Source organism: Nerophis lumbriciformis, linkage group LG06 (genome assembly GCF_033978685.3).
Source record: "Nerophis lumbriciformis linkage group LG06, RoL_Nlum_v2.1, whole genome shotgun sequence".
In the NCBI taxonomy this organism is placed as follows: Eukaryota; Metazoa; Chordata; class Actinopteri; order Syngnathiformes; family Syngnathidae; genus Nerophis; species Nerophis lumbriciformis.
In genome coordinates this window covers 28289437-28433615 of record NC_084553.2, presented here as the reverse complement: position 1 = coordinate 28433615, position 144179 = coordinate 28289437, and the positions used below count along the sequence as shown (strand labels likewise).

The window sequence follows — 144179 nt, the reverse complement described above, 5'->3', positions numbered from 1 at the left end:
CCATCTTTTTTCCCGGTAGAACAGGAAGTGCTTCTTCTTCTACGCAAGCAACCGCCAAGGTAAGCACCCGCCCCCATAAAACAGGAAGCGCTACCGCCCGCCCCCGGAAGAAAAAGAAGCGCGCGGATATTTCGTTTCATTTCCTTTGTTTGTCTACATCTGTAAAGACCAGACTACAAAATGGCTCCTACTAAACGACACGCTTATAACGCAGAATTTAAACTTAAGGCAATAAGTCATGCCGAAGAACACGGAAATAGAGCAGCAGCAAGAGAATATAACATAAATGAATCAATGGTGCGTAGGTGGAGGAAGCAAGAAGATGACCTGCGCCAGGTAAAGAAGACAAAACAGAGCTTCCGAGGGAACAAAGCACGATGGCAACAGTTGGAGGACGAACTCGAACAGTGGGTTGTTGAGCAGAGAGCAGCAAGCAGAAGTGTCAGCACCATCACTATTCGAATGAAGGCAACAACGCTAGCAAGCGAACTTCACCTGGATGATTTTAAAGGTGGTGCTTCTTGGTGTTTTCGGTTTATGAAAAGACGCAATCTCTCCATCCGCACACGGACCACTGTTTCACAGCAACTGCCTAACGACTTTAAAGAAAAGCTGGCTACTGTCCGTGCATATTGTAAAAAGAAGATAGCGGAAAAAAAGATCCGGCCAGAGAACATTATCAACATGGACGAGGTTCCACTGACTTTTGATATTCCTGTGAACCGCACTGTTGATACAACGGGAGCACGTACGGTGAATATTCGCACCACTGGGAATGAAAAGTCGTCCTTCACTGTGGTTCTAGCTTGCCATGCTAATGGCCAGAAACTTCCTCCCATGGTCATATTCAAAAGGAAGACCTTGCCAAAAGAGACCTTTCCAGCCGGCGTCATCATAAAAGCTAACTCGAAGGGATGGATGGATGAAGAAAAGATGAGCGAGTGGTTAAGGGAAGTTTACGCGAAGCGGCCGGGTGGCTTTTTTCACGCTGCTCCGTCCATGTTGATATATGACTCTATGCGCGCCCACATCACAGATGGTGTCAAAAAACAAGTGAAGCACACAAATACAACACTCGCCGTCATTCCGGGTGGATTAACCAAAGAACTCCAACCGCTGGATATTGGTGTCAACAGGGCATTCAAATCACGACTGCGAACTGCGTGGGAAAAATGGATGACCGAAGGCGAACACACCTTCACTAAGACGGGCAGACAACACCGGACAACATACGCCAACATCTGCCAGTGGATTGTAAATGCCTGGGCAGATATTTCTGTCACAACTGTGGTCCGAGCTTTCCGGAAGGCAGGATTCACAGAACTGCTGCACAACAACAGCGACACTGAATCCGATGATTTCGAAGAGACGGAGCCCGCCATTTTGGAAGCCACGCTAGCGCAACTTTTCAATTCGGACACCGAAGACGAAGAATTCGAAGGATTTACCGGTACGAATGAAGAATAACTTCAGAAAGTGAGCGCTATGTTTATTTTGTGTGTTGTGTGTTGTGACATTAACGTTCGAGCAACATTACCGGTATGTTGCTATTGCTCTACACCATTTTGAATTTTACTATGTTTGTGATTGCACATTTGTACATTTTGGGACAGAGTTGTTAGAACGCTGGTTTTCAATATATTATTAAAGTTTGACTGAACTATCTGACTGTTTTTTTGACATTCACTTTAGCGCAGCGTTTTTTTGACATTCACTTTAGCGCAGCGTAGGCGCGGCTTATAGTCCGGGGCGGCTTATTGGTGGACAAAATTATGAAATATGTAATTCATAGAAGGTGCGGCTAATAATCCGGTGCGCCTTATAGTGCGGAAAATACGGTATGCCTGATAGAAACCACTCGAACGTAAAGTAAAGCTCCACTTTTCAAAATGCGTTAGCTCGATGTTAATTTACATTGGATTTGCTATAAATATAATACTAATTAGCATCAGCGATTTTACAAGACCATTACGACACTTCCAAATTTTGTAATGAAATCTACAACCTAAATACATATTACAATCAAACAGCTGGTGTGTGTAATAAGTACAATATTTATAGCACAAACACTTTTTAGGGTGCAACAAAAGATTAGATTCAGCTTAATCGCAAAGACTATTCCCTGACTGAGCAACACACCATTACATTACCAACACTACATAATAGTTGCAAATGACTGTAATAAATCAAGCCATAACAATTAGAGCTGAATCTTTGTGCACAACAGGATTCTATTCGATTCTTGGGGGTAACAATTCAATTTAGAATCGATACTCGATTCAAAACAATTCTCGATTCAAAATCAATACTTTTCTTAATAACATTGCGTGTCAGTTCTATGATAAACAACATTACTCCATAAAATAGATAAACAGCTCTGATATATTTTTATTTTACTTAAAAGAAAACTGGTTTTGTTTAATAAAATGCTACCCAAACATTTAAATACAAGTTTTTACAAAAAATTTAAACACATGTTTCTTATTGCAATCAAAGAACAATTTTGTCCTTAAATAAAATAGTGAACATACCAGACAACTGGTCTTTTAGTAGTAAGTAAACAAACAAAGGCACCTAATTTGTCTGCTGATGTATGCAGTATAATTCTATCATTCTATTATTTTGTCAAAATTATAAAGGACAAGCTGTAAAAATGTATTATTAATCTATTTGTTCATTTACTGCTAATATCTGGTTATTTTCGGTTTCAACATGTTCTATCTGCACTTCTGTTAAAATGTAATAAACACTCATTCTTTTGTTGTTTAGATACTTTACATTAGTTTAGGATGATACCACAAATGTAGGTATCAATCCGATACCAAGTAGTTACAGGATCATACATTGGTCATAATTTAAGTTTCCATGTGTCCAGGGACGTATTTCCTGAGTTTATGAATATAATATGATTTTTTTTTAAAAAGGAAAAAGATTTTGTGACGATAAAAAATATTGATGTAATCATTGTAGTATTGACTAGATACGCTCTTGTACTTGGTATCATTACAGTGGATGTCAGGTGTAGATCCACCCATGGCGTTTGTTTACATTGTGACACCGGTGAGCTATCGTAGCGTCACACAGTGTGTAGTAAAGCATGTTTAGCTATTCCTCGTCCTGCAGGGATGATACTTGTAAGAAATTTACTTTATTTGTCGCCATGCAGGCGAGGATTAGTGATTTAGAAGAAGCTAAAACACTGCCGATTGCGGCTGGACATTAGCCGCTAACTAGCTAGCCATGTTTTAAAGCACCTCTTCCTGTGAGCGTTTCAGTGTTATAGCTTCACCTTTGTCGTTAGTTTTTAAGCCAAAATGTGTCTGTTCTCCCTTTTCTGTCTACACACTGTGTCTGCTTGTAAGTACTCCGTGTTTGTGGGCTGATGAACATGCTCCTCTGCTCATAAAACCAGCAATTTTATGGTGTGACGACGACAGGCCGTCATGCCTGTAAAAAAAATGCTAAACTGGTACCGTTTTTGATTCATTAGTATCGCGATATTATACTAGTACCGGTATACCGTACAACCCTAGTGTGTATATATACTGTGTATATATATATATATATATATATATATATATATATATATATATATATATATATATGTATGTATGTATATATATATATATATATATATATATATATATATATATATATATATATATATATATATATATATATATATATATATATGTATATATATATATATATATATATACATATATATATATCCATCCATCCATTTTATACCCCTTGTCCCTTTTGGGGTCGCGGTTACACAGTAGTGCCCTAGCTGCCTCTGTGCCGAAAATGTTGAGACTAGTTTGTTGCGTTTGTATAATGTGGACATGCTGGGGTGGTATATAATAAAACATTTTTCTTTCAGGCAAAGGTTACGTCTTTTAGTATGGTGAGCTAGATGCGACAATGTGCCATGTAATACAGTAATCAATTTTATTGTCTTTAAGAGTCCATATGTATTTGCTCAGCTCTGTAGAGTTCTTGAGTTGGGGCCTATGGAATGATGCTGTGTGATTGTTATAACGGGTTTTGAAGGTATTTTCTGTGAGCCCGATAAATGTCTCTGTGTTTGAGTTGTCTTGGCGGGTGACGTTGGCTTGATAGACGACTGATGCTTTCAAACAGTCTCCGTTAAGTGGGCAGTTAAGCCTTTGTCTGCAATTGCAGTTACCTGTGGAGTTGGGGTCGTTAGTGGTGTTGGCTGTCTGTCTGGTTGTGCTCAGTATCTTTTTGTTGTGTGTGTCAATGGATTGCTTGATATTCATCATGCAGCTGTAACTAAGGCTATGTCAATACTAAGTCGGATAACCTCTTAAACGAATAACTATTTAGCCTAAGCCCCGTTTTAGCCACACTAATCTATCGTTTAAGTTCCCCCTCCTCAGACATTTTACACGGGTTAGTGCGCTGTGTATTTCTTGAATCTCCGTCTCTTAGCTTTGTATGGACTTATTGATCGTTTACAAACTGACTTCGGAGAGGAAATTACGTCAGAGAGAACGTGCCTCAGTCAGCTTCATAATAAAGCGGTTTCGTAACTCGGAGCTAACAACTGGAAATATGAAGGCGAGTCATTAAGACCTTGCCCATGTTTCTCCTTCCGTCTGTACAGACGCTTGTGGAAATCAAACATAAATACCTTAAGAAAAAGTGATTGAAGCTATTTGGGATACAACACTTCTCAGACGGCAAGAGAACTTTCGAATGTCCAGGTCAGCTGTGATTCTACTTACCCAAAAAACTTCATCCATTTGTTGAAGGAGAGTCAACGAGAATGCGGGCTTCCGTGGATGTGATAAAAAGGTAGCGTGTGCTTTGTATTGCCTGGCCGTCGAGGGAAGACTACGGAAAACGGCAAATACTTTTTGACTGGCAAAGCAGACTGTATCAGTTATTGTCCGCCATGTATGTCGCAGACTCAACGTCTAGGTCCAGAGTATATAAAGTCACCAAAAACGAATGGACAATGAAGTTGAAGGCAAAAGAGTGAGGAGTGTTCTGACCAGATATCTCTATCCCGAGATTGATTTATGTAAAATGTTCTTTGTCACATTGTTGACTTTCACGTGTTTATTAAAATGTTTATTCATTTATGATGGCTCAGGTGTGATTCACTACAATAGGGCCTCACAGCACACTGGATTCAAGTTAACTGAAATACCACAACACTGGATATTATTCAGAGAAGTTACATTTAAGAACTTGCACACAAAGCAACAATGGAGGTGACTATGACATGCGCATTTTCCACGTATGCGTATTAGGTCGTGTTGCGCCGGCGGAAGGTGGATGGCAGGGGTCTTAAACGGTGGCATTGTTGTGTGTGGACACGGATAAGGTTAGGCGGGATTTACCCTGGATAACCTTATCCAGCTTAGTGTAAACGGGGCCTAAGTTTCAAAGTGTTCCTTTTGAATATCTTCCTGAGTACGTGTTTTTTGGGGAAGTGCCTGTCAATGAGTGCAAGGAATTTATGTCCAATATTTGTGCTGACATTTTTTCTGAATGGGGTATGTTGTCCCGTTTCCTAGTTTTTCTTATTTTAGTTGCTCATGGGTCGTATTGGAGGGTGTATTGGTATCCACTTTCCTTGAGTGCTTTTTGGTATAGGGGTGTTGCTAGGTTGAATGATTCTCTGTCTGATGACAGGGTTGACAGTCTCTTGTTGTTGCCGGCTGGGATGTTCCTGGTTGTGACAGGCGGGTGGTTGCTGTCACAGAGTACGTATTGTAATGTGGTGTCGGGTTTTGTAAATGGCCGGTATGTGTTATTGCTCAGGTTGAGTGTTACATTCAGGAAGTTTACAGTGTGTTTGTTTACCTTGGTTGTGATCCTGGGTCCGTTATTTTTGAAAATTCAGCATATTTCTTTTTTTATGTTTTCGAAAGCTCTCGGTCTGGCATTGAAAACGGCCAGTCTGTCGTCTCTGTATACTCCAATGTTTACTCCTAATTTTGTGAGTTGCGAGAGTAGGAAGCTTCCTACTAGTTCGCACATTTGGCCCCGTCATAACTTCCCATTGTCACGTCAAATTGTCCAGTGGTTTCTTGCCAAGGTTGCTTTTGGTGCGAGATTGTTGAGTTCTTTGCGTGGATTATGATATTCCTTTCGTCTATGGTGATGCTGTTGTATTTTGAGGCAAAGTCCAGTGCTTTATTCAGTGATTCCATGCTGATTGAGGGATACAATTCCTCTATGTCGAAGCAGATGAATCTGTGTTGCTCCTTGTCACTTATGCATAGATAGATAGATAGATAGATAGATAGATAGATAGATAGATAGATAGATAGATAGATACTTTGTAGATAGATAGATAGATAATTCAAAAACTATAAATAAATTAACATTTATCAACACATGAATACATTTAGAAGTACCAAAAACTGGTAATGTGGACTGAGTGCTAGTATCGATTCCAAGGTAACATGAATCGGTCTCAATTTAAATGTGAAGGATACCCATCCCTCGTTGCAGTACATGTTAGAATTGGTGTTATTTTCGATAAATCTCAGCTCTACACTCATGCTGCTACTACAACCATGCTTGACACTAAGCAAGACACAATGACCTTGTAATTCACTTGTGTTGCCATTTTCGGGGGATTTACTGTATACTGCTTTACAGTAGACTGACTACTCTAAAGTATATCCAAGCTTCATGTCTGTAATGTATATATTCTCTTTTGTCTTGTGTGTTGATATATACTGTAATAAAAATGGTTTCTTAAATCTGAGGGGTGCTGTGTATACGGCACCTCTAACAACCACGCCACCCCAGAGTTGGATGCTGTACGAAAAACCTAGTATTAATAATGTTGATCATTGACTGTGAAATCAGATATCATTGTGGCCGCCAGTAGGGCTTCACGTTGAATTGACGTTGAATCGACATCGAGGCTTTAAATAGTGCGATAAATAACCGCAAGAGGCTGAGTTTTTGTTTCCTCTGCTGTCACAGGCATTCGAGTGACAGACTTGTTCGCCAATCAGAATTGTTAAGCTTTGCGAATATACGTATGTCTCACTCTGTGCAACAGTAGAATTAACTGAATGCAGTGAGCCCTCTTTTCAGTCTTTCACAATCTTTGCCTCGGTGAAGGGAGTGCAACTCTTCGAGACCACACACACAAAGCACAGACAGAGAGCCTCGCAACTCGCCAGTGAAAAGTTCCGCAAAGTAACAAAAATGACAAAAGATTACAAATCCCAATATCCCTTTGTGGTAATATTTCAGCTTTAAATCGAATGGGCAATATGAGCCCATGCACACGGACAAACGAGCAAGAATGCCATGTAGATGTGATGGCAACAACAACAGAAAAAATACAACGTTTTACATAGTTTTTCCAACTCGTGAAAAATGCACTTTAAGATGTTCAATATTTATTTGAGTTACGTTTTTGCGAATAGAAATGAGTCCATTTGTTTGTTTTGTTTATTTATTTAGGATTACAAAGTTATGTACCTTCCAATTACAGTGTAATGGTAAACAATTCTACAGTAATGAGAAATAATAGTTGATATCATTTTAAATGGTTACTTGCATTATTAATATTATATATACATTGTGATTACATAACATTATAATCACTGTAGTTTTATCGGTTAATTATTAATTTTAAGAGCACTATTGCATATTTTTCTAATGTGTGACACCTTTAGACAAAAACATATTGATTGACAGTCTAAAAGTAACATGTCTTCCTTCACTCTTTATTTCTTTATACATACAGTATTTTTGTCAAAAACATAAAAAACGCAAGTCGAATGACAATCGCAATTTTGGACAAAAAATAAATTGCAATTTGTTTTTGTTGCACTACTTTGAAATGCATCTCTCAGCTAAGATGACTGACTAGTGCACCTCCTTCAGAATTTAGCTGAGGCTTTGAACACCACACACTCAATGCAATCCACACTGTAACAAATATCAGGACATCAGATGGCGGCTATGACAGATTATGAAATCCTCTGTCCACTTAGATTAGCTTCGTCTCTGCTTCTTAATGGCCAAATATGATTAAAGCAAACAAACTAAGCATTATCACATTATTCCGGAGGACATAGACACTTTGTTGCCCATTATCTTTTCTTTCAATGAAATGCTGCTTGAAATGTTTTTCACTAATTAGATTTAACATTGCCCCAAGAAATTCCAGACAGCTCTCATTTGCCTTGGGAATCAAATGTTAGAGCTAAACAAATATAGTCGTCTCTGTAAAGTTCACAGAAAGTGATTGAGATTCTGGTGGTGCATATATATATATGTATATGATTGCGGGTGGATGAGAGATGGGAAGTACATAAAGAGAAAAGACAAGTATTATACAGTAACTCCAGTGATATTCACATTAGGCGAGGCTTTCATTGCCCTTTTTTTAACTAACGTTTATATGCTCTCATCACTGTTAATACAGGTTGCTCATTAGGATTATAACAAGAAAAATCAATCAATCAATCAAAGTTTACTTATATAGCCTGTGGGGGGGCGTGGCCTGCGGAGAAGCGGGGCATGTCAGGACCGGCCTTGAGATTAGCGGCAGGTGCATAGATGACACAGCTGTGAGTGTTTGTCTGATCACCTGTCGCTCTGTTAAAGGCAGCAGTCGGGAAGGAGGAAGAGAGGTCGTTGATGGTGGTTGTAGAGCAAGACTCATTGATAATGGAGAAAAAACATTTGTTATAAATCGCTGTTCAGAACCATGAACAAAGCTGTCCTGTCCGTCCTTGGTGGTCTGAGGGACCCGGAGGAGCAAGACTTCCACAATTTGGCGCCCAACATGGCTGGACCACCGGAGGCGGGGGAAGACGACCCCCTGACAGCGATCGCGAGCGTGTTCGCCGAGGTGACGGCAACCAACCACCAGCAGCTCGAGGCGGTCCACCGGCAGATGGCCCAGCAGTGCCAGATTCTGCAGACGTTGATGGACCAAGTGGGCGCAGCACGGCCAACATCAGCGGCCGTCACCGCGCAGCCCATGGGGGAGAAGGAAGACCCCCCATGCCTTCATTGACATTTTAGCGGCCACGGCAAGAGCATGCGCGTGGCCGAAAGAAGAGTGGGGGGTGTGGCTCTTGCCGCTCCTGGCGGGGGAGGCGCAGCAAGTGGCGCTCATCCGGCAGCCTCCAGGGTGCACTTCCCGGACCTGAAGAGGGCGGTGCTGGACCGGATGGGAGTCACCGCCGAAGACTACCGACGCCGGTTCCGGTCCATTCGTCTGGGTGAGGAGGACCAGCCATTCGCCTTCTGCCAGCGGCTCCAGGAGGCGGCGACGCGCTGGCTGCAGTCGGGAGAGGGAGACATCACGCTGCTGGATCAGATCATCCGTGAGCAATTCCTGGAGGCGATCTCGAAGCGGACGGCGGACTGGATCCAGTACCACCGGCCCTGGGACCTGGCAGCTGCGGTGACCCTCGCCGAGGACCACCTGGCCGTCCACCGCGAGGCGCAACCGGCACCAACGGCGCACAGACAGAGCGCGCGACAGGAGAAGGAGAGAACAGTGCACATTCCCCAACTTAACCCGCGTGACTCCCTCTGTCCTTTCTCCGCAGGTCCCGGCTGCCGCCTCCAGAACATCTCCCGCGCAGACGGCCCCTCAAACGCTTGGGCAGGCGTGCTGGAGGCGTGGGCGGCCCGGTCACGCGCGTCAAGGACCTCCGCCGGTGGAGGTGGGGCACATGACCCGGGTGGCCGGCCCTTCAGTGCCCTCCCCCGGCTCGGGTGAGACGTACTGTGTCCAGGTAAAGATGCAAGGGAGTACACACCAGGCGATGGTGGATTCGGGCTGAAGGCAGACCATGATCCACCAGAACCTGATTCGACCCGGGGCTTTGAGGCAGGCAACACGGATAAAAATTAGGTGTGTTCATGGGGATGTGCACGACTACCCTATGGTGCCAATGGAAATTTGGCATGAGGGCCAAAAGCATAGTGTCAAGGTAGCTGTAAGTACGCACCTTACCCCCCCCCGTACTTTTGGGCACAAATTGGCTGGGGTTTAACCGTCTACTGACACAATGCGTGGGGGTGCGTTCACGGACTGTAGGAAAGGGGAGTATCCGCGCGGTTCTCAGTGGCGACGCGGGTCCATCCGACACTGCCGAGCGGGAACCGACGGGGGCTTCGCAGGAAACCCCCCCCCCCCGTCCCCCCACTGGCATTCTACGGAGGATTTTCCCCTCGAGCAGTCCCGCGATGAAACTTTGCGCGCGGCCTGAGACCAGGTGGATTACATCGACGGTCAGCTGGTTCGCCCGGGTACAGCGCGGGTATTCCCTCACTTCTCACTTATTAGAGATAGATTATACCTAGTGAGCCGTGACACTCAAACAGGAGAGGAAATCACCCAGTTGTTGGTGCCGAAACGCCACCGGGAAATGGTTTTCCAGGCGGCGCACTACAGTCCCATGGCTGGCCACATGGGGTATAATAAAACACTCAATCGGATCATGGTCCGATTCTATTGGCCGGGCATCCGGGCAGACGTGCGCCGCTGGTGTGCTGCCTGCCCGGACTGTCAGCTGGTGAATCCGGCGGCCACGCCAAAGGCGCCCTTGCGCCCATTGCCGCTCATGGAGGTCTCCTTCAAAAGAATAGGTATGGACCTCATCGGACCCCACACAGGGCCATCACTTTGTGTTAGTCCTAGTGTATTACGCAACGCGCTATCCCGAAGCAGTGCCACTGCGCTCCATCTCTGCAAAGAGTGTCACGCAGGCCCTGTTTCAGGTCATCGCCCGAGTTGGAATCCCAAAAGAGATTCTGACTGACCAGGGCACGTCCTTTATGTCACGCACGATAAAGGAACCGTACGGATTAATGGGAATTAAAGCGATCCGCACCAGCGTATACCACCCACAAACAGACGGCCTGGGGGAGTGGCTAAATAAGACGCTGAAAACCATGATCCGTAAGTTTACGCACGAGGACAAACCAAATAGGGATAAATGGCTGGATCCCCTACTGTTTGCAATGCGGGAGGTCTTGGACGTAATTAAGGAAAGCTGGGAGGAGGGTCCAAGCTCCAGCAAAAATGAAATCCAATACGTCATGGACATGCGAGCAAAACTCCCCACGGTGGGGCACTTGTCACGTGAGAATTTGCTGCGTGCCCAGGAACGTCAACAGCGGGGACTCAGCTTAGAAAATTTTCACCGGGAGGGAAAAGTGCTTGTGTTACTTCCAACATCCAGCTCGAAATTACTTGCCCGCTGGCAATGACCCTTTGAGGTCACACGGCATGTAGGTGATGTGGACTACGAGGTCCGGCGGAAGAGGCACCCAAATTTATCATATAAACCTCCTGAAAGCATGGAAGGAGGTGGAGCCTGCTTCCATGGTGACGGTGGTTGAGGAGAAGGAGGAGTTTGGGCCAGAGGTCCCGCGCTCTGGTCCGCCCTCTCCCCTCCTTTGTGACGATCAGCTCACGTTAGCGCAGAGAACGGATGTTGCCAAGCTGCAGCAGCGCTTTTCTGATGTGTTCTCCACTCGGCCCGGGAGCACAAACCTCATCCAGCATCATATTGAGACCAGCCCGGGTGTTACTGTGCGGTCTCGGCCCTATAGGCTCCCCGAACACAAACGCAAAGTAGTTCGGGAGGAATTAAAATCCGTGCTGGAATTGGGGGTAATAGAAGAATCCCACAGTGTGTGGTGCAGCCCCATCGTTCTGGTAGGGAAGAAGGATGGATCTGTGCGGTTCTGTGTGGATTACCGCAAGGTGAACGAAATTTCACGTTTTGACGCATCCCCAATGCCTCGGGTCGACAAGCTCCTGGATCGGCTGGGCACTGCTCGTTTTTTCACGACACTGGATTTAACCAAGGGCTACTGGCACATTCCCTTGTCACCAGAGTCTAAGGAAAAAACGGCCTTTTCCACTCCGGAAGAGTTGTACCAATTTGTGACACTTCCGTTTGGCTCGTTCGGTGCACCCGCAACGTTCCTGTGCCTCATAGACCGGCTGCTGCGACCCCACGCTGCATACGCGGCTGCCTACCTAGATGACGTCATCATCCAGAGTAGCAGCTGGGAACAACACATGCGGCGGGTGGGGGCAGTGCTCGAGCCCCTGAGACAGGCAGGGCTCACCGCCAACCCGGCGAAGTGTGCAGTTGGCCGGAGGGAAGTACAGTATTTGGGGTTCCCCTTGGGAGGAGGGCAGGTGCGACCGCAAGTAGGCAATACAGCGGCAATTGCGGCCTGCCCAATCCCCAAGACAAAAAAAGAGGTGTGGCAGTTTTTGGGTCTGGCAGGTTACTACCGGAGGTTTATCCCCCGGTTTGCGGACCTGACCAGCCCAATAACTGACCTCACCCGAAAGGGTGCTCCAGATCTGGTCCAGTGAACGGAGCAGTGTCAGCAGGCGTTTGAGAGGGTGAAGAAGGCCCTCTGCAAGGAGCCGGTCCTGCACATGCCAGATTTTTCTCTCCCGTTTTGTCTGCAGGCTGACACGTCGGGCAGAGGACGGAAACTATCCGAAAGGGAGGCCAGGTATAGCACAGTAGAGAGGGAGTGCCTCGCCATCAGGTGGGCAGTTGGGCCCCTCCGATACTACCTCCTGGGGCGCTCATTCAGCCTCTGCTCAGACCACAAACCCCTCCAGTGGCTCCACCGCATGAAAGATGCCAACGCGTGGATCACTTGTTGGTATCTAGCTTTACAACCCTACAATTTTAGAGTTATCCACAGACCGGGTGCACAGATGGCCGTGGCCGACTTCCTTTCCCGCTCCTTCATGGGGGGGGGGGGGCTGAGTCTGGCGGTGGAGGTATGTGGAGGGGTGTGGTCTGCGGGCCTGCGGAGAAGCGGGGCGTGTCAGGACCGGCCTCGAGATTAGCGGCAGGTGCGTAGATGACACAGCTGTGAGTGTTTGTCTGATCACCTGTCGTTCTGTTAAAGGAAGCAGTCGGGAAGGAGGAAGGGAGGTCGTTGATGGTGGTTGGAGAGCAAGACGCATTGATAATGGAGAAAAAACATTTGTTGAAAAATAAATCACTGTTCAGAACCATGAACAAAGCTGTCCTGTCCGTCCTTGGTGGTCTGAGGGACCCGGAGGAGCAAGACCTCCACATAGCCCTTTATCACAAATGTCTCAAAGGGCTGCACAGGCCACAATGACATCCTCGGCTCAGATCCCACATCAGGACAAGAAAAAATTCAACCCAATAAGACAAAGATAAACCTCTGAAGGGACTGCAGATGTGCCGAGTGGATACAATTAATAATGTGAGAGTCCAGTCCATTGTGGGGCCAGCAGGGGATCCTCTTGCATGTAGACGCGTCGGGCCGTAAAGATGTCACCGACTGATGCATTAGGAGTGCTCACCCTCCCGACTTCATGTGAAAGTTCAGTCAAATGGGAGACCAGCAGGGGATCATCTTGAATGAAGACAAGTCGGCAGCGCAGAGACGTCACAACTGATGCAAAGAGGAGTGGTCCATCCTGGGTCCCGACTTTAAACAGCTAGCGCCTCATCCGTAGAGGCTGATCCGCGGTCACCTGATAACCTCTCCACGCAGGAGAGGGGGGCGGAGCAGAAAAGAGAGACAGCAGATCATCTCGTCTAAAAAGGGGTCTATTTAAAGGCTAGAGTATACAAATTAGTTTTAAGATGGGACTTAAATGCTTCTACTGAGGTAGCATCTCTCAACTGTTACCGATAGGGCATTCCAAAGAACTGGAGCCAGAATAGAAAACGCTCTAAAGGCCGCAGACTTTTTTTGTGCTCTGGGAATCACTATTAAGCTGGAGTTCTTTGAACGCAGATTTCTTGCCGGGACATATGGTACAATACAATCAGCAAGATAGGATGGAGCTAGACCGTTTAGTATTTTATATGTAAGTAGTAAAACCTTAAAGATGCATTTTAAGTGCACAGGAAGCCAGTGCAGGTGAGCCAGTATAGGCGTAATATGATCAAACTTTCTTGTTCTTGTCAAAAGTATATCAGCCGCATTTTGTACCAACTGTATTCTTTTAATGCTCGACATAGGGTGACCTGAAAATAATATGTTACAGTAATCAAAACGAGACGTAATGGATGCATGAATAATGATCTCAGCGTTGGTGGTGGACGAAATGGGACACATTTTTGCGATATTACGGAGATGGGCAGCACGGTGGAACAGGGGTTAGTGCGTGTGCTTCACAATACGAAGGTCTTAGGTTGGATCCTGGGCTTGGGGTCTTTCTGTGTGGAGTTTGCATGTTCTCCCCGTGACTGCGTGGGTTCCCTCCAGGTACTCCGGCTTCCTCCCACCTCCAAAAACATGCACCTGGGGATAGGTTGATTGGCAACACTAAAAAAAATGGCCCTAATGTGAGTGTGAATGTTGTCTGTCTATCTGTGTTGGCCCTTCGATGAGTTGGCGACTTGTCCAGGGTGTACAACGCCTTCTGCCCAAAGCAGCTGAGATAGGCTCCAGCACCCTCCATGACCCCGAACAAGACAAGCGGTAGAAATTGGATGGATGGATTACGGAGATGAAAGAAAGCTGTTTTAGTAACACTCTTAATGTGTGACTCAAATGAGAGAGTTGGGCCAAAGATAATACTGAGATTCTTTACTGAGTGCTTTGTGTAATTGTTTTTTTGTCAAATGTTAAGGTGGTATTATTAAATAGGCGCCGGTGTCTAGCAGGACCGATAATCAGCATTTCTGTTTTCTTAGCGTTAAGACTCAAAAAGTTGCTGGACATACATTGTTTAATTTCATTTAGACACACCTTTGGCTGACTACAATCCGGCGTGTTGGTCAGCTTTAGGGGCATGTAGAGTTGCGTGTCATCAGCATAACAGTGAAAGCTAACACCGTATTTGTGTATGATGTCACCTAGCGGCAGCATGTAGATGCTGAAGAGTGCAGGGCCAAGAACCGAACCCTGTGGAACTCCACACGTTACCTTAACATACTCCGAGGTCACATTGTTATGGGAGACGCACTGCATCCTGTCAGTAAGATAGGAGTTAAACCAAGAGAAGGCTAAGTCTGACATACCAATACGTGTTTTGATATGTTCTAATAGAATTGTATGATCGACGGTATCGAAAGCAGTGCTAAGATCAAGTAGCAGCAACATGGATGACGCATCAGCATCCATCGTTAGCAATAGATCATTAGTTATTTTTGCGAGGGTTGTCTCCGTAGAGTGATTTGCCCTGAAATCGGACTCAAAGGGTGTACAGAGATTGTTAGACGCTAAGTGTTCATTGAACTTTATTTGGATTATTTTGGAGGGCAATATCCATCATACATTTGTATCTGCATTAACAGTTGGAGCTGGGACAGGTTATCTTTAATCTCCTTTCTAATGAGTTTAATTTTCTTATTAAAGAAATTCATAAAGCCATCAACCGAGTGGGTGCAGCTACTAGGGGGAAGTCCCTTGATGGGTTAGCGATGCTACTGTACTGAACAAATATTTAGGATCGTTTTTATTCAGGCGGATGAGATTAGAGTAGTAATTAGTTTAGAAATGCATAGTATAAAAATGGCTCTGCTTTCCAACATTGTTTTCGCGCCATTGTGACAAGGAGACCTCATCCTCTCCAGCCAGGGCCAACCTTAGTGGGTTTCTCAACAACAACAACACCGTTGCCCCCACCCGTGTCCCCTAAACCTCAACACCCCTTACCCCATCACTAATACAAAGTTTGAAAAAAAAAATCATGATTTTACTCAACAGAACAGCAACAATGCAAAAATGTTACCCATTTTAAAAATAATTCCGTGCATTAATACATCTCCTTCGTGAAGGGCGCATGCACGTCTGTGCGAGTGTAATAGCAGTAACTGCCTGTGTTTTAGCTCAGTGGTAGTACGCTGGTCTCTCACACAGGCGATGTGTGTTCGAGCCTCCCTCGGAGCAGTAGGAAAAAACAACGCAGCTGAGAGAGAGAGAGTACACAATCGCTAGATGAAACTGAGCTGTTTGTGATTGACAGCTATGAACACCAATAATTGTATTCCGCCTCATGTGTAGGTTTTGTGGTTTTTATCCAAGTAAATGTTTGAAAAAACAATTGCAATCAGAAAATACATTTATAACAGTTTAATGGACAAACATTTATTTTATGTTTTTATTATTTGTCTTTTTAATTTCATCTCGTCAAGTGAGGCTAAGAGCCTCAACTGCCTACCCTGACCGTACGTCCCTGATTTACTCTATTCCACAGAAAATTCAACAGTGGCTTCAGAAAGGAGTTGTGTGCTTTGATTTATGGAGGGCGAGCATGAATTTGTATCTGTAATTGGCATTGTTCCTCAAAATAATTCTGTCAGTATAATCCGCCTATGTGGAGTTCGTTAATTGCATTTAAGATCCAATGCAATCAAGTTGAATGAGAAATTGCTTTCCTCAGCTTTCCAGGTATAAAATCCCTATCGCCTCAAAGACCACTAGAGGCTTTTTTTTTCATTCCTCTTAAATTTCACTTCCTGTCATACCTTTAAAAGTTTGGATTAGTGTGTAATGAATGCAGCATTTTCCATTTTTGGTCAGTCAGAGCTTTGAGTTGTTGTGTCTTCAATAATATACTTAACCCTTCAGTACTCTATATTGGAGAATTGTTGGTCCTTTCAGGTACATTTAGATATTTTTTTTCCAAGAGGTTTTATTCATGTACAATTTACATATCTTTATATAAATTAATTTCATATATCAACAATACACTGGGAAACTATTTTTGCCTACTAGAATAGCGCCAGGACGAAAAACGGTAGTTAAGAGTCCATTAAAAAAACGTCCCATCTAATTCCAAACAGTAAATATTACAAATGTAACTTTTTTCTCCAAAATGAAACGCTGAAATTAGAGAATGCATGATTATGTTGTACAGTTTATCACTGTACAGTAAAAACAATGTAATAATAATGGTATGTAGTCAATGGGGACCTTTTTGTCCCATAATACTAAACTGCTATTAGTTTTGGCATTTGACGCAGCAAGAAAAACAAAGCATCACAATTGTATTTATGTATATCTTCACTCCAGTGCCCGAGCCCTTTAACATTTACGACATGGATGATAATTTAGTTTACACATTCTTTTCAAAATAAAAAAATGACGTAATTACATGAAAATGCCATTCAAAGGGTTAAAATAAGAAAGAAAAAAACAGACATGTTTGCTAATTTCATTTAGGACTGAAGTTGATATAGAGATTTCAGCAAAAAAAGGAGAAAAAATATGAATCCAGAAATGTTTTATACACTTTTTTGTCCTGCCACTACTGTTTTTTGTTTTTGTAACATGTTCTGTCACCCACTCAGGCCAATCATATTGTTGATGGAGATGCTCATATCTGCTGTACATTAAAAGATAGATTGTGTGGGATATTTCTCTTGATATTTCTCCTGTTGCCTTATTTGGATTTGACTTTATTAAATAGATGTATTTATAGTACCAGTAGAGTGGAAAAACAAGTTCACTTCTATTCATCCATCTATCTTATTCTGCTTACCCGAAATCAGGACTAAGGGACAGCAGCCTAAGCAGAGAAGCTCAGACTTCTCTCTCCCTATCTACATCGTCCTGCTCTTCCCATGGCGTTCCCTGGCCAGCTGGGAGACATAGTCTATCCACAGTGCCCTGGGTCTTCCCTGTGGTCTCCTACCGGTCGAACGCACCCCAAGCACCTCCCAAGGTAGGCGTTCGGGCATTCTGACCAGATGCCCGAACCACCTCATCTGGCTTCTCTCGATGTGGAGGAGCAGTGGCTTTACTCTGAGATCCGCCTGAATGACAGAGCTTCTCACCCTGTCTCTAAAGGAGAGCCCCGCCACACGACGGAGGAAACTCATTTCGGCTGTTTGTACCCGTTATCTTGTCCTTTTGGTCATCACTCAAAGCTCATGACCATAGATGAGGATAGGGACATAGGTCGACCGGTAAATTGAGAGCTTTGGCTTTCGGCTTAGCTCCTTCTTCACCACGACGGACCGATACAGGGTCCGCATCACAGCGCAGACGCTGCACACATCCGCCTGTCGATCTCACGATCCACTCTTCCCTCACTCGTGAACAAGACCCTGAGGTTCATGAATTCCTCCACTTGGGGCAGGAACTCCTCCCCATCCCGGAGATGGCACTCCACCTTTTTCCGGGCGAGAACCATGTACTCAGACTTGAAAGTGCTGATTTTCATTACAGTCGCTTCTCTGCTGAGAATTGAACGAGTGAGAGCTGAAGATCCTGGTCAGATGAAGCCAGCAGGACCACATCATCTGCAAAAAGCAAAGACCTAATCCAGCAGCCACCAAATCAGATCCTCTCAACGCCCTGACTGTGCCTAAAAATTCTGTACATAAAAGTTGTAAAAAGAATCGGTGACAAAGGGCATCCCTGGCGGAGTCCAACCCTCACGAGAAATGGGTCAGACTTACTGCCAGCGATGAGGACCAAGCTTTGACACTCATTATACAAGGAGCGGCACAATCAAGCGGTCGTATACCCCATACTTTTGAGCACTCTCCACAGGACTTCCCGAGGGACACGGTCGAATGCATTCTCCAAGTCCACAAAACACATGTAGACTGGTTGGGCAAACTCCCATGCTCCCTCAAGAATCCTGTTGAGAGTATAGAGTTGGTCCACAGTTCCACGACCAGGATAAAAACCTCGTCCTGAATCTGAGGTTCGACTATCCGGCATAGCCTCCTCTCCAGTACACCTGAATAGACCTTACCGGGAAGGCTGAGGAGTGATCCCACGATAGTTAAAACACACCCTCCGGTTCCCCTTTTTAAATAGAGGAACCACCACCCCAGTCTGCCAATCCAGAGGCACCGAACCCGATGTTTACGCAATGCTGCAGAATCTTGTCAACTACGACAGCCCCTGAAAAAGGAGAGCCCACCGCAGAGTCCCCTGTCGGAACCTGTTCAGGTTGACTTTGTATGCTTAATTGTGTTTCATAGTATCCATTAAACAATATGCAATTGTCTTTACAACCCGCAAAGTATGTGAAAATACAGTTTAAACATAACAAAATGCGACAAATTCAGTCAGCTGTTTTGAATATTTCGCTCCAAATATCTGGAGTGACCTAGAATCATAATCCCTATGTAAGAGAAGAACACATATGCTCTGCTTTTTTTTCATGCATTCGAAATCGTAAATAAATAGCTAACAATTCAGTCAACCGCTCATGGTTCCTTTATTGCGCCCATTATACTTTCTCTAAAAACATCCAGAAAGCACCAACAATACTCTTTTTTAATGTCGTGACCTGAAAATTAACCACATTTTAGTGATTCTGTTCTTATAAGCGTCAACGCAGACGACTTATTTTAGCGAAACATTGATATAAATAAAGTTGTTATGGTATGGTATAGCAGTGAGCTAATGCTAGTTTACGCTGCTACTGTTGACAAACTACACTACAAATGAGGCAATACAAATACCAATAGAAATAGCACTATTGATAATGAAAAATAATATTAATTACCTCTATTATTATAAATTATTATCTATTATAATCGCTTCAAATGCAACAATAAATAAATGTAATGAATACTTAAATTACAAAATGCTTTTAAAATGCTATTAAAATATTATTTAGCAGCATTTTTTTTTATTATTTATGAATTATGCTCTATAGATAGAGAATAAATTATCTTGTATGTAGGTATGCTGTATGTTTGCATGTTTCCCATATACTTTATGTACATGTAATAACAGTCAAAAATGTTATTTATTTGCTGTAGTTATAGAAATGAGGCGATCATAAGGGTGATGGAAACAATTAAATGACTGGTACACAGCGCTGTGCTATGCCTCCTTGTCTCTGGATGAGTAACCATTTTTACCTGTCTGAATGAAACTCGGGAAATCCATTTAGGATGGCCTCTACAGTTTTGGCTGACAGAAAAACAAATGTTTAAAGCTAGAGGTCACTTCCACACTTGTTTAATAGCTACTCAGTGTACCTTGGTGAGTGTGTTTTTGCCCTGAATGCCAATAAATACACAGGGACCAGGGACGGTTTACCATTCTCCCTTTAAAAGGATAGTGTCTTTTTTCAAGGAATATAATGCAGGAAAAGCTACTCTATAGAGGCTTGAGTATCAGCCCTGAATAGTCTGTTTTTAAGAGCGTGTTTCCACGCATAATGCAACTCAATTTGCTTTACATAAACGCTGTGGGTTTAAAACATGGATTATATTATGATCAATGTAATAATTGCTCAATTTTAATTTTTTTTCTGATAGTACTGACAAAATTCCCGCATATCCAAAATTGACATATTCTAAAGGCATTGTCACTACAAGGACAAACATTTTTCATAAACACTCACATCTGTGCATAGCGCAGAGCTGACCTCTCGCCCTGTTTTTTTCCCCTGCAGTGCCTTGAATGCTTTGTCGTATGTGTTTGTAACCACAGCATACATTTTACACATACAGCCATGTCAGATGTTCTGCGTTGCATACCATTGTCTTCTCTGACGCCACTTAATGCAAGTCATTTATGCATATCTGTCTTTTTCCTAATGTTTTTTTTTCTCCCATCTTTTTTTCCCCTGTCTGATGGTGGGAGGGAACTTGCCATGCAATTCACGTTGATCCATCGAATTCAGCTGTTGCTATGGTGGTTGCTAGGGATTTAGCCGAGAGTGACGTGACAGGTCCAAATGCTGAAGGTGTCCTATCAGAAGACAATAGAGAAGGAGTGAGCAAAAACCTCAGAGTGATTTCCATTTGTCTTTTGAAATATTGAAAGTGATTACCAAAAAACACTCAATTATAAGCTTGCAGAAACGTGGGAACCCTAAATTGTAATACTTGTTCAATAATTGTATATGTATATTTAAATTGGATAGATGTATTAAAAATAGAGCTTTTCTTTGTAATTGGCTGGTGATTAGTTCAGGGTGTCCCACCTTTAATCACGTGAGGTAGACTCCAGCTCACCTGTGACACTAAAGAGGACAAGAGGTTTTAAAGATGGATACATGGATAAAATAAAATAATGTAGATACTTTTTAATAATTTAAAAAAGACTGCCTGTTTATCTGTGGCGTAAACCACAACAAATTGTATGTAAATATGTCCTGACATAACCTCTGGATGCACTCTGGATTTCGTGCAAAAACTGTTAAGTCTGCTGCATCACTTTGGTTTGAATACACTGTTAGTATATGATTAATTGATCTCCTGAAAATCCACTAAAACCCATTTTTATTTGGTCTATCCTCATTAGTTCTGTCTAATCGGCTGTGGATTTTTTTTGCAGTTTGTTCCAATTACTGTCACATTGGTACCTGCCAATACCACATTTTGTACAATGTCCATTTTTTTTTTCCATACCAAGTCTTACTGGCAGTGTTTTGGCTCCATATAATTGGTACGGTAGTGGTTCAAATGTGAAAGGCACTCATCCTTAGTTATGTGTTTGGCCAAATATTTTTTCTATCATTACCATAGCGTTTTTAATGCCCTCTGATTTTCGTAAATGCAAACGGAATCAAGGAATCGGCAAATACAAACAGAATCTACTGTTTAACGCAGAATATCACTGAAACTGACATACCCGGTAAATGTGACTGAAATGCTGTCATCAAAGTGCTCAGTGGCCTAGTGTCCGCCCTGAGATCGGTAGGTCGTGAGTTCAAAACCCCGGCCAAGTCATACCAAAGACTATAAAAATGGGACCCATTAACTCCCTGCTTGGCACTCAGCATCAAGGGTTAGAATTGGGGGTTAAATCACCAAAATTATTCCCGGGTGCGGCCACCGCTGCTGCTCACTGCTCCCCTCACCTCCCAGGGGGTGAGGGTGATGGGTCAAATGAAGAGGATAATCTCACCACACCGAGTGTGTGTGTGACAATCATTGGTACTTTAACTTTAACTTTAATGCAAGCCAGTTAGCCGCAACACATCTTATCTGCTTGTGTTGTTGTGGGCGAGACTACCAATGTCAGCTCAATAAACCGACAGGACGGCAGTCATAACTTGAGGTTTTATTTTTTTAAACAGCCTCCAGTCGTCTCTCACTCAAAAACAAAGCAGCTATCAAGCGCCCTTAAGAACAGCAACACACTTCCAGCTTTCACAATAACTGTACTCTGTGCAACATTCGGTCTTACTGCGCTAATAAAATAAAGGTTTTTAAAAAGGACCTTACAGAATCAGAATCAGCTTTATTGGCCATGTATGGAACACACAAGAAATTTGACATACGGTTGTTGACTTTGCTCTCTTTGTCATACTTGCCAACCCTCCCGGATTTTCCGGGAAACTCCCGAAATTCAGCGCCTCTCCCGAAAACCTCCCGTGACAAATTTTCTCCCGAAAATCTCCCGAAATTCAAGCGGAGCTGGAAGCCACGCCCCCTCCAGCTCCATGCGGACCTGAGTGAGGACAACCTTTTTTCATGACGGGAGGACAACACGGTGACAAGAACTAAATCATCCAGACTAGAGATAAATTGTATTATTATGTTTATTTTACCTAAAAATAAATATATTTATTAATTAAAAAAAAAAAAAAAAACTAAATACATTTTTACTTTATTTTGCTAAAAACTTCAAAATTACTTGTATTTTTATTTGTATTTTTTTCTGACTCCTTATTACATCCAGCCATAGAATTATACATTAAAATAAACATATTTGAAATAATTGATTTTAAATTATCATAATAATTAATTTAAAATGACCATATTTAATTATTAAAATAATTGCTTGTTTATCAACAACTTTAGCATTTTATTCATTACATTTTGAAACTCTCAGAAGCCAAGCAATGTTATATTCCTTAATATTTATTTATGCAAGTTTGAAGTATCAATTATCTAAACACAGTTTTGTTTGCATATTTTCAGGTTATATATATATATATATATATATATATATATATATATATATATATATATATATATATATATATGAAATACTTGACTTGGTGAATTCTAGCTGTCAATATACTCCTCCCCTCTTAACCACGCCCCCAACCACGCCCCGCCCCTCCCCCGACCACGCCCCCACCCCCACCTCCCGAAATCGGAGGTCTCAAGGTTGGCAAGTATGATCCTTGGACCCAGCGTGTCAGACAGAGCCCTGCTTTCCACTCTCAGTGACTAATTAATTACTGATAGTCACACAACAACACCCTTTAAATTGATGATGAAGATAATTGCTGATGTTTGCTGTCAGAAGGGGTGGTTCACTGACTAAACATATTCACACTTTCTTGTTGGGGCCTTAAAACCAATGGATAGACACTGAGATTACAGTAAGACCCCTCAGGTCTTTATGCTGACCCCAAACTTAATTTTAGTTCTTATAAAGGTCTTGTACATGTTAAGAATGTACAATAATAAAGCAACTTGAACTTGACTTGAAGTTGAAACACACATGGACACAGTATTTACAGATCACTGTTCTCCCCTAGTTTGCATGCCCTATCACCGTTGTCCAAAGATTTAGAAATTGCAGCCACAGGAATATCAGAATCTCTAGAGCAAGGGTGCCCAAACCTTTTGCCTTAGCAAATGGTCTGCAAGCCAAACAGCAATTTTTTTCTGGCAACAGCACCGCAAGTAAGGAATTTAGACTCCTACTGCTATATAGACAGTATTTAAGGTAGTAGAGATTGGTTAAGTAGAGTATGTTCAGTAGAGGGCAACAAGATAGCCTGTACAAAAAAAGTCTAAAGATGTTACCGTTAAAGAAAAAAAAAACTGGCAGCTCAGTCACCAGAATTTTATCATAAAATATACTTTGGTTTTTACACTAAGTTACTGTAAAATGAAAAACTGTACCACTGTTGTTTTCATGTTAAAATTCTGGTGACAGAGCAACCATTTATTTTTCTATGGCCATTTTTATTTCACAGTGTTAAAAAACGGTACCACTATACAAAAATACAAAAGTGAGTTGCTAGTTGTTTACCCTAAAAACTACTATCCCTGTTTTTACAGTGCATTGCTGTAAATGGAGAAATGGTACCACTGATGATGTCATGGTAAATTTCTGGCGACTGAGCTGCCAGGTTTTTATAGTAAAATCGGTATACTTTTTTACAGTGTAGCCTTGCGGACATGCCATCAATGATTGTACAGCTTGAAAGACCTCAGTATGAATATGTGTTTAATTTGGTAGCCACCCTTTGGCGAGCCAAACGAAATGACACGACGGGCCCCACTTTGGGCATCCCAAATGTACCTGCATGCAAAATGTTGACCTTCACTAACCAACTCATTATAGATTAAAGCATTAATTTAATGTGCCTTCAACTTGCTTATTAAACTGAAATTGACTATTTTGCAAACTGAATAATTGTGTTACACGATGACGTTCATCTCTCTGGTTATTGACAACAATGACGACAGTTAATTTCCTTTAATGTATATAAGGGTTATTTTTTTCTGCATGCAAGCTCTTGGTGTGAAGATTCATTAAGTCATCTGTAATCAGCAGAAGCCTAAAGGTTAAATTTAGCTAAAGAAAGACGTGTCTTTCCTTCCACAACTTCTCCTCCTCTCTTTCTTTATCTTGCAGCCCACAGCTGTAGCAGCCATCCCACAACCTCCGGCAGCCTTTTTAGCCCTGAGAAAAAAAAGCCTGGATCCCGGATCAATAACTTAAGTCTGGTCTTCCTAATTGCTCATTGGTCGACATTGGCGCCAGATCATGTCTATGTGCGTGTTCCCCAGCGTGATATTCGCCTTTGCGTCCATTCCTAACCACGTTTGACCCAGTGTTGGGCTTGTGCTCTCTCCTTCTCTCTCTATCTCGTTCTCGGCTCTATTTGTCCACGTTCGCAATGGAGGAAACCTGACTTGAGGAGCATCTGCCCAGTTATCTCGATGGGATGAGACTCCAATGAGATGCGTCTCTCTGGCACAGGCCCGTGACTTCCTGGCTCCTCAGGTAAATATCCGAGTTTAATGACGAGCAGGAAGATTAGCTACTTACATTCCCTGGCAATTTTGCTGAGCGCCAAGAAATTAGTTGGTCTCGTCTGGGCTTTTCTGAACGGCTTATTACATGATCTAATGCAGACACACTTTATGAGTGTGGAGCGGAGTATGGAGATGGTAGTATTGATTGTGCTCATTGTGAATTATGTGAATAGATAAAAGTGTGAGCGTGCATATAAATTAGCCAATTATGAGGCCAGGTAGTAATGTAAAAATTCTGCTGAATAAATATGAAATATGCCTCTATCAGCATCCAACCTGTGTCTCCTCGACACCATTCATTTGAAATGATAATTGGGATGGGGTGTTTGCCTTTTTTTCTGATGAGACAAGATATTATGGAGGCTCTCCACAGTCTGGATTTAAATGTGTATTGATCAGTGTTAGGCTCAGGAGCTGAAATCCAAACAGCGCTTTAGCCTCCCCACACTTGCATATTGTGGTGCCTTGCTTTTTTACAGCATATTTTCATGAAACCTCTCAACCCTATGCTTCAAAACAACCGTTGTCGTGTCACTTTATACAACACGTTATTTTTGTATTCATTCCTGTCTCCTTTGGCCGTTATTAGTGTGCTAATGTCAGGATTTAAATGAAGTATTGATCAGTTGGGGAGAATGGAGAGAGAGGGAGCGATTGTGAGGCAAAGACAGCAAGACCAGGGTTATCGTGTGGATCGCACACAGAAAGAGCGCGCTAACGGATCAGACGTGTTTTAAGCGAATCTGCAAAATACATTTTTGCATAATCTTTATTCAGAGTTCAGGAATAACCATCAGGCTGTTTTGTTTGGAGATGGCATCAATGATTTGAACGGGACATACATGAAAAGAGTTTCCATTTTTTCCTTGATTTTTTTTATCCTGTGGAATACTTGCCAGGTGCCTCAAAAAATGTCTCTTCTTGATTCCTGGCTGGGTCTCCATTTTGTCTGGCCATCATTCCGTCTGCAACGATGATGGGCGATGATGCAAAGAGTCCAAGTGAAGATGAAGCTAGGTCTGTTTGCCCTCCTTCTTCCCTCTCTCTCTCACATCATGTTTGGCTCGCTCTCCCCCCTTCCATCCCATTCCGTAGAGCATCGTTATATTAATTAGTAGCCTGTTTTATGTCCTTGACGCATCTACTGGCACAGGCATCTGTATGATGATTATCTCGTCGTCGGCACCATAGTGACGTTGTTGTTCATGACAGTGGCATTGCCTTATAATGTTAAACATTCTGTCATACAGTTACATATGTTGTATTTCAGTTTTTGTTTACAATTTTTAATTCCACTTCATCCTTAGTTTGTGAAAAATCGCAGTTTGCAATGTGTTTGTGTCAAGGTTTTTATGTCACTTTTTGCACAAATTCCATTCTGCAGTCTTTCTTCCAGCCTGTACTCAATGATTAGCCATTTTTTATTTCTGATCGTCCGAAATTTAGGACAGGCCATTCAGTGAATATGTATGTTGCCTGCACATAGAGGATAGGTTTGGTGGATTGATTTGTCCTCCTCCTCACACCACCCTGCCTCCTTTTGTGGTTCAATAGTTGGACCTCCACAAGCAAGGATGTCTCAGTCTCATTTTGAACTGCAGGAAAACTCACTGAATCTCCTGAGGAACATAGCAAGAGTACCAAAGGTTTCTCAGAGCCAAACCATCAGGTCTAATAACTTCATTGTCAGGTATGCTGCTCTCTGCAAGGCCCTGTTTTTTTCAGTAGGCCTTATATATGTCATGCTTCATTTTCACATTCATGGGTTTTGCACTTAATGTAAACATGTTTTCTACATAGATGGTTTTGATGAGATATTGCATCCACTGATCTGATGAACTGTACTGTACGTGTGTTACATTTTAGGGACACCTGCATCATCTAACTTGTCGCTAATATTGTGTCTTCTTTATCTAGCTACTTGAGATTGACCAAATACTAGATCAATGGATGTCATGATTTAAAATATTCAATCAAATTAATAGACACCCAATATAGGAGAGTTGCATATGACGTCACATCCATTTTTCTTCTTCACAGCTTAATTCACACGATGGTCAAGCTATTTGAGCATAGCGTTAAAACAAGTGAGAGTAATTGTACAGTTTGAACAGAAAATGCCGTATTGCTATTCTGTTCTTGGGTGTTTCAGTTGTTAAAATAGAGACATAAGAAAGAGCCAGTTAGAGGAAAAAACGAAATTGGGTGAAAGGAAATGGTTCTTAAAAATATCCCTTTCATCATCAATCAATCAATCAATCAATGTTTATTTATATAGCCCTAAATCACAAGTGTCTCAAAGGGCTGCACAAGCCACAACGACATCCTCGGTATAGCCCACATAAGGGCAAGGAAAAACTCACCCCAGTGGGACGTCGATGTGAATGACTATGAGAAACCTTGGAGAGGACCGCATATGTGGGTAACCCCCCCCCCTCTAGGGAGACCGAATGCAATAGATGTCGAGTGGGTCTAACATAATATTGTGAGAGTCCAGTCCATAGTGGATCCAGCATAACAGTAAGAGTCCAGTCCACAGTGGGGTCAGCAGGAAACCATCCCGAGCGGAGACGGGTCAGCAGCGCAGAGATGTTCCCAACCGATATACAGGCGAGCGGTTCACCCCGGGTCCCGACCCCGGACAGCCAGCACCCCATCCATGGCCACCGGATCTGTGTGTCTCCCCTTCCACAAGGGGGGAACAGAGGAGAAAAGAAAAGAAACGGCAGATCAACTGGTCTAAAAAAGGGGGGCTATTCAAAGGCTAGAGTATACAAATGAGTTTTGAGATGGGACTTAAATGTTTCTACTGAGGTAGCATCTCTAACTGTTACCGGGAGGGCATTCCATAGTGCTGGAGCCCGAATAGAAAACGCTCTACAGCCCGCAGACTTTTTTTGTGCTCTGGGAATCACTAATAAGCCGGAGTTCTTTGAACGCAGATTTCTTGCCGGGACATATGGTACAATACAATCGGTAAGATAGGCTGGAGCTAGACCGTGTAGTATTTTATACGTAAGTAGTAAAACCTTAAAGTAGTAAAACCTCATGTTTTACTACAAAAATCATGTTGTGGAATACAATCGGGCCATGTTCGTGTCTGCAGCGATCACTTTGTAAAATGTTTGTTTGAACATTTGATCTGTTTGAGGGAATTTCTCTGATGCAATCGAGTTTATTCTCTCCTATATCAGTAGTATTTGATAACAGAAATAAATGTAAAGAAAGGACAAGAGATTGCATTATTTTGTGTTCTTCTGTGGCTGCTTTGCCTTAATATATTGTGACTCTGAAGACCTGCTTGTGCAAATAAACTAATGTCATGTTAAGTCCTAGTGATAAATATTGTGATGGTTGGTCCAATCCACCGTATTTTCCTTGTCCATTTTCATAACAGAAACTTAAAGCTTAAACGTGTTGTTGTGCAGGAAAGCCAAGTGCTTTATTCGACACAGATGACAACATTATAGCGTCTTTGGAGCTAATCGTTAGCATCAAGAAACTATCCTTGAGTATATGCTCAACAGCATATACTGAATCTTGATATCGCTAGCAAAGAGTAATGCTGAATGGATATAATAATAATAATAATGGATTAGATTTATATAGCGCTTTTCTAGACACTCAAAGCGCTTCACAGAGAAGTGAGAACCCATCATTCATTCACACCTGGTGGTGGTAAGCTACTTTTGTAATAACATCTGCCCTGGGGTAGACTGACGGTGGCTGCCAGTTTGCGCCTACGGCCCCTCCGACCACCACCAAACATTAATTCGCCAATGTGAGCGGCACTGGGGGCAAGGGTTAAGTGTCCTGCTCAAGGACACAACGGCAGTGATTTGGATGGCAAGAGGCGGGGAGCGAACCTGCATCCCTCAAGTTTTTGGCACGGCTGCTCTATTCACTACGCCATGCCGCCCCATATAAATGATATATTACAAAGCTTGCTTCTCCAGCGAATGCGCAGTATCACTGGTCTGTGAGCTTATTAAAGTGTGGTTATCAATCATTTTTTTCGATAATTTTTTATTTTAAAATGGTAATACTAACCATTGGGAGTTTTACCGAAGTTTATCATTAAAACTGTTTTGTTTTTGTTTGTCGCTAAAATGATCGTGTGTTTACCTTAATCACCATGAAATTTGGTGATCTGTCTTTAGGTTACTAACAAGCCCATATTTATAATTTTTGAGCAAGGCTGGCTGAAAAACATGGCTGCCGTCATCCAAAACTGTTTTAAAGGTTCAGTTTAAGCAGTAGATGACTGTGAACTCTTAGCTTTTACAAAGGGTTTAGCAAATTAGTGGTGTTGAAATGTCCAATATGCTGCGGCCCCTTGAGAAGCAAATTTGCGCTCGGCTACTCTTCTCTTCTTTTCACATAAATGGCCTGATCTACTAAAGGTGTGCATGTACTAAAACACATGCAAACTTGATAGTAGACGCAAAGCTTCTACTAAGCTCGTGCACAATGGATTGTGCCTCCTAAATGAGCAAAATAGTGAGCACATTCAATTTAGTGTGTCTGTATTCATGTATGCATGTGTGCAGAATATAAGCTGATTTTTACAACACCCACAAGCAGAAGGAGGAGATGCAAATGTGATTATTTAGCACTAGCCTGTGATTTATCAAGCCTAAAACTGTTATGCGGCCACTGTTATGCGTATGTAAGCAGCACGTTTGAAATGTACGTGCAAACTGGCACAGCTAAGCACAAAGAGCTACGCTGCGGTCAGAAGGCGGCGATCAGTGCCATAAAGAATCATTTGTGCGTGTGTTGACAATCAACATATATCTGTCTAAAATTAAAATATTAGCAAATTGTCTAACAACTCAATCTTTGAGCTGATGAATAACTTAAGGCAGAGGTTCTTAACCTTTTTGACATTGGGGCCCAACGTTTTCCGCTACAGAAGGATCCCACTCAAATGATTAAGTAATTTTACTCTTGATTTTAAGCATATTCAGTAATTATATTTAACCTACTTACAGTTTATAACCTTGTCAAATGATATGAAACCATGTGATAATCACAAAAGAATATAATGTTTTTAACACATAAACCATAGACTTAGGTCAGGCTGATCAGAAATATAAGTATTACCCAAATATACTGCTTAAGAAGGGACTCATAAACATTTTTTTTTTTTTTACATAGAATTACGTTATAGTAAAATAAAAACAAAACAAAAATTAATAATGAATATTTCAATGAAAAACATAATTTCTTAAAACTGTCAATAAAAATGTGCAAATTAAAATAGAGCTTTACCACTTTAGTGTTGGCCCTGCAATGAGGTGGTGACTTGTCCAGGGATGTACCTGAGTGCAACTGGGATAGGCTCCAGAACCCCCCATGATCCCGAAAGGGACAAGCGGTAGAAAAATGGATGGATGGGCACTTTAGTCATAATTTTTGCAGTTCAAAATTTCTCTGACTTTAGCTCCTGACATCTTTTCTCTCTGGCACTCATCGAGGGTGGACGCTCCCCTTTCCTCTCCCTTATCTCTCCTGCTTGCTTCTTTGTCTTGTCTTGTCTTAACTTTCTTGTTGCCTCTTTTTGCACTGCTCTCCAAAGCTAAACATTGAAACTATTTAACTGGCCTCTACGAAATTGACAAGATCTTGGGTTTGGGGGAACCTGTTTGTCGTGATGGAGCGGTTGTTGCTGGACACACGACCGACTCTTGGGAGAAGTAGGAGTGCCGCGTGCCTGGCGACCCTTTTCTGTCGAGGACGTGAAGATATCTACCTATTCGGAATTATGACAACAGGACATCTGCTGATTGGAGTAAGCGTTGCTCTGGTTTGTCGACAAATTGGAAGTTGCTGTCAGTCTTCAAAGTACCCCAAAGCTGCCACAAATGATTGGAGGATGCGGGAAGAACTGTGGACACTCTTGTGATTTGGATCACATCGGACTGTCTGACTCGCAGGATTTTTGAGGACCAGTCATAGACAATTAAGAGTGAAAAGCAAATTTCATTTTCACTCGCATACAAAACATTCTAACTTAGATTGTTTCCCTGCCTTCAAGACTCTCCCGAATGACACAACAAACTCCCTTCTTGTCGCTCATGGACAAGTTGTTGTTGATTTTGGACTAGCGACTGCACAAGATCAAGGCCGCGGAACAGACACACTGCAGGCTTACACACAAACATGCATCCAAAAAAATATACGTCACACATACATACCCCACCGCCCCCAACCCAACGCCCTCGACGCATAGGGGTGATGAAAGGATGGTCAGCGCCTGAGAGCTGCGGCCTACCACCATGACCCCGCACTCCCTTCCCTCTGTTGCTAGATATCTCGAGATGTTTGTTGTAATATGTATATGTGCTTTGCTATGGAGGTTTTTTCCCACTCCAGACTGGGCCCCCTTTGGAGCCCAGTCTAGATTGTATTTTTTTACTCATCCTTCCCCAGCGTTTTACCTTTTTCCCCATCTTTTACGGGGCGCCTTGTGGCGACCCATCAGCGTTCCTGTTCTGTAACCCTGTACACTGTTTATTTGTCTAATCTTGAACGGGTTTGTGCTGAAAATAAAGTTCCGTTGTACTTGTGCAATGACAATAAATACCTATCTATCTATCTGTTTGTTTGAGATTGTCAATACTGCCACAAGTGGTGGAAAAGTGTATTACAACTGAGTGCCACTGCATCACATAAGGACCACAGCTGACTTAAGGGCTGATTTGTAGCCAGCAGACACCAAAAAGAATCAATATACAGTATTTCTTATATGAAAAAACTTCTAGCAGCATGCATTTTCTTGCGGCTGGATCATTCTGGTGCACCATCACAGTTAGTGCTAGGGCCTCCCATCGTGCACCTTCGGTGTGCTAAAAAATTGGTTGTTGTAAATCACACTGGAGGAGCTTCTAATAGTACAGAACATGCGGTACCCGTTATTGTTGTGTGCTGCATGTTCCACAACATAGCAAACCGTGCAGAGCTTAAACAGGTGAGCGAGACTTAAATCAATCCAAACACCACACTTGTGCTTTGGCGTTGTTATTTTTCTCCGTGAGTGTGCATATTCTGAAAGTTTGAACTGGGAAGACAGTGGGTCACAATGATTAAACGCCCTCTATCGTATCTACCAAACCATGACATGAAGTCATAGATAGCTAATTTGATTATCCAGTGTTTACTAACTTTTTGTTTGCTTTGAAAAATATTTGAGCATTGCTAGAAAATAGCGTGCATACAAATGCCATCACAAAAGTGTTAGTATTACAATGGCAGTTTTGCCAGAAGTTGGACTCCAATGCAAAACTACTGCAGACACAAAGATTAGCTTGGAAAATTGTATACCAACAAGAGAAATGAAAAACAGTGAACAGTAATCATTAAAGTACAACAGAAAGTAAACAGTGACAAGAGCGTCACACAGGAAACTAGGACAAAAATTGGGCAAAACACTAAATAAAAGTCTTCAAAGGCAAAGCAAAAATGTGCACAATCTTGAAAGAAGGATGCAAGCATGAGACAAATGCAGACACACAAAGGATGGCAAAGATGAGAAAACAGTCTGGCGCCAAACCAGAATGGCAGCAAGACTTAAGAAGGCCTAATAGGGACAGTGCAAACAGGTGCGCACTTGTGGTTCTGGAACAGAGCACTACAAGACAAAGCAGAGGGCGGCAGCAAAATGGCACATTTGCAGGCATGATAGTTAGTTGCCTTTTCATAGACGGCTTGATAGAACCTCATACCGTGATTCTTTCCATCTTTGCTTCAGAGCACACAGTATCAATTTCTCTAGAAAGTAGCGTCTTCTCCGTGTGATGTTTCCTCCAAGAGGCCTCGGAGCCACACAGAGAAGGCAACAGTGCTTCTGGGCACAGTTAACATAAAAGCTTCCTTTCGGCGCAGTAAAGTTTTTACTGACGTTTGTGGGTGTCACAACATATTGTAGTGCTTGGGAAAAGGTTGAGCAGAGTGATCCTGAGCCCATGTGGTCAGCATTAACATCATGTTGTTTCTTGATGAAGTGTCATTGGAGGAACGCCTTTTTGAAGCTCTAACATGAACTATTTTGGAATGACATTTACCAGGCCAAACATAAAAAAAGGTTTGGTATTTTTATGCTATTTACATTTAAACATAATTATATGCACTACACTCTGTATACAGAACGTTACACTCAGCCACACATTTTTATAATGAGGGTTGACAAAGAGCAGCAGAAAGGGAAGATCTTGTGGAGGCCCCAGCTGTCTGCCATGTGTGTTAGACACTTTTCTAAGTACAGTAGTATCTCAATTTACGAACTGAATTGGTTCTCTGGCGGAGCTCTTAACTCAAAATATTTGTATCTCAAAAATCAACGTCTCAAATTGAAATGCATGGTGCTTACTAACAATTCTTTCAAAAATAAAAACTAACATTTTGATGAAAAATATTGTTTAAAAAACAATGTACTAGAGTGTATTGTACTACAAACAACTACTGTGGTTTTAGGAAGTAATGTAATAATAATGTGCAGCATTTACCTTGCTTATCCATGCATGTTTTTGGAGGTGGGAGGAAGCCGGAGTACCCGGAGGGAACCCACGCAGTCACGGGGAGAACATGCAAACTCCACACAGAAAGATCCCGAGCCCGGGATTGAACTCAGGACCTTTGTATTGTGAGGCACATGCACTAACCCCTGGTACACCGTGCTGCCGCATCCAACCTCATGTATTATTCTAATTGATCTTTTTTTGTAACAATGTTAGTGAATGAAGCGCACATTTGTAGTTGTTTCTCTATATTTCTGCACAATAACTCAGATATGATAACACTAACGAACAGTAGAGAATTTGGAGTAATTTTTGGTCCAGAACATTTTTTTGCTTTATTCATTATTGACCTGTTTTTGTTACTTTATGTTGAATATTTTATACATGAGGTTTCCAATTCATTTTATCATCTATTATTACACCCAAAAATGTGTTTTCTTTTATCCTTTCAATGTCTACTCCGCCTATTTGTATTTGTGTTTGACTTTCTCTTCTACTGTTACCAAATAGCATCTTTATATCGTTTACATAAAAATTTAAAGGGGAACATTATCACAATTTAAAAATCAGTTCCTAGTGGCTTATTTTATTTTTCTAAGTTTTTTTTCAAAATTTTACCCATCACGCAATATCCCTAAAAAAAAGCTTCAAAGTGCCTGATTTTAACCAGCGTTATATACACCCGTCCATTTTCCTGTGACGTCACATAGTGATGCCGATACAAACACACATGGCGGATAGAACAGCAAGATATAGCGACATTAGCTCGGATTCAGACTGGGATTTCAGCGGCTTAAGCGATTCAGCAGATTACGCATGTATTAAAACGGATGGTTGTAGTGTGGAGGCAGGTAGCGAAAACGAAATTGAAGAAGAAACTGAAGCTATTGAGCCATATCGGTTTGAACCGTATGCAAGCGAAAACGACGAAAACGACACGACAGCCAGCGACACGGGAGAAAGCGAGGAAGAATTCGGCGATCGCCTTCTAACCAACGATTGGTATGTGTTTGTTTGGCATTGAAGGAAACTAACAACTATGAACTAGGTTTACAGCATATGAAATACATTTGGCAACAACATGCACTTTGAGAGTGCAGACAGACCAGTTTTCATCAATTAATATATTCTGTAGACATACCCTCATCCGCTCTCTTTTCCTGGGGGTCTGGCGGCAGATTTCTTTGACTTTATCGTTGGAAATGCATCTGCTTTGAGTGTCGCAGGATATCCACACATTCTTGCCATCTCTGTTGTAGCATAGCTTTCGTAGGTAAAGTGTGCGGAACAAACGTCCAATTTCTTGCCTCTTTCGCATCTTTGGGCCACTGGTGCAACTTGAATCCGTCCCTGTTCGTGTTGTTACACCCTCTGACAACACACCGATGAGGCATGATGTCTCCAAGGTACGGAAAAAAGTCGAAAAAACGGAAAATAACAGAGCTGATTTGACTCGGTGTTTGTAATGTGTTTGAGAAAATGGCGGATTGCTTCCCGATGTGACGTCACGTTGTGACGTCATCGCTCCGAGAGCGAATAATAGAGAGGCGTTTAATTCGCCAAAATTCACCCATTTAGAGTTTGGAAATCGGTTAAAAAAATATATGGTCTTTTTTCTGCAACATCAAGGTATATATTGACGCTTACATAGGTCTGGTGATAATGTTCCTCTTTAAACATTTTGGTCCCAGTATTGATCCCTGAGGTACACCACAAGATATTTTCAGCTCTGTAGACGTGTGTTCGCCTATCTTCACGTATTGCTTCCTGTTGGTTAAGTAGCTCCTTACCCAGTTCAAGACCAACCCTCTGATTCCATACCTTTCTAATTTGTTTATTAAGATTTTATGATGGATGTTGTCAAAATGCTTTTGTTAAATCCATAAACACTTCAGCAGCACATTTTTTGCTTTTTATTGCATTGGAAATCTCTTCCGTTATTCCTATTAATGCCATTAAGATGTTGGCTCTGTATCCGTATTGGTTGTTTGTGAGTGTTTCATTTTTATTTATGAATTTGTCCAAAATGCTTTCACAGTTTTTCAATATTTTTTTTAAAAATGTGGAAGTTGAGAAACAGGTCTGTAGTTTGTAAACTGGTGTTTGTCACAAGTCTCATAAATTGGTACCACTCTTGCTATTTTCATCTTATCTGGGAATTTGCCTGTTTGAAATGATAGGTTGCTGATATATGTTTAAGGTCCTGAAAACTCTTCAATAACCTTTTTATCGTTTCCATATCAATTCCGTTACAATCAGTTTAGGTCTTGGATTTAAATGTATTCGCAATATTGACGATTTCCTCTTTTGTAACACCTTTGAGGAACATCGAGTGGGGATTTCCATCTAAAGTGTCATTCAAATCCTTAACTGACTCGGGATCTAGAATATTTTGCTCCAGATTTGGTCCAATGTTCACAAAGTACTTATGAAGCTTTCAACTACTTTGTTCATATTGTAATTTTTTACATTTCAATCTGAGAAGTATTTACAATAATCCTTCTTAGCACCATTTTTAATAATGTTATTTAGTCTACTATAATAATTAAGTCTACAGTATTTAGCTCCCCATGTTGCTCTCATATTGTTTATGTTCCTGTCTAATAATTGACTGTAATATTCTTTCCTACGTGTTTGTAGTATGCCAGTTAGCTTGTTTTTATACGTTTTGTACTTGTTGTCTGCCTCTGTAGATCGTTGTGTTATGAATGTTCTATATAATATATCTTGGTGCAAGCCTTTTTCAGTCCTTTTGTCATCCATGGTTTATTGTTTTTCTTTTGCTTCTTACTAAGTTGTTTCAATGGACAGTGTTTGTCATAAAGCATCTCCAAGGTATGACAAAAACTACTATATGCATCTGGTATCTACATAATTTTCACTGTATACATTGTCCCAACTTTGATTTCTTAGATCATTCTTGAAAGCCGTCATACTTTGTTTCTTGCATATTCTTTGAAATGTCTTTTTGTCATCAATGTTCCTCTTCTTGTAGATTCCGTCATAGATTATGAACACTGGCAGATGATCACTGATGTCGGATATTAGCAGACCACTTGTGGTATTAATATCAAAATCATTAGTAAACATATTATCAATAAGTGTGGTGCTGTGGCCTGAGATTCTACTTGGCCTTGTGATTTTAGGATATAAACTCAGGCTATACATTGTGTCAATAAAATCATCTATGGACTTCTGTTTGTTAGGGTTCAAGAGGTCATTGTTGAAGTATCCACATAAGAAAGTTAATTTTTTGACTGATTTCAGTAAAAGTTGCCTTAATCCAGTTCTCAAATGTTTTATATTTTAAATGTTATCCTGTAAAGCGTCTTTGAGTACACTGAAAAGCGCTATACCAAATAAAATGTATTATTATTATTATTATTATTATTATCAATGTTATTATTATTATTATTATTATCAATCTATATATACAACTGATCAGTACATTTTTGCTTTTTTCATGACATATTTTAATGGTTATACATTCTAAGCTATTATCAATAGCTAATGACATATTTTTTTTTACCATTCTGCAGTTTAAGTTTTATATCTTGTACACAGCTACTCCCCCTCCAATCTTGTTGGTTCTGTTGATATAATTTAGTTCATATCTTTCCAAGTCAAAATCCATTCCTTTTTAGCATCCATCCATTTTTCTGAGATAGTGATAACTTTGAAGGGTTCGTTGAATTGTTACAAAAAATTATTTGCATTGTTGTAGTTTGCATACAAACTTCTGATGTTTAAGTAATCGACAGTTTGTCTTCTATTGTAATGTTTTCGTTATATTGTTCGTCTGTATAATAAAAACAATTATTCCTGGTATGAAAGAAAAATATGTATTTGGAATGATATCCTTATCTAATTACTGACTATTATGATCTATGCTGCTGAAGGTTTTCAGTTCCATACATTCCTGTTCAGCAATCTTTTGTGTTGCTCTATGAATGTCTATAATTGTAGATGAATGTGCAACTGAGTACAGATGTTCTTGTTCGGTAATCCCTTGGAGCGTTGTAATTTTGTATTTGAATGTCGATGTTTGTTTTTCGTCAGACCCCATTATTTTTGTTGTGGTTGCTAGGAGTTCTGATATTTGTCCAGATCCTTGATATCTTTGAAAACGAGGACTCTTGCCACACGTGGTCTGCCATCTGCCCTGATCAGTGAAAACCGGGATTCATCCGTGCAGAGAACACCTCTCCAACGTGCCAGACGCCATCAAATGTGAGCAATTTTCCACTCAAGTCGGTTACGACGACAAACTGCAGTCAGGTTGAGACCCGATGAGGATGATACGCATGCAGATGAGCTTCCCTGAGACTGTCTCTCACAGTTTATGCAGAAATAATTTGGGTTATTTAAAGCAATTGTTGCAGCAGCTGTCCAGGTGGATAGTCTCAGACGATCATAGAGGTGCACCTGTTGGATGTGGAGGTTCTGGGCTGGTGTGGTTACACATAGTCTGCGGTTCTGAGGCCGGTTGGATGTACTGTCAAATTCTCTGAAACGCCTTTGGAGACGGTTTATGGTAGAGAAAATAACACTCAATTCACGGGCAACATCTCTGGTGGACATTCAAATTTAGACAGATTTGTGAACAATATTTGAGAGGAATAGGTCTTTGGGGAAGTAAATTTTTAGATATTTGATTTCAACTCATGAAAAATGGGAGCAAAAACAAAAGTGTACGTTTATATTTTTGTTTAATATATTTTAGGATTGTGAGACAATCCTGAAATGCATATTATTGTTTTTAATTGATTTTGAATTCTAGCTAATCAGATTTATGCCAGCATCAGTCAGTCAGACCATGTTGACTGACTGACTTACCAGCTACCAGCATTGTAAGAAGGCAAGAGGTGGTCACATGTGGTGGTGCTCTAATGTTAATTTCTTCAACTTGTGCACAGCTTGTGCTCCGTGCTTTAATGATGCATATATCCTATCTGCAGTCATTGCTTAATCCCAACAGTGCTAGCTCAGGAGCAGGTTAATTCTTCCAGACAGAGTCCAGGGAAGCACAGCTAGATATAGGTTGGAGGTTACAAAGGGATGCCTCAATAATGCAATATTCCGGCGAATGCCGGAGAGCAACACATTCATACCAATTTGCTCTTAGTTTATGTATGCTGTATATATGAATGTCAACATTACCTCTGCAGAAGGATATTCCATGTTTTTCAGAAAAAAAATATATGTATGTTAGAAATGTGAGACAAAAGTATTGGGGCATGTAGCTATTGCAACTTGTTTCAAAGGTTTTAGTGGAGTTGAGGTCAGTCCTATCAGGTTTTCTCACACCAAAGTCATGAATAGAAACTGTTTCCTTAAGGTGGGTATCATAGAATTATCAAAAACTGCAATGAGAAATTAAAATTCTGATTATTGCAGAAGTATCCAATATAACACTGGTCCCACATTGATTGATTATTTGAAAAACATTATTATTTTCAAAACAAAGTATATTATTTGTTTTGACTGATATCATCGATAGTAGTATTTGCAGAGAGTAATTTCACCACACCTAGTGTGTGTGTGACTATCAGTTGTACTTTAACTTTAATGTAGAATTCTAGCATATTATATTATTATTATTGAATCATATGGTCTGTCGTTAGGCTAACGACAAAATGCTACAGAGCCAATGCTCCTGACTGCACACATCTCACAGCTGCCTACAGGTATATTGGTGTCAAGGTAAAAAGTTGTGTGAATATAATGAATCTTTTTGTTTTATGTGTCACAGTACACAGTCCTGACTTTATGAAAAAGACCAACAATAAAACTACCTTTTCCAACAATTATTTTTTTAATATCTGTACGGTGTTGTAGAGAACCATTACATACAGTATGTAAACATTCCTTTTGTCAACAGTTTCATCTGAGCTTCAGGTGTGTAAAAATGGAAGTGGTACTTGCTAGCCAATTCTTGGGTTCCAAAATCTTTAAATACAAACAAACTTCTTGTTGGCATGGCCAGTCCACCCAATTGTAATTATTTTTTTGCCTTTGTTTGCGTAACATGATCTTCATACTGTATGACTCAAACTTGAATTTAATTGTAATAATATTGTATAATACATTATATTTTGTAATAATCAAAAAAATGATTCAATTTATTTTTCAGTGTAAAATAACAAAAGTCACATAATATTAAAATAATACCTAAAGAGAAATATTTTCTGATTAACATAATAAAAGTAAATATATTTATTTGAAGGGGACCCTGTGGTCCAGATGATACAGTATGTATTGGATATACTTAGGTGTAAATTTTTAGTATTTTTTGTATCAAAGTCACATGTATAACCTGTTCTTTTTTGGATAACCTGTTCTTTTTTGGGGCTCTGGGAATCACTAATAAGACAGAGTTCTTTGAACACAGATTTCACAAATTGTACCGGGACATATGGTACAATACAATCAGCAAGCTAGGATGGAGCTAGACCATTTAGTATTTTATACGTAAGTAGTAAAATCTTAAAGTCACATCTTAAGTGCACAGGAAGCCAGTGCAGATGTGCCAGTATAGGTGTAATGTATATACTTTCTTGTTCTTGTCAAAAGTCTAGCAGACGCATTTTTCACCAAATGTAATCTTTTAATGAGAGACACAGGGAGACCCGAAAATAATAAGTTACAGTAATGGAGACGAGACATAACAAACGCATGAATAATAACCTCAGCGTCGGTGGTGGACAAAATGGAACAAAGTTTAGCGATATTATAGAGATGAAAGAAGGCTGTTTTAGTAACACCCTTATTAATGTGTGACTCAAATGAGAGAGTTGGGTCGAAGATAATACCGAGATTCTTTACCGAGTCGCTTTGTGTAATTGTTTTGTTGTCAATTAAGTTGAGGTGGTATTATTAAATACCTGCCGGTGTCTAGCAGGATCGATAATAAACATTTCCGTTTTCTTAGCGTTAAGATGCAAAAAATTGCTGGACATCCATTGTTTAATTTAATTTAGACAAGCCTCCAGGTGACTACTATCTGGTGTGTTGGTCAGCCTTAGGGTTATGTAGAGTTGGGTGTCGTCAGCATAACAGTGAAAGCTAACGCTAATATTTGCGTATGATGTCACCTAGTGGCAGCATGTAGATGCTGAAGAATGCAAGGCCAAGAACCGAACCCTGTGGTACTCCGCACGTTACCTTAACATACTCGGAGGTCACATTATAGGAGACACACTGCATCCTGTCAGTAAGATAGGAGTTACACCATGAAAAGGCTAAGTCTGACATACCAATACGTGTTTTTATAGGTTCTACCAGAATGTTATGATCGACGATATCGAAAGCAGCGTTGAGATCAAGTAGCAGCAACATGGATAACGCATCAGCATCCATAGTTAGCAATCGATCAATAGTAATTTTTGCGAGGTCTGGCTCCGTTGAGTGATTTGCTCTGAAACTGGACTGAAAGGGTTCACAGAGATTGCCCACACACACAGAGTCGGTACTATCCTACATAAAGTACTGTATCGACAATGTCACTGTGGAAAAAAGCATCCGGGTTTACCCAAACCAGAAACCCTGGATGACAAGCCAGGTCCGCATGCTCCTCAAGGCCCGCGACACCGCCTTCAGGTCAGGTGACAGTGATCTATACAGCGCTGCGCGAGCTGACCTGAAGAGAGGACATTAGGAAGCCAAGACTGACTACAAAGAGAGGATCGAAGACCATCTCTCAAGCAACAACCCACGGCAGATGTGGCAGGGCATACAGCACATCACCAACGACAGAGGCTGTGACGCAGAAACCGGGGACTGGAATGTATCGCTGGCAGAGGAGATGAACTGCTTCTTTACTCGCTTTGAGACATCACAACCAGTAAAAGCCACACCACCCCCAACACCCCCATCCCCCAGCACTCCCACACTCACTCTGGAGGAGCACGAGGTCAGGCGGGTGCTTAGGGCAGTGAACCCCAGGAAGGCGGCTGGTCCAGACGGTGTACCCGGGAAGGTGCTCAAAGCTTGCGCTGACCAGCTCTCCTACATTGTCACTGTCCTCTTCAACCTCTCATTGGCACAGACACTCATCCCACCCTGCTTTAAATCCGCCAAATTATCCCGGTACCCAAGAAAGTTGCCATAAACAACCTCAACGACTATCGCCCAGTAGCACTCACACCTGTCATCATGAAGTGCTTCGAGAGGGTGGTCCTACACCACATCCAAGCCTGCCTCCCCCCCACCCTAGACCCACAACAGTTTGCCTACCGGGCAAACAGATCCACGGACGACACCATAAGCATAGCTCTCCACTCTGCACTGAGCCACCTGGAACACCGGGGGAACTATGTCAGGATGCTTTTCATCGACTATAGCTCCGCCTTCAATACCATCATACCAGACATCCTGGTAACCAAACTGCTGGACTTAGGCCTCCCCAAACCCACCTGTCTTTGGATTAAAAACTTCCTGACCAACCGACCCCAGACAGTGAAACTCGGCCCCCATCTCTCCTCCTCCCGCACATTCAGCATCGCATGCTGAGTCCTTTGCTGTATTCCCTCTACACCCATGACTGTAGTCCAGCCCACCCGGAGAACACCATCATCAAATTCGCCGATGACACAACGGTATTTGGACCCATTACAGGGGGGGATGAGTCTGCATACAGAGATGAGGTCCTGAAACTTTCAGCGTGGTGTTCAGTGAATAACTTGGCACTGAACATCACTAAAACCAAGGAACTCATCTTTGACTTCAGGAAAAACACTGCAGACCCCGCCCCCCTCTACATCAACGGCGAGGAGGTGGAAGGAGTCAGCTCTTTCAAGTTCCTCGGCACCCTCATATCTGCTGACCTCTCCTGGACCCCAAATACAACTGTGGTCATCCGGAAGGCCCAGCGGAGACTCCACTTTCTGAGGGTGCTGAGGAAGAACAGACTGGAGAGGCAGCTGATGGTGACCTTCTATCGCTCGGCTGTCGAGAGCCTGCTGACGTACTGCATAACAGTGTAGTACGCCAGTTGCACTGAAGCAGACAAAAAGGCGATTCAGAGGGTCATAAAGTCTGCACAAAAAATCATCGGCTGCCCCCACCCCTCCCTGAAGGATTTACACAACTCCCGTTGCCTCAACAGAGCAAAAAACATCACCAAGGACAGTACACACCCTGGCTTCCACCTGTTCGACCTGCTACCATCGGGCAGGCACTACAGGTGCATCAGATCCAGAACAAACAGGCTCAGAGACAGCTTCTTTCCCACTGGCGGGAGTGCCGCCAGTGGGAAGCCCATTTTGATGTGTCTTTTTTATTAATGTTGAGTGAAAATAGCAGCATGTATACATTTAAACATACAGTAAATACTCTGATAGTGTGTTTAAAGGCAGCTAGGCAGTGTTGTTGAGCTTTGGAAATGACAGCACACAACAGTGACGTCGTCACAAGTCTCCGTTTGTGCCGTGTACACGCATACACTAAGCGGAGAGTTTTGGAACTCTACATGTTGGCCAGTGTTGGCAAAAGTCTGAGTTTTTAAAGACAAAAGTATGTGTCTGCGTGTGGACAAGAAGCCTAAACGCAGACATAATTATGCGTTTATTAAGTTTCCATGTTCGTGTGAACATGGCCACAGACACTCAGGCCCCGCACCCTAAAACTCAATCTTCGCCCACTTTAACCACCCAGATTTTCAAGATTTTCTGCAGCCCACTTACCCTTGGCTTCTGCTGACGCTGAGGTCGTGGGTCAAACGCTCCTCTCCCCAACTACTAATATTGTCTTGAATCCACTTTCTGAGAGGGGGGCTAGTGCTTGTAGTGGCGTAGCTAGAGATGCACAGCCCCTTTCTACTGAGGTCGCTGCCTTTCTCTCCACTAGCAGGGGTGCTATCATCTCAAGCTTCAGCTCCATTTCCTGCTTCAGCACAGCAACCTACCGGCGACCCTCCAGAGAAATACAGTGCGGCGTGGATGGACGAGTGGTACTGTATGGTGTTGTTTGAGCTTGAAATGGAGGAGCGGCTTCTTGTGTTAACACCACCAGTAACCAAACTCGCTCCAGCTTCAAAGTCAAGCATGCTCCAGCTTCAAAGTCTGCCCAAGCCAAGCTCGTTCCAGCTTCGACGCCTGCCCAGGACAAGCTGCCACCTCCTGCACAGCGTCTTACATCCAGCCTAGCCGCCTACTGCTCCAGCTATGCAGACGCCACCAGCTACTCCAGTGGGCTTGCGGGCGCTACCAGCTACTCCAGTTGGCCTGTAAGTGCCATCAGCTACTCCAGTGGACCTGTGAGTGCCACCAGCTACTCCAGTGGAACTGTGAGTGCCACCAGCTACTCCAGTGGAGCTGCGGGCGCCATCAGCTACTCCAGTGGGCCTGTGAGTGCTACCTGCTACTCCAGTGGGCCTATGGGCGCCACCCGCTACTCCAGTGGGCCTGTGAGTGCCACCAGCTACTCAAGGGGGCCTGCGGACGACCCCAGCTACTCAAGGGGGCCTGCGGACGCCACCAGCCCAGCAGTCTGTTTCAGCTCAACCTCAAGCCCAGCAGCCCGCTCGCCTGACGCGGAAGCATCCGTCAGGCGCTTGCGGCCTGCCTCCTCATCAGCCACATATGTGGGCAGTCCTTGGACGCTCTCCGCTCCGCCAGAAGCCATTCCCAAGACTTGGGCGTGGACCACAATGGCTGCTGAGGAAATATTCTCGCCCAGGTCCACCCCCTCGTCGGCCAAAGACGGTGCCAATTAATGGATGCTATCCGCGCTGTCAGCAGCGACGCCCAGGACTTGGGCGTAAAACTCTTTGGCAGCTGAGTTTCTGGTCCACCTTCTCGCCGGCCAAAGGTGTGGCCAGTGTGTGGTTGCCCACCTCACCAGATGCAGCGACATTTGACTGGCTGCCACCAGCTGACTCGTCCATGGTGGCTTCAGGGACACATGATCTGGCAACCCGCCTCCAATTTCTTCCGCCACTCTCCCATGACTATGGACCTGTTTTTTTGGGGGGGGGGATGTCTTGAAACCATTTGGCTCGTTTTGTTTACTAGCTTGTTACCAGGAGCGCTGATTTGACACACCCGCCTTTGTTTTGTCCCCACAAGCTGTTATTGTCGCTAATCACGCCCCTTTTAATAGCTGTGTCGCCGTTCACTCGGCGCAGGTATTTTCGTTCGCTATACGCGACTGTTTAAGTACCTTCTACGAGCATTTTGGCTTTTTATCTTCTTTACATGTAATTTGTCTCACTATACTATGTAAGCCTCGAGCTACCCTCGAGGTTAATTCCATGCTTAGGATTGTACCTATGTTTTGTATTTTGCCTTCCGTCTTGAAACTAAATCATTATCTTACCTGCAAGTGACCTGCTGTCCTCCACATCTTTCGAAGCGGAAACGTCACACCATGTCGCATAGTAATACAACAGCTGCTTTTAGCAGCATTTATGTTACTGCATGTCACATGTTGGTGTTGTTATGCACATGCCACAATTAGATAAAAATAACACTTTATCTTACTTTCTTGTTTTTTCATGGCCTGAAGCAGCTCTAGCTGAGAGCTTGACTTAATGTGTAATTGAGTGCTTCCACCTCACAGTACCGCCATGACACGGCCAGACTACAAAACCACGCAAACAGAACCTTTTCATTTGACTATTTGGCATTGTTTAACACGAGTATCCAACATTGTAGCAACATTTATAAGTCACAAAAGACGAAATTCACCATTGGTGCCCTTCAAACAAATCTGTCTTGCTTTACTTAAAACACTATGGGCCTAATTTACTAAGATCCCAAATAATAAGCACTAAATAGTATGTACAAAGTTTAAAATTATGTGTACTATAAACATGTGGCTTGAGTATAATAATATACTCACAATACTAACGATATCGATAACGAGTGCAAAAGTGGTGCAGACCGCTCTATTTGAATGAGCATCCATGGAATCATGTGATCCAACCTGTAGTGTTTTGTTATGGTGTTGAACATGCAGCACACAACTATAAAATGTACCACCTTTTCTGGGGTATATATAAGTGTGGTCTAGAAAACAGCACGGTGGAACAGGGGTTAGTGCATGTGCCTCACAATACAAAGGTCCCGAGTAGTCCTGAGTTCAATCCCGGGCTCGGGATCTTTCTGTGTGGAAATTTGCATGTTCTCCTGGTGACTGCGTGGGTTCCCTCCGGGTACTCTGGCTTCCTCCCACCTCCAAAGACATGCACCTGGGGATAGGTTGATTGGCAACACTAAATTGGCCCTAGTGTGTGAATGTGAGTGTGAATGTTGTCTGTCTATCTGTGTTGGCCCTGCGATGAGGTGGCGACTTGTCCAGGGTACACCCCGCCTTCCGCCCGAATGCAGCTGAGATAGGCTCCAGCACCCCCCGCGACCCCAAAAGGGACAAGCGGTAGTAAATGGATGGATGGATGGTCTAGAAAACAGACAATAGAAGCTATTTTTAGCACAAACAAGGTGCACTCTGGGGGGTGCCGTGGTGTTCTGATTGGGCGTCCTTAAGGTTTTTTTTTATATAAGATATACAGAATTAGTAACATATTTCTTATATAAAAAAAAAAGGAAAGTAAAAGTATTATCAAAAAGATACTTAAATAGATTATCTGAAAATCTTAGGCACAAAAAGTGTGATTCTGTATAACTCTAGAAGAGGCCTACAATGCTTTAATCAGTGACATAACTAATAGCGTTACCACTACAATATCAGAAAAGAATATCAAAAATTATATAGAAGTGCTAAGTACGTGGCTCACTAAAGGCATAATGAAGTCAATCAATAAGAAAAATAATCTCTATAAATGCTACATCAAAAGTCCAACTGAGGAAAATAAAAACAAGTACACTAAATACAAAAATAAATTAACTAGTGTCATACGAACAAGTAAGCAGAACTATTGTACCAATCGTACTAAAAGGCTTCTTGTGGCGATCAAAAGCAATGTAGGAAATTATTAAATCATGTCCTCAGCCTGGGTAAAAAAATCCAAACGTCCTTCCTGACACCAAAATTAAACTAAATGAAAATTACTATCCCAATGATGTTGATCTTGCCACGAGTTCTAATAATTACTTCACTTCTATAGGTGAAATGATTTCAAAAAACATAACCCCACAAAAGGGAACAACATATCAACATTACCTTAAAGCTAACTATTTTTTTTCAAATATTGAAAAATATATGACTAAAATGGTCATATAAAGAAACAAACTAGTTTTATCCTATATCATGTATAACTATACTGAGTGTGTAGCTATACTGAGTGTGTAACTATACTGAGTGTGTACAGCAACCAGTGTTATAAAACTAGAACGTACTGTGTATCTTACATACCTGTCTTTCTTTCTATGTTAGTTAAAAAAATGACAAATCTGGTCTTTTGGGTTGTCAAATTGTGTAATTAACTGAACAGTGTGCGGAGGACATTGATTAAAGTGTATTTTTAAAATGTGTATTTTGCTTATGAACTCAAGCTCGCCCATAGTCTACTGAAAAGTAGTGTTAGAGTAAGCTGTCTTGCTCCTGCTCTACAGTCTATAATAGTAACAGTATTTCAGTACAGTATGAGTAATTTCAAAATGTTAGCTTTCGACCTACTTACTATTGAGTAGATGTTCCGATGGTTAGCCTGCAGACGGCGCTTCAAGTTGATTGTGTTTTTACCGGATTATTAAATAATTGGAATTATTATATTATTATCAATTATCATTATTATTGTGGTATTATTGAATATGCTCGAAATGTATTTACACACACACTAAACTCTTGAGTTTCTTATGCTTCACTGTTTGTGTTTTAGTTTTAGCTAAGCTTAGCTTCGTCTAAGGTTTTATTGTTTTAAATATTGGTTTGTACTGTAGCACTTTAAGAATTGTTTAAATGGAAAGTGCGTAACAAATAAAATCTATTATATTCATTAGGGGTTTCAAAAAAATACATTTTCGAATTAATCGCGATTCTTATTTGTAATAATTCTTAATCGATTCTACAAAAAAATATATACATATTTTTTAATCTGTCCTGTCCAACAGTGTTGGGACTAACGCGTTACAAAGTAACGCGTTACTGTAACGCCGTTAGTTTCGGCGGTAACTAGTAATCTAACGCGTTATTTTTTATTTTCAGTAACTCAGTTACCGTTACTACATGATGCGTTACTGCGTTATTTTACGTTACTTTTTATGTAGTATAAAGTGTGTTTTATCGGAGCGCTGCTCTGTCATCGTTCTGATTCTTCTTGTGTCACAAGCCGGAGAAGAGAGACGTGCGCTCTGTGTGTGTGAGTGTGGAGGGAGGAGAGGAGGGGAGGGGGGGGGGGGGCGTGTCTGATCATGGCGGAGCCAGAAGTCGAGTTTGCTAACATGGAGATATTTTCACTACTTTTCTTTTGTCGAGCACAAAGAAAAGAACATTTTAGTTAAATGTAAATTGTGCTTTGGATCAAAGATCCCATCTACTGCCCAAAACAGCAATTCAAATCTGCTGAAACAAGCTACATAAGCAACATGCTTCGACGAAGCTAGTAAAGAGAGACAGAGACTCTGATGCCACTTCACCTCCACCATTTAAGGATTAACTTTGCCTCTTCTCATCATTCACCGCTGAAGGTACACACACTCTGTCAATCAATGTTCTCTCTAATTGTTCATGTGTGTGAGCAAACGCAAAAACTCCCTGAGCATGAGTGGAGCCCATGTGAGCAACATCACACGTGCACACTGTGGCTACACCAGCAGCACACCTGTCCCAAACCTGACTAAATAACAAGTTCAATCTCCATCCATCCATCCATTTTTACTACCGCTTGTCTCTTTCGGGGTCGCAGGAGCCTATCTCAGCTGCATTCGGGCGGAAGGCAGGGTACACCCTGGACAAGTCCCCTCCTCATCACAGGGCCAACACAGATACACAGACAACATTCTCTTATTATTATAATCAAATGACAGCAGTTGTTAAGATTGATCTGCGCTCTTACTCTGTGTGGCTTTGTTCAAAGGTTGGCTGTTATAGCGCATGTTCCCCACTTGGGGCGCTCTGGTGTTGTTGTATGTTACGAAGAAGAATAAAAAGTCTCCTCGTGCAAGAGGACGTTGATCTGACTCGATGAAAGTGTCATTCTTGTGCACGCCCAAAGAACTCCACGAAGCTCAAACACCTTAACAGCAGTCATTTCCATTTCTAATATAAGTGTTTAGGCCCACTTACAATGACGATAACAACAAATATTGTTTTTCATGAACTGTGTACTTGTATTGTTTGTCTGGGTGGAGGTCCTGCTTTGGAAATAGTTTGTACCCCTTTCATTTAGTTCCCATTAAAACATTCACATGTTGCACAATGAGATGTAAGCAGGGGATCATGTGTACATTCCTGCAACTTCCTGTTTGTAAAAAATATATTTTTATTAGTATTTATTTAATATACTAACAGCATTTAATAATTAATATTTATAAATTAAGATTCCTAATAAATGACACTAGAATAAGCACACATTTGATTGGTAAATCATAGTGTAACGACCTGGAATTACACTTTATGTGTGGTGTTGGAGTTGTCTGACTTTTTGTGTGGCTGTAAACTCATCACTGGCTAAGTGCCATATGTGCAAGTGTTGGCACACGTGAGAAAGAGCGAGTGGCTGCTGTTGATATAACAAAGTAGCTTTTGGTCTGGTTTCTACTGCAGAAAATGACCACTTTTGCTAGATATCATTTTTTTTACTAATGTTTTGGTGATGTGTTTATGGCCGACAATAAAGAGTTTTGCTCAGTAAAGAAAATGCCTGGTTAGGCTTTGTGTATGTAGTGTGTGCCTCTCTTGGTTTACATCTATGCTGTTATTATGCTGTTTGTTACTTATGTACGTTATGTTGCAGCTATTTAAAATAGTTTTGTCAATTTGTTCTGGCCAGAAACAAATTGGCCTTTGTAACATATCTTTGTCTTTGTGTGTTGTATGTAGAGCACATTGCTTAGCAGAGTTCAGTGATGCAAATGCATGTCAAGTTGATCAACAGATTGTATTATTCTCCAGTGCAATAACAGTACTGAAATGAAGGCTAAAAGGGCATTAATGGGAGCTTTAAAAAAAAAAAAAGAAGAAAAAAAGAAGTAACTAAATAGTTACTTTTCACAGTAACGCATTACTTTTTGGTGTAAGTAACTGAGTTAGTAACTGAGTTACTTTTGAAATGAAGTAACTAGTAACTGTAACTAGTTACTGCTCTGCAGTAACTAACCCAACACTGCCAACCAGGCAGATCAAATTGTTGATGTAGATACCCATATCTGCTGGACATGTTTATTTTAGAGAAAATAATTGTTGGATACTTCCTTTGTTGTCCATTGTTGCCTTATTCATCGTTTACGTTTCCATGACGGTTCGGACTTGTTCTGTATCATTTCCTGTCCTAGTGCTCTTATTTTGGTTCTACATCCTGTTGGACTCCTTGTTTTGCTGCATCTTCACTTTCTGTTTAGTTTCTTAAAGCGCACATGTTTTCTATTTCTAATTAAGTCTATTTAGGTTAACCTGCTGTTTCTTACCAGGGCTGGGTTATTGCCTTTTTGTCAGTGTGAATGTGTTACTCTGCTGCAGCTACATGCCTTGTAATAGCCTTGTGTTTCTGCCGTTTTTGCTCTATACGTAAACAATGAAATTATTTGACCTGCGCTCCGCCTTTTGTCTCTGCATCCTGGATCACACCATCAGCGGTTTTGTGCCACCGTGACAGTTTAGTACACACAAACCCTGAGTAGATCAGGCCCTATGTGTAAACAACTTAGACATACAACTAGTGTTTTGAGAACAAGACATACAGTATTTTCCAGACTATAAAGCGCTCATTACATTTTTGGAAGAAAAAAATATTTGTACATATATTAGCCGCAACGGACTGTAAGTCGCAGTTATACAGTATATGTTGTAAGATTAGTTATTTACACAGAAATATTTTGTAAATACCTTAATTGTTTACAAACGGTGCCTGTAACACAGCAGTCAAACGGCTGATCAAACAAAACATAAGACATTGTCAAGGACCCACTAGCTGGGGAAACTAGTTCTCCAATCAGCTAAACAGACTCAATAAGTCTAAGGTGAAGTTTTGGTGAATTTACGAAACTTACAAAATATAAAAAAGATGCCATTGTAAGTTAATAATACTAACAACTTTAACTTAACTTAAATCCTCTTCGCCCTGGTTGGCACATAAGGCCACAGCCAGTACGTGTTCATGCACTAAATTAGTCCAATTTCAAATAGTTTGGTGTAAATAAGCTTCCTACAGACCATAGAAACACCTTAATCTGATCATGTTCGGTTCTTAAAAAGTTGGACTAACACACCTGGATTATGCGATTGGAAACCAGATCTCTGGAGGGGTGTGTGCGCCAGAGAAGACCCTTCATATTGCACATGCGCCAGGCTCCACACACGAGATACGACCCGGAAACAGATACCATTTAATAGAAACATAGCAACAATTGTAATGAAGAGGAGACTGTTTATTTACTTCACAAATTAAAAGAACAGAACATTTTGAAGTGCATTGATGGTAGAAAAAAAGAAACTGAGATTTATTTAGGAATTAAGCTAGGGAAATGTAAAATGCCGGCTTAGTTCGGACTTCCGGACGAAATACAAATGAGATGAAAGAGATTGAAGCAGTTATATATCAAAGGCGAATAATAAAGCGTACACAAACCTTCATGCTGCATTTGTGCAAGGCAACTGATTTACTCGCCACACAACTGGCAAGATAGTCCAGAACAATAGGAACCTTCCTCTGGATATCAGTCGGGGCACAAACATTTTTTCCTTTCGGATTTCAAACTCCTTCATCAATCCACAGAGCCTTTTGAGACATTCAAAAGTTGTGCTTCCATGATTTTTGTCGGGAAAATTATTTCGAAAAAACTCTTCCACAGGTCTTTCTTTGCATCCGCCCAATACATTCTTGGTAGTAGCGTCATGTTCGTAGCGCAATCCAACATCATTTCTCAAAGCTGTCTGCTATTTAACATCAGCATAGCCATTAGAGACGTAATATATAACAATATCACAGCGGACATCACTTAAAACAAGTTGTAAGGATCCGAAAATCCTAGTATGGCGTCATAGATCAACCGAAAAAGTAATTCAGTTATCCGCTCTAAAATAAAATTAGTGCCCCCCAGTGTACAAGAGGCACATGGAGTATGACCAATAATCACATTTGAAAGTGTGCATGGACACTTAGACTTCACTCGTAGGTTTGAAAATACAAAAAACTGAAGTATTTGAGAAATCATACTAATTTAGTGCATGGGACAGTGAGTGAGTTCTCTCTGTCTGTTCCTGTCCTTAGCTGTGTACTTTTCTTGTTACCATGTCAGATCCATTGTGGCAAGTTCTGCCTCCACAGTTCTGCGCCAAGTAATTTTTGGTGTTTCTGGTTTTCTTTTTTTGGTTAGTGTCCATCTCAAGGCTATTTTCGGGATACAATCCTGATCCATAACCAAGCCATCAGATGTGTCGGCACTTGATATCTTCGACAACACTTTGGCAGTCTGTGCTTTTGTAGAGCTCTCTATGCAAAATCTTGTTGGGCCTGAAAATGCAGCAGATCCTTCGAAGGCCTTTATTGCAGAAGTTCTCATAACTGACTTGGTGATACGCCAGCATTCGGATCCGTACATCAGGACAGATTTCACATTGCTTTTGTACAGGCGGATCTTGGATTTCTCACTGTACACTTGGGACTTCCAGATGGGATGGAGTTGTTCAAATGCACCTTGCGTTTTTTCCAGTCTTGCCTTGATGTCGTTTTGGATACTGTTGTCCTTACTGATGAGACTGCCTACGTAGGTAAAATCATCTACAATTTCGACAGATTTCCCATTGATATTTATTTGTATAGCTTTGTTGGTGTTAATACCTCCACTTGAGTTTTGATTGTTTGATGTTAAGGCCTGTTTGGTTGGCAAAATTGTTCAGTCTGTCAGTCTTCTCCTGCTTTAGAGCATGTTTTGAGGAGAGAACAGGCAGGTCATCGGCAAAGTCTAGATCTTCTAAATGTGAGAAAAGAGTCCACTGAATGCCCCTTTGTTTATCTGATGTTGTCCTCACCATGATCCAGTCGATGGTGACAAGGAATAGGATTAGTGAAAGGATGCATCCAGACTTCACTAAAAACCACTCAGAGAGGGAATTATTTAAGATGATGCTGCATTCAAAGTTATCATAAAACAGTCTTATTAATGAAATAATTATTGGTGGTATTCCATAAGATCGTAGGATCTTCCACAAAGTTCCACAATGTACACTATCAAATGCCTTCTTGAAGTGGAAGAAGTTGATATACAAGGGCACATTCCACCCTAGACACTGCTCAATGATGTTACGCAGAGTAAAGATCTGGTCAATACATCCTCTTCCTTTCCTAAATCCTACTTGTTTTTGCCTCAGCTTGTGTCAATAGCTCTTTCAATTCTATTTATGAGAATTCTACAAATTATTTTGCTTGGATGGACAATAAGGTGATACCACGCCAATTATCACAGTTCTGAAGATCGCCTTTCTTGGGAAGTTTTACAATTAAACCCTTCAACCAGTCCTTTGGTATGACATTTGTTGTCCAAATGGTAGTGAAAAGGTCAGTCAGAAGTTTTGTAGCAAGGTTGATATCAGCTTTCAACATCTCTGCATGAATTGAGTCAATACTAGCTGCTTTGCCACTTCTCATTGATTTAATTGCACTCCTGACTTCTTCAATAGGCGGTTTTGTGTCTATTTAAAGATTGGGTCTGTTGGTGAAGGATTTGCTGGTTCTTCTGGATCAGGGCGATTTAGCTCTGGGCGTAAGTGTTGCACCCATCAAGTTGCTTGTTCACGGTCAGTTGTTATGACATAACCATCTTTATCTTTTACAGGGGTGGAATGGTTGGTGCTGCTTCCACAGAGGCGTTTAGTAGTCTTGTATACTACACTCGTATTTCCCTGAGCTGCAGCTTGCTCAGCTTCACCAGCCAATCTTTCAATGTAGGCTCCCCTGTCCTTCCTGGCACTCCCCTTTACCTCCTTATCCATGTTCTTATAGGCTATCTGGGCTTGCTGTTGAAGTTGAGGTGACTTGGTGTTCCATGATTTCTTTTTCAGTTTCTTTCTTTCATCAATGTCATGCCATGTTCCTGGTGTTAACCATCATTTGTTCTTTTTCTAACGAAGGACACTTTTACGATTCACAGTAGGTATTCTTGATAGTATCCCATTTCTGATTTACATCTCGTTCCTCAGTTACATCTGAGAGAGCACTAAAATGATTGTTCAGTTCCAGTACAAAGGCAGAATTTGTTTCAGGACATCTCAGTTTCGTGATGTCCAGTTGTTTCCTTTGTTGACTCTCAGATATAACCTTCTTTAATTTCAGTTTGGTCACTGTATACATTTGCTACACAGCAAACTCGCACATCTTGAAAAAACCTGCAACACTTTCCATTTACAATAACGTGGTCATTTTGATTGATCGTTCTCCTATCAGATGATTTACATTTGAGTTTATGGATGTGTTTGTGTGGATAGATGGTTCCTCCAATGACAAATGAGTTGTTCATGCAGAAGTCTACAAGGCGCTCACCAATATCGTTGATTTCTCCGCAGCCATGGGTTTCCATTGCTCTCTCAAAGTAAGAATAGTCATCTCTCATTTTTGCTTTCAGATCACCCTTAAACAGGAGCATATCATGCTGGCGGACTTTTGAGACGGTAAACAGTCATCTTTCACTTCAATGTCAGCCTCATTTGTTGGTGTGGAGCACTAAAGAATGTTAAGCTTGCAGTGCTTTCAATTAAAGTGAGCTCTTATGATTTGCTCACTGATTGGTTCCCATTCCAGTATGGTGCTGGCTTTCTCTTTGGAAAGAACAAGTGCTACACCATGTTTATGGATGTCCACGTGGCCAGAATACAGGATATGTGATTCATCGTTAGTCATCTGACATTCAGAGCCAGTCCAGCGGCATTCACTAATACCCAGAATGTCAAGTTGGTATTTTTTCGTATCTGCAATTACCTGAGCTGTCTTAGATGTTTCATAATCATTCCATGTTCCAACGTGGATCTTAATCTTCGGCCTTAGTAGACTCTACTTCACACTCTTAACTTTCCTAGGAGGGCTTTCATCAGTATTTGGCTTGAGTCCACTATATGGGTCGAGGTACTATTATTTTTATTCATTGTGGTTTCCGTAACAAGTTTTGAACTGGTAGGGTCGTTGGCCCGAAGCAGTAGGTTTCCTTTCGGGGTTTCCCTTCCCTTAGCCATATCCTCGTCAGCCTAACACCGCAAAGTGTTCCAGGGTGCACCGCATGGAGGGGAGGTTGGTTTGAGTGCTACGGGTCACCAGCAGACTACAAATTTTCGCTTTCGCTCACGAATGGTCTAGCCGGCCCCAACACCACTGGCTATGATGCTGAGTGCATGTGCACGCCTTAAACCCCAGTAATACTAACAAAGACACTCGTAAATGTGTTTGCATATTAGCTAATGCTAACGTTGCTGCATTACATTATGATAGCACATGAACACTGAAATTCAAGTATTTCTCTTATTTATATATATATATATATATATATATATATATATATATATATATATATATATATATATATATATATATATGTATATATATATATATATATATATATATATATATATATATATATATATATAAAATAAAATAAATATATATATATATATATATATATATATATATATATATATATATAAATAAGAGAAATACTTGAATTTCTTATATAGCTGTAAATATACTCCTCCCCTCTTAACCACGCCCCCAATCACGCCCCCATCCCGACCACGCCCCCCACCCCACCTCCCGAAATCGGAGGTCTCAAGGTTGGCAAGTATGACAGTAGTATACAACACTACACCGATTTTCAAGGGACGGTTGGCAACTCTAGCTCAGTACAGCAAGTGCTGTCATCATGCAGGTGGCCTGTTGAAGAGCCTGACTTTTAGTACTGAATGATTGCTAATAAAACATGTGATTGAGAGGAGAAGAGAGTGAGAACTATAAACAAGCTGGATTCTGCCCTTTAATTTCACCGTCTCCAGAGAATTGCTTTTGCTTTGCCTCAGAGTGAGACTTGCACACAAGCAGTTTAGTCGTCTACCCAAGGACTGAAATTTAATTTAGTCGCTCTGTCGTCAGTGTGTGGGTTTGTATGTGTGGGTTTGTATGTATGTGTGTGTGTGTGTGTGTGTGTGTGCTTGTATCTGTCAATCTTGCTGTCTTTGTTTGCTTGAGCTCAAAACTTGCTTTGCATGAACTATAACTGCATTTTTTTTGCCCGTGTGTTTTTGTGTGCAAGCTGCATTGTGTGTTTTTTTTATTCTCTTGTGACTAAATCACTTTACTGTGCACTGGTTGTTACAATACCGTCTCACACCGCAGTTGCACAGCAGTGTTTATTTGCTCTGTTAGGATTTAAATGTTTCTTCTGCATTTCAGCGCGTGGTGTTAACCTGTAAACCTAAAATGCCCTTTTTTTCTGTTAACATTGGCAGTTTGTTGTCTAACTTTCTGCAGTAATCTCTTCTCTGTATGCTAATTGCATGTTAGAAAGTACACCAGCGGAATTGTTCAGGAGAGATTGCCTTGGCTTTTTTTTATTATGGCTAGTATTTTTTTGGGTGTTTGTTTATGGTGCAGGTTTCTGATGAAAGCCTGAAGCATAGGCATATATCAGAGCTCCAGCACTAATAAAAGGCCAGCAAGCTTTGCTCCTCTCCTTCTGGGAACAGCAGTGCATTTTTACGGCTTGTCTGACAGCATGATAAAGTGCCCTTCCAATTAGAAAAATATTTGGCCACATACCTACTGACAGCAATCGTATGTATTTTTTTTCCATGCCATTTGATCAGGAATCCTCGCTATTTTTAAAGTGTGCTTTCTTATCGCCTCGTCTCGGGTATGCACATGTTAATGTGGTTCCCATCACTGCGCCCCACTTCTGTATAAAGAAATATGCCTGGTATTATTTTGGTGTCTTTCTTCTTTTTTCGTCTAAGGGTTTGGCTGCACCCGTGTTATGTTTTGGCATGAGTTTTGGAAGCGAGGCGGTGTTTGTTTTATATTTCATTCTGCATTAAAGGATTCATGCTGTTATATGTGTGTGTTGATGTCATTCCTGTTGCCCTTGTCATCCATCTATGCCTCAGAAATGTGCATGTACTGTATATATGCTGATAGTCTATCGCCCATCTCCCTTTTTTAAGAATACTGTAGATGTTTTTGCTCCTTTTTTCCCAGAGAGTGCATTAAAATTAAATTATCTCTTGTTGTTGTGAAAAGAGGCACACGTAAAAATAATTGGCTGTAGGAGAGAACAAAGGGCTGGCTCCTTTCTTCTCCCTACACACCCCAGCCAGGCATTAATACCAAGCATGCAGCATTGTTCCGCTGTCTACAGCCATCCCCCTAGCCAGACACTCAGCCCTGGAGAAGTCACTTTTAATGTCTGATAATCAAGGTGAATTTTCAAAAAGCTGCCATTTTCAAATGATGGTGTATATATTATGTGGAGATAGGAGTTCAGGAGAAGAGGAGCTCCAGAGGCAGGGTCAGCCTTGCAAAGTGAAAGAGAGACACCCAATGGCTGTAGTAGGGATTGCAACTCGGTCCTAGTAGCAGGCCAGTTTGAAGAATACTTGATTTTAAGTAATAATTACAAATTGGTTTGTGAAACTGTGTAGCTACCATACATTGTATCTTCACATATGCAGCACATCTGCATGTGTCTTTATTTTCTCCATACAGATGTTGCCTCTTGCTGAAGGAAGCAGCCTTATTGGGGAATCAGGCACTCAGTGGAGCTCCATTTCCCCCCCACAGGCCACAGACTCATCTTCTTCTCGCTCCTCCCACCGCCAGTCTTCCCCCCACCTCACGGTATGATTATTTCTCCTCTGCTCCACGCACCATTATATTCCAGCTCTGCAGTTACCCTGCTCTGATGTCATTTTTCACTGCATGCATTTGCTTGTGTGCAGCAATGCACTTTTGCTCTGCGACTGTGCATTATGTAAAGGATGTGGAAATATGCAGTCTGTAGAGAGGGTGACTCTCACTATTTATCTTTACAAACCGCAAGGCTTTTGATCAAAACCAAATTATAAATGTGCTTACCGTGCCATTTGAAGGGTGGAATGTATTTTGCTTACACAGGTAAATGGGTCCTGTGTGCTACTCCAAACCGACCATGTTTGCAATTAACAGTTGATTGTGCATTGGACATACTGGTTTCTACTCAATCCTCTAACCAAAATGCATCACATTGTATGTGAATTCCAAGCAAAACATCTTAGTGTTCACTCCCAGAGCACAAAATTAGGTACACATTCAATATATGCGGAGATCCAATACAAGAGTCATAGGCGCCGATCTACATTTCTGCCAGTGGGTGCTCAATGTGTGTGAATTAGTGTTGTCCCGATACTAATATTTTGGTACCGGTACCAAAATTATTTTGGTATTTTTCTAAATAAAGGGGACCACAAAAAATGTTATTATTGGCTTTATTTTAACAAAAAAAAAATCTTACAGCACATTAAACATATGTTTCTTATTGAAATGTTGTCCCAAATAAAATAGTGAACATACAAGACCACTTGTCTTTTAGTAGTAAGTAAGCAAACAAAGGCTTCTAATTTAGTTTGCTGATGTATACAGTAACATATTGTGTCATTTATCACTCTATTATTTTGTCAAAATTATTAAGGACAAGTGGTAGAAAATGAATTATTAATCTACTTGTTAATGTACTGTTAATATCTGGTTATTTTCTGTGTACCGTATTTTCCGCACTATAAGGCGCACCGGATTATTAGCCGCACCTTCAATGAATTACATATTTCATAACTTTGTCCACCAATAAGCCGCCCCGGATTATAAGCCGCGCCTACGCTGCGCTAAAGGGAATGTCAAAAAAACAGTCAGATAGTTCAGTCAAACTTTAATAATATATTGAAAACCAGCGTTCTAACAACTCTGTCCCAAAATGTACGCAAATGTGCAATCACAAACATAGTAAAATTCAAAATGGTGTAGAGCAATAGCAACATAATGTTGCTCGAACGTTAATGTCACAACACACAAAATAAACATAGCGCTCACCTTCTGAAGTTATTCTTCATTCGTAAATCCTTCGAATTCTTCGTCTTCGGTGTCCGAATTGAAAAGTTGCGCAAGCGTGGGATCCAAAATGGCCGGTTCCGTCTCGTCGAAGTCATCGGAGTCAGTGTCGCTGTTGTTGTCCAGTAGTTCTGTGAATCCTGCCTTCCGGAAAGCTCGGACCACAGTTGTGACCGAAATATCTGCCCAGGCATTTACGATCCACTGGCAAATGTTGGCGTATGTCGTCCGGCGCTGTCTGCCCGTCTTAGTGAAGGTGTGTTCGCCTTCGGTCATCCATTGTTCCCACGCCGTTCGCAGTCGTGATTTGAATGCCCTGTTGACACCAATATCCAGCGGTTGGAGTTCTTTGGTTAATCCACCCGGAATGACGGCGAGTGTTGTATTTGTGTGCTTCACTTGTTTTTTGACACCATCTGTGATGTGGGCGCGCATAGAGTCGTATATCAACATGGACGGAGCTGTGTGAAAAAAGCCACCCGGCCTCTTCGCGTAAACTTCCCTTAACCACTCGCTCATCTTTTCTTCATCCATCCATCCCTTCGAGTTAGCTTTTATGATGACGCCGGCTGGAAAGGTCTCTTTTGGCAAGGTCTTCCTTTTGAATATCACCATGGGTGGAAGTTAGCATGGCAAGCTAGAACCACAGTGAAGGATGACTTCTCATTCCCTGTGGTGCGAATATTCACCGTACGTGCTCCCGTTCCACAGTGCGGTTCACAGGAATATCAGTTGCTGTGAAATACGGTAGTAATCCGTGTGCGGATGGAGAGATTGCGTCTTTTTATGAACCGGATCCTTGTCGCTTAGTAGGAGCCATTTTGTGGTCTTTACAGATGTAAACAGGAAATGAAACGTACGGTGATATCCGCGCGTTTTTTCTTCTTCTTCCGGGGGCGGGTGGTTGCTTACAGTAGAAGAAGAAGCGCTTCCTGTTCTATGGGGGCGGGTGCTTTCCTTGGCGGTTGCTTGCGTAGAAGAAGAAGCACTTCCTGTTCTACCGGGAAAAAAGATGGCGGCTGTTTACCGAAGTTGCGAGATCGAAACTTTATGAAAATGAATCGTAATAAAGCGCACCGGGTTATAAGGCGCACTGTCAGCTTTTGAGAAAATTTGTGGTTTTTAGGTGCGCCTTATAGTGCGGAAAATACGGTACATGTTCTATCTACACTTCTGTTAAAATGTAATAATCACTTATTCTACTGTTGTTTGATACTTTACATTAGTTTTGGATGACCCCACAAATTTGGGTATCAATCCGATACCAAGTAGTTACAGGATCATACATTGGTCATATTCAAAGTCCTCATGTGTCCAAGGACATACTTCCTGAGTTTATAAACATAATATACATTTTTTAAAAATGAAAGAAGATTTTGTGACGTTAAAAAATATTGATGTAGTATCGACTAGATACGCTATTGTACGTGGTATCATTACAGTGGATGTTAGGTGTAGATCCACCAATGGCGTTTGTTTATATTGTAGCGTCCCGGAAGAGTTGGTGATGCAGGGAATTCTGGGAATTTGTTCTGCAGTGTTTATGTTGTGTTGCGGTGCAAATATTTTTCCAAAATGTGTTTGTCGTTGTTGTTTAGTGTGGTTTCACTATATGGCACATATTTATGACAGTGTTGGCATTGTTCATACTGCCACCCTTAGTGTGACATGTATGGCTGTTGAATAAGTATGCCGTTCATTCGCTTGTGTGCAGTGTGTTAAAGTCTAGATGGTTGCGTCATTAGTTCGCTATTGGGCACAAAGAAATCTTGATTAGACTTTGTTTATTAGAGGCTATGTGGCTTGTAATTTTTATTTCATGTTAAACGGACCAAACTTGCCACAAAATTAACGACAAAAAGATTGATTGTACAAAAATTATTTTAAGATAGAAAGTTGCCATCAAACCTACGTGGGTGCTCAGCAGAGTTATATGCATTCTGCCTTTGTAAAGACAATAATGCTCAGGTGTGACGGACCTGATAAGAGGGATATTAGTTCAACAATATACTCAAGAGCGCTTTAAAACAAATTGGGATTTAATGTCACCCTCTACAGGACCCAGTGCAGTTTCTACATGACTGCAAACTATAATAATAAACATTTTAAATAGAACAATACCATCTCCATTTATTGTGATTAAGGCATTATTTGTAAAGTAAACTCTTACGGTATGTGTTGGTGTTGTTGGTCTGGACCCCAGGGTGCAGGGGCAACAGGTGAATTGCAGGTAAAAACCCTTGTGTGAGGGAAAGCACACAAAATAGTGCAGCAGGGAATGCACAAAAAACAAGCTGACACAGAGGACAAGGGAAGCTATGCCCCACAACAAAGTACAAAGCAAATCTAAAATGATTCAGCGCTGTCCATTGAAATCATCCTGATTGGGAACCAGGGACAGGTGTGTCCTGATTGCCAATCAGGGACGGTTGAGGAAGCCAGTGCTCAGACTAAAGAAGTGGTGGTAAATGGAGGCAAACAGGATGTGGAAACAATAAAAAGAATGCTGGACAGGAAATAAAAAAGAAATACAAGAAATTAATAATAGCAGATCAACTATGTTTTTCAGTCATTTTCTTCAAGATTGTTTGTAAATAAGAAAACAGTGTGTGAGATTGCAGGAACAGCAATCTAAAAGTAAATACTAGAACCTAAAACAATTTTAAGTACTTAAATAAATGTATTTGGTTCAGTGATTGTTGCACATATTCCATAGGTTGAGGGTGGGCTGTCGTGCAGATTAAGTAAAACTATACAGTATCTTTTAGTGCAGGAGTATTCAACTAAATTGTTCTAATGCCACATTTTCTAGAAAGTTAAGGACCTAGGGGCAGGATTTATCCTTATATTATTTTGTATATTCCAGAGAACCAGCGCCCTCCAGGCGACATTTGATTTTGGTCAATTTATTTTGTCAAAGTTACAGGAACGCTCTGATGTTTTTCAGGACTTTCTACAAAAATGTGAGCCCCTTTTTTGAACTGCACTTACGGGCAACCAGTTGAATAGCTCAAATAATGAAAAAGAGGGGATCTCAAATAGAACCTTGAGGAACACCACTAGTACATACTTGCCAACCCTCCCGGATTTTTCGAGAGACTCCCGAAATTCAGCGCCTCTCCCGAAAACCTCCCGGGACAAATTTCCTCCCGAAAATCTCCCGAAATTCAGGCGGAGCTGGAGGCCACGCCCCCTCCAGGTCCATGCGGACCTGAGTGACGTGTCAACAGCCTGTTTTCACGTCTGCTTTCCCACAATATAAACAGCGTGCCTCCCAATCACTTTATAACTGTAGAATGATCGAGGGCGAGTTCTTGGTTTCTTATGTGGGTTTATTGTTAGGCAGTTTCATTAACGTCCTCCCAGCGCGGTAACAACACACAACAACAGCAGTCACGTTTTCGTCTACCGTAAAGCAGTTTGTCTGCTGTAAACAGCAATGTTGTGACACTCTTAAACAGGACAATACTGCCATCTACTGTACATGCATATGTGACAATAACATCTAGGGCTTTTAGAGAGTGCACAACTGCACACACAACAAGGAGACGAAGCAGAAGAACGAGGAAGATACAGCCATGGCGACGCCGACGATGAGTAAGATGAAGAAATACGCGCGTAAGTTCCAAGCCGCAGCTGCAATTGGACCTGGATAGCCTCCGGGAAGAAGTAGTGGACTACCAAGTGCTTGGCTGTGAAGATCTTGAAATCTTGAAGATTGACCGGTTTTGGGCCATGCTAGGGAGAGATGGAACATTCCAGACTAGTGCATTTGATGAAAGCACTTTTGTGCGTGCCACACAGCAATGCATCATCAGAGAGGGTGTTCAGCATGATTAGAAAAATAGTGACAGAGAATAGAACAAGGATGGACAATTCAACCCTTAACTCAACAATGAGTAGATGAGTGTTATGTGTGTGTATATGTGTAAATAAATGAACACTGAAATTCAATTATTTCTCTTTATATATATATATATGTATATATATATATATATATATATATATGTATATATATATATATATATATATATATATATATATATATATATATATATATATACATATATATATATATAAAATAAATATATATATATTGTCATGTCTGTGTAATCATGTTTTGTTTTAAGTCATGTTTTGTTTAGTTATAGGACTCTTTAGTTTCTGTCTTTTCACTCCCTTGTCTTGTTTCCATGATTACCCCATTAGTTTCACCTGTTCCACGTTTGGACTCATTGTGCACTCTTGTTTGTCACCATAGCAACCATTAGTTTTCACCTGTCACGTCACGCACCTGTTTCACGTTTTGAGTCACGCACCTGCTTTCACTAATCATGTCCATGGTATTTAAGTTCATTCATTTTCTGTTGTTCGTCCTGACGACCACACCACATTTATGCTCTGTCCATTGTTTCATGTCCATGTTCACGCTGCTCCTTTTTTGTCCAAGCCAAGTAAGTTTTTGTTCCATGTTTATAATTTTTTTGTTTTTCATAGTTTATTCTCCGCCACTGTGCGTGCTTTTCATTTGTACTTTTTGCTATAGTCTTTTGGTTTCATAGTTTATTATCCGCCACTGTGCGCGCTTTCATTTATTCCTTTTTTTTTTATAATAATAAATCATGTACCTTAATTCCCATCTCGCCCGTGCCAACTTTCCGTTGCATCCCGGAAAAGCACACACCCCGGACCCAGTCTTGACAGTAGGTCGTCAGCAGACCCGCTTTTCCGCAAGTAAGTTGGCCGAGTTGGACAATGCGGATGAAGCTTCTTGGGAGGTGCTGCGCGCCATGGAGGCAGAGACGCTGCGCTTTTCCCCCAGGGAGCGCAGGGGGATGATGTGGGGGAATGAAGGCAAGCTGGTGCCGATCGGCGCATCGCTCCCGTCCCGGAAACGTCGCCAAGGACGGGGAAAAACTTCCTCGAGCCAGCAGGACACGCCGCTCCCACAAGCCCCGCCCCCTCCGGGCGGGAGCAAGCAGCAGTCTGCCCGGCTTCCCCATGATGACATCACAGACCAGGATTTTTGTTTCAATACTTTTTCTTTAAATCACCCGCCTCCAGCTAAAAACTCTAATGCCATGTCTTTGATAAAACATTATCAAAACATGTTTTTAGAAATCAGGTCTAGTCAGTCACAGCCATCCCAATTTCATGCCCCGCCCCCCAAGACTCAAGTCCCGCCCCCGTCACAATTTTTTTCTTTTTTTCCACCCACACAACCCCAGGTGGGAAATAAAGAAAAATATTGTGGCCAAAATAAAGGGGAAATTTCTGCCCTCCCCCGCCCACCCCTACAGAGAGTTCCAGACCGCAGGGAGCGCGTCTGGTATCCGCCCCTTGAGGGGGGGGCTGGGGTCGGGAGCTGTGTTGGTGGGGTGGCTCGGCATCACCATGCCAAGCCACAGCCTCCCTCACGGCCGCCACCACCAGTCTACCGACCTGTCAAGCCACAGCCTCCAGCACGACCGCCCTCACCAGTCTACTGACCCGTCAAGCCACAGCCTCCAGCACGACCGCCCTCACCAGTCTTCCGACCTGCCAAGCCGCAACCCCCAGCTAGGCCACCTCCACCTGCTCCAAGGCTAGCTCCTCAGCTAGCACCTGTCGCTGCACCTGTTGCCGCACCAAGGCTAGCACCAGCTCCACCACGCCAAGTTCCACGGCAGACTCAAGTACCCGCACCACGCCTAGCCGCATCATGCCAAGCTCCGGTACCAGCTCCACGCCGCCAAGCACTGCCTAGCCAAGACCAAGACCCTCCACGCCAAGTCCAAGACCAAGACCCTCCACGCCAAGTCCAAGACCAAGACCCTCCACGCCAAGCCCAAGACCAAGACCCTCCACGCCAAGCCCAAGACCAAGACCCTCCACGCTAAGCCCAAGACCAAGACCCTCCACGCCAAGACCCTCCACGCCAAGTGCCGCCAGTCGCAGCTCCACGACGCCAAGTGCCGCCAGTCGCAGCTCCACGACGCCAAGTGCCGCCAAGTGCCGCCAGTCGCAGCTCCACGACGCCAAGTGCCGCCAGTCGCAGCTCCACGACGCCAAGTGCCGCCAGTCGCAGCTCCACGACGCCAAGTGCCGCCAGTCGCAGCTTCACGACGCCAAGTGCCGCCAGTCGCAGCTTCACGACGCCAAGTGCCGCCAGTCGCAGCTTCACGACGCCAAGTGCCGCCAGTCGCAGCTTCACGACGCCAAGTGCCGCCAGTCGCAGCTTCACGACGCCAAGTGCCGCCAGTCGCAGCTTCACGACGCCAAGTGCCGCCAGTCGCAGCTTCACGAGACCAAGACCCGCCATGCCAAGACCAAGACCCGCCATGCCAAAACCAAGACCCGCCATGCCAAGACCAAGACCCGCCATGTCAAGACCAAGACCCGCCATGCCAAGACCAAGACCAAGACCAAGACCCGCCATGCCAAGACCAAGACCCGCCATGCCAAGACCAAGACCCGCCATGCCAAGACCAAGACCCGCCATGCCAAGACCAAGACCCGCCATGCCAAGACCAAGACCCACGCCGAGCTTCGCCGCCTGACGCGCCACGCCGAGCTTCCACGCCTGCCACGATGACGACGCGCCTTCCTCCTCGTCGGCCACGGATATGGCCGCTACCTGGTCGCCCGCCACGCCAAGTGCGCCCACCTCCCAGTCGGCCACGAATGTGGCCATTCCCTGGGCGCCCGCCTCGCCTGCTGCAGCGGCGTTCCACTCGCCGCCGCCACCTAACTCTGCCCCGGTGGATACGGGGGACACGTGGTCTGGCGACCCACCGCCATGTCCCCCTCCCGCCCTCCCATGACTCTTGTTAATTTTTTTATGGACATCTGGTATCTGTCCTTAAGGGAGGGGCTCTGTCATGTCTGTGTAATCATGTTTTGTTTTAAGTCATGTTTTGTTTAGTTATAGGACTCTTTAGTTTCTGTCTTTTCACTCCCTTGTCATGTTTCCATGATTACCCCATTAGTTTCACCTGTTCCACGTTTGGACTCATTGTGCACTCTTGTTTGTCACCATAGCAACCATTAGTTTTCACCTGTCACGTCACGCACCTGTTTCACGTTTTGAGTCACGCACCTGCTTTCACTAATCATGTCCATAGTATTTAAGTTCATTCATTTTCTGTTGTTCGTCCTGACGACCACACCACATTTATGCTCTGTCCATTGTTTCATGTCCATGTTCACGCTGCTCCTTTTTTGTCCAAGCCAAGTAAGTTTTTGTTCCATGTTTATAATCTTTTTGTTTTTCATAGTTTATTCTCCGCCACTGTGCGTGCTTTTCATTTGTACTTTTTGCTATAGTCTTTTGGTTTCATAGTTTATTATCCGCCACTGTGCGCGCTTTCATTTATTCCTTTTTTTTTGATAATAATAAATCATGTACCTTAATTCCCGTCTCGCCCGTGCCGACATTCCGTTGCATCCCGGAAAAGCACACACCCCGGACCCAGTCTTGACATATATATAGCTAGAATTCACTGAAAGTCACGTATTTCTTATATATATACATATATATATATATATATATATATATATATATATATATATATATATATATATATATATATATATATATATATATACAGTATATGTGAAATACTTGATATATATACAGTATATGTGAAATACTTGACTTGGAGAATTCTAGCTGTAAATATACTCCTCCCCTCTTAACCGTGCCCCCAACCATGCCCCCCCCCCCCGAAATCGGAGGTCTCAAGGTTGGCAAGCATGCTAGTATAAGTAAAGAAGTTAAACGAATGACAACTGACTGCATCGGAAGTAAACAAGCTACAGCAACTTAGTTACATAAATCACATTACAATAAAATATTGTAACTGCCAAAAAGGAGAGAACTTAAAGGGGTGCTTTGAGGAACCCCAGTGTTCTCAGTTTGCTTGCAAACTTAAAATGTCTGCTCAAGGATCTGCCAAAGTGTTAATAGTGGTCCAAGTTCCTCTATACAATAGAAAAACTCTACTGTTTTTAGGAATGTGCTGCAAACATGTTTGTTTCCCAGGTTGAACTGAACTCGTCCGCCAGTTAAATAGTCCTGTTCTAGTGTGAAAGTGCCGCTACCATGTCAACAGCCTGACTGAATTGCCATCCTTTTGTGGTGATTCATAAAAATAATGTAAAAAATCGGAATCTCACAGTGTGGGCTTGTACGCTGACACTTGCCCCTGCTGCACCTGGTAGGATTCCTTGATGTCACTTTGTTTACGAATACCTTGCCTTCAGTGTGATTGCATAATAATTGAGCAAATCAAATGTGCTGTTTGTTCCTCAATAGGTGAGATTGTTATGTTTCCCTCAGTGGTTGGAGGGCATGCTTTCAAAGTGTTGATCTCAGCTGTGGTGCAGAATAAAGACAGAGGGAAGAGCCACAGGCAGTCTGATGCAAGGCTGTAACGAGATAGAGAGACTGATACTGATGTGGCTCTGTGCCAGTCTGGGCATGTGCCCACGAGGAGGCAGCACCGACTGTGGCAAAGAGACACAGGCACTAACAGGCCGAGAATCCCAAATGTGTCGGGAGGAAGGGCGCTGATTGGCAGGAGTGCTTTTGTATGCATTTGCATGTGAAGTAGTCAGGTTATGACACAGCCAGTGAGCAGGGTTATGCCACCGAGTCAATGCTGTTTATACAACTCATACTGTGTCCTGTTCTCATGACTTGAAGGTGCTATCAGTTCAGTTATTTAATCAGCTATATGTCGTTTCATTTAATTGTGCGTTCCGCCATTTTTTCCTTTGTGCACTGCTTGAGTAAATACTTTCTCAACCCGACACAAATGTTATCTTTTCTCCTTTGTATGCATTTGCATAATGTTTGTCTTTCTGCGTACTGTATTATCTTTCTCGCTCGCTTTTCTCTGTGTTCTAAAATATTCCACTCACCCCTCAGCAGTTCCACATGGTAGAGAAGCCTAATATGATCTCTGTGTCTGAATTCTAATTTATACCGTTAGGATAAAATAAATAGTCTGCAGTTAATTATGGGAAGCCAGCTCTGGCTTTGCCCTAGTGATTTATGAAGTGTGTGTAGGCATTTTGCAAAGCATTTTTCCAAATTTATTCTTAAACTGTCTTTCAATTCATTTGACCACCAGTGTCCTAATGGTGGCAGAGAGGACGCTGCTAATGGGCACACTGAGATGTAGCTAAAAGGCAGTCTTTCTAGGTGCAGGTACCAACCATTTCTCATACCATATAGCAGTGGTTCTCAAATGGGGGTACGCATACCCCTGGGGGTACTTGAAGGTATGCCAAGGGGTACGTGAGATTTTTTTTTAAATATTCTAAAAATAGCAACAATTCAAAAATCCTTTATAAATATATTTATTGAATGATACTTCAACAAAATATGAATGTAAGTTCATAAACTGAACATCAAATCAAGTAGGCTATTCCATTCATTACAATGCAACAATGCAATATTCAGTGTTGACAGCTAGGTTTTTTTGTGGACATGTTCCATAAATATTGATGTTAAAGATTTCTTTGTTTTTTGAAGAAATCTTTAGAGTTAAGTTCATGAATCCAGATGGATCTCTATTACAATCCCCAAAGAGGGCACTTTAAGTTGATGATTACTTCTATGTGTAGAAATCGTTATTTATAATTGAATCACTTGTTTATTTGTCAACAATTTTTTTGTTATTTGTATCGTTTTTTCCAAATAGTTCAAGAAAGACCACTACAAATTCGCAATATTTTGCACTGTTATACAATTTAATAAATCAGAAACTGATGACATAGTGCTGTATTTTACTTCTTTATCTCTTTTTTTCAACCAAAAATACTTTGCTCTGATTAGGGGGTACTTGAATTAAAAAATGTTCACAGGGGGTACATCACTGAAAAAAGGTTGAGAACCACTGCCATATAGTACTGTACTGTGGCAAAAAAACACATATTTTTCCACCAAAAACAATACAAAATAAAATAATCGGTTACTAAGTCAAACATAAAAAAAAGCATTAATCAGTTGTATGATCATGTATAAATCTCAAAATGCTGGAAGTAACCTTTCAGTATTCTAAACTGTCATGTAAGTGTTAAAATAAGTTAACCATATTGTGAAACTTTAAAACAACTAATTGTTTCCGCAATAATAATTAACTAAATGAACAGAGGAAGAATAGAGTTGAATCTTTTTACATTAAAAGGGTCATATTATGATTGTGATCTATTTAAAACACTTCCATGTGGTCTACATGACCCATAATGGTGGTGCTTTGATAAAAATGTTGCCCTGCAGACCATCTTCAAGACTTTTCTGAGTGTCTCTTTAAAGTAGGTTATATTCAGTTACGTTACATTTTATGAGATGTACTCTGGGTGAAAAAAGTGGTAGTCAACCAAACCAACATGGGTACCGTGCAGCGGTCAGTGTGTGAATTGTCTGTGTACGCAAGGGGCCTAGATTTAATCCCTTTATGTCATCAAAATAAGATTTGTCGAGTGATCTCAAAGATTATAAATCGGTAGTGTTCCCAAACATGTCTAACTAGCTGGTGCTCCAGACGCTATTCTACACGACAAAACAGATGAAAACTTGGAAAAGCACAGATGCCTACAGCTTCTTTGTGTGTGGCTGGTTCAAGAAAATTGGCATCAAGATTCTCCCGGATAAATTGTGCATCTTTTTTGCTCGGGTAAGGTTGCATTTCATGGTTTACCTTTGCGTCTTGCAAGGACGCGTCCTTGTAAACAAACTGCGAGTAGCACTCGATAGCCTTGATTCACTGTTTTTCATTATGTTAACCACTCATAAAGATAATCGGTGACACCACTGAAGACCTGGCTGCTTGTGAAAGAAGACAAAGAAGTGATCACAGCTCACTGTAGCTTCATGGCAGGGTAATGTTGCTTTGTTGCTATTTCACGCGTTGTGACGAGTATGTGTGGTTTTCGCCGTCTTTATCAAAATATAACTATAGATGTCAACGTTGTGTATCTGCTAAAAGCTCATTTATGATTGCTGCCTTTGGTAAAAGCCTAACTGGTTTAGGTTGTGTTCACATTTGCTTTCTTGGTGGTATACGAAAAACTTGTAGTAAAAAAATTGTTTTAAGAACTCTGAAATAAGATAAAATATAAATAATATCAAGCTAATACCTAAATAAGAAATACTAAACGTTAAAAGTATACCAAACAAACCTTTACCAAAGTGATCATTGCAAACTAAGTTTATTGCACTTCTTTGCCCTTGATTACCTCTCGAGGAACTCTGAAGAAACGTTTATCCTTTTTGCGTTTTGAACGGTTCCAACAGCCTAAAACAAAGCAGGCATAGGGCATTTTTCTGTGAGATCGGCAAAATGCCACCCAGAACGCTTTGACAACAGACGCTCGCTTGACCACCACTTTGGGCCTGGCATATTTAATGAGCCGGACGTGACATCAGGTGAATACAACCTATGAGTTGTTTTGAGGACTATCTATTTAGAAGCATTTTAATCCCTTCTTTTTCAACTCAATCAGACCGCTTCTCCACCCCATGTTTGTAGTTTTCAAGGTACACTTCTCGTGAGGTCCAGAAAAATTTCATGAATTAGAACTATAAGTTACGTTAAGTCAAGTATAAGTTACAATTGGAAACTACGCCACAAATGTTCACAAGTCTCAAACCGTTAGTTTGGATTAAGCCAAAATTATTTAACTTTGTAAAGCGTCCATGGTTGGAACTCAAAGGTTCAGGACTTATGGGGATCCCAAATACAAAAAAACAGGTGGCTACAGGTAAGAAAATTGTGTTTTGCATAATATGACCCCTTTAAATGGGAACTGCACTATATTTTTTTTTAGAATTTTGTCTATTGATCACAATCATTATGACAGACATAACATGGATATATATATATATATATTTTTTTTTAATGCTTTCTAAATATTAAATACATTCATTTAAAAGTCCGCTTACAATAGAATCTATGGGAGCCGTTCAATTCTGCCTATAGAGCCCCTAAAAAAACATCCACCTCCATTAAGGTTTTATATACATGATGTAAATAAATATGTAATGTAGTAACGGGCACATGTATAATAACATTTAATATTTTGATAATTTTAAGCATGCACGGCGCATTAATTTCAAAAACACATTACGTTTGCTTTTTTTTTTTTCTTCTTCACTGATTTCTGCTCACTGCAGACTTCATGAGAGCCAACAAACATAATACAACATCATTTACTGTGCAATGTCTGCTGTTATTAGGATGCCGACTGCTAGGATGTTCATATTTATTACCATTTATGAAACATTTTTCATTTTCCTCGCAAAGAAACAGGGTGGGGGGAAACAAGCGCTTTTCGTGTCGTTCTCGTCAGTTCCAGGTCCTAAATGGCTGTCGAAGTGTCCCAACTTGTCCGAATATATCCTCAGCCATCTATTTTTCAGGTGAGATGCACGATTTATGATCTACAATAAACTAACAGGGAGCGAGGCAAGCAGCTGACCACTCTATGATGTAAACATAGGGACATACCGAAGTAATCACGTCGTCACAATAAATAGTTTGTCTGCATTAGCGCTTATGATAACACTATCACTAATACTTGGTTAATATTCAAGTCATGAAATGTGAATTGAGTATTGATGTCGCTTTTTGAACGGTTATTTATTGGATTTCATGGGTGGAATAGTGGAGCTCCCTTTGGCTACGCTGTAAGGGGACTTTTATTTACGTTTACTTAATATTTAGAATGTATACATTCTAAATATTAAGGGTGACCGATCTGGTGCTGCCAGGTATTAAGTGTGGCTTGTATATGTATATATATATATATATATATATATGTGTTATATTTCTGTTTCTCTTGTACTTTGCCTTTAGCCCTTGTGGCATATGTGTCACATTGTGCAATAAACATTTGATTTGATTTGTATACAAAAACATGGTAAATGGCATGCTTATGTCAGACTGTTTTTATTTCCCCACATTTTGAATAAAAGTGAAGAGCACCTGCTTTAAAAATATGTGTTCTTATTTTATTTGCATTCAAATTCTGTCAAGGAATATGCGACAAGGAGTTCATTCTGTATAAATTACAGCCTTTCACCCAGTTATCTTCTGCCGAAGTTCTGGGTGTCCGCCTTGAAATGACACCTCACAATTTTGAATGATACAAAATTAACATTTTCATAATTGAGGGAGACATCCTGCATTGTTCAAAAAACAAGCTAAAGTCTGGTGAATCAACTTAATGAGATTAATCAATGCTATGGTGATAGCGCTGCTGCCATTTTATAGAATTTTATTCCATGGAACAATCTATAGAACTTTCAGCAGATAAAGGATAATGTCTATAGAATTTCTGTTAGACATTCTATAGAATGCCCAGTTCTATAGAACAATCTATAGACCTTTCAGCAGATAAAGTAATGTCTATAGAATTTCTGTTAGACATTCTATAGAATTCCCAGTTCTATAGAACAATCTATGGACTTTTCATCAGATAATGTAATGTCTATAGAATTTCTATAGGATATTCTATAGAATTCCCAGCTCTATAGAACAGTGAAAAGACCTTCCAGCACATGAAGCTGATGTCTATAGAATTTCTATAGAATTTTGAATACATATTCTATAGAATCTTCAGTTCTAAAGAAATTCCGACGAAATTCTATAGCGTTCTATATATTTCTATAGAGATTCTATAGAACATTTTTTGCAGGATATTTTTTAAAAGATCCATCCGTCGTCATGTCTTTCATAATGATTGTGGACGATAGGCAAAATCCCCCAAAAAGTGCAGTTTCCCTTTAAGATTAAACAAAGTTAACTTACTGGTCCTCGTCTCCTGTTTGACAAAGACTTATTCTATTGTACTAAGCTATATTTCATAGATCTTTTCCATGGTTATTGTCACACTTTCCCTCTCTCCCATCACTTTGTTTCATTTGCATGTATGTATTTATGTGTTTGAATTATACGAACGTTATGGTGTTTGATTTGTGTGGTTATACTGTAGTTATACTGGCACTTCCATATTATGCAGTACTTATTTGATAAATCCAATTTTTTTTGGCCGATAATTTTGTCACACCCTCTCATTAGTTTTACTAGCACAATACAGTTTGAGTAATTAGTATATTCACACCTACCACCAAGTTCATTGCAGCTGGTTCACTAAGTAAGCTTTTATAGATAAAGTGTCACTCAGAATGGTTGACTGGCTAATTCACACATTTTGCAGACAACTCATAAATTAAGCCTATAACGCAAATGTATTATGTGAATAAGGATTGAATAAGTAAACCATTTTTAAATTTTCTTTCCTCCTTTCGGTTGGTTGTAATCAACACCGCACTTCTGTTGAGTACATGCATCCTTTGCACCATTTTGTTTTACTGGAAAATGTGTACCCAGTTGCAGATAGGAGTACAGTACAGTATAAAATTGAGACTTACGGGGACATTATCAAAGTAACAGCTATTACTAATGATAGCATGAAGTAAAATGTGTTTGTATAAGTTAAAGATAGAGTGCAGGGGAGGTTTGTTGCTCTCTGGAGTCAGGGTGAGGCCTCTGGCTCACACATTATGCCTACCGGTACTATGAAATGCCTACTATGAATGGAAGCATTTGATCTTATCGTTTCACCCCCTTTCAAATTGGACCTATAGCTCCTGAGTTGGTTATGCAACATTGTTTTCTGCCAATTAGCATGACATGTGGTTATTCCAGTGCTTGGTATGGTCTATAGGAAGCAAGGCTTTGCGTAAGCACGGTGGTCTGCAAACAGAGCGCGTCGTCCCATTAGGGACATTCGCTCACAGCTCTCTTCATCACGATCCTCTCATTTACCGCCTCCACAAACAGCCATTTATCTCCCTTTTCGCTTTCCTCTCTGTCTATGCTCACCTTTTGATTTTCCTCTCAACAAAAATCCTGAATTAAGCAGCCAAGTATGACCACCTGCAACATGTATTTCCTAAAAGAGCAAAGTTATGATATAATTTCTCCTTTTTTGTTTCTGTGGTGTCTTTGCTGCTCATGCACACATCATTACACACCGAGGTCTCATTTTCATCTCCGCGTGAGGGCGCATTCAGGGCTTTAAGTAGTTGCCCACACCACAGCCATTGCTGACAATCAATACCTGTGGTCAGGATAGAGCACGCGAGGCTTTCTAAATAGGCCCTGAAGGTCCTGTCATAAAAGACCTTATAGGCCTTACATGCTACCCCATAAGTCGCATTTTGCTTTCATGAAAGAATGAGCTGGGCCCAATCATTGATGGATAGTTCACTCATTGACACCAATGACACTTGTTCTAATTAAACATCAGGTGAAATACATGCCAAGCCATTAGGGTTACCAAACATCTTTTGAAAAACGGAATCCTCCCATACAAAGAATCAAAAGTACATGTCCCCTATTTTTAGTTCCATGAGAATAAAACATTTAAAATGGAATTCATTGCCAACTGCTTGACACTGGCTCAGACAATTGATGTCAGCATGTCTAATGGCTCAGCTGTCAAACTCATTGCCAAGGACAGCATGAAACCATTGGGCAAGTTTTTTCAAGGCATGTTTAAGTATAGAGCACAATTTGTACACAAATCAATTCAAAGTGCTTTACAGAAAATTGCAAGAAGGCAAAAAAATAAAAACAATCATAATTCAAATTAAAATCAATCAAATACTTTCAGTTGCCGTATGCACAATTAAATAAAAGTGTTTTCAGCCTGTATTTGAACCATACTTGCCAACCTTGAGACCTCCAAATTCGGGAGATTTGGGGGGGGGTTTGAGGTGGGTGGGGCCAGGGGGCAGGGTTAAGGGGCGGAGGAGTATATTTATAGCAAGAATTCAGTGAAATTCAAGTATTTCATATATATATATATATATATATATATATATATATATATATATATATATATATATATATCCATCCCATCCATTTTCTACCGCTTATTCCCTTTGGGGTCGCGGACACCCTGGACAAGTCGCCACCTCATCGCAGGGCCAATACAGATAGACAGACAACATTCACACTCACATTCACACACTAGGGCCAATTTAGTGTTGCCAATCAACTTATCCCCAGGTGCATGTCTTTGGAAGTGGGAGGAAGCCGGAGTACCCGGAGGGAACCCACGCAGTCACGGGGAGGACATGCAAACTCCACACAGAAAGATCCCGAGCCCGGGATTGAACCCAAGACTACTCAGGACCTTCGTATTGTGAGGCAGATGCACTAACCCCTCTGCCACCGTGAAGCCCTATATATATATATATATATATATATATATATATATATATATATATATATATATATATATATATATATATATATATCAATCAATCAATCAATGTTTATTTATATAGCCCTAAATCACTAGTGTCTCAAAGGGCTGCACAAGCCACAACGACATCCTCGGTATAGCCCACATAAGGGCAAGGAAAAACTCACCCCAGTGGGACGTCGATGTGAATGACTATGAGAAACCTTGGAGAGGACCGCATATGTGGGTAACCCCCCCCCCTCTAGGGAGACCGAATGCAATGGATGTCGAGTGGGTCTAACATAATATTGTGAGAGTCCAGTCCATAGTGGATCCAGCATAACAGTAAGAGTCCAGTCCACAGTGGGGTCAGCAGGAAACCATCCCGAGCGGAGACGGGTCAGCAGCGCAGAGATGTTCCCAACCAATATACAGGCGAGCGGTCCACCCCGGGTCCCGACCCCGGACAGCCAGCACCCCATCCATGGCCACCGGATCTGTGTGTCTTCCCCTCCACAAGGGATAGGGGGCAGCAGAGGAGAAAAGAAAAGAAACGGCAGATCAACTGGTCTAAAAAAAGGGGGGCTATTCAAAGGCTAGAGTATACAAATGAGTTTTAAGATGGGACTTAAATGTTTCTACTGAGGTAGCATCTCTATTTGTTACCGGGAGGGCATTCCATAGTGCTGGAGCCCGAATAGAAAACGCTCTACAGCCCGCAGACTTTTTTTGGGCTCTGGGAATCACTAATAAGCCGGAGTTCTTTGAACGCAGATTTCTTGCCGGGACATATGGTACAATACAATCGGTAAGATAGGCTGGAGCTAGACCGTGTAGTATTTTATACGTAAGTAGTAAAACCTTAAAGTCGCATCTTAAGTGCACAGGAAGCCAGTGCAGGTGAGCCAGTATAGGCGTAATATGATCAAACTTTCTTGTTCTTGTCAAAAGTCTAGCAGCCGCATTTTGTACCAACTGTAATCTTTTAATGCTAGACATAGGGAGACCCGAAAATAATACGTTACAGTAATCGAGACGAGACGTAACGAACGCATGAATAATGATCTCAGCGTCGCTAGTGGACAAAATGGAACGAATTTTAGCGATATTACGGAGATGAAAGAAGGCCGTTTTAGTAACACTCTTAATGTGTGACTCAAAGGAGAGAGTTGGGTCGAAGATAATACCCAGATTCTTTACTGAGTCGCTTTGTGTAATTGTTTGGTTGTCAAATGTTAAGGTGGTATTATCAAATAAATGTCGGTGTTTAGCAGGACCGATAATCAGCATTTCCGTTTTCTTAGTGTTGAGTTGCAAGAAGTTAGCAGACATCCATTGTTTAATTTCATTAAGACACGCCTCCAGCTGACTACAATCCGGCGTGTTGGTCAGCTTTAGGGGCATGTAGAGTTGGCTGTCATCAGCATAGCAATGAAAGCTAACACCGTATTTGCGTATGATGTCGCCTAGCGGCAGCATGTAAATACTAAAGAGTGCAGGGCCAAGAACCGAACCTTGGGGGACTCCGCACGTTACCTTAACATAGTCCGAGGTCACATTGTTATGGGAGACGCATTGCATCCTGTCAGTAAGATAGGAGTTAAACCACGACAAGGCTAAGTCTGACATACCAATACGTGTTTTGATACGCTCTAATAAAATATTATGATCGACGGTATCGAAAGCAGCGCTAAGATCAAGAAGCAGCAACATAGATGACGCATCAGAATCCATCGTTAGCAGTAGATCATTAGTCATTTTTGCGAGGGCTGTCTCCGTAGAGTGATTTGCCCTGAAACCGGATTGAAAAGGTTCACAGAGATTGTTAGACACCAAGTGTTCATTTAGCTGCTGTGCGACAATTTTTTCGAGGATTTTCGAGATAAACGGAAGGTGGGACACCGGCCGGTAGTTTACCATGAGGTCAGGATCGAGGTTAGGTCTTTTGAGCAAAGGATGAATAACCGCTTTTTTGAATGCTAGTGGAACAGTGCCAGAGGAGAGTGATAAGTTTATAATATTTAGCACTGATGGACCTAATAATACAAAAAGCTCCTTAATAAGTTTCCCAGGAAATGGGTCAAGTAAACATGTTGTTTGTTTTGTCCCATTGACACATCTTAACAATTCCTCTAGTGTTATTTCATCAAAGAGAGAGAAACTATTTTGGAGGGCGGTATCCTTCGTAGATACAGTCGTATCTGTGTTAATAGAACCCAGTTGTAGCTGCGATGCATTGTCTTTAATCTCCTTTCTAATGAGTTCAATTTTCTTATTAAAGAAATTCATAAAATCATCTGCTGAGTGGGTGGAGCTACTGGGAGGAGTCCCTTGTTGGGTTAGCGATGCTACTGTACTAAACAAAAATTTCGGATCATTTTTGTTGAGGTGGATGAGATTTGAGTAATATTTAGCTTTAGCTAGGGTAAGCATGTGTTTATAAGTTGTTAAACTATCACTCCATGCTTGATGGAAAACCTCAAGTTTAGTAGCGCGCCATTTGCGTTCCAGCTTTCTACATGATAATTTATGGGCTCTAGTTTCTTCTGTAAACCATGGGGTGCGCCTTTTAGGGGCTCTTTTAAGCTTTAGCGGTGCTATACTATCAATGGTGTCGCGCAGGGCGTCGTTAAAGTTGTTAGTGAGGTTATCAATAGAGCCGACATAGTTTGGGAATGGTGCCATTACCGAAGGCAGTAGGCCAGCAAGAGTCATCGTTGTGGCAGCATTAATGTTGCGGCTGCTATAGTAGTTATTATTATTAGTTTGTTGACAATGAGTCAGAACTTCGAATTTTATAAGGTAATGATCGGACATTACTTTAGTATACGGGAGTATCGTAACTTTGGAGGTGGTGACACCCCTGACCAGCACTAGATCTATCGTATTTCCGTTGCGATGCGTAGGTTCATTTATTATTTGTGTAAGACCACAGCTATCAATTATAGTCTGGAGCGCCATGCACTGAGGGTCCGATGGGGTATTCATATGGATATTAAAGTCCCCCATTATGATTATATTGTCGGCGTGCGTCACTAAATCAGCAACGAACTCTGAAAATTCACTGATGAAGTCCGAATTGGGTCCTGGGGGGCGGTAGATAACAGCCAGGTGGAGAGGCAGCGGTGTGACAAACCTCATAGTAAGCATCTCAAACGAGTTATATTTATTATTTAGGTTCGGGGTAAGATTAAAGTTTTTATTGTGGATGAGTGCAACTCCCCCACCCCTTTTAATGGGACGGGCAATATGCGCTCCCGCATAGCCAGGAGGAGACGCCTCACCCAGCGCAAAGAAATCGTCTGGTTTGAGCCAGGTCTCGGCGAGACCAATAACGTCAAGATTATTGTCTCTAATGACCTCATTAACTAATAACGTTTTGGAAGATAATGATCTTATGTTTAAGAAGCCCATATTATAGGTAGTGGGCTGTTTTGAGGAGTTTTTGTTGAAATTATCCGTAGTAGCAATATTAATAATGTTGTGTTTATTATGTGTAGTGCAATTTAAATAATTACGACCATATCTAGGAATTGATATGACGGGAATTTTCCGATTGTTTGCTTGATGCTGTGATAAACCGAACGCATCATAACTTGCCACCTCAGTAGAGTGCATGTCTACTTCTGACACAGAAAAAACATTTTTTGAGTTGTGTATTGTTCTAAAATAGTTGCTATGTGTGCAGGTATTATCCAGCCTGGCGCTGGCTAGTTCTATTTTAACTAACTTCTCACCCGGACTAGCGCTTCTTTGAGGATTAGCCTTTCGCTTTGTTGTTAGCCCCGCTCGGCATCCCCGCTTCTGCTTCCGCTCACACCGCTTACGTGTCTTCCGTTGACGGTCCACGCTGGTACTTAACTCCGCTGCTTTGGAGGCCGCTGGATGTAGCCAGCGAAGAATCCCCATGCTAGCGAGGAGGTCGAAAGTACCCGCATCTTTCAGCCTATAACGGCCCGATCTATCCACATCCAGAATCGTCTGTCGGTCGTATCTGATCACGAAGTGTCCACGCTGTGAGCCAGCCATGAAATAGACAGAATTGACGGATATTTTTGCCAAATCGCTCTACACTTCCAAGAGCGTCTGCAAGCCGCTGCCATCAGGGCGCCGCCATCTTGCATATTGCATATATATATATATATACATACATACATATATATATATATATATATATATATATATATATGTATTTTATTATATATATATATATATATATATATATATATATATATACATACATATATATATATATATACATATAAATAAAATAAATACTTGAATTTCAGTGTTCATTTATTTACACACATAACACACATAACACTCCTCTACTCATTGTTGTATTTGAAGTGCAATGCTTTGCGGCCAGTAGCACAGTCTTTGAAGGAGCATAGGTATGGGCAGTGTAATATTCTGGGTTGGAGTCAATAACCAGGCGAGGTGATGAAGTTACGTCTCTTTGGTGAAGTTGGTAGAGTGGCCCTGCCAGCAATCGGAGGGTTGCTGGTTACTGGGGTTCAATCCCCACCTTCTACCATCCTAGTCCTTGGGCAAGACACTTCACCCTTTCTCCTGATGGGTGCTGGTTAGCGCCTTGCATGGCAGCTCCCGCCATCAGTGTGTGAATGTGTGTGTGAATGGGTGAATGTGGAAATAGTGTCAAAGCGCTTTGAGTACCTTGAAGGTAGAAAAGCGCTATACAAGTATAACCCATTTATCATTTTCGGGAGAGGCACTGAAATTTGAGAGTCTCCTGGAAAATTCGGGAGGGTTGGCAAGTATGATTTAAACTGCCAACGTTGAAGTCTGTCTCACATCTTCTGGAAGACTATTCCAGATTTTAGGAGCATAAAACTGAAACGTAATCTCACCATGTGTGATCCTGACTCTCGGCACCAGCAGGAGACCACTCCCTGAAGTTCTCAGATCTCGAGATGGTTAATATGGTTCTAACATGTCAGAGATGTACTTTGGCACAAGACCATGAAAAGACTTATACACAAGGAGAGCTGTTTTAAAATATATTCTGTGAGCAACAGGAAGCCAGTACAGTCACCTAAGCACTGGACTAATATGGTATTTTTTCCTTGTTCTAGTCAGAACTCGATAAGCAGCATTCTGGATGTTCTGCCGCTGCTGTACAGCTCATTTAGAAGCTCACAGGCTGTGCTTGTAACCTGCACAGTCCCATTTGAACCATTCATGCTGTTTTTAAGAACAAAAATAAGCCCTATAAATAATACAATGTTGACATAATGTGCCTTTTGTTGATTAATCAGCCATTTTAAACATAATTGAACATTTTCTGTCATGAAAAAATCAAACAACATCAAATCTAAAGAGGCACTTAAGACACAATACATTAATTGACTCTTTGGTGAGTTGGGCCATAACATGTTGTAAAACACCCAGAATTACACATGCCAACCTTGAGACCTCCGAATTCGGGAAGGGGGGGTTGGTGGTTGCGGGGATGTATATTGTAGCCCGGAAGAGTTATGGCTGCAAGGGATTCTGGGTATTTGTTCTGTTGTGTTTATGTTGTGTTACGGTGCGGATGTTCTCCCGAAATGTGTTTGTCATTCTTGTTTGGTGTGGGTTCACAGTGTGGCGCATATTTGTAACAGTGTTAAAGTTGTTTATACGGCCACCCTCAGTGTGACCTGTATGGCTGTTGATCAAGTATGTCTTGCAGTCACTTACGTGTCTGCAGAAGCCGCATACAACATGTGCCTGGGCCTGCATGTGTGATGAAAAAGTGGACGCGACGACAGGTTGTAGAGGACGCTAAAGGCAGTGCCATCACAGCACGCCCTTAATATTGTTGTCCGGGTGAAAATCGGGAGAAATTCGGGAGAATGGTTGCCCTTGGAGATTTTCGGGAGGGGCACTGAAATTTGTGAGTCTCCCGGAAAAATCGGGAGGGTTGGCAAGTATGCCCGGAATACCTGTCACTAAACCCTTCTTCTGCCACTATGTCAGCCTTTGTAATATTCTATCTATCCATCAATTTTTTTACCTCTTGTCCCCTCTCGGGGAGCCTATCCCAGTTGCACTCGGTACACCCTGAACAGGTCGCCACCTCATCGCAGGGCCAATACAGATATACAGACAACCATTCACGCACAAGGAGGCAATTTAGTGTTGCCAATTAGCCTTTCCCCAGGTGCATGTTTTTGGAGGTGGGAGGATGCCAGAGTACCCGGAGAGAACCCACGTGGAGAACATGCAAACTCCACACAGAAAGACCCAGAACCCAGGACCTTCTCGCTGTGAGGCACAGCCGCTAACCACTGCTCCACTGTTTCTGTATTGTACCACCTAAACCGCATCCCCTAGCAAATACCACATTCCAAAAGTACGCAATGATGATGATCTGCACATACTGTACAGGTATATGCTGTAATTGATTACTACCTAGAATTACAAATGATCATGTCAAATAACTTATTTGGAATGAAAATGAAAGCAAGAAAAGCTCGGAGGAATAGTCATATGATGTTTTTCCGTGCGGGTAGCTCCCCATTTGGTTCTGAATTGCAGAATAGAATATGTGATGTACGGGCCAGCACAGGGTTAGCCTTTGGACATGACAGAGACTGAACAACCAGAGTGTTTCTCATCTTGCTTAGCCTCCAGCCGCACTGATGCTGACATTAACCAAACTGATAGCAAGCAACTTTAATTACCTTTTCATCCAGACGCTCTTTTCATCCACCATTTCCCACTTTGCTTGTGCAAATGGGGACAGAGCGAAACACACGATAGAAAGTAAAGAAGCATAATTACTTATTTTACTGGAGTGCAGCAGAATGCTTGTTGCCAAATGACTCTAATCTGAATGGTTAACAAGATTGTTCTTTTTAATAGAGCCCATGTCCACATGACAGTGAATTGCTTTCCTATTTGGAGCCTTAATGGCTTTTCACACTTTGCATTTCCAATAAGCAGTAGACACAGAAATTAATGTTATGATGCAAATGGCAGTAAGATAACATCGCTATAGTATACCTTCATGCACAAACCTCTGATTAGATGCATAATTGCTCTAGTGGAATGCATTTTCACATTAGCACATACGTGTATGTGTTTGTGTAATTTCCATCCCTAGGCTTCATTCACTGTTGCTACATTCTTAGCAGTTCACTTTTAAAATAATTTAAAATAAGTTAATTAATGAAAAGTATATATTCAAAGACCTTACATATGTTTATACAGTATAATATGTATGTGTACATATTGGTACCTTTTAGATATTAACCAATACAATACCAATACTGAGAATCAATACAGATACTTAATAATACCTGGGATTTATATAGCGCTTTTCTAAGTACCCAAAGTACATGTAGAACCCATCATTCATTCACACCTGGTAGTGGTAAGCTACTTTCATAGCCACAGCTGCCCTGGGGTAGACTGACGGAAGCGTGGCTGCAATTTGCGCCAACGGCCCCTCCGACCACCACCTATCATTCATCATTCAATTCACCGGTGTGAGTGGCACCGGGGGCAAATGGTAAAGTGTCCTGCCCAAGGACACAACGGCAGCAATTTTTGGATGGTAAGAGGCAGGGAGCGAACCTGCAACCCTCAGGTTTCTGGCACGGTTGCTCTACCCACTACGCCATGCCTTAACAGTACAATTGTCCGGCACATGTGTTTGTGTTCATGTGGTGATGAATGTTACTTTCTTTGATATATATTTGATATAAATATTTAACATTTAAGACAAAGCAGATAATAAATGTGCGGTCAAGTTATTAAACCTTTGATTTCTTACACTGCTGAGTCTCATTTACAAGTATGCATTCATTTCAGTTTGTCCCATATGTGTTGGCGTAGTCAGGAAGTAGTCTTTGACATCAAGTTGAATGTGCCAGTCCTGTCTTTATTGAGTCCTATAAAGTGTTTATACTGTAAGGGCCTAACATCTAAATATCCCGCGTTAAACAGCGTGTGCAAGCTATAAGATTGTGGGCCTGCTTCACTAAAGGTTTGCGTGTACTAGAACATGTGCAAACTTGATAGCATACGCAAAGCTGATCTACTAAAAGTGTGCAAAGTAGATTGCGTCTGTTAAGTGAGATGAATAAGGCGTGCAATCCGTTTTGCATCTCTGTCTTTATTAATAAACAGAATGTATGCTGATCATCAAAACACCCACAATACTGGGAGGAGAAGATGCAAATATATTATTAGACAGCACACGCAATGTGATTTATTAACACTCGTCACCATTTTGTGGGAACTATTTAGCGTTTTATTTAGCACGTTTGAAAACTTTGTGCAAACTGACACATAGATAGTGGACAGAAAATCCTCCGTCATTTGTTTGTGTGCCAAAATATTTGCATAGTCTGTCAGAAAAAAATAAAATATTAGACATATTGTCCATTCAGCAAAAATCCTTATAATTTTATGGCTGCATGCTGGGTGACCTAAGGTGCTTATTAAAACAAATTCAATTGATGTGATTTGATGTCTGCTGGCATTTTTTAAATGCTATTCGTTATTCATTTATAATATATATTATCAACATATCTCATTTATTTAAAAAAACCTTCTTAAAGTCTGCATTTTTTGCGTCTTGAACACAGCAAGAGCAGCCTCTTTCCCATGAGCGCAACAAAAAGGGAAAAACAGGTAGGAGCATGATAACATGAATGTGCAGTAAATAATCGAGTGATGCCCTGTATAGTACACACAAAAAACCTCAAATCTGGCGGTCTGCACCACTTTTCAATTGAACACAGTGGTAGTAGATCACACACAACACGCCCAGTATACACAATTTTATAGATTGCACACGCTGTTTGGTGTGTGGTATATGAATAAATCAATCAATCAATCAATCAATGTTTATTTATATAGCCCTAAATCACAAGTGTAATAAACGCAAAAAAACAAAGTGCTAGTAGACATCAAAACACAATTTAATTTGTTTTACTTAGCCCTTTAAGTCATCCTGCAGCCATACAAATATAAAATGTTATTGCTGAATATATGTTTATATATTGTTTTTATTTCTGACAATCCCAATATGTTGACACATACATAGGACGGAACGTTTTCTGTCCATCGACCTGTAACTGTAACTGTAACAGTAACTGTGTCCGTTTGCAAGCACATTTAAAATGTACTAAATAAAGATGCAAAACATCAGCCGGAGAACACATTTAAGGCCTGATTTACTAAATGTTTGCGTGGACTAAAACATGTGCAAACTTGATAGCACATGCAAAGCTGATATCCGAAGTGTGTGCACAGAGATAGTCTCTTTAGTAAGCAAAATAAGGAGTGAGTCCATTTAGCGTCTCTGTCTTTAGGAATATCGACTACAATACAGTGAGGAGAAGATGCAAATACAACTATACTGCACACACAATGTTATTTATCATGACTAAACTCAACTGCGAGCGCTATTTTGCATCTTAATTTAGCACGTCTGAAAATAATATGCAAACTGACAGTTACGTACATGGCTGTGAGAAAGGAGGCGATGCAGATCTGTCCTACTAATGCTTATCAACATATATGGACTATCAAAATTAAAAACTTTAGACATATTGTCTATTCAGCAATGTCATTTTATAATTTTATAGCTGCTGGATGATTAAAATTAATTCTATTGATGTGTTTAAGTGTCTGCTAGGTTTTTTTTTAATTTGACATTCATTTTTTCACATAGAAGATATATTTTTAACATATCTTCTATGTGAAAAAAAATCTTGCAATATGCATTTTCTTGCATCTGGACTCTGGAGCGCACCCTAGCAGTTAGTGACAGCCTCTCCCTTGAGTGAACCTTCAGCTGTTTTTCATTGTAGATGCATTGCAAGACTGCTTTCTAAAATGAAAAAAGAAAATGGTACATGTCTGCTACTTGTTTGAAAACACAGCAAAACGCCACAGGTAGGTAGGAGCATGATAACATGAATGTGCCAGATCGACTGTCTCCATGGTAACAGCTGCATACTATGTTTGTACATGCCAAAACCTCAGTTAAATAAAGCGGTCTGCACCACTTTTCAATTTTACACGCAGTCTTAGTAGATCACAGGCAACGCACAAACTAATAGTACATACAATTGTATAGTTTGTACACCCTGTTTAGCACGTGGTATTTGGATCTTAGTAGATCAGGCTCTTAGTCTTGACTCTTGATAAATCACATTGTGAAGCAAAAATGATCATAATTGCATCTCCTACTCCCAGTGACGTGCGTTGGCCGTCACACCAGGTGAAGCATTGATGCCTTTGGAGTTTGTTTTTTTCCATTTTCACTCATTTTAGCTCAGGAACCGCATGGAGAAAAATCTATTCCTACGTGGGCCGGCGATGAAAATGATGGCATAATAACATAAAAATACAACTCCAACAACTTCAGATTGTTTTCTTTGTTTTATTTTGGCTCAAAATAGAACGAGCACATTCCGCTCGAATGCAGCTGAGATAGGCTCCAGCACCCCCGCGAGTGTATGTAAATGTATATATCTAAAATTATCCTCTTGACAAAAGACTTCAAGTTAGTTGAAAATTCTGAGGAAAAATTTGGTGCAATTTCAAAAACACCATGAAGAACACAATGAATTTAGACATACCGGTAATCTCATTGTATCTACAAAGCAATTAAACTTTTAAGTCACAGCCCATCTAGAATTGAACAAAAACAAAATAAAGCATAAATAAAAACGCTTCTATGTATCAACTACCTCATTTGTCATTTCCACTGTTCAATTTTTTAATTCTTTAAATTTGCAAAGAAGACAATAACTCGTCTCTGAGCTGCCACCTTATCGTGGTAGAGGAGTTTGCGTGTCCCAATGATCCTAGGACATACTTGCCAACCTTGAGAGGGGTGGGGCGGGGGGGCTTGGTTGGGGGCGTGGTTAAGATATATATATATATATATATATATATATATATATAAGAAATACTTGACTTTCAGTTAATTCTAGCTATATATATATATATATATATATATATAGATATATATATGTATGTGTGGGGAAAAAAATCACAAGACTATTTCATCTCTACAGGCCTGTTTCATGAGGGGGGTACCCTCAATCGTCAGGAGATTTTTCTTTTATATATAGATATATATATATATATATATATATATATATATATATATATATTTTTTTTATTACATATATATATATATATATATATATATATATATATATATATATATATATATATGTATGTGTGGGAAAAAAATCACAAGACTATTTCATCTCTACAGGCCTGTTTCATGAGGGGGGGTACCCTCAATCATCAGGAGATTTTAATGGGAGCATTCGCCTGGTTTATATAGGGCACAGAGTGGGTGGGTACAGGCTGGCCTAGGGGCGTGGTGATTGGCTCATGTGTTACCTAGGAGGTGTTTCCGTCTATGGCGGCATGTTGTTACAATTTCGCTGCGCTTGTTGAGGGATGACAGGACGGTAAATAATAAACAGTTTCTCTTTCAAGCATAGGTTGCATCTTATATATATATATATATATATATATATATATATTTTATTACATTTTATATATATATATATATATATATATATATATATATATATATATATATATATATATATAAAAGAAATACTTGAATTTCAGTGTTCATTTATTTACACATACACACACACATAACACTCATCTACTCATTGTTGAGTTAAGGATTGAATTGTCCATCCTTGTTCTATTCTCTGTCACTATTTCAGAACACACACATTATACAAATATACATTATAAAATCAATAAGAAAACGGGAGCTCTAATTTGGGAGTCTGAATTAGGATCAGAAGTTCCTATATAAACATTGCGCACTCACGTCGCCTTTTTGTATTGATTACTGCAGCTGTACACTGGATTCATTCACAAATACAAACTACAACTCACAAACACTTTAGAGTTAGGCTCCACCATCAGAATGTGTACTTAAACTTATAAAGATCACATGGATGTTATTCAGTGAGTTGATTCACCAAAACTAACCTGTTTTACAGGAGGAAAAAGCACACAGGACGTTTCAATTGTTCACAGACTGGTCGCTCTCATCAGAATGACAAGACACTTCCGGTCTGCAGGTGATAGCATTCAATTGGGAAGAAACGCCCTACTGCCCCCTACTGACCAATGTGAATACTGATAAATGTGGAATGACAGCTCCAAAAACGAATTCAAACCACAAAATAAAATAAATAAATCAACACAAAAATGTGACAAAAATGGGTGGGTCACATATGCATGTACAGTAGATGGCAGTATTGTCCTGTTTAAAAGTGTCACAACATTGCTGTTTACGGCAGACGAACTGCTTTACGGTAGACGAAAACTTGACAGCTATTGTTGTGTGTTGTTACCGCGCTGGGAGGACGTTAATGAAACTGCCTAACAATAAACCCACATAAGAAACCAAGAACTCGTCCTCGATCATTAGCTGTTTATATTGTGGGAAAGCTGACGTGTGAACAGGCTGTCAACACGTCACTCAGGTCCGCATGGAGCGGGAGGGGGCGTGGCCTCCAGCTTTGCCTGAATTTCGGGAGAAAATTTGTCCCGGGAAGTTTTCGGGAGAGGCGCTGAATTTCGGGAGTCTCCCGGAAAATCCGGGAGGGTTGGCAAGTATGTCCTAGGAGCTATGTTGTCCGGGGGCTTTATGCCCTCTGGTAGGGTCTCCCAAGACAAACTGGTCCTAGGTGAGGGATCAGACAAAGGGCAGTTCGAAGACCTCTATGAAGAATACAGACGAAGGACCCAGATTTCCCTCGCCCGGACGCGGGTCAACAGGGCCCCCCTCTGGAGCCAGGCCCGGAGGTGGGGCACGATGGCGAGCGCCTGGTGGCCGGGCCTGTCCCCGTGGGGCCCGGCCGGGCACAGCCCGAAGAGACAACGTGGGTCCCCCCTCCAATGGGCTTACCACTCATAGCAGGGCCATAGAGGTCGGGTGCAATGTGAGCTGGGCAGCAGCCGAAGGCAGGGCACTTGGCGGTCCGATCCTAGGCTACATAAGCTAGCTCTTGGGACGTGGAACGTCACCTCGCTGTGGGGGAAGGAGCCTGAGCTAGTGCGCGAGGTGGAGAAGTTCCGGCTAGATATAGTTGGACTCACTTCGACGCACAGCAAGGGCTCTGGAACCAGTTCTCTTGAGTAGGGCTGGACTCTCTTCCACTCTGGCGTTGCCAGCAGTGAGAGGCGACGGGCTGGGGTGGCAATTCTTGTTGTCCCCAGGCTCAAAGCCTGCACGTTGGAGTTCAACCCAGTGGACGAAAGGGTAGCTTCCCTCCGCCTTCGGTGGGGGGATGGGTCCTGACTGTTGTTTGCGCTTACGCGCCAAACGGCAGCTCAGAGTACCCACTCTTTTTGGATTCACTCGAGGGAGTACTGGAGAGTGCTCCCCCGGGTGATTCCCTCGTTCTACTGGGGGACTTCAACGCTCATATTGGCAACAACAGTGAAACCTGGAGAGGCGTAATTGGGAAGAATGGCCGCCCGAATCTGAACCCGAGTGGTGCTTTGTTATTGGACTTTTGTGCTCGTCACAGATTGTCCACAACGAACACCATGTTCAAACATAAGGGTGTCCATATGTGCACTTGCCACCAGGCCACCCTAGGCCGCAGTTCCATGATCGACTTTGTAGTTGTGTCATCGGATTTGCGATCTCATGTTTTGGACACTCGGGTGAAGAGAGGGGCGGAGCTTTCTACCGATCACCACCTGGTGGTGAGTTGGCTACGATGGTAGGGGAGGCTGCCGGTCAGACCTGGCAGGCCCAAACGCATTGTGAGGATTTGCTGGGAACGCCTAGCAGAGTCTCCTGTCAGAGAGAGTTTCAATTCCCGCCTCCAGAAGAACTTTGAACATGTCACGAGAGAGGCGCTGGACATTGAGTCCGAGTGGACGATGTTTCGTACCTCTATTGTCGAAGCGGCTGATTTGAGCTGTGGCCGCAAGGTGGTTGGTGCCTGTCGTGGAGGTAATCCCAGAACCCGCTGGTGGACACCAGCGGTGAGGGATGCCGTCAAGCTAAAGAAAGAGTCCTATTGGGCTCTTTTGCCTCGTAGGAATTCGGAGGCAGCAGACAGGTACCGACAGGCCAAGCGGTGTGCGGCTTCAGCGGTCGGGGAGGTAAAAACTCGGACATGGGAGGAGTTCGGGGAAGCCATGGAAAACGACTCAGGAAGGGGAAGCAGTGCAATGTCAACACCGTGTATGGTGGGGATAGTGTTCTGCTAACCTCGACTGCAGATGTTGTGGCTCGGTGGAGGGAATACTTCGAAGACCTCCTTAATCCCACCAACACGTCTTTCTATCTGTGGTGGGCCCTCCTATTTGTTGGGCTGAGGTTACCGAGGTAGTTAAAAAGCTCCTCGGTGGCAAGGCCCCGGGGGTGGATGAGAGCCGCCCAGAGTTCCTTAAGGCTCTGGATGCTGTGGGTCTGTCTTGGTTGACAAGACTCTGCAACATCGCGTGGACATCGAGGGCAGTACCTCTGGATTGGCAGACCAGGGTGGTGGTTCCTCTCTTTAAGAAGGGGAACCGGAGGGTGTGTTCCAAGTATTGTGGGATCACACTCCTCAGCCTTCCCGGTAAGGTCTATTCAGGTGTACTGGAGAGGAGGCTACGCCAGATAGTCGAACCTCGGATTCAGGAGAAATAGTGTGGTTTTTGTCCTGGTCGTGGAACTGTAGACCAACTCTATACTCTCGGCAGGGTCCTTGAGAGTGCATGGGAGTTTGCCCAACCAGTCTACATGTGCTTTGTGGACTTGGAGAAGGCATTCGACCGTGTCCTGTGGGGAGTGCTCAGAGAGTATGGGGTAACGGACTGTCTGATTGTGGTGGTCCGCTCCCTGTATGATCAGTGTCAGAGCTTGGTCCGCATTGCCGGCAGTAAGTCGGACCCGTTTTCAGTGAGGGTTGGGCGCCGCCAAGGCTGCCCTTTGTCACCGATTCTGTTCATAACTTTTATGGACAGAATTTCTAGGCGCAGTCAGGGCGTTGAGGGTATCTGGTTTGGTGGCTGCAGGATTAGGTCTCTGCTTTTTGCAGATGACGTGGTCCTGATGGCTTCATCTGGCCAAGATCTTCAGCTCTCACTGGATCGGTTCGTAGCCGAGTGTGAAGCGACTGGGATGGGAATCAGCACCTCCAAGTACGAGTCCATGGTTCTCGCCCGGAAAAGGGTGGAGTGCCATTTCTGGGTTGGGGAGGAGATCTTGCCCCAAGTGGAGGAGTGCAGGGTACCTCGTAGTCTTGTTCACATGTGAGGGAAGAGTGAAGAAGGAGCTGAGCCGGAAGGCAAAGCTCTCAATTTTCCGGTCGATCTACGTTCCCATCCTCATCTATGGTCATGAGCTTTGGGTTTTGACCGAAAGGACAAGATCACGGGTACAAGCGGCCGAAATGAGCTTCCTCCGCCGGGTGGCGGGGCTCTCCCTTAGAGATAGGGTGAGAAGCTCTATCATCCGGGAGGAGCGCAAAGTAAAGCCACTGCTCCTCCACATCGAGAGGAGCCAGATGAGGTAGTTTGGGCATCTGGTCAGGATGCCACCCGAACACCTCCCAAGGGAGGTGTTTCGGGCACGTCCGACCGGTAGGAGGCCACGGGGAAGACCCAGGACACATTGGGAAGACTAAGTCTCCCAGCTGGCCTGTGTTCGCCTCGGGATCCCCCAGGGGGAGCTGGACCAAGTGGCTGGGGAGAGAGAAGTCTGGGCTTCCCTGCTTAGGCTGCTTCCCCCGCGACCCGACCTCGGATAAGCGGAAGAAGATGGATGGATGAATGGATGGAAGAAGACAATATTTTTCACAGAACTATATCAAGGTGCAGCGTCTCATACAGCATGCAACAATTATTTATTGTACTCCTGTTTGTTTTATGTTGGGTTGAGGGGAAGGAGTTGCAGCCCCACTTTGCCGTGTACCTCTTGCTTGCTATACTTGCTCACCCCGTTATAACCCATTTTCCTTGCATACTAGAAATGCTATTGCAACACCTAGTGGACACATTTAGAACAGCAGTTTCTTTAGTTTAAAAATGCAGCTCAATTTTACACTTAACAAACTCATATCACGGGCCGGATTGAACCTGTTCGCGGGCCGGATCAGGCCCGCGAAGAAGGTTCAATCCGGCCACATGTTTGACATCCCTGCTCTAAAGCCTGGTGTATACTCGCGCGTCGCGTAGCTTGCGTAGGCGACGCTGTCGTCCCCTCTCCCCTCTGCGTAGCCTCCCGCCTTCGGGCACCTCCCAAAAATCCTAGGTTTGCGGTGACGCAGAACGCACAGGTGTGATTGGTCAGTTTTTGCCAGGGAGGGTCCTTGAACACAGGCAATCAGACTTTGTGCTTCAAATGCACAAATTATTGTATGAAATAAAACAACAGTGATTAAACATTTGCATGAAAACTGATATTGCGTGCTTAAATACTCTGTGCGCTCTGAAAATAATTACTGAATGTGTGTTTTTCAGCTTATGGTGTTATTGCTGCGTCCAGAAGAAGTCACAAAGTGAAAGTACGACACTTAACTGTTATTACAATCTTGTTCTAACAACAGGTTCAATTCCGACATATATTTGACCGTCTTTTTCTCTCACACAAAACACTTCTAATTCTACGTCAATAATCTTTTTAAACTCTGAACATGACCATAGAGATAAACAGCAACATGTCGTTAATGGTTATTTAACAGTTTTGTTTGTTGGATCTCTCTTGTCCCATATCCTGAACGTCCAAATATTGTTGCAAATAATAACGTTCTCTGCCGTGACTCGTTCAGACGTTGTACATTCCATCTTCACAAAAGTTTATAAGTAAAGCGTCCATTAAAAGTAACCGGATTATTGTGAATGATTAGTTCCAGTGTAGTTAAAGATGTCGATGTTGTGGTTCAGTGGTTGTATATATAGTAATTCTTCACAGAAAGGAAATAAACAGTATCTAGTCTGAAGTTGCCCCTCCTGGAGACACTGCCCCTTAGTGTTTTGGAAGAGAATTACAAGTTTGGTGCCACCCTCCACGGCAGAACTACAAATCAAACAAGACGCTGTCGGGGGGGGGTACACAAGCTACACGACACGGAAGTATATTCCAGACTTAAAGGCCTACTGAAACTCACTACTACCGACCACGCAGTCCGATAGTTTATATATCAATGATGAAATCTTAACATTGCAACACATGCCAATACGGCCGGGTTAGCTTACTAAAGTGCAATTTTAAATTTCGCGCGACATATCCTGCTGAAAACGTCTCGGCATGATGACGTCAGCGCGTGACGTCATGGATTGTAGAGGACATTTTGGGACAGCATGGTGGCCAGCTATTAAGTCGTCTGTTTTCATCGCAAAATTCCACAGTATTCTGGACATCTGTGTTGGTGAATCTTTTGCAATTTGTTCAATGAACAATGGAGACAGCAAAGAAGAAAGCTGTAGGTGGGAAAGCGGTGTATTGCGGCAGGTGTTGTGCCGGATAACGCACCCCTGCCGTAGAATGCACCCCCTGACTGTTGTGCCGGTGTTTCATTGTTTACATTCCCGAAAGATGACAGTCAACCTTTACCATTGGCCTGTGGAGAACTGGGACAACAGAGACTCTTACCAGGAGGACTTTGAGTTGGATACGCAGACGCGGTACCGTGAGTACGCATGCAGCTGCGGCTTCCAAACATTTGATCGCTTGCCCGTACATGCGTGCCGCTATGTGCATGTCACGTACGTAACTTTGGGGACTTTGGGGAAATATATGTGCTGTATGAACTTTGGGGAGGTGAACGGTACCTTGGGCTGTGGGATTGAGTGTGTTGTGCAGGTGTTTGAGTTGTATTGGCGGGTTATATGGACAGGAGGGGGGAGGTGTTTGTTATGCGGTATTAATTTGTGGCATATTAAATATAAGCCTGGTTGTGTTGTGGCTAATAGAGTATATATATGTCTTGTGTTTATTTACTGTTTTAGTCATTCCCAGCTGAATATCAGGTCCCACCCGCCTCTCACAGCATCTTCCCTATCTAAATCGCTCCCACTGCCCTCTAGTCCTTTACTCTCACTTTCCTCATCCACGAATCTTTCATCCTCGCTCAAATTAATGGGGGAATTGTCGCTTTCTCGGTCCGAATCGCTCTCGCTGCTGGTGGCCATGATTGTAAACAATGTGCGAATGTGAGGAGCTCCACAACCTGTGACATCACGCGCATATCGTCTGCTACTTCCGGTACAGGCAAGGCTTTTTTTATCAGCGACCAAAAGTTGCAAACTTTATCGTCGATGTTCTCTACTAAATCCTTTCAGCAAATATATGGCAATATCGCGAAATGATCAAGTATGACACATAGAATGGACCTGCTATCCCCGTTTGAATAAGAAAATCGCATTTCAGTAGGCCTTTAAGTCCTGCATGTAAATTACAGGACGAAAATCTCTCTTGGGCAGAAATTATTTGGCACCACCTGCTTTGCATGTTTCCCCCATGTCTGCATCTGTGATTGACTGGCGACCAATTTAAGGTGTACTTTGCCCAAAGTCAGATGGGATAGACCCCAGCTCAAAGTTTAGAAAATTAATAAACGATTAGTCGGCATTCAAATGTCCAAAATGCTTGGCCACATTCAACTTGACCCAGTGGTTGTATCACTATGAGATTATTTTGTTTCCCTCCCTCACCATGCTCTCATTTCAGCTGGCATCCTGGTAATTGGCTCTGATTCTGTCTGCATATCTGTAAAAAGTGATGATGATCATTAAAAAAAACAATATTTATGAGCCAAACACTGGAAGCCAAATGCGAGAAAATTGGAGGCAGGAGGGATAGTGCATTCATTAAGGTAGAATATTAATGCAGCGAGTACAGGGCTTTTTAGGTACTGATGAAACTTATTCGTCTTGTGTTCCTGCTCATTGTGGGAAGGAGAGTCTTTGTTGAGTGAGCTTGAGCTTACATTTGGTTTTAATTGGGTCACCATCTCATCTCTGCTGCATTGCTGTTGAACTTGGCTTAATTAGGCTTACAAAAATGGTGACAAGATCACATTTAATCCTTCTCTATTCCCCTTGATGTTCTTTTTTTAGAAACATTGATAAGAACCAATGTAAGGACATGTTATATACTGCTGTGAAAAAGGTATAAAAGGTTATATGGAAATAAAGATGATAGATGGAGGTGAGCTTGTGAGGTCAGCTGCCCCATCGGACTGTCAAGTATGCAGTGTCTCACAATCTATACATTATTAATTATTAAATGCTGATTCGTATCTCCTTTTACTTTTGGAACAGCATGTTTTATCAAAAACAGTTTATCGCTTTAAGGCCGCCGTAATACCTGGTGCATTATGCAAGTAAACTAACCTGTTTTTGACACATGATTTGGACAGCAAATATACAAACCCCGTTTCCATATGAGTTGGGAAATTGTGTTAGATGTAAATATAAACGGAATACAATGATTTGCAAATCCTTTTCAACCCATATTCAATTGAATAGACTACAAAGACAAGATATTTGATGTTCAAACTCATTAACTTTATTTTTTTTTTTGCAAATAATAATTAACTTTGAATTTCATGGCTGCAACACGTGCCAAAGTAGTTGGGAAAGGGCATGTTCACCATTGTGTTACATGGCCTTTCCTTTTAACAACACTCAGTAAACGTTTGGGAACTGAGGAGACACATTTTTTAAGCTTCTCAGGTGGAATTCTTTCCCATTCTTGCTTGATGTACAGCTTAAGTTGTTCAACAGTCCGGGGGTCTCTGTTGTGGTATTTTAGGCTTCATAATGCGCCACACATTTTCAATGGGAGACAGGTCTGGACTACAAGCAGGCCAGTCTAGTACCCTCACTCTTTTACTATGAAGCCACGTTGATGTAACACCTGGTTTGGCATTGTTTTGCTGAAATAAGCAGGGGCATCCATGGTAACGTTGCTTGGATGGCAACATATGTTGCTCCAAAACCTATATGTACCTTTCAGCATTAATGGCGCCTTCACAGATGTGTAAGTTACCCATGCCTTGGGCACTAAAACACCCCCATACCATCACACATGCTGGCTTTTCAACTTTGCGCCTATAACAATCCGGATGGTTCTTTTCCTCTTGGTCCGGAGGACACGGCGTCCACAGTTTCCAAAAGCTATTTGAAATGTGGACTCGTCAGACCACAGAACACTTTTCCACTTTGTATCAGTCCATCTTAGATGAGCTAGGCCCAGCGAAGCCGAAGACATTTCTGGGTGTTTTTGATAAACGGTTTTCGCCTTGCATAGGAGAGTTCTAACTTGCACTTACAGATGTAGCGACCAACTGTAGTTACTGACAGTGGGTTCCTGAAGTGTTCCTGAGCCCATGTGGTGATATCCTTTACACACTGATGTCGCTTGTTGATGCAGTACAGCCTGAGGGATCGAAGGTCACGGGCTTAGCTGCTTACGTGCAGTGATTTCTCCAGATTCTCTTAACCCTTTGATGATATTACGGACCGTAGATGGTGAAATCCCTAAATTCCTTGCAATAGCTGGTTGAGAAAGGTTTTTCTTAAACTGTTCAACAATTTGCTCACGCATTTGTTGACAAAGTGGTGACCCTCGCCCCATCCTTGTTTGTGAATGACTGAGCATTTCATGGAATCTACTTTTATACCCAATCATGGCACCCACCTGTTCCCAATTTGCCTGTTCACCTGTGGGATGTTCCAAATAAGTGTTTGATGAGCATTATTTAACTTTATCAGTATTTATTGCCACCTTTCCCAACTTCTTTGTCATGTGTTGCTGCCATCAAATTCTAAAGTTAATGATTATTTGCAAAAAAATAAAGTTTATGAGTTTGAACATCAAATATGTTGTCTTTGTAGTGCATTCAATTGAATATGGGTTAAAAAGGATTTGCAAATCATTGTATTCCGTTTATATTTACATCTAACACAATTTCCCAACTCATATGGAAACGGGGTTTGTACATAGTAACCTGTTTTAAATCTACATTGCAGTAGTGGCCGATACTACACATTGTGGTGTTGATCTGATACCAAGTAAATACAGGGCCAGTATCACCGATATTAATACTTTATACATAGACACTTTTCCGGATCATTGCATAATTTTGTAATCTTGCCTTTTATCTGTAGATCATGACTATAATCACAATAAAACACTGGATGAGCTTTTCAGCCAAAACATTAATAATTATATCAACACACTTATTTTTGAACAATTTTGCACTATACTGTATACTGTACATTAAGGCAATCTGACAATATCAACAAAATAATACGATCCTTTATTCTCTTTGATTATATACAATTGTTTGAGGAAAATTAGTTAAATAGTGTTAAAGAATAGAACAAAAACTGCTATTGGCTCTCATTCAAATCCTTTGGCTTTTTGTTCCCAAATGACTTGTTCCTTTAATTTGTAAGCATCCATCCATCCATTTTCTACCGCTTATTCCCTTTGGGGTCGCGGGGGGCGCTGGAGCCTATCTCAGCTACAATCGGGCGGAAGGCGGGGTACACCCTGGACAAGTCGCCACCTCATCGCAGTAATTTGTAAGCAATATAAGAATAAATATGTTATATTAAAAAAAAGCACATACTTTATATATATATATATATATATATGTGAAAAAATGAGGAGAGAACTACTGAGTGCCAACAAGGAGTAGGGGAGAACTATTTCAGACAAAGCTTTTTAGCATTAAAGCCGGGCCAGCCCGTGGCATAAACACTCTATGCTGTTGTTTAGGGCTACAACCACTTAGAGGTCCGCATGATCATGGCCTGGGCTTTTGTAAAGATTTGAAGATTTTTTTCTTTCATTTGAGCCCCTCAGTTATAAAATATGACATCATACAAGTTTAGACAAAATAAAATATGCTGTCAAAGTGCAGTAATAAAGTTGTTTGAATCAAATTAAGAATTTGCAAAATTGCAAATGGTTCATTCCTTCTGGTAGCAACAAATCCATCTTCTCTCAACACAGACGTCAAGATATAATCAAAGCCCACCTTTATGTACACACACAGCGCCAACTTTTGGGAACCAGAATGAGGTGATAGAAAAAGGTAGACAATATGATAACTATTTGTGGCAGCATCGGACAAGGTTTTGGTTAAGCACATTACTGTGGCGCTTTCAAGGAACTTTGATTAATTTTGAGAAAGAGATGTCCCTCGTATGTAAAGACAGGGAAGGCTTAACCTTCACTAAATGCCTTAATAGTTATAATCATAGTAATTATGTATAATTATAATTATTATCATCCAAAAATAATCCTGCATGAATCAGATTAGGAAAAAAAACACTTTATTAAAGTTTTTTTTTCCATACAAAATCTTAGAGACATTACAAGCTGCATGCAAAAATCTTATCAAGGTTTAAAAGTTTAGTTTAGTTTCAACCAAATCAAGTTAAAGTTTTTGGTGCATATAAACACACTCAGTGCTTGTATGTGAGGTGGGGATATAATGTTTAGGGTGGGTCCTTCAGGAGTCTAATAATAATACAATAAATAAGTGATATTAACGACAAAAATGAGGCCACAAACAAAAACCTGTTTATGACCACACAATGGCATGCACAACTGCATTGGAGCTACAGACACAAGAAAACATGTTCACAATAGGAGTTAAGGAAGTCACTTTTAAGCCGTCTAAATTTCAGCATGAAGGCTACATTTTAGCCTTTAACCTGCTCAGTGGCCTTGTGGTTAGAGTGTCCGCTCTGAGATCAGTAGGTTGTGAGTTCAAACCCCGGCCGAGTCATACCAAAGACTTTAAAAATGGGACCCTGCTTGGCACTCAGCATCAAGGGTTAGAATTGGGGGTTAAATCACCAAAAATTATTCCCGGGGCGCGGCCACCGCTGCTGCTCACTGCTCACCTCCTAGAGAGTGAAGGGTGATGGGTCAAATGCAGAGATTCATTTCGCCACACCGAGTGTGTGTGTGACAATCATTGGTACTTTAACTTTAACTTTAGACAACACCTGTTTAACACTTTATTGTGGGATGGCTCAGATGTTTGTACAATTGTTGAAAATAGGACACAATTTGACCTTTAAGACTTTTAAAAAATGTGAAAGTTGCATTATTTTCTCAACTGAATCTGTGTCAATTCCCCCAATGTGTCAGAAGAACACCCTAAACCCAAACAGCATCATTATAGATGAAACTTCAGTGAATTCCATAAAACCCCTCTCTCTATCAAGGTCCGACATGTGGACTAATGGTTTATGTATTATTCCGACTCCTCATCTTCTTTATCTTCCCTCCCAGATTACCGCCAGCTCACATGTACACACACTCACATGCACACAACAGCCGCTTGTCGCCCCCTGGAGGGTTCCTCTGTTTTTAAAGTAAAGACCACTTAGAGAATAGCCCCAGGCATCTGAATAGCAAAGTGCCCTATGTTACACATTAGAAGCCTCCGTACAAACCAGCAAAATAAACACTCTCAATAGCTCACGTCTCCTCCCAAGAATACCTCAAATACCTCAAAACATTGAAGATGGTGGAAGATATGGAAGTGGAACAGATAGCCTACGGGGACTTGACCACATTAAGGAGCACTCATTGAGATGTGCACTTCATCAGACTGTAACCTGGCCCAGAGTATAAAAAGAGAGGCCTTTTTAATATTTCATCTTTGCACACTGACACTGAAAGAAAATAAATTTCAAGCATGAAGCATTAACACTTTGAGATTTTACAAGGACGTTCATCATATTTAATCAATTAAATCTTAGTATATACAGACTAACAGTTTTCAACATGCATTGTTTACCTGCCTGAGGATAAAGAAGCCAAGTGCAAGAATGTGATCAGTCAGTGTACTACCGTATCTTGCGGACTCTAAGCTCCGCCTGTATAAAAAACGGCGCCCACCAAAGTTTCAGAAGAAAAAAAGATGTTTTCAGAAATTAGCCGCACTGGAGTATAAGCCGCAAGCACGTATATAGCGGTACGTTGTGAAATAAGATAACTTATTTTTCAGGCAATAGGGCGCACCAGATCATAAGGCGCACTGCCAATACAAAAGATGCATCGTATTATAAGGCGCACTAAAGGGGTCATATTATGATTATTTTTCTACATATATATATAGGTTATAAGATATAAGTTAGAACTGAACGCTACTTAATATTACACTGCAAAAAGTCAGTGTTCAAAAACAAGAATAAAAAATACAAAAATTAGGGGTATTTTATTTGAACTAAGCGAAAATATCTGCCAATAGAACAAGAAAATTAGGCTTGTCAAGACTTTCCAAAACAAGTAAAATTAGCTAACCTCAATGAACCCAAAAATACCATAAAATAAGTATATTCTCACTAATAACAACTGTACTACTATATGAGTATGTATTTTCTATTGTTTCATTGAAAATAAAACAGCAAAGTCCATTTGGCTGTCATCAATCAATCAATCAATCAATCAATCATTGTTTATTTATATAGCCCTAAATCACAAAAGTCTCAAAGGGCTGCACAAGCCACAACGACATCCTCAGTACAGAGCCCACATAAGGGAGGGTCTATTTAAAGGCTAGAGTATACAAATGAGTTTTAAGATGGGACTTAAATGCTTCTACTGAGGTAGCATCTCTAACTGTTACCGGTAGGGCATTCCAGAGTACTGGAGCCCAAATAGAAGACGCTCTGTAGCCCGCAGACTTTTTTTTGGGCTCTGGGAATCACTAATAAGCCGGAGTTCTTTGAACGCAGGTTTCTTGCCGGGACATATGGTACAATACAATCGGCAAGATAGGCTGGAGCTAGACCGTGTAGTATTTTATACGTAAGTAGTAAAACCTTAAAGTCGCATCTTAAGTGCACAGGAAGCCATCTGTTTTAATATGAGATACAATTGTGTCAAAGTCATGATTTTTTTTAATGCTTGAAATAAGAAATCGTTACTTTAAAAAAGTAGTTTTATACTCGTGAGTGTTGATGACACAGCTTTGCAACACTTGATATTCTAGTTAATATTGATATTACTCAATATAGGTCATAAAATCTCAGCAACAAGCTGTAATATCTTACTGAGATAATTTAGGCCCAAAACCCTTAAAACAAGTAAAACACTCCAACATAAAATCTGCTTAGTGAGAAGAATTATATTATCAGACAGAAAATAAGCAAATATCACCCTTATTTGAGATATTTACTCTTACTTAGATTTCAGTTTTTGCAGTGTAGAAAATGGCAACAGCAAAGGATAAATGCTCCATAACAAAAGGATGGAGAAAATGACGGACATGCGCACATTTTCGGGTCTTATTCAGATCCCAAATACACATCAGCAGGAACTAATAGGTAAGTAATGGTGGTTTTGCATAATAGGCAGGACAAAAAATGCCAGATAATGTCTCCTAAAAGGTGCCATTTTGGAATCCTTTTACCATAATAATACCTGTATGTTGAAGCACAGTACGTCTGACTACGGTAGCCGTAATGCTCTGCGTTCCATCAAGCGGTGTGGCTTCGTAGCTTACCAAAGTCGTCCTAAAACATTTTGACAGATTTTTGAGCGCCGTGTGTAATGTTCTATATTCTCAATGAAACATCGTTTTGGGCTTGCTCACTTGTGTCATCTTGCAGTCTACACGTATCTCTTATGTGTGACTGCCATCTACTGGTCACACTTATCAATGCACCACATACTAAATAAAGTTGCTTCAAGGTCGGTAAACACAAGCACATTTAATCCTTACATTAGGCGCACCTATAGTCTGAAAAATACAGTATTTAAATACAAACCCCGTTTCCATATGAGTTGGGAAATTGTGTTAGATGTAAATATAAACGGAAAACAATGATTTGCAAATCCTTTTCAACCCATATTCAATTGGATGCACTACAAAGACAAGATATTTGATGTTCAAACTCATAAACTTTATTATTTTTTTTGCAAATAATAATTAACTTAGAATTTCATGGCTGCAACACGTGCCAAAGTAGTTGGGAAAAGGCATGTTCACCACCGTGTTACATCACCTTTTCTTTTAACAACACTCAATAAATGATTGGGAACTGAGGAAACTAATTGTTGAAGCTTTGAAAGTGAAATTATTTTCCATTCTTGTTTTATGTAGAGCTTCAGTCGTTCAACAGTCCGCGGTCTCCGCTATCATATTTTACGCTTCATAATGCGCCACACATTTTCGATGGGAGACAGGTCTGGACTGTAGGCGGGCCAGGAAAGTACCTACACTCTTTTTTTTTTACGAAGCCACGCTGTTGTAACACGTGCTGAATGTGGCTTGGCATTGTCTTGCTGAAATAAGCAGGGGCGTCCATGAAAAAGACGGCGCTTAGATGGCAGCATATGTTGTTCCAAAACCTGTATGTACCTTTCAACATTAATGGCGCCTTCACAGATGTGTAAGTTACCCATGCCTTGGGCACTAATGCACCCCCATACCATCACAGATGCTGGCTTTTGAACTTTGCGTCGATAACAGTCTGGATGTTTCGCTTCCCCTTTGGTCCGGATGACACGATGTCGAATTTTTCCAAAGACAATTTGAAATGTGGACTCGTCAGACCACAGAACACTTTTCCACTTTGCATGAGTCCATCTTAGATGATCTCGGGCCCAGAGAAGCCGGCCACGTTTCTGGATGTTGTTGATAAATGGCTTTCGCTTTGCATAGTAGAGCTTTAACTTGCACTTACAGATGTAGCGACGAACTGTATTTATTGACAGTGGTTTTCTGAAGTGTTCCTGAGCCCATGTGGTGATATCCTTTAGAGATTGATGACGGTTTTTGATACAGTGCCGTCTGAGGGATCGAAGGTCACGGTCATTCAATGTTGGTTTCCAGCCATGCTGCTTACGTGGAGTGATTTCTCCAGATTCTCTGAACCTTTTGATGATATTATGGACCGTAGATGTTGAAATCCCTAAATATCTTGAAATTGCACTTTGAGAAACGTTGTTCTTAAACTGTTTGACTATTTGCTCACGCAGTTGTGGACAAAGGGATGTACCTCGCCCCATCCTTTCTTGTGAAAGACTGAGCATTTTTTGGGAAGCTGTTTTTATACCCAATCATGGCACCCACCTGTTCCCAATTAGCCTGCACACCTGTGGGATGTTCCAAATAAGTGTTTGATGAGCATTCCTCAACTTTATCAGTATTTATTGCCACCTTTCCCAACTTCTTTGTCACGTGTTGCTGGCATCAAATTCTAAAGTTAATGATTATTTGCAAAACAAAAAATGTTTATCAGTCTGAACATCAAATATGTTGTCTTTGTAGCATATTCAACTGAATATGAGTTGAAAATGATTTGCAAATCATTGTATTCCATTTATATTTACATCTAACACAATTTCCCAACTTAAATGGAAAAGGGGTTTGTAAAAAGTTTTTGTAAAAGTTAATTTACATACCTTAATTATTTCCAAAAGGTGCCTGTAACATGGCAGTAAAATGGGTGGTCAAACAAAAAAGAAGTCATTGTTGTCTTTATTCATCCTTTATGAGATGAATACGATTTCCTCCTTTTTTTTAATACAATTCAAGATGTTTTTCGGGATTCTTCTTCATTGTACTTTGTAAACACTTTGAGCTTGAACAGTTTCTTAAAGTGGATAATTTTAGTACATTGTTTCATTTATTTGCTTAATCCATTCCATAATTTTGTCATTACCGAAGAAAAATCCATAAATTAACCGGAAAAAAGCAGCAGTTTATAGTTCGTAAAATACGACACATGCTGTTCTCTCTTAACCCTTTGATGCATAACATGGGTCAAATGTGACCCAACCAAGTTTTTATTATCTGTTTCTTTGCAATAATTGAATGTAATCTTTCAGTATTCCAGGTATTCCTCAATTAACTTGTTTTTGGTCATTAAACATTATTATTTTATTCTTTCTCTTCATAATTTTTGAATAAAAATGATTTTTGTATTACTACCCTTCCAATGCACAACATGGGTCAAAACTGACCCACATCTATTTTCTATGTTATTTCATGTTAGCCTGAGCGTTGCTTTGCTATATATTTCAAATAAATGTATTTAATCGTTTACTATCACATATATTCAGTAAATATCATGTTTTTGTTCAGCTAAAATCATATTTTTTATGTTTCCTTTCTTACTCTATGAACAAGCACAGATTTTGTATTCGTACATCAACTTCACACACATAGGTCAGAAATGACCCACCTGCATTCACTGTGACATTTGGTAGGAACCTTTTGAATTTGAGCATGTTTGCAATTAGGAATGTATTTGGTGCGGACCACTGCTCACCTGACACATTTTTCTACTCAACACCTTTGAACATCTGATAAGTAAGTAAGTTCTTTTACAATTATTCTACCTAAGAAAATATTTGATGCCTTGTGAAAGGGTTGGCATAATTTAGTGCATCACTTGTCAGCTAATAGTATTGCAAATATTTCCCTTTCTAACTGTTGACATATTCTTGTTAGCTAAACTAATCTTATAGCTGGGTCACCAACATAAAACTCAAGATAGAAATTTAGATTGATGTGCATTTTACAGTATTGTACGTTTGATTTGCTTTATCCAGAGTATGGCTAAAAGATTTACAGCTGAGATGGTTCTAAGGATGCTGGATGAAGAACCAGATGAGGAGGCGATTGGAAATGATTCGGAGTCTGAAATATCTGAGGATGATGACCCGGACTATGTGCCCCAGGATCAAGCTGAAGATGTGGGTGTGTCTTCAAATCCAGCTCTCCTAGATGAAGAAGACATAGACATAGGTGACTCATCTGATGATGAATCCTCAGAAGAGGAAGCACAGACCCAGTCCAATAGACTGAGTAAAAAGGGGTCTTACTGGAATGAGAATCCCCCCACTTCCAGCAGAACAAGAAGCCATAACATTCTGAGGCTCAGAAGCTGCCCAGGACCTACACCCGGATCAAGAGCTGTTTCACCGAAAGAAGAATGGGATATGTTCATCAGTGACAACATCATTGAGGAGGTTCTGAAATGCACCAACTTAGAGGGACGAAGAGCAGCCGCAGCTAAAGGGAAAACGTGGAGAAGTGTCAAGAAAGAGGAATTAATTCCTTCTGAGCACAATGCATGATGACAAAGCAGTGGATGACAGTCAGAAGAAGAAACCAGAAGTGATACTGTACTACAACAGAACAAAAGGAGGAGTGGACACAACAGATCAGATGGTTGGCACCTACACATGCAAGCGGAGAACACGGAGGTGGCCCATGGTGCTCTGGTACAATATGCTGGATATTGCCACCCTCAATGCTTACACCAACGTCACTGCAGAACACCCTGGTTACATGGGTGGTGTCACCAATGCACGCCGACTATTCATCAAGGAGCTGGGCAAAGAGCTGGTCATGCCACATATGAAGAGCCGCATGGAGGGCACACCCACACTCCAAAAGCATATCATAGAGGCAATGGGAAGATGCGGTATAGAAAAACAAACCAGAGTCACCACCCAACCAGAAGAGGACATAAGACAGAAGGGCGCGGCGAAGAGGAAGAGGTGTGCGATCTGCTCATCTGCCCAAGACAGAAAAGTCAGCAGCTGGTGTTCGCAGTGCAAGAAGCCTGTGTGCAAGGAGCACAAACGCACAGTGGTAATGTGTGCTACATGTGAGGAATCTGATAACTAACTAATAAAGAATAAAAGAATCATAAGAACTGAATTGACAATTTTATTTTACATAGGTTGATTGGCAACACTAAATTGGCCCTAGTGTGTGAATGTGAGTGTGAATGTTGTCTGTCTATCTGTGTTGGCCCTGCGATGAGGTGGCGACTTGTCCAGGGTGTACCCCGCCTTCCGCCCGATTGTAGCTGAGATAGGCTCCAGCGCCCCCCGCGACCCCGAAGGGAATAAGCGGTAGAAAATGGATGGATGGAATAATTCACAAGTTTATTTTTGTTACTGCCAGATGTTTGCCAAAATTACAAATAAACAGGTTTCAAATAATAAATGTATGATTGTTTGGCCAGAATCACATCTAAAATAAGTATTTGAAGTAAAATATTATTGCAATATGCCTTCATCCATTTTTAAATCGCACTTGGATAATGGGTCATTTTTGACCCATGTGTGTAAACTTGATGTAGTATTACAAAAAATACTTTTGTTCATAAGGTATGGTAGAAAAAATATAAATAATGATTTGTGGTAATCAAAAACAAGATTTTTAAAGAATACTTGAATTATTAAGTTATAAAATACATTGATTTCAAAAGATACAGCAAAGAAACACTCAGGCAGCATGAAATAACATGGGAAATTGATGTGGGTCATTTTTGACCCATGTTGTGCATTAAAAGGGGTGTGCATATGTTATGCATCAAAGGGTTAAAAAAAAACGATAACAATGCCTTATATTCGACTGATCGTCGCCTATAGGCAAAATCTAACGAGTCAGATTTGACTCTTAAAATCCTTAGTTGAAGACAGCCCTAATCCTAATGTATACATGCCTGATACTTTTAGCATGCAACAAAGTTTGCACCACTCATGATGCTTCAATCCATTTTACAAGTCAAGCTGTATCAATGTGTGTTCTTTTAGGGTGAACAACTTCATATTCTTGCTTTAAATTTCTTAAGGGGGTATTTTGGTTCACTGAGAGACAACACGGAAATCAGCAGTTTAAAGGGAGCTGTGCTAAGAGATGAAATGTGTAGGTCGCAAACAGTCAGCCCTCCTCCTTTAGGCAGACATGTTGTTAATGATCACAAACTTAATTCATTCCCCAGTCAAGGATACAAGGTTTGATCAGACGCCCAAGCAGGCAGCTCTCAGAGCAATTCTCACTGTCAGTCACCACCAGCATGTTAATATTGAAAGGAAAACAATGCTATTAACAGAAAGAGAGAGACAGGAGTTTTTCAGGGAGGCAGGCGAGCTGTAATGTGAAATTTTAATGACCGCTCCTGCGTGATGACTTAATCTCAGAAAAGGCAGCAAGTCGGGCTGTCACTCTTAAGTCAGGCTACCCCTTTTGTGTATGTAGCTATGCTTCTGTAAATAGCTCCTGCAGACATTTCAAAATCTTAATAGACTTTGCTGCAGCATCTGCCATACTTTGTGCTAACGTAGTCATGGGGAATTGCATCATTAAGAGTATGTGTTCAGGAAGACAGGGAAACGTGCTCTAATCTCTGCTCATCTGAATGAGATTGTGTAGTTTCTTATGCACAAACTACACTATATTGCCAAAAGTATTTGGCCACCTGTCTTTACCCACATATGAACTTGAAGTGCCATCCAACGGAATTGTCCAAAATGTTTTGGTATCCTGGAGGATTCAAAGTTCCTTTCACTGGAACTAAGGGGCCAAGCCCAACTCCTGAAAAACCAACCCCACACCATAATTCTTCCTCCATCAAATTTCACACTCGGCACAATGCAGTCCGAAATGTAGCGTTCTCCTGGCAACCTCCAAACCCAGACTGGTCCATCAGATTGCCAGATGGAAAAGCGTGACTCATCAGTCCAGAGAAGGCGCCTCCACTGCTCTAGAGTCCATTGGCAACGTGCTTTACACCACTGCATCCGACGTTTTGCATTGGACTTGGTGATGTATGGCTTAGCTGCTGCTGTTCGGCCATGGAAACCCATTCCATGAAGCTCTCTGCGTACTGTATGTGGGCTAATTGGAAGGTCACATGAAGTTTGGAGCTCTGTAGCAACTGACTGTGCAGAAAGTCTTTGCACTATGCGCTTCAGCGTCCGCTGACCCTTCTCTGTCAGTTTATGTGGCCTACCACTTGGTGGCTGACTTGCTGTTGTTCCCAAACTCTTCACTTTTCTTATAATAAAGTTGACTTTGGAATATTTAGGAGCGAGGAAATTTCATGACTGAATTTGTTGCACAGGTGGCATTCTATGACAGTTCCACACTGGAAATCACTGAGAGCGGCCCATTCGTTCACAAACGTTTGTATAAACAGTCTCCATGCCTAAGTGCTTGATTTTATACACCGGGTCAAGTGATTAGGACACCTGATTCTCATCATTTGGATGGGTGGCCAAATACTTTTGGCAATATAGTGTATATATTGTTATGGGAGTCACTTAAAAAGCAATAATTCAAAGACTTGGCCCTCAAGTTGATTAAACAGTGTGTACTTATGTCAAAATTACAGCAGAATCTGCAAAGTCGAGAAGAAAAAAACATGTCCAATGATGCTGCTTGAAAATGAAATACAGTAATTTCCGAACTATAAGGCGTACTCAAAATCCTTTAATTTTCTCAAAAATTGACAGTGCACCTTATGAAAGTACTAATTATGGTTGTGCTTACCGACCTCGAAGCAATTTTATGTGGTATATGTTGTAATAACAAGGGTGACCAGTCGATGGCAGTCACACATAAAAGATATGTGTGGACTGTAAGTGATGCTAGCAAGTACATGAGGACGGCGTAGTGCTGTTGGGAGAGTGGCTGTGCCAGCAACCTGAGGGTTCCTGATTCGATCCCCAGCTTCTACCAACCTAGTCACGTCCGTTGTGTTCTTGAGCAAGACACTTATCCCTTGCTCCTGATGGGTCGGGGTTAGGGCCTTGCATGGCAGCTCCCGCCATCAGTGTGTGAATGTGTGTGTGAATGGGTGAATGTGGAAATAGTGTCAAAGTGCTTTGAGTACCTTGAAGGTAGAAAAGCGCTATACAAATATAGCCCTTTTACCATTTACAGGTAAGCAAGCAACATCAAAACATTGATGTTTCTTTGAGAATATAGAACATTACACATGCTAATCAAAAATCTGTCAAAATGTGTTAGTACCACTTTGGTGAGCTACGATGCCGCACTGCTTGATGCAACGTGAAGCATTACGGCTACCGTAGTCAAGCGTATTATGCTTCAACAAACAGGTACTATTTTAGTGTGTGAATAAGGACGCCAAAATGGCACCTATTAGGAGAATTATCATCCAGCAGTTTTGTTCGCTATATTATGCAAAACCAACTTTTCTTACCAATTGGTAGTTTCTGATTGTATTTGGGATATGTCTCCGCCGTAGTCAATAAGATCCTTTGTTTTCTCTATCCACTGTTGCCATTTCTAATACAAAGTAGCGTACAGTTCTAACTTATACCCGTCAGTAGACTCGCTATGAAAGCGCTAAAAACTACTGTTACAACAAAGATGACGGTGATAAGATGCTGTCGAAGTGGATCCACTTATATAAGACCGCCCACAAAACGGCGCATCCTGGGGAGACGGTCAGAAAACTGCTTGAAGATGGTCTGCAAAACAATCTATGCAACATTTTGACCAAAGAACCACCATTATATGTTATGTAGACCACAAGGAAGTGTTTCAAATGTAGAAAAAAAATCATAATATGACCTCTTTAATGCACCTTATAATACGTTACACTTTTTGTATGAAAATGGACCTGAATAACATTGGTAGTGTGCCTTACAATCCAGTGCACTTTATCGTCCAAAAAATACTGTAGTTCAAATATAATAAAGTGAATTAATTTTGTTGAAATCATTAAAATATTGTATTAACTGTAAAGGGAACATGTAACATTTTCACATGCTGGACATCCATCCATTCATTTATTTTCTACCACTTGTCTCTCTCGGGGTAGCGAGGGTGTCTGGAGCTGCATTTGGGCGGAAGGCGGGGTACACCCTGGACAAGTCGCCACCTCATCATAGGGTCAACAGTCATTGTCAAACCATAACTAGGAATGTCTCGGTTAACATTATTTGCCTCCAATCCAATCCGATTTCGACTCCCGATCTGATACTTTGACAAGAGACTATAGAACTAAACATTTTTTACAGCAAGTAATTAAAGTAAACACAATAACACATTTTTATAAAGCTTATCTTTAGTATTGCTGTAAATTAAATGATGTATTGAATGCTCATACAATTTTTTTAACTAAACAAATTATAAGCAAAAACTACTACTGGCTCCCATTTAAATGGTTAATGGTAAATGGGTTATACTTGTATAGCGCTTTTCTACCTTCAAGGTACTCAAAGCGCTTTGACACTATTTCCACATTCACCCATTCACACACATATTAACACACTGATGGCGGGAGCTGCCATGCAAGGCCCTAACCACGACCCATCAGGAGCAAGGGTGAAGTGTCTTGTTCAAGGACACAACGGACGTGACGAGGTTCATGTGGGTTTAGCCCTAAAAGCCTTCCTTCTCTTACCTTAGCTAAAACTAATTACTACTCCAATCTCAGCCGCCTCAATAAAAACGATCCTAAATACTTGTTTAGTACAATAGCATCGCTAACCCAACAAGGGACTCCTCCCAGTAGCTCCTCCCACTCGGCTTATGACTTTATGAAATTCTTAACTTAGAAAATTTAACTAATTAGAAAAGAGATTAAAGATAACGCGTCCCAGCTCCAACTGGGTTCTATTAACACATATACGAATGTTTATATGACGGATATTGCCCTCCAAAATAATCCCTCTCTTTTTCGGGGACGGCGTGGCGAAGTTGGTAGAGTGGCCGTGCCAGCAATCGGAGGGTTGCTGGTTACTGGGGTTCAATCCCCACCTTCTACCATCCTAGTCACGTCCGTTGTGTCCTTGGGCAAGACACTTCACCCTTGCTCCTGATGGGTGCTGGTTAGCGCCTTGCATGGCAGCTCCAGCCATCAGTGTGTGAATGTGTGTGTGAATGGGTGAATGTGGAAATAGTGTCAAAGCTCTTTGAATACCTTGAAGGTAGAAAAGCGCTATACAAGTATAACCCATTTATTGATTTATTTATTTTTGATTAAATAAAATTAGGGAAACTTCTGCGACTTGTAAATGGGACAAAACAAACAACATGTTTACTTGACCCACTTCCTGGGAAACTTATCAAGGAGCTGTTTGTAATATTAAGACCATCAGTGCTAAATATTATAAACTTATCACTTTCCTCTGGCACTGTTCCCCTAGCATTCAAAAAAGCGGTTATTTATCCTCTGCTCAAAAGACCTAACCTCGATTCTGACCTCCTGGTACACTACAAGCTGGTGTCCCACCTTCCTTTTATCTTGAAAATCCTTGAAAAAAATTGTTGCACAGCAGCTAAATGAACACTTAGCCTGTAACAATCTCTGTGAACCCTTTCAATCCGGTTTCAGGGCAAATCACTCTACGAAGACAGCCCTTGCAAAAATGATTAATGATCTATTGCTAACTATGGATGCTGATGCGTCATCTATGTTGTTGATACTTGATCTTAGCGCAGCTTTCGATACCGTTAATCATAGCATTCCATTAGCACGTATCAACACACGTATTGGTATGTCAGACTTAGCCTTGTCTTGGTTAAACTCCTATCTTACGGACAGGATGCAGTGCGTCTCCCATAACAATGTGACCTCGGAGTATGTTAAGGTAACGTGCAGAGTTCCACAGGGTTCAGTTCTTGGCCCTGAACTCTTCAGCATCTACATTCTGCCGCTAGGTGACATCATACGCAAATACCGTGTTAGCTCTCACTGTTATGTTGATGACACCCAACTCTACATGACCCTAAAGCTGACCAACACACCAGATTGTAGTCACCCAAAGGCATGTTGTCTTTCATCTCCGTAATATCGCTCAACTTTGTTCCATTTTGTCCACTATTGACACTGAGATCATTATTCATACGTTCGTTACGGATCGTCTCAATTACTGTAACGTATTTTCGGGTCTCCCTACGTCGTGCTTTAAAAGATTACAGTTGGTATAAAATGCGGCTGCTAGACTTTTGACAAGAAGAAGAAAGTTTGATCATATTACGCCTATACTGGCTCACCTGCACTGGCTTCCTGTGCACTTAAAATGTGACTTTAAGGTTTTACAACTTACGTATAAAATACTGCACGGTCAAGCTCCATCCTATCTTGCTGATATGTCCTGGCCAGAAATCTGCATTCAAAGAACTCTGTCTTATTAATGATTCCCAGAGCCCAAAAGTCTGCAGGCTTTAGAGTGTTTTCTATTCAGTCTCCAGTACTCTGAAATGCCCTCCCGGTAACAGTTAGAGATGCTACCTCAGTAGAAGCATTTAAGTCCCATCTTAAAACTCATTTATATGCTCTGGCCTTTAAATAGACCTCTTTTTTCATCTGCCCTCTCTCTTTTCTGGTCTGCCCCCCTCTCCAGGTTATCAGGTGGCCATGGATCAGTTTCCACGGAGGAGGCACTAGCTGCTCCAAGTCGGGACCCGGGGTGGACCACACCTCTGTGCATCAATTGGTGACGTCTCTGCACTGCTGACTTGTCGACATACAAGTGGATCCCGCTGCTGAGTTCCCTATTGACTGGACTCAGCCCTTTGAGACATTTGTGATAAAGGGCTTGATTGATTGATTGATTGATGATTGACTGTATCCAGAGACTTACTCACTGAGTTTGTAAACACCAACAAAACACCTGAAAATGTTATTTGTCGTAATAAAAATGTCTAATCACTATTGTTTAAATACTGATACTAAACTGAGAATCAATAGTATTGACATCTGGATCGATCATCGCTACTTTACATTGAAGCTTCAGCAATTAGCTACAGTTATGGTCAAAAGTTGACATACACTTGTAAAGAACACAATGTCATGGCTATCTTGAGTTTCCAAAAATTTCTGCAACTCTTATTTTTTTGTGATAGACTGATTGGAGCACATACTTGTTAGTCACAAAAAACATTCATGAAGTTTGGTTCTTTTATGAATTTATTATGGGTCTACTGAAAATGTGACCAAATCTGCTGGGTCAAAAGTATACATACAGCAGTGTTAATATTTGGTTACATGTCCCTTGGCAAGTTTCACTGCAATAAGGCGCTTTTAGTAGCCTTCCACAAGCTTCTGGCAAGTTTCTGGTTGAATGTTTGACCACTCCTCTTGACAAAATTGGTGCAGTTCAGCTAAATGTGTTGGTTTTCTGACATGGACCTGTTTCTTCAGCATTGTCCACACGTTTAAGTCAGGACTTTGGGAAGGCCATTGTAAAACCTTAATTCTAGCCTGATTTAGCCATTTCTTTACCACTTTTGATGTGTGTTTAGGGTCATTGTCTTGTTGGAACACCCAACTACGCCCAAGACCCTGAGGATTTTAGGTTGTCCTGAAGAATTTGGAGGTAATCATCCTTTTTCATGGTCCCATTTACTCTCTGTAATGCACCAGTTTCATTGGCAGCAAAACAGGCCCAGAGCATAATACTACCACCACCATGCTTGACGTTAGACCTGGTGTTCCTGGGATTAAAGGCCTCACCTTTTCTCCTCCAAATATATTGCTGGGTATTGTGACCAAATAGCTCAATTTTTGTTTCATCTGACCACAGAACTTTCCTCCAGAAGGTCTTATCTTTGTCCATGTGATGAGTGTCTAGTATGTAGTCATACTACACACTCATATGTGGTGTGAGTTTTGGTAGGAAAGAACTGGAGAGCACTGAACTAAAGCCTGATAAACACCTTTGGGAGGAACTGGAAAATAGATGGTGAGTCAGCAGGCTGTTTCTTGGGGCTATCATGAGTAACCTCTGACCTCATAAATGTACAAAAGAAGACAAACTTCACCATCTTGTAAATGGGTCAATTGTTTTGTCTTGAAAAGAGGTTTTGTTCACTGTTTAATGTGTGTGATTATTGAAGAACAAAAACATGCAACAGCCTGTTTGCACCAGAAAAAAGAGAAGCGACTGTAGATTACTTGTAGAAAATAGTGGAGTGAAAATAAAAAACCTTCTTTCATCCACATTACAGTATACCAGCCTCCTTCTGTTTGTTGCATTTTAGCCATGACCTGGAGAAGTAATAGATAGACATGTTTTTTGTTTTTTTTTAGAAAAAAATTTGACATTCGTCTCACACACACACACACACACACACACACACACACACACACACACGCACGCATGCACGCACACACACACACACACACACACACACACACACACAAATCACTGAAATACAATATTGACCAAAGGTTGTTCTGTTTTTTTAGTTCTTTGTGATGAATTTCACCACACAGGGTCCACTTTGGTGTGCCAATACATTTGTGAAAGCAAGACCTGCTGGTGTTTTTCTTTAATAAGTCCAGAGGTGACGCAAAGCAGGCAAGTGATCAGTCATCCTGTCACGATCTTAGCCTCTGATTATCAACACATTGGTGGGGGCTTTAATCTGCCACAGCCGCCTACGTCACGCCCCAGTGGACAAGTTTGGGGAAAAGGTCACATTTCACGCCTGTTCAAAATGTGTACCAGCTAGAAAATGTGATTAGATTTTTAAATGAAAGTGACCAGATGTAGCAGTAATGATCTTTTTTTGTATTTCAAATGACTTTGAAACTGTTTTATGTGGTAAATAGGGAGTTTAGGGACAGTATAGAGCAGGGATACCCAAAGTGGGGCTTGCGGGTCAAATTTGGCCCGTATTGTTATTTATTTTGGCCCGCCAAAGGGTGGATTCCAAATTTAACACATAGTCATATATCATTTACAGTAATGCACTGTAAAAACAGGGATAATAGATTCTAGGGTTCAAAAGTAGCAGCTCACTCCCCGGATTTTCGCGATAAAAATAACAATGGTAATGATTCTCAATTTCGTGTAGTGCACTGTAAAAAAAAAAAAGACCAGGGAGCTTTCTGTAAAACTCTAGCAGCTCAGTCGCCAAAACTTGGCTAAAAGAATAACAGTGGTATTGTTTTTAAATTTACAGTAATGCACTGTAAAACAAAAGTGGCCATATATTTTATGATAAAAAACAGACAGTTCAGTCACCAGAATATTAACGTAAAAACAACAATGGCACGTTTTTTCAATTTGCAGTAATTTGGTGTTAAAACCACAGTAAATTGTACGCCAAAATTCTGGTGACTGAGCTGCCAGGTTTTTTTTTTCCGTAAAATCTGTAGATTTTTCCTTTACAGGCTAACTCATTGCCATCTATTGAACCCAATCTATTGACACAATTTCTACTACCATAAATTATTATGGCGGTATTAGGCTAAATTCCTCACTCGTGGTGATGTTGCATGAGAAGAAATGGCTGTTTTGCCCGCAGACTATTCAGACATTTTCACTTTGGCTGACTTTGGAAATATCATAAAAGGGATTTTCTGAAAAAAAAAAAAACTTTCTCCACACTGGGTTGAATCAAAATCCAAATATTCCGATCATTTGGAATATGCGAACAACACAGCACAGAAAAGGACATTACCTCAGAGCGCGTTGACTCCGTTCGTGGCGCCATTCAGTATTTGGCCTGTGTGTTATTATTCTTATTCTATATTGTTGGAATCTAATCTAATGATTGTTTTATTTTTTGAAGCATGAATATTCATGTTTGCAATTGTAATGCCTTGATTATAGTGAATTTAGTACACAGTCATAGCCCTAAATGCAATGGTAATAAGAATTGGCATCATAATTTATTTCTATTTTCAGCTTTGGTTTCCTCATTTTCAGTTTTGGACAAAAATTTCACTAATAGATGTGTTCACTTCCTGTATTATTTCCCAGATTTAGATGCAATCCAGCACTCCTGTGACCCTAACGAGGACAGGCGGTATAGAATCTGTAGATCTGTTCTCCTAAAATCTTTCTGCATCAGTCAACAAGACACACTAACAGTCATACTCTTGCCAATGGGCCTCCGTTACACACTTCAGTATGGATCTTTATTTACAACACACAACTCGGAAACAGTTGATCAATCCATTTAGCCTAAGGCCGCTGATTTGTCCGTATTTACTACAACAGGCAAAGAAAAGCCTGGGTATTTTTTCCCTTTCTCTTTCATATTGATCCGGCGCTTAAAAAATCTGCCCTGCTGTCTAAACTCTATTGATCTCTGCCTCTCAACGACAGAATGTAGCACCAGTGTAGAAAAGGGACTAGATGGATTGAAACTTAATTTCCAACAAGTTGTTCTTGTCATTTTCACCCTTTTCCCCCTCTACTTGACTGTAGAGGTTGGTTACAATTCCCTGAGAGCAAATCGCCATGTGGAAGATGGATAAAAGTGCAGATCTTTTATAGTTGGATCTTCAAACTGTACTACAAAGGTGAGATTATAAAATGTGCCAGCTCATTCACACACAAGGAGATACAGATACATTGGACCATTAAGACTGTTGGTTCGTTTCCACAAAAAGGGAGCTTCTGTTTAATTAACATAAGTGTCATAATGGTCGTGAAACCAGCCCACGTTCCATTTCAAGCCCTTAATGTCAGTGCATATTTTAATACATTATCAATGCCGCCGTCGCAGCTCTGATTACGAAAACGATGATGATAATATTCATGAGGGAATTATAGTTGTGTTCCCTGAAGGCACTTATTTGGCTCGGTTGCAGGCCAAACAACATTGTGAGCCAACATTGATAAAGGCAAACATCCCCAGTGTGTGTGTTGTCGCGCACGTGAAACGCTTAATCTGAATTGCATATCTGCCTCGCCTGCACCGAGCTTGTCATAAGCTATATTAAGAAAAATGGTCACGCGGTTTGACACAAATTGGAAAATGACATTTGGAAAATGGCCATGGCTGTGGAAATTAGAGATATTAAAATTATAAATCAGTGTCTACAGTGCTAGGTGGAAGAGGGGGTGTGGTGGAGTTATTTTACTTGTTTCCCCATCTGGCTTTTCTTCCATGTTAATCTTTAGCTCTATTTCTCTTTTTTTTTAATCTCACATTTTGTCTTTTTCCAGAGGCGATGCTCGGTCAGAGCAGGGAGTCAGTGCAGGAAAAGTGTTTTAAATGCTGTAACACACAGATACAATACCACTGTGTGTGTGTGTGTGTGTGTGTGTGTGTGTGTGTGTGTGTGTGTGTGTGTTCTTGTATTTATGCCCTTCTTGAGACATCAACAAAGAAAAGTACCTTCCATATGAGGACCGGTGAACAAGTTAGGACATAAATCATGGGCCTAATACGGAAAAACATTGCATCTAATAGAGAATGTCTCATTTGCACCCCTGGTGGAGAAATCTATCAAAATTAGGGTGGTGTCAAAAAGGAGGGATTTTTCCTATTGACTTTGTGTCGGGATTAAAAGTGCTCTCCCTCTAGTCAACATATGAAATAACAAGTGTGTTTAAAAATTTGAAGTGCTCCCCCTCTGGCCAACATATGTAATAACAATTGTGTGTAAGAAACTGAAATTCCCCCCCTTTGGCCAATTTTTTTTTTTTTTTTAAATAAATACATATGTATATCGAAACATACTGTAATAACTTGATGTAAATAATGAAGATTAAAAACCAATTACAAACAAAAAATGTAAATAAATAAAAATTAACTAAAAGCAGTCGCGACCCCGAAAGGAACAAGCGGTAGAAAATGGATGGATGGACAGTCTTTTTCTCACAATGTGTCAACTTTTTTCTTATAAAATTGGAAATCATTTCTCATATTCTTTCTGTTTCTGTAATATTGCAATATTTTCTCGTAAAAGTATTACTTTTTAATGCAAAATGGTGACATATGTCATATAAAATTCTGACTTTTATCACAATGTTGCCAGTTTTTGTGTTGTTCTTGTAAAATAGTGACATTTTTGGAGTAAAATTATGACTTATGTGATCATTTTGCCAAGTAAAATTCCGATTATTACTATAATATTGCCAACATTTTTAAGTTTTCTTATAAAATTGTGACTTTTGCCGAGCAAAATTACGACTCTTTTCATTAAATTGCCAAAATGTTAAGCTTTTCTTGTAAAATTGCAACTGTTGTTGAGTAAAATTCTAACTTTTATCATAATATTGCACAAATGTTCAGTTTTTCTTGTAAAATTTTGACTTGCGTCGAGTATAATTACGACTTTTATTATAATACTACAGGTAGGCATTTTTCCGTGGACTCAAGAAGGTAACAAATACAAGAAAGTGTGTGTGCGTGTGTGTGTGTGTTAAAGTTTAAAAGTTAAAGTACCAATGATTGTCACACACACACTAGGTGTGGCGAAATTATTCTCTGCATTTGACCCATCACCCTCGATCACCCCCTGGGAGGTGAGGGGAGCAGTGGGCAGCAGTGGTGGCCGCGCCCTTGAATCATTTTTTGGTGATTTAACCCCCAATTCCAACCCTTGATGCTGAGTGCCAAGCAGGGAGGTAATGGGTCCCATTTTTATAGTCTTTGGTATGACTCGGCCAGGTTTTGAACTCACAACCTACCGATCTCAGGGCGGACACTCTAACCACTGTGCGTGTGTGTGTGTGTGTGTGTGTGTGTGTGTGTGTGTGTGTGTGTGTGTTTGCTGCGGTTGCACTGTATCTGCTTGGGCTTTCTGGCAATAACCTGCTAATGGATCATCTCAGAGGTGTCATATGTGCTGTATTATGCAAAAGTGAGATGTGCTTACACCCTTGAAAAAAAGACTCCTTCCATCTTTGAGACATGCCTCTGCTGCCTCGTTTCCTTGTTGAGCTGGAGGAGGTAAAATGACACTTGATCTATAAGCTGATGCAGGCCAGAGATGCATATTCATGCACCTTTATAGTGTGGTTATAAATGTACAGGCTCTCAAGAGCCTTTTACCTGAGGCTCAACATTTATTTCTAAGAGGACCTTAAACTGGAACCTTCAGGTTTTTTGATGAGCTAACCCCTCGTTTTGAAAGAAAATAAAGTTAAAGAGGATTTGTCACCTCCTATAATTTAGGAGTGAGGTCAGAGACTCTTTTCATAAATAATGTTTGAAAAAAAATGTCTTCCCCTATGTCCTTGAAGAATGCATGTTATGTTGGCATACTGTGAAGTATGCTGGTCGAATAGAAGAGAACGTTCCACAGTAATCCGTCATGGCCATCTAAGGCGGGAGGTCATCCATTTTAAGAGCAATCACTTTCTAAGACCTGCATCACATTTATTCCAGTTTGAAATTTAATTTCCCTTGCAATTGCAAATTATGTTTTCCAGTGTCCATTCAGGCCTGCAGCATAATTGCTTAACACAGAGGCTCCCTAAATGTCAGGGAAAGACAGAAATAGCCATAATAGCCAGTTCACTCATGGCTACTGTAGATTTTGGAGCTGTGGCTGGTAGGGAGCTGACATGAATCCCCGGTGATGTAACAGTACACACTGTTAACGTTCATGGCAGAGGGTGTAGGTTTGATTCCTGGACAGGTTTTCTTCGGGGTTTGCATATAACAAAACCATTTATTCCATTGACGTGCACTGGTGAATACTAACAGGGAGAAGATAAAAGTGGACAAAAACAGAATACTGACAGAAAAATAATGACCTTTGATCTTACAGACCTTGACCATCTTTGGCTGAAATCATTCAAAACCAGTTTTGGTTGAATAATGACCGATAGGGATGGTTGAAACAGTTAGACCAGTGTTTTTCAACCTTTTTTGAGCCAAGGCACATTTTTTTCAGTGAAAAAATGCGGACGCACCCCGCCAGCAGAAATCATTAAAAAACGAAACTCAGCAGCTGATATTGACAATAAAACGTCATAGTCGCAATTGTTGGATATGACACTAAACAATAACCAACCATGCATCAATATAGCTCTTGTCTCAAAGTAGGTGTACTGTCACGGCCTGTCACATCACGCCGTGACTTATTTTGAGTTATTTGCTGTTTTCCTGTGTGTAGTGTTTTAGTTCTTGTCTTGCGCTCCTATTTTGGTGGCTTTTTCTCTTTAATTGGTATTTTCCTGTAGCAGTTTCATGTCTTTCTTGACCGCTATTCCCCACAACTGCTTTGTTTTAACAATCAAGAATATTTCAGTTGTTTTCATCCTTCTTTGTGTGGACGTTGTTGATTGTCATGTCATGTTCGGATGTACTTTGTGGACGCCGTCTCTGCTTCACAGTAAGTCTTTGCTGTTGTCCAGCATTCTGTTTTTGTTTACTTTGTAGCCAGTTCAGTTCTAGTTTTGTTCTGCATAGCCTTCCCTAAGCGTCAATGCCTTTTCTTAGGGGCACTCACCTTTTGTTTATTTTTGGTTTAAGCATTAGATACCTTTTTACCTGCACACTGCCTCCCGCTGTTTCCGACATCTACAAAGTAATTAGCTACCTGCTGCCACCTACTGATATAGAAGAGTATAACGTGGTAAGTCTGCCGATCTCCAGACAGTACAGACACTCAACAACGGCACATTATTTGCGGATTATAAATGCTGGTTTGCAAAAAAAATATTTTTAACCCAAATAGGTGAAATGAGATAATCTCCCATGGCACACCAGACTGTATTTTACGGCACACTTGTGTGCCGCGGCACAGTGGTTGAAAAACACTGAGTTAGACCATATTTTTGTTAGACCTCTGAACTCTGCTGTCTTCTCTTTCTTCTGTTTCTTCTGATATTATCACATGTCAATATGTGTAGAGAAACTCAAGTAATCTCTGACTATTTCAATTTCCAGTGGTACCTCAATTTAAGAGTGCCCCAACATAAGAGTGTTTTGAGATAAGAGTGGTCTCTCTGCTAATTTTATGCTTTAAGTTGCAAGCAAACATTTTAGTTACATGCATCCCCGCCATTAGTTGACTAAGCAAATTTGAATGTTATCCACATTATTCACATTCAAATTCTGTTTGAGGCTTGCATTCCATTATCGCCTTCTTTCTTTTTAGACAATCACTCTGTTTTTCCACAACTTTGTGCAGATACAGTAGTAGTACTGCATATGTTTTTACCTGTTTTCTCAATTCTGACGGCCACAAAAACATTGCAAAAGTCAACCATTTAACTTTAGCAGAGATGCTAACTGCCCCTTTCACAAACAATATAATGTTGTACTTTCCTCTACCATTGCTGACATTCTGGTTGTTGTTACATGAAAACACTTAATGTGAAGCACACTGGACCTCAGGCAGGAAAACAGTTATGTGGCAAAACCCAAAAAAATGATGTTACAATGTTTGCTAATATTTGTTTAATTAGTTTACAATAGAGACACTTCTGAAGTATTGAGTTAGTTTAACCATTTTGTTTTCCAATGTAAAAGAGGAGTGAATATGTTCATATACTTTCAATTCATTCTGGCCTTCTGGATTTCCTTTATGTCTTTGTACTTTTGTGAATTTGTCTTAAATTACATTTAATATGGTCTTTAAAAAGTCTTAAATTTGACTTGCTGAAACTTGCAGAGACCCTGTTATCTATCAATGTGTTTTTGTAAGGTTACATGTTAAAACTCTGTTGTTTTGGTGGGGCCAAGCACCAATAGTAAATTATTTCAATGGGCGATATTAATGAGATACAAGTGGTTTTAGTTAAGAGCTCCGTCACGGAACAAATTGTGAATTGAAGTACTGATATACAGTACTGACATTTTAAAATACTAGAAAAAGTACTCAGAAGAGACTTTGGATTTTTTTGATGAATTAATTGTTCACAGGATATAAACTAGACCTCTTGATAACTGGTAAACAGCTCAGTAGTTCAAATTTGATTAGATGTAACTTAATTCAGCAATTATTAAAAAATAACAACACTTCATAAAACACATCTAGACACTACTTGCACACTCCTTGTTTCAAGCATTTTTGGCTTCTAAATATTGTGCCATCTCATGTGTGCTGGTATGACAATAGAGTACCTTGAATCCAGAATAATAAAGTTGTGCCTAGTTTATCGCGGTTTATTGGTACCTGATTAACACGTAAGATTATTATAATTAAGTCAAACATGTTCATAGTTGGAGCATAAAAAACTGTTCACGACCTTCTAAATACGATTTTTAATATAATGACTGCCTCGTAAACATGAAATAATACCCATGTAGTCACCTTTATACTTGTTCCATTCCATTGTTCTATTGAAGTACTCAGCGGTAGCCCAGAGGATCCTCCAAGCGTCATTGCTATGGCCGTTGCCCGGCCACGACGTGAAAATACTTCCTCTAAGTTAGAACTGTAATTCCATGTGCTGAAACCACAGGTGTAAGTAGTTCTTCAAAAATGTTGTCAAATTGACAGTCACAGCTACGATCATTAGCTGCGATGTTAGCTTTCCGTGTTAGCATTGCGTGTCCTGTGTTTTCATTCCACGTCGCTCAAGTGAGTGTTATTGATGTCGAAGATGAAGTGCATCAAAAGAGTAAAATTTCCACTTTGGCCAGACTTGTTGATAGCTGATAGCTATAGAAGTTCTGTTAGCCTGAAGTGTTACGGGCAGCTGTTGTCTTCTGATATCGCTCGCATCAAAGTCTCATCTATGTAGAGACGTGTTATTGATGTGACAGGGGTTGAAGATGATGTCAATCAAAATGCTGTCCTGCCAAAAGTTGGTCAATTTAAGATTGTCGCGGTGAAGATAACCTGTGTTGTTGATAGCATTATTTACCCATAACCCGGAAAAGGAAGTCCCGCTTGGTCAATATCTTTATCGATCGCCACAACACAACAATACAAATTAGACAACTACTGAACTGTAATTGTTATGCCAATTTGATTGTAGACTCTTACTGACACCTTGTGGCAAAAGAAAAATACCACGCTTGATTTGTTTGGGCACTTCCGGGTTGACAATATCAGTTCAGTTAATGAGACAATTGAGAAACAGACAAGTTGTGTTAGTAGCTCTTACAAGCTTTGGAAAATATAAGTATGTAAGTAAACTGTTTAACTTGTTTATATAACTCAATATTAAGGTGGAAAGTGGTTAAATTTGATACCGTATTTTCCGCACTATAAGGCGCACCTAAAAACCACAATTTTTCTCAAAAGCTGACAGTGCGCCTAATAACCCGGTGCGCTTTATTACGATTCATTTTCATAAAGTTTCGGTCTCGCAACTTCGGTAAACAGCCGCCATCTTTTTTCCCGGTAGAACAGGAAGCGCTTCTTCTTCTACGCAAGCAACCGCCAAGGAAAGCACCCGCCCCCATAGAACAGGAAGCGCTTCACCCGCCCCCATAGAACAGGAAGCGCTTCACCCGCCCCCGGAAGAAGAAGAAAAAACGCGCGGATATCACCGTACGTTTCATTTCCTGTTTACATCTGTAAAGACCACAAAATGGCTCCTACTAAACGATCCGGGTCATAAAAAGACGCAATCTCTCCATCCGCACACGGATTACTACCGTATTTCACAGCAACTGAACCGCACTGTGGAACGGGAGCACGTACGGTGAATATTCGCTCCACAGGGAATGAGAAGTCATCCTTCACTGTGGTTCTAGCTTGCCATGCTAACTTCCACTCATGGTGATATTCAAAAGGAAGACCTTGCCAAAAGAGACCTTTCCAGCCGGCGTCATCATAAAAGCTAACTCGAAGGGATGGATGGATGAAGAAAAGATGAGCGAGTGGTTAAGGGAAGTTTACGCGAAGAGGCCGGGTGGCTTTTTTCACACAGCTCCGAAGGCGAACACACCTTCACTAAGACGGGCAGACAGCCTCGGACGACATACGCCAACATCTGCCAGTGGATCGTAAATGCTTGGGCAGATATTTCGGTCACAACTGTGGTCCGAGCTTTCCGGAAGGCAGGATTCACAGAACAACAGCGACACTGACTCCCGATGACTTCTACGAGACGGAACCGGCCATTTTGGATCCCACGCTTGCACAACTTTTCAATTCGGACACCGAAGACGAAGAATTCGAAGGATTTACGAATGAAGAATAACTTCAGAAGGTGAGCGCTATGTTTATTTTGTGTGTTGTGACATTAACGTTCGAGCAACATTATGTTACTATTGCTCTACACCATTTTGAATTTTACTATGTTTGTGATTGCACATTTGCGTACATTTTGGGACAGAGTTGTTAGAACGCTGGTTTTCAATATATTATTAAAGTTTGACTGAACTATCTGACTGTTTTTTTGACATTCACTTTAGCGCAGCGTTTTTTTGACATTCACTTTAGCGCAGCGTAGGCGCGGCTTTTAGTCCGGGGCGGCTTATTGGTGGACAAAATTATGAAATATGTAATTCATAGAAGGTGCGGCTAATAATCCGGTGCGCCTTATAGTGCGGAAAATACGGTACTAAGATATTTATTGAAAAACAATTTTTGTGCACTGTTTTAATGGATGTTTTGAGGACTTAAAATGGCTGCCAGTCGTATATTTCCACCATCGAAATAGTTTCAACACTCAGCAGTATTTGTTTGATGATAGTGCTGTATATTTGTGTAAAGCTAATGTTTACATATTGTGTATTACATTTCAGTATGTTATTTGAATCACATAGCTTATACATTTGTCATTGTGTGTATTTCAGTTTTACATAAAAGTCCAGTGCAAGAAAAAAGTAAAGTGCAAGACAAAAGTAAAGATACAAAAAAGACAAAGCAAGATCAACAACAACAAAGAGCCTAAATGGATTTATCTGCTTTGGAAATTTATTAGAATGTCTTGGATTGTTAGCTGTCTGCCAAGCTGTATAACCTCAACACATATAGTGAGGGCAGAACAGTAATAATAAATAAATGATAAATGGGTTGTACTTGTATAGCACTTTTCTACCTTCAAGGTACTCAAAGCGCTTTGACACTACTTCCACATTTACCCATTCACACACACATTCACACACTGATGGAGGGAGCTGCCATGCAAGGCGCTAACCAGCACCCATCAGGAGCAAGGGTGAAGTGTCTTGCTCAGGACACAACGGACATGATGAGGTTGGTACTAGGTGGGGATTGAACCAGGGACCCTCGGGTCGCGCACGGCCACTCTTCCACTGCGCCACGTCGCCCCTACATAAAATACTTAAGTAATACTTAATTTAACATTGAAATAGGGCAGGGGTCGGCAACACAAAACGTTGAAAGAGCCATATTGGACCAAAAATAAAAAACAACAAATCTGTCTGGATCCAATGGGCTCACCACCCATAGCAGGGGCCATAGAGGTCGGGTGCAGTGTGAGCTGGGCGGCAGCCGAGGGCAGGGCACTTGGCGGTCCGATCCTCGGCTACAGAAGCTAGCTCTTGGGACGTGGAACGTCACCTCGCTGGGGGGGAACGAGCCTGAGCTAGTGCGCGAGGTCGAGAAGTTCCGGCTAGATATTGTCGGACTCACTTCGACGCACAGCAAGGGCTCTGGAACCAGTTCTCTCGAGAGGGGCTGGACTCTCTTCCACTCTGGCGTTGCCGGCAATGAGAGGCGACGGGCTGGGGTGGCAATTCTTGTTGCCACCCGGCTCAGAGCCTGCACGTTGGAGTTCAACCCGGTGGACGAGAGGGTAGTTTCCCTCCGCCTTCGGGTGGGGGGACGGGTCCTGACTGTGGTTTGCGCTTACGCGCCAAACGGCAGCTCAGAGTACCCACCCTTTTTGGATTCGCTCGAGGGAGTACTTGAGAGTGCTCCCCCGGGTGATTCCCTCGTTCTACTGGGGGACTTCAATGCTCATGTTGGCAGCGACAGTGAAACCTGGAGAGGCGTGATTGGGAAGAATGGCCGCCCGGATCTGAACCAGAGTGGTATTTTGTTATTGGACTTTTGTGCCCGTCACAGATTGTCCATAATGAACACCATGTTCAAACATAAGGGTGTCCATATGTGTACTTGGCACCAGGACACCCTAGGCCGCAGTTCCATGATCGACTTTGTAGTTGTGTCATCGGATTTGCGGCCTCATGTTTTGGACACTCGGGTGAAGAGAGGGGCGGAGCTTTCAACCGATCACCACCTGGTGGTGAGTTGGCTGCGATGGTGGGGGAGGATGCCGGACAGACCTGGCAGGCCCAAACGCATTGTGAGGGTTTGCTGGGAATGTCTGGCAGAGTCTCCTGTCAGAGAGAGTTTCAATTCCCACCTCCGGAAGAACTTTGAACATGTCACGAGGGAGGTGCTGGACATTGAGTCCGAGTGGACCATGTTCCACGCCTCTATTGTCGAGGCAGCTGATTGGAGCTGTGGCCGCAAGGTAGTTGGTGCCTGTCGTGGCGGTGAGGGATGCCGTTAAGCTAAAGAAGGAGTCCTATCGGGTTCTTTTGGCTCATAGGACTCCTGAGGCAGCGGACAGGTACCGACAGGCCAAGCGGTGTGCGGCTTCAGCGGTTGAGGAGGCAAAAACTCGGACATGGGAGGAGTTCGGGGAAGCCATGGAAAACGACTTCCAGACGGCTTCGAAGCGATTCTGGACCACCATCCGCCGCCTCAGGAAGGGGAAGCAGTGCACTATCAACACCGTGTATGGTGAGGATGGTGTTCTGCTGACCTCGACTGCAGATGTTGTGGATCGGTGGAGAGAATACTTCGAAGACCTCCTCAATCCCACCAACACGTCTTCCTATGAGGAAGCAGTGCCTGGGGAATCTGTGGTGGACTCTTCTATTTCTGGGTCTGAGGTTGCTGAGGTAGTTAAAAAGCTCCTCGGTGGCAGGGCCCCGGGGGTGGATGAGATCCGCCCGGAGTTCCTTAAGGCTCTGGATGCTGTGGGGCTGTCTTGGTTGACAAGACTCTGCAGCATCGTGTGGACATCGGGGGCGGTACCTCTGGATTGGCAGACCAGGGTGGTGGTTCCTCTCTTTAAGAAGGGGAACCGGAGGGTGTGTTCTAACTATCGTGGGATCACACTCCTCATCCTTCCCGGTAAGGTCTATTCAGGTGTACTGGAGAGGAGGCTACGCCGGATAGTCGAACCTCGGATTCAGGAGGAACAGTGTGGTTTTCGTCCTGGTCGTGGAACTGTGGACCAGCTCTATACTCTCGGCAGGGTCCTTGAGGGTGCATGGGAGTTTGCCCAACCAGTCTACATGTGCTTTGTGGACTTGCAGAAGGCATTCGACCGTGTCCCTCGGGAAGTCCTGTGGGGAGTGCTCAGAGAGTATGGGGTATCGGACTGTCTGATTTTGGCGGTCCGCTCCCTGTATGATCAGTGTCAGAGCTTGGTCCGCATTGCCGGCAGTAAGTCGGACACGTTTCCAGTGAGGGTTGGACTCCGCCAAGGCTGCCCTTTGTCACCGATTCTGTTCATAACTTTTATGGACAGAATTTCTAGGCGCAGTCAAGGAGTTGAGGGGATCCGGTTTGGTGGCTGCAGGATTAGGTCTCTGCTTTTTGCAGATGATGTGGTCCTGATGGCTTCATCTGGCCAGGATCTTCAGCTCTCGCTGGATCGGTTCGCAGCCGAGTGTGAAGCGACTGGGATGAGAATCAGCACCTCCAAGTCCGAGTCCATGGTTCTCGCCCGGAAAAGGGTGGAGTGCCATCTCCGGGTTGGGGAGGAGACCCTGCCCCAAGTGGAGGAGTTCAAGTACCTCGGAGTCTTGTTCACGAGTGAGGGAAGAGTGGATCGTGAGATCGACAGGCGGATCGGTGCGGCATCTTCAGTAATGCGGACGCTGTATCGATCCGTTGTGGTGAAGAAGGAGCTGAGCCGTAAGGCAAAGCTCTCAATTTACCGGTCGATCTACGTTCCCATCCTCACCTATGGTCATGAGCTTTGGGTTATGACCGAAAGGACAAGATCACGGGTACAAGCGGCCGAAATGAGTTTCCTCCGCCGGGTGGCAGGGCTCTCCCTTAGAGATAGGGTGAGATGCTCTGTCATCCGGGGGGAGCTCAAAGTAAAGCCGCTGCTCCTCCACATCGAGAGGAGCCAGATGAGGTGGTTCGAGCATCTGGTCAGGATGCCCCCGATCGCCTCCCTCGGGAGGTGTTTAGGGCACGTCCGACAGGTAGGAGGCCACGGGGAAGACCCAGGACACGTTGGGAAGACTATGTCTCCCGGCTGGCCTGGGAACGCCTCGGGATCCCCCGGGAGGAGCTGGACGAAGTGGCTGGGGAGAGGGAAGTCTGGGCTTCCCTGCTTAGGCTGCTGCACCTGCGACCCGACCTCGGATAAGGGGAAGAAAATGGATGGATGGATGGATGGAAATCTGTCTGGAGCCGCCAAAAATTACAAGCCTTATATAAGTGTTATAATGAAGACAACACATGATGTAAGTGTCTATATTAGCTACATTAGCCCACTATCAACATGACTATGTGTCGCAAGCTGAAGCAAATCTTCGTTGACAGAAATGTTGAAATGTAATATTTATTTTACACATTTTTACAATATTAGAAACCATTAGTAAATCAGAGGCTACTCAGCGGGTGAGATAACTCCTGGAAATGACTGGGTTTTAATTGCCAAAGGTATAGGTGTGTGTCCAAGTTAAAGGAAACGGCAGGCTGTTTTCTTTAAATATATTCATTACAATCTTTGGCAAGCTAGGTAATGTTTGCTGTGGTCTGGAAGAACATGGCACACAAACAACTATCTAAAATGCAGCCAATATTACATACAGATAATGTGTCATGAAATTAAGGATACTAAAAGAGCTCAAATTTACCTACAAATGAGGCATAATGACGCAATATGTGCATACAGCTAACCTAAATAGCATGTTAGCATCGATTAGCTTGCAGTCATGCACTGACCAAATATGCCTGATTAGCACTCCAACAAGTCATTAACATCAACAAAGCTCACCTTTGTGCATTCACACACAGTATAAAAGGTTTGGTGGACAAAATGAGACAAAGAAGGAGTGGCATAAAACACGTCTTTCTGTGGCAGCATCGGAGAAAGTTGTACATGTAAACAAACTACGGTGAGTTCAAGGACCGCTGAAATTTGTAGGACAAAACGATGTTCACCAAATACTCTCATCAGTGAAGCATATACATGGACATATTAAACAGTGGGCTTTCTCACTATTGGGAAGGTTTGTGTCATGTTTGTCCTCAAACAAGACGCATACTAAAACAAAAAAATTATTTTTCCCCCATCTTTTTTCACTTCCAATCCTTTTTTAACAATGCTCCAGGGAGCCACTCGTGTGGCACTAAAGAGCCGCATGGGGCTCGAGAGCCCCGGGTTGCTGACCCCCGAATTAGAGAAAAACATGTAAAATATGCTTCAGGATAAAATTGTGTATTTCTTATTTTGTAATTTAGTTAAGCTGTGATATTTGAAACGCGATGTAGTGAGGGACAACTGAATATGATTTTAGTAAATACTGTTAAAGATAAGAAATCTGGCCTGGCATAATGATATAAATAATATTGCTTATTCCTCCTTGATTTATTCTTGCTTGAATATGCGCTATAAATTGAATTCAAAATCATAAAAAGTTGTCTCTGTATATTGTCTAAGAAGTCTTTAACAACAAGTTTGTCATTGATGAAGGAAGTGCTTCCCATTCTTTTCTTAACACGTTTTCGACTGAGCCTCTTGTCGAGACGAAGATGAAGGTTGTTAAACAGCAACCATTTTGATATGTACTACATGTGATAGCCTAGCTAAGGCCAGTCATGGTTGACAGGGTCATCTGGCCCGCGTGTGTGAGGCGACTATGGAGCATTTGACTTGAGGTGTTTTTTTACAGCACACGCTTGCCGCGCTCTGGGATGGCGATAAACCAACGGCCTTCAAAGCACAGCCAAGCGCCACTTACTGCTGAGTGCCTCTCTGGTGGTCGGCCGAGATTACTCTCAAAACAAAGTGCGGACAGGTTGATTAATTGAAGGGTCCACAGAGGTGCGCACCGCAGTATATTATCCCACTGGTGAACACTCGTTCATTTCATCCGCAGTGGACTTTTATGGGCTGATCCTGCCACTGTGTGAGTTTGTCACTTCATTAAAGTGATCTCGCCTTCTTTTTGAGTGTCGTTTTAGCAAAAACTTATCAGCGCCACAACAGACGTGTTGTTTTAATGAACATGGAGTTTTTTGACAACACAGTACACAGATGATGGAAGGTCATAGCAGAGGGAAGGGATTTGTCATTGCCTAGACCAGTGGTTCTCAAACTTTTTCACCAATTACCTCCTCAGAAAACACTTGGCTCTCCAAGTACCACCATAATGGCAAAGCAGATGTTTTATTTAACATTGCACACAGTTTGAACAGTAACACTGTGTTTGAATAGAGGAAAATAAAACACTGTAATTTAATCAAGTGATTCTTTAGCATACCATGAGATAGAGCCCATGCACCGCTAGTGGTCTACCACAGTTTGAGCAGTGACGGGTCGTGCGTTTCCCACCTAGGCCTTCAGTGATGTCCGACTTCAATTATTACCTCTCAAAATTCCATAATTGATGTCACCACATGACCATTGTTGGAGAAATACTATACAGGAACACATGTACAACCTACTGGGCATCAGTGTTGGGACTAACGCGTTACAAAGTAGCATCGATAGTTTCGGCGGTAACTAGTAATCTAACGTGTTATTTTTTATATTCAGTAACTCAGTTACCGTTACTACATGATGCGTTACTGCGTTATTTTACGTTATTTTTTATGTAGTATCGGCTAGAAACAGAAGATCTGATTGTGTTTTATTGCAGCGCTGCGGTGTCTTCCTTCTGTGTCACAAGGAAAAGAATAGGCGTGCTTTGTGTGGGTGGGGGCGCAGGGGAGACGTTCCTCCAGGGCCTATGTACTTCGGGGCTAACAACCGTCACTTTACCCGGAAGTGGGTCTTTACAGCTGAGGGTGAATGACGAGGCCGGCGGTTTGTTGCAACTTTGTGACTTTATTGGAAACAGCCATCCACCAAGCTAGAGCACCTGCATGCACTCACTGTCGCCGGTCCCTCACCTCTCTCGCCCACTCACTCACTGACGTCACTCACCTCACATGCTGTCATATCTTAAAGGGCCACACACACACACACATACGCTACTCTCATAACAACTAACAAGACATCATGGTGAAGCCAGAAGTCGAGTTTCTTAACATGGAGACATTCTCAATACTTTTATTTTGTCGAGCACAAAGAAAATAACATTTTAGTTAAATGTAAGTCGTGTCTTGGATCAAAGATCCTATCTACTTAAAGTTAAAGTTAAAGTGCCATTATGTTGCAGCTATTTAAAATAGTTTTGTCAATTTGTTCTGGCCTGAAATAAATTGGCCCTTTGAAACATATCTTTGTCTTTGTGTGTTGTATGTAGACCACATTGCTTTCTGAGTTCAGTGATGCAAATGCATGTCAAGTTGATCAACAGATTGTATTATTCTCCAGTGCAATAACAGTACTGAAATGAAGGCTAAAAGGGCATTAATGGGAGCCTTAAGAAAAAAAAAAGTAACTAAATAGTTACTTTTCACAGTAACACATTACTTTTTGGTGTTAGTAACTGAGTTACTTTTGAAATAAAGTAACTAGTAACTGTAACTAGTTTTCAGTAACTAACCCAACACTGCTGTCCATTGAATCATATCAACAGTATACAAAACGCGTTATTTTCTGGCGCATTTAAAAATAAATTATAAAGCATCAGCAATTAAAACATATACCGTAAATGTATCTGCTTGGCTTATGGAACTTCCGATCAATAAAGTTTGATGCAAAGTACACACTTATCAAATATATATTAACTGCCCTGACCACATGATGGCGACAAATACACATGTAACAATGTTAATAAAATTACAAGCATGACACACTTTAACAACAAGAGTTTACAACTTTTAGTTGTAACAGAACAGATACTGTCAACAACTTGTGATCTGATTGGCTATCGCAACTGTCTCTCAACTCTATGTGTTCTCAAATTAAGGGTCCTGGTGAGTATCCAATCACAGGACGCGTAAATGTCACGTTCAACGTGAGGCCAGCTAGAAGGCCTTACTGACAACAACTGTCTATCAACTGTATGTCCCCGTTCTCTTACAGTGTACGGACGCCAACATTGTTGTTTCTAAAGGCGTCTGGCAGATATGGTACAGCATGGCAACATAAGCTAGTTGAATTCTAATAGGATACAAACTAAAACTAGAAACAACAGCACTGGAAGGAGCATAATATGACGTGAAAATAATATGAATAATTTTAGATATTTAGGGAAAGTAAATAAAAAAATAATTGTATCTTTAATTATGATCATGATTTCTGGTTACGTTAGGCCAGCAGAGAAGGCTTTGCTGGCCCTGACGGTACACCACTGAGTTTGAGATTCACTGCACGAGATGATTTGTTCTGTCTTTCAGGTTAGTTGAACAAGATTTCAGTTCAGTTGACTTTAGCAATAAATGCCCAAGCTTCGTATAGTACAGTGCGACATTGTAATATTCCTGAGTGCAACATTCTCACTTTCAACAACATTGAATCATTTCTCCTCTGCATGGTCAATTGTTACAATTTATTTCCACCTAAATGAGGTGACCATTACATGTAGACTGATAAGTGAAAATGTAGTTAGCAACAATTGGTACTGACATTTTGGACTAAAGAAATATAAAAAATATATATTTTACAGAAGTAAACTAAATTGTGGTAAGTGTTTTTCCCCCCACATGACTGGATCTTTACTATTTATGTAAGCTAACACTTCTACTACTGAACATTTTCCTTCTGTGTTGCATTTGTTGTCATTTTTCGGACAAATACGACATGGTGACACTGTTAAAAGTTTGACCCATTCAGTTGCATTGACTTGAAATTTCTCACAAAGCTCAACATGCTGTAAAAACCCTAACTGTAACTTTAGTGTTACTTGAATCACCACAATATTCGGTAGGGGGTTGAATGACAAGCACAGTTGTGTAACATTAGAGCAAGTGTGGCTGCCATCAAGAAAAACGTCTGCAGGGGCAGAGACTAAGTGACCAACTATTATGCCTGCATATCTAAGTTGCGTGAAAATATGGGGGAAATATTTTTGAATAATAATTATAAAAGTACACTTCAGTCACCAGCTGCCTTAAAAAAGGGTCAGTTAAGCAGCGTAGCTCCGTTGGTAGAACGGCCGTGCCAGCAACCTGAGGGTTCTAGGTTCGATTCCCCGCCTCTGCCATCCTAGTCACAGCTGTTGTGTCTTTGGGCAAGACACTTCACCCACTTGCTCCCAGTGCCACCCACACTGGTTTAAACATTTTACTTAGATAATGGGTTTCACTATGTAAAGCGCTTTGAGTCACTAGAGAAAAGCGCTATATAAATATAATTCACTTCACTAAGCTAAAATACAACAAAGCTTTTATTGGTTAAATTAAAAATACTGAAACTCAATGATCCGATACAACTATAAACAGCTAAAATAATGTACATATAGAATGCACGGTATATAAGCCGCATCCACTAAATTTTAGATTTTTTTTTTTTTTTCTATATATTGGTTGCACCGCCGCAGATATATGCGCTGTAAAATGCGTTATTTACACAGAAATATTCCGTAAATGTTAATTTACATACCTTTATTGTTTCCAAAAGGTGCCTGTAACACGGCAGTAAAACAGCTGATCAAACAAAACAGAAGTCATCGTCATGGACCCACTAGCTGTAGAAGCTAACTCTCCAATCATATAAACAGAATCAATAACTAAACGGTGACGTTGTGGTGAATTTACTGAGAAATTTGTAAAACTGAAACACAGACACAATGTATTAGCATATTCACTAATGCTAACAATGCTCGCTTGATTACATTACAATAGCACGTACAAATATGCATGAAAACACTTCTACAGACATCACACATGGGACGGTTTAGTAAATATGAATAGTTTTAGTTGTATTGTAAACATACAACCGTTTGCTGGAGTGATAAATGAAGAATCTATACAAGTAGAAACACTATGGAGGACGAGAACGCGAAACGACATGTGTAATGCTGTAGACGTTTACCCCACAGCAATTACAGTGAGCAAACTCATCCAAAAAATGAAGCCATAGCACAAACAATACCACACTCGTTCATTGTATTTGCTCGGTGTTCTATGAAAACTATTTGAGTTATGGCCATTAGCAAAAACAATCCATGAAATAGCCGCACCGTTTTATAAGCTGCAGGCTTCAAAGCGTAGGAAAAATGTAGAGGCTTGTAGTCCGGAATTTACAGTATAAGGCAAAGCGTAATCGTATACCTAACAATGTACAACAACTCTTCTCAACAAAGGAGGAGAAATATAACCTTAGGGAAACATTTTATCTAAAACATTTATATGCGCGTTCAATACTTCAAATGTTCAGCATAAAATTATGTGGAGTTGAATTATACAATGGATTAGGTAGAAAACTCAAGCAATTTACCACTATGATCCAGTTAAAACAATTAAAAACTTAAATTGTTTACAAAGTACAAAGAAGAATCTTATATATATATATACACACATACATTTATAAAGTGCTCAATACCGGGGTAGAGCGGAATATACGTTAGGTCAGGAAAAAACACCGAGGCTATTTCATCCCTACAAGCCTGTTTTGCAGGTTTTCCTGCTCTTCAGGGGATTTTATATATATATATATATATATATATATATATATATATATATATATATATATATATATATATAGTAAATGAACGAAGTGTACGAAAGTATTAGTAATAGCTGTGAAGGGAAAAAGGGGTACAATTAAATAAGCTGTGTTTCATCCTACTCCTTTTTGGGACTTTGTTTGACACTGTACATATGTGCTGTAATGTTGTGTAATCTTGTTTCCATATTCAAAATTAACATAAACATAAGCCATTGACCATCCGTCTAACACTTGAGGATATCTGTGTTACGTAGCATGTCTTTAAAAGCATTTTGAGCCATTTACTGCATGGGGTGTCCTAATTCTCTCACTTTACTGGACTTGCAAAAAAACAGCTTCATAAAGCTGGGGTAAAAATGGACCTGCAGGTGGGGGTTAGGAACATTCCACAGCCATGTCATTCATAGGTGGACAGAACCAGACTCTGGTGGCCCACAAAAACGGGATATAGTGAGTGATTAAAAAAAAGCAGCACAAAACACTCACCCTGAACTGTCAAACTGTTGAGCAGCGATGACGGTGATTACACTTGCTGTGAAGAGGAGGGGGGAGCAGGTGGCACGGTGCCATGCGGTCACCCCTCTCATCACATCACATGAAAGGGTTCTAATTAAGTTCAGCACCGCATTAGACCGCAATCAACAAAAGCACAGAGGAAATTAGTTTTTTTCTGTCCATGGCATTCAAAGGCGTTAAAATGCATGCGCGCCTTGTGTTTTTAATTAACATTTTGTGCTTAGGAAGCATGTTAACGGTATCCCATAATGAGCTTTGTGTATAAGAAGCCCAACAGAGGACAAAGGTTAACTTCTTCCTCTGTTTGTTGATGTGCTCTTTTTTTATTCTAATATCATCTCTGTAATCAGTCTTTCATTCCTCATTCAATATGGGCGCCATCTCTACCACCTTCTTTTGGGAGAATAGCACATTAATACAGGAAAGCCTTTCTTCATTATTATGAGTTGAAAATGGAGATGGTTATTTGATGAGGCGCTTTTATCCTCATATTAGTGTGAAATTGTTTTTAATCCATTTGTTGTCATATCCATGCCACATGTGCTATATACAAACGTATTTATTACATGTATAATCCAAGTTAAGTCCTGGCTAATATATCACCGTAGCAACGACTCTTTCAATTGTGACTCATTTTGGGGGACTACCGTATTATTATTAAAAAATATATATATATACAGTAGTACTTCTGTGTCTGAGCTCTCAAATCAAAACACTTGTCTTAAATCATTTTTTTCCATTGAAACTGATTAAAATACATTGAATTGGTGCTTCCCCCCAAGGTAAGAAATATTGTATACAAATAATACAATGGAAAGTACTACAAACAACTACAGCAGTTTAATGAAGTGAAATAGTAATAGTACGGCGAATAAACTTCCATGGTATCTCCTTACAGCTGCTTCTCCATCAAACACAACATCAGCAGCTTTTTCCCATATTCGTGGTTAAATATATGCCGTTCATATACTATTTGAACATCCTTGGCTGGTGTCAGACTTACTCTGCTTCAGTATGGTGCAGACAAGCAAGTTGGTTATGTTTTGATGATTTCTTTCTTTACTTCAATAACAATCATCCACTTCTTCTCCTCAGCACTGTCCTTCACACTCACTTTATTCCTTACCATGGTTAGAAAACAAAACGTGTCCATATCTAGCTACAAGCTAATGCTAGCTAGTAAGACCAGATGTTTAGAGCAGATCGTACAGGGCTCACTGTGACATTGCTATACACCAACTAATAATGGTGGGGATGCTCAGTGGCCTAGTGGTTAGAGTGTCCGCCCTGAGATCAGTAGGTTGTGAGTTCAAACCCTGGCCGAGTCATACCAAAGACTATAAAAATGGGACCCATTACCTCCCTGCTTGGCACTCAGCATCAAGGGTTGGAATTGGGCGTTAAATCACCAAACTGATTCCCGGGCGCTGCCACCGCTGCTGCTCAATGCTCCCCTCACCTCCCAGGGGGTGAACAAGGGGATGGGTCAAATGCAGAGGTTAATTTCACCACACCTAGTGTGTGTGATAATCATTTGTACTTTAACATTGTAACGTAAATGTTTGCTTGCAACTTTGAGCAAAACACTTAGCAGAAAGACATCTTATCTCAAAACACTCTTAAGTTGGGGCACTCTTAAGTTGAGGTAGTACTGTAATAAAAATGTTTTTTCTCATGCTCAATGTTCTGTGCAAATATCGCAAAATGTGTATTTATCTTTGAGTTCTGCAAAGATCTTGTTGCTGTTTGATTCTTGTTCCTCTTCCATCTGACTGGTCAATCACTTGTTTCCCAAACTGTTCTTGAGTGTCATAAATTCAACCGACTTGTCACGTCGTGGCTGAGAATTGTGTATATCTGAGAGAAATTTTAGTTTTAATATATTTAATTTATTTTAAAGCAGCGGGGTGAATAATGCATCTCAAAGTGCTACACACTGTTTTTTTTAATCATTAATATGCAGCTCCCGCTATATACAGAAGTACCAGGGAAAATGTTTGTGATGTTATTTATTTATGTTGCTTCTTTCAATTATTCATGTGTTTATTTATTCATGGAAGAACTAACTGAAATCAGAATTTGCAAATGTTACTTTTGTTGAAGGGTAGTAAAGTCTGAATGTCATAAAAACAGTTAGCTCCATCTTTTGACACTTCTTTGACTCCCGCCCTTGCGCGCTACACAGCTACAACAAAAATGACGGGTAGAAGACACTGTCGAAGTAAATAAGACCGCCCACAAAATGGCGCATCCTTAGGAAACGGTCAGAAAGCGGCCATCCACACTCTCTCCCTATACAAAAGTAATAGTGCAGGCAGGGTGGAGGGTAGGCTTCTTAGTAATTGCTTAACGTACAGTAGTTTTTATTATTTAAACTCACCAGATGATGGCTCAGTGAGGAAGGAAATAGTTAAAGAGATCTGGATACAATAGGCAGGTGGAAAGAATACAGGTGAGGGTATACATTATGTTCAGGATGTTGACAAGAAGAAGAAAGTTTGATCATATTACACCTATACTGGCTCACCTGCACTGGCTTCCTGTGCACTTAAGATGTGACTTTAAGGTTTTACTACTTACGTATAAAATACTACACGGTCTAGCTCCAGCCTATCTTGCCGATTGTATTGTACCATATGTCCTGGCAAGAAATCTGCTTTCAAAGAACTCCGACTTATTAGTGATTCCCAGAGCCCAAAAAAAGTCTGCAGGCTTTAGAGCGTTTTCTATTCGGGCTCCAATACTATGGAATGCCTTCCCGGTAACAGTTAAAGATGCTACCTCAGTAGAAGCATTTAAGTCCCATCTTAAAACTAATTTGTATACTCTACCCTTTAAATAGACCCCCTTTTTAGACCAGTTGATCTGCCGTTTCTTTTCTTTTCTCCTCTGCTCCCCCCTCTCCCTTGTGGAGGGGAGGGACACAGGTCCGGTGGCCATGGATGAAGTGCTGGCTGTCCAGAGACGGGACCCGGGGTGGACCGCTCGCCTGTGCATCGGTTGGGGACATCTCTGCGCTGCTGACCCGTCTCCGCATGAGATGGTCTCCTGCTGGCCCCACTATGGACTGGACTCTCACTATTATGTTAGATCTACTATGGACTGGACTTTCACAATATTATATCAAACCCACTCGACGTCCATTGCATCCGGTCTCCCCTAGAGGGGGGGGGGGGGGGGGGATTTGGGGGGTCACCCACATATGCGGTCCTCTCCAAGGTTTCTCATAGTCATTCACATCGACGTCCCATTGGGGTTGTGAGTTTTTCCTTGCCCTTATGTGGGCTCTGTACCGCGGATGTCGTTGTGGCTTGTGCAGCCCTTTGAGACACTTGTGATTTAGGGCTATATAAATAAACATTGATTGATTGATTGATTGACATGCTTGGGGTGACATTGTGGGCATTTTTTGTGTCATCTCTGTCTAGAGGCTAGCAATTTTGCCAGAAAACCTGAAAAATTGCACACCAATTTTAAAGATAATGGACAATTAGAGGAAAGTGAGGTAAACTGTAGCACACATTACCACTGTGCGTTTGTGCCCCTTGCACACAGGCTTCTTGCACTGCGAACACCAGCTGCTGACTTTTATGTCTTTGGCAGATGGGCAGATCGCACACCTTTTCCTCTTCGCCGCGCCCTTCTATCTTATGTCCTCTTCTGGTTGGGTGGTGACTTTGGTTTGTTTTTCTATCGCGCATCTTCCCATTGCCTCTATGATATGCTTTTGGAGTGTGGGTGTGCCCTCCATGCGGCTCTTCATATGTGGCATGAGCAGCTCTTTGCCCAGTTCCTTGATGAATAGTCGGCGTGCATTGGTGACACCACCCATGTAACCAGGGTGTTCTGCAGTGAAGTTGGTGTGGTTTTGAGGGTGGCAATATCCAGCATATTGTACCAGAGCACCATGGGCCACCTCCGTGTTCTCCGCTTGCATGTGTAGGTGCCAACCATCTGATCTGTTGTGTCCACTCCTCCTTTTGTTCTGTTGTAGTACAGTATCACTTCTGGTTTCTTCTTCTGACTGTCATCCACTGCTTTGTCATCATGCATTGTGCTCAGAAGGAATTAATTCCTCTTTCTTGACACTTCTCCACATTTTCCCTTTAGCTGCGGCTGCTCTTCGTCCTTCTAAGTTGGTGCATTTTAGAACCTCCTCAATGTTATTGTCACTGATGAACATATCTCATGCATCTTTCGGTGAAACAGCTCTTGATCCGGGTGTAGGTCCTGGGCAGCTTCTGAGCCTCAGAATGTTATGGCTTCTTGTTCTGCTGGAAGTGGGGGGATTCTCATTCCAGTAAGACCCCTTTTTACTCACTCTATTGGACTGGGTCTGTGCTTCCTCTTCTGAGGATTCATCATCAGATGAGTCACCTATGTCTATGTCTTCTTCATCTAGGAGAGCTGGATTTTAAGACACACCCACATCTTCAGCTTGATCCTGGGGCACATAGTCAGGGTCATCATCCTCAGATATTTCAGACTCCGAATCATTTCCAATCGCCTCCTCATCTGGTTCTTCATCCAGCATCCTTAGAACCATCTCAGCTGTAAATCTTTTAGCCATACTCTGGATAAAGCAAATCAAACGTACAATACTGTAAAATGCACATCAATCTAAATTTCTATCTTGAGTTTTATGTTGGTGACCCAGCTATAAGATTAGTTTAGCTAACAAGAATATGTCAACAGTTAGCTAATAGTATTGCAAATATTTCCCTTTCTGACAAGTGACGCACTAAATTATGCCAACCCTTTCACAAGGCATCAAATATTTTCTTAGGTAGAACAATTGTAAAATAACTTACTTACTTATCAGATGTTCAAAGGTGTTGAGTAGAAAAATGTGTCAGGTGAGCAGTTGTCCGCACCAAATACATTCCTAATTGCAAACATGCTCAAATTCAAAAGGTTTCTACCAAATGTCACACTGAATGCAGGTGGGTCATTTCTGACCCATGTGTGTGAAGTTGATGTATGAATACAAAAGCTGTGCTTGTTCATAGAGTAAGAAAGGAAACATAAAAAATATGATTTTAGCTGAACAAAAACATGATATTTACTGAATATATGTGATAGTAAACGATAAAATACATTTACTTGAAATATATAGCAAAGCAACGCTCAGGCTAACATGAAATAACATAGAAAATAGATGTGGGTCATTTTTGACCCATGTTGTGCATTGGAAGGGTAGTACTACAAAAATAATTTTTATTCAAAAATTATGAAGAGAAAGAATAAAATAACAATGTTTAATGACCAAAAACAAGTTAATTGAGGAATACCTGGAAAACTGAAAGATTACATTCAATTATTGCAAAGAAACAGATAATAAAAACTTGGTTGGGTCACATTTGACCCATGGTATGCATCAAAGGGTTAAAGGTTCTCCCCTTTTATTGTGGGCAGCCCAAGACACACTTGTGCAATAATCATGCTGTTTAATCAGAATCTTGATATGCCACACCTGTGAGGTGGGATGTATTATCTTGGCAAAAAGAAAAGCTCACTAACACAGATTTAGACAGATTTCTGAACAATATTTTAGAGGAATAGGTCAATTTGTGTATATGGTAAACGTTTTGGATCTTTGAGTTCAACTCATGAAAAATGGGAGCATAAACAAAAGTGTTTTGTTTATATTTTGTTCAGTATAATAAAGGGACCTCCTCCTGCTTGCACTTTGTCTATAGTTCTCTGCATCGTGTGATCACACCAACAGCCGACACAGGGCATCGTCATAACAATCAAAGAAAGTAGTATTCAATCTATCGCAACTGGACTGTTTGGTTTGTTCTAGAAGACGTATTCCCGCTCATCCGAGTAGGTTCCATCGGTTCATGCTCATGGACTTGGATTGGTCAGATCTAGTCTAGCGGCTGGTGCCAAAACCCCAAATATTTATATTACAAAGGTGACCAGAATCCACAGCGATTACTCTGCCACACAATATCATCCTTGGCTAGGCACACCCTACCTGGTTTTGGAGTATAAATATTTGAGGTTTTGGCATCAGCCGCTGGACTAGATCTGACCGATCTAAGGCTGCCTCTAAGCCGGCTAAGGTTATACAGGATATAACCCACCTCACCTTATCCTTGTCCACAGACACACACAATGCCATAATTTAAGACCCCCTCCCCCCTCCGTCCCCCGGCGCAATGCGGCCTAGTGCGCATGTGCGGAAAATGGCAGACGTGCATATATTACGTATTAGTCACCTCTGACCTGGAAGTGTATTCTTACCCGGCAGTCTGGTATGTGAAGTATTTCAATGTAGCCTATTGCCACATTTCTTTTAACAGTAAACCTTGCTTGCCTCACCATCAGCAGCTGTTAGACTAGCCCTATTGTAGTGAATCACACCTGAGCCATCATTAATGGATCAAATCTTTAATGGACGTGTGAAAGTAAACAATGTGATACAGAACATTTTAAAACAATCAATCTAGGGATCTAGATATCTGGTCAGGATACTCCTCACTCTTTTGCCTTCTCCTTCATTGTCCATTCTTGCAATCCTGCCTGTACTTGGAGGCTGAAATTGGCGGTCGTACTCGACGGCCGCAACCACTGACTGTTCGTTTAGCGGCTCCTTCACGGCTTCACAGTAGTTATGGAGTAAAATACTAGACGTTGAACAATCGCTCAACAGTGACGTGCGGTGAGGTTCATGGCTGGTGAGGCACTGACTTCATCACAGTCAGATTTACAAACATATGAACCCTAAAGAGTATCTTATTCACCATTTGATTGGCAGCAGTTAATGCGTTATGTTTAAAAGCTCATACCAGCATTCTTCCCTGCTTGGCACTCAGCATCAAGGCTTGGAATTGGGGGTTAAATCACCAAAAATTATTCCCGGGCGCGGCGCCGCTGCTGCCCACTGCTCCCCTCACCTCCCAGGGGGTGATCAAGGGATGGGTCAAATGCAGAGGACAAATTTCATTACACCTAGTGTGTGTGTGTGTGTGTGTGTGACAATCATTGGTACTTTAACTTAACTTTAACTTTACACATACAAACTGTAGCACACAAAAAAGCACATTTAATAAAAAAAAAACGTTATTATCGTCTTACCTTTACTAAGTTATAAATGAAGTCCATTCGCCGCTGTTGTGCTGGATTAATGCACCTCCTGACAGGAGTGTTATATCAACTAAAGCCCTCACTTAAACTTTCCACGTGCAAGATTGAATCTATTTAAAAAAGTGTAACCGAGGGTTTATAAATGTCGCCTATACTGTATGAAACTACAAAATAACAAACACGGAGGCTCCAGTTTACACGAGGACCACTTTATTTACATTCTTTCAAAAAATTCCGCTCCACTACAACATGTCATCACTTCCGCTCTTGGCGCCTTCAAAATAAGAGCTCAAGGCATATACTGTAAAACAGCGCACAACAGGAACTTAACATCACAAAGAGGAAAGCCCATAAAAATAGGTTACAAAAGTCATTTAATAAGAAGCCAAAAAATGCAAAAACAATAATGTTCGTGTTGGAGGAGTTGTGAATTATGTACACCTGCAGTCTGCAGGTGTACCTAATGTTGTGGCCCTGCAGTCATTCACAACTCCTTCAACACGAACATTATTGTTTTTGCACTTTTTGGCTTCTTATGAAATAACTTTTTTAAATAGATTCAATCTTGCACGTGGAAAGTTTAAGTGTGGACTTTAGTTGATATAACACTCCCGTCAGGGCTTGCAATCTACAGCAGGGGTGCAGGAGGCGAGCCTCAGCCAGTGCATCTTTTGCAGCCGTTTTATAATCGCTCAGCACAAGAAATACGTTACACACATACAGTTGTTGACAAAATACACTGTACATTATATACCTCAGCTAACTAAACTATGGAAATGTATAATATAGTTCATATAGCAATACGGTCTCACTGCACAGCAGGCCAGCAGTTAGCCGAGTCATTGCGCAATCCATGGTGAGGCACAAATGAGTGACGTGCCTCAACTGGCTGCTGTTCACCGCACCGTCTCTTCTCAGTATTTGAACGGCAAATGTGAAAATTCAGCGATTTTAAATAAAAATAATCTAAAACTGGTGAAGTTAAATGGAAAATAACTTTATAGTATAATCACTGGATACATTTAACAATTTAATAATTTTTTTTTTCTTTTTACATTTTTTTTCTTTCCATGATGGCAGGTGAGGCCCCGCCTCTAGTGACTGCACGTCACTGTCGCTCAACATACATAGCGGCCACTAACTGATACAGTCTGCTTTGCCAAAGTCTTCCCTTGTCAGCCAGGTAATACAAAGTACACGCTATCTTTTTTATCACATCCACAGGAGCCCGCATTCACGTTGTCTTTCTTTCGACAAATGGAGAAAGTTTTTCGATAAGTAGAATCACAGCTGACCTGGACATTCGAAAGTTCTCTCTCCCTCTGGCACAACACACTCGTTGACAAACATATCCCACCAGGCTGCCGTTCTTCCAGGCCTTATCCAAAACCGTCGCTCAACATTGTTTTGTTGCCGTCTGAGATGTGTTGTATCCGAAATAGCTGCAATCCTGTGTTTTCTTCTCTTAAGGGTATTCATGTGTGATTTCTGCAAGTGCCTGTACCTGTACATGTAGAAGAAGGAGAAACACAGGCATGTCTGGATGATTCGCCTCCATCTTTCTAGTGGTTACCTCTGAGTGGAAACCGGTTGTTGTGAAGCTGGCTGTAGCGCGTTCTTTCTGGCGTCACTTGCTCTCCGAACTCCGTTTATAAACAATCAATGAGTCCATACAGAGCTAAGAGCCAGAGATTCAAGAAATAAACGACGCATTTACCCGTGTAAAAAATTATCCAAGGAGGGGAACCTTAAACGATGGGTTAGTGTGGCTGACACGGGGTTTAAGCTAAATAATTATTTGTTTAAGGAGTTAGCCGGCTTAATATAGACAGGGCCCAAGTCTAAGAGCACCAACTGATGAAGCCTACTCGGATGAGCGGCGAAACGTCTTATAAGATAAACCAAACAGTCCAGTTGCGATCGATTGAATGCCCTGAGATGACAATGACCTGGATGAGTGAGAACATTCATAGACAAAGAAAGTAGTAAGACTTCTTCAAGTGGGTCCCTGCCTAAGCTCCAAGTCACTGCTAAGTGCAGTGACAAGACCAAAAACTCATTTGGTACCACCTGTTAATTTGCATGCATTTATCTCTACACTCTGAAAAAAACATTCAGACATTTTGCTAAAGCAAAAATACAGTTGTCTAATGTTAAATTTGGTCATATTAACAGTGTGACTTGTGTGTCATCACTGGGACAAAAACCTTATGTCAAAAATTGATTGTTTTGAAAGTTGATCAAATTCACATCCTCAATATGTGGGGCAATACCTACTCAGTGGCCTAGTGGTTAGAGTGTCCGTCCTGAGATCGGTAGGTTGGGAGTTCAAATCCCGGCCGCGTCATACCAAAGACTTTAAAAATGGGACCCATTACCTCCCTGCTTGGCACTCAGCATCAAGGGTTGGAATTGGGGGTTAAATCACCAAAATGATTCCCGGGCGCAGCCACCGCTGCTGCCCACTGCTCCCCTCACCTCCCAGGGGGTGATCAAGGGTGATGGGTCAAATGCAGAGAATAATTTCGCCACACCTAGTGTGTGTGTGACAATCATTGGTACTTTAACTTTAACTTTAACAATTTTTGCTTTTATCCTCTTGCGTATTGAAAGTGAAGTATTACAACTGGTCACAGGCTAATGAATGGTGCTGTTGTTGCGTGTCTAAGCGTGGCTCATGAGAGCTGGTCAAGGGTGTCACGCTGCCTCTTTCAAGTTGTCAATAAACAGAGCATAGCCATGGAATGACAATTTGTATTATTTAATCACAACATGCTCTTCTTGGCAGAGCGCATTTATTCTAATCTTCTTTATGCACCTTGATCATTTTACAATATCGTTCTTTTCATTTAGCTCAGATTGATTAAAATGCATTGATTCTGCAGCCTTATTTACATTCACCCATCCACCCCCCCCCCCCCCCCCACCACCCTTTTCCCCCGTTCTGTACACTCGCCGTCCTTATTTTTCACAAATAATTGCAGAGCATGTCAGTTTGGAGGAGGAGACACCAGTGACAGTGTTACTCAATTTGCAATCAAAGTTAGGGTTCAAATTATTTATGAAGGTAGAGTGACAAGTTTTTTATGAGTTTGCTGCGTTATTGTACAGTGTGTGGTGATAGATGTGCAGACCAGACAGTGTTGGCGCTGACTTAAAGTGCCACAAGATGAGCGATTAAGCTGAGCTTTTTTTGTTTAGTTCAAACCGATCCAGCAGTCACCCCTCCTTCTCCGCCTTTCCCCATCTACCACCATTGACCTTGGCTGGATGTAAGTGTGTGTGTGTGTGTGTGTGTGTGTAGGCAGGCATGCATGACTGGATCACTCCCAACCTAGTGGTCTTATTAATTTTGATTGATGACTCCATTTATCTTTGGAATAACAATTCTCTAATACTCCTCACTGCCTTGTCTGCAGCCATCACACCCCAGTATTAAAATGATAATAGAAACAAAATGAGATTTGGAATTTGGTGTTTGACGAGCAGTTTGATGAAATGGCTTCATAGTCTATTGAAATGTTTTGCTA

At 41.5% G+C, this 144179-nt stretch overlaps 1 long non-coding RNA gene across 1 annotated transcript; it reads left to right on the top strand.

The window, feature by feature from the left end:
- The first annotated feature begins 25644 nt into the window (after positions 1–25644).
- On the top strand, positions 25645–112516 carry LOC140678846 (uncharacterized). The gene is made up of 3 exons (XR_012050491.1): positions 25645–25952; positions 57252–57383; positions 110995–112516. It is a non-coding gene; the product is annotated as an uncharacterized lncRNA (long non-coding RNA).
- The last annotated feature ends 31663 nt before the right edge of the window (positions 112517–144179 follow it).